General features: G+C 38.3%; 6 protein-coding genes across 21 annotated transcripts in view; 3 read left to right on the top strand and 3 right to left on the bottom strand.

The window, feature by feature from the left end:
- The window catches only part of TMEM108 (transmembrane protein 108), a gene marked incomplete at its 5' end in the record, with an annotated part of 121,596 nt that extends 117,593 nt beyond the window's left edge, over positions 1–4,003 (top strand). Inside the window, 2 exons of the mRNA XM_081345668.1 lie at positions 1,689–1,843; positions 3,848–4,003. Coding sequence (XP_081201794.1) covers positions 1,689–1,843; positions 3,848–3,970 — 278 coding nt within the window. The 3' untranslated portion in view covers positions 3,971–4,003. The remainder of the gene's footprint in view (positions 1–1,688; positions 1,844–3,847) is intronic.
- Positions 4,004–19,626: 15,623 nt separating this feature from the next.
- On the top strand, positions 19,627–25,738 carry BFSP2 (beaded filament structural protein 2; the record flags this gene model as incomplete). Its single annotated transcript, XM_081345667.1, is given in 8 exon segments — positions 19,627–19,656; positions 19,658–19,709; positions 19,712–20,196; positions 21,447–21,529; positions 21,734–21,890; positions 22,856–23,017; positions 24,242–24,373; positions 25,517–25,738. Coding segments are annotated over 8 exon segments (1,323 nt in total).
- A 9,744-nt stretch (positions 25,739–35,482) lies between these two features.
- Positions 35,483–47,467, top strand: CDV3 (CDV3 homolog). 7 transcript variants are annotated; one of them, XR_014028403.1, is made up of 6 exons: positions 35,483–36,050; positions 38,417–38,496; positions 38,983–39,119; positions 39,391–39,544; positions 40,665–40,925; positions 42,291–47,467. XR_014028403.1 is itself a non-coding variant. In XM_081343180.1 (6 exons), the coding sequence occupies exons 1-6, from the start codon at positions 35,823–35,825 to the stop codon at positions 41,093–41,095; spliced, it is 666 nt and encodes a 221-aa protein (XP_081199306.1). In that variant the 5' UTR covers positions 35,486–35,822; the 3' UTR covers positions 41,096–47,467. The 7 variants fall into 7 exon arrangements, 5 of the variants coding, with proteins under 5 accessions (XP_081199305.1, XP_081199306.1, XP_081199307.1 ...); XR_014028404.1 differs by having other exon boundaries at positions 41,079–47,467; XM_081343180.1 differs by having other exon boundaries at positions 35,486–36,050; positions 40,665–40,714; positions 41,079–47,467.
- Positions 47,468–47,696: 229 nt separating this feature from the next.
- Positions 47,697–98,221, bottom strand: TOPBP1 (DNA topoisomerase II binding protein 1). Of its 3 annotated transcripts, XM_081343176.1 has the most exons (29): positions 98,181–98,208; positions 97,882–98,038; positions 96,275–96,362; positions 94,593–94,727; positions 94,010–94,153; positions 93,271–93,452; positions 92,264–92,457; positions 89,543–89,722; positions 85,736–85,905; positions 83,876–84,039; positions 82,941–83,173; positions 82,025–82,320; positions 79,485–79,657; positions 78,775–78,986; positions 77,552–77,850; positions 75,583–75,756; positions 71,977–72,086; positions 70,736–70,859; positions 67,592–67,735; positions 66,975–67,062; positions 65,523–65,715; positions 65,185–65,408; positions 64,302–64,465; positions 60,246–60,360; positions 59,902–60,065; positions 54,051–54,191; positions 52,572–52,661; positions 51,391–51,552; positions 47,697–48,808 (listed from the first exon to the last, which is right to left on the bottom strand). In XM_081343176.1, exons 3-29 carry the CDS (start codon positions 96,353–96,355, stop codon positions 48,665–48,667), a joined length of 4,500 nt encoding a protein of 1,499 aa, XP_081199302.1. In that variant the 5' UTR covers positions 96,356–96,362; positions 97,882–98,038; positions 98,181–98,208; the 3' UTR covers positions 47,697–48,664. The 3 variants fall into 3 exon arrangements, with proteins under 3 accessions (XP_081199302.1, XP_081199304.1, XP_081199303.1); XM_081343178.1 differs by lacking the exon at positions 97,882–98,038 and having other exon boundaries at positions 98,181–98,221; XM_081343177.1 differs by lacking the exon at positions 98,181–98,208 and having other exon boundaries at positions 97,834–98,119.
- A 777-nt stretch (positions 98,222–98,998) lies between these two features.
- On the bottom strand, positions 98,999–120,018 carry LOC308678035 (C-C chemokine receptor type 1-like). 4 transcript variants are annotated; one of them, XM_081344836.1, is made up of 2 exons: positions 119,821–120,018; positions 98,999–101,416 (listed from the first exon to the last, which is right to left on the bottom strand). In XM_081344836.1, exon 2 carries the CDS (start codon positions 101,402–101,404, stop codon positions 100,457–100,459), a length of 948 nt encoding a protein of 315 aa, XP_081200962.1. In that variant the 5' UTR covers positions 101,405–101,416; positions 119,821–120,018; the 3' UTR covers positions 98,999–100,456. The 4 variants fall into 4 exon arrangements, 3 of the variants coding, with proteins under 3 accessions (XP_081200962.1, XP_081200963.1, XP_081200961.1); XM_081344837.1 differs by having other exon boundaries at positions 119,833–120,018; XM_081344835.1 differs by lacking the exon at positions 119,821–120,018 and adding an exon at positions 103,185–103,454.
- A 21,550-nt stretch (positions 120,019–141,568) lies between these two features.
- The window catches only part of LOC308677494 (C-C chemokine receptor type 5-like), an 11,253-nt gene continuing 8,642 nt past the window's right edge, over positions 141,569–144,179 (bottom strand). For all 5 annotated transcript variants that reach the window (XM_081343938.1, XM_081343937.1, XM_081343941.1 and 2 more), the window contains one exon: positions 141,569–143,576. In XM_081343938.1, coding sequence (XP_081200064.1) covers positions 142,489–143,562 — 1,074 coding nt within the window. In that variant the 5' untranslated portion in view covers positions 143,563–143,576 and the 3' untranslated portion in view covers positions 141,569–142,488. The remainder of the gene's footprint in view (positions 143,577–144,179) is intronic.

Genomic DNA, 144,179 nt, shown 5'->3' with positions numbered 1-144,179 from the left:
AGTTGCAGCCACAATGTCATGAAATTTCTGGTGATGGATGTGTCTCTTTTATAGACTTGTTCTTGAACCCCACAGACAGTCTTGAAATAAGTACAGAGAGTCTTCAATGTACAACCTGTTATGTAATGACTTTTAAAATGCTATTTATCACCCATCTTTGAAGTGCCACAATCATTCCCTGATCATAAGATTACCCTTTTGGGAGCTTGGCAGCTGGCTTGCATTTATGAGCAGCAGAAACCAGCAAAAACCAGTCACTGGATATTTTTTGATTCACTTATTCATTTATTTACCATGTGATTTGCTTTATAACAGTGGTGACTCACTTTATTATTTTTATAAATAACTCAAGGTAGCAAACATACTCAATACTCCTTCCTCCTCCTATTTTTCCTACTACAACAACCCTGTCAGATGAGTTAAACTGAGAGAGAATGACTGGCCCAAGTCACCCAGCTGGCTTTCACGCTCAAGGTGGCATTAGAGCTCACAGTTTCCTGGTTTTTAGCTTAGTGCCTTAATCGCTACATCAAACTAGCTCCCAATTTAATAACTCCTAAATTAACTTTTGAATTTTCCTAATAGAATTCTAAAACCTGGCGCAAAGCAAATATACTATCACCACCACCACCACCTTCCTAGGCATTTGTAAAATCAGAATGTCTTTAGTGGGAAAAAGTAAGAGTTGACTTAGTACATACATGTCATAAATGCACACATGAAAGAAATATAACTAAAAAGGCAAGGCTAATTTTACTAATAAGATCTGTAACTTAAGATGTCTATAGGTATAAAAATTTGAGTTAAAATGTAGATACTGAATATTGAACTTACATTGGTTCTGTGTATATACTGCTAAAACACGCCTATTTGTCCATCTGTTTATAGCCTTCAACCAAATAATGCATCAAAGCACTAAAATTTTTGAATCAAGATACCTCAATTCCGCTAATTTAAAGATTGCATGCAAAATCTGAAACCCATTACTCCTGTGTAATTAAAATTTCTAGAATCTTCACACTTGTTATATTTGTAAAGTTGTCACATGACCATGATTTCCAATTACATTTCCCAGAAACCTGTAGGTTGCATGACACAAGGGAATATTGAAGGGTATATCCCTACTTCCTTTCCCACCTCGTTCTGGCTCCTGTGCCCAACTGGCTGGCAATTGGCTGATTTGGAATTGAGGGCAAAATTTGAAATATCTTAACAGCAGTGAGCAGTGAGTGAAAGACAAGGAAATATATTTTCTGGTGAGACTGAACTGGCTATTGGGGAAGGGGGAATAAGCAGCAATCTACCTGGAGGGAGGGGGTCCTTAGAGACATGCTGGGGTGCAGTTTTCCTCATGATTTTCAGCTTCGTAGAGATATAATATAAATGCTATTGTAATATAAATAATTTATTTTATATATTCTCTGTTTATGTAAGGAAATAACTCTGAAAGGATGACTCAATGGGTCATGGATTGTCTAGTTTCGTAATAAAACCATCTCTAAATCAGTTAATATAAGCTAAAATGGAAGCCTCCAAAGGTGATGCATCTCATCATCAAGTTGCTGCAGTATGTTAGAGATGAGGTTGGAAAGAGCCCAGTAATGACAGAGTAGAAGGCTCTAGACGTTTCCTACCAACAATCAGTCCACTTGATTCACAACATAACCCCAACATGTTTGTATTGACAGCTGTGCTATTAACTGTGTGCTGCATGCGACGAAAAAAGAAGACATCAAATCCAGAAAACAACCTGAGTTATTGGAACAATGCAATCACTATGGACTACTTCAACAGGCATGCGGTAGAATTGCCAAGAGAAATACAATCCTTTGAAACATCTGAGGTGAGATTAGAATCCTGTTGGCAAAGCCGTGCTGGGGAGGTTTGGATTAATGTATATCCCACTGTTTTCTTCTTCGTGGTGATGGAAACCAGGAGAAATGTTTATTTTCACAGAGTTCTTTAAAGACAAAAGAATCATCTTAGATCATTATCCCTTGGCTTCCTGAACAATAATTCCTGTTCATATGCTTTCCTCCTCCTCCTCCTCCCCCTAAATTCAATTACTCTTTATCATGAGTAGTTTTTGTTATATAACTCCAAAACCTATCATTTACCAAGTTCCTGCTTTTAAAGTCCCACTCCTTTCTCTTATCCCCACTTGCTTGACTTATCCCTCTTTGCCCACTTGGTTCCTGCACTTAACCTGTTCTTTCTAGTTTCACTTTATTCCTTTTTGATTATAGTTCTTTATTTTCCATCTGCCTTTTGTTCAGCTTCAGTATCTCAGTTCATCATTTGCTCTTTTGGTTCAGTCAGGCTGATCTTATGCTTTTTTTATGCAGTCCATTAATTATTTATTTATTTATTATTTATTTTAATTCCATTTATATCCCGCCCTTCTCCGAAGACTCAGGGCGGCTTACAAGCTTTAGCAGTAGCCTTCATTCTATGTATATGCCTGCTTGTTAGGGCTTTCACACACACACCCCAAGCGGCATTATTACAAAGTCAGCTTAATTGCCCCCAACAATCTGGGTCCTCATTTTACCTACCTCGGAAGGATGGAAGGCTGAGTCAACCTTGAGCCTGGTGGGACGCGAACCTGCACTAATTGCAGGCAGCTGGTGTTACTTAAGGAGGCATTAGCCCACTGCGCCACCAAGGCTCTTTACAGGATCAACTGAGGTTTCCATATGAGTGACACGTATCATTAAGATGTTATGCAGCTCTAGCATTTTTCTTCCATAACACTCAGCAGAGGGAAAGTTAAAAAAGAAAATGGGAAAATGTGGGAGAGATACAAATGGGAGATAAGTGTACTGATGAATGAAACAGGACAGTCACAAATAACAGCCTGATCTGAAAGCACTTCTTATTTCTATATCACAATCTTCTCAACTGAATCTTTCATTTTTCAAATGAGCTTGGTTGTTGGTAAACATTCTGCTGAATATTTTTCCCTTAGTGGCTAGAAAATTCAGGAAGATTCCATGGCATTTTAACAGAGAGCATATCTGGCACTTAGTTTCCATCATGATGGAAATATTATGGAAAAGTTGCATCTTGCAACTTCTATCCTTCCATATCTTTATCAATGGTATAAAGAAACTACATTTTTTCTAAAGACCTGAAAGTGGCAATACTATGCTGTAGTTAGCATTTATGGCATATAAAATGTTGGCTTTTTCCAATGCTAGAAAAGACAAAGAAAAGTTTGTCATAGATTTAAACTACCATGTAGCTATGTTTCCCGAAGACTTCTTTTTTTTAACATTTGCATATAGCTGGATGATCCTGTCTTGTTAGTTTCTGCTAACATGTTAAAATCAAATGTTACTACTATTTTTCAAATACTGGATTTGCTTGCAAAGTTGTGATGTGCAATTTTGGCAAATAATATAGTAAAGGTGAATAAAAGTAAACCTTGCATGAGGTGATTTGTATTTATTTGATCTTCTAGATGGTGGAAAATTAAAAGTCTTAGTTTGTATCTCTAGCTCTAATTGTTTATTTTTTTAAACTGAATCATGAAATTTTAGACACAGCTGACGGAGCATCATTTTACACGTGGAAGACTTCCAAGACTTTCAAAGCAATGGAGCCCTTCAGTTGTGGGTGAATTACGTACATTTACCTTCATCCCAAGCAGCTTGGTTATGAGAAAGTTCTACTTGGAGGGCATTAGTTTAGAATCAGCTAATCTACATACAAACCTTAATTATACAGCACCTTATATAAAACAATCCATTTGCGTGGCAGGAATGAATATAACACATTCCATTTTATGAGAGTTAATATGTGATGAAATATCTTTTTTTCTCCCCCTCCCCTCAATATTTTCTAGGACCATCTTTCTGAGCCCCGTTCTCCAGCCAATGGGGATTACAGGGACACCGGCATGGTTCTTGTGAACCCCTTCTGTCAAGAGACGCTCTTTGTAGGACACGAACAAGTGTCTGAAATATGAACCTTGCTCCAGTTCTTCAAATTTTATCTTTACGATCTTCAAATTATAAATATGAATATATATGTATATTATAAATATAATCTTTGAGTAGCTATGAAATACAAGAAACATTTTCAGTTCCCCTTCTCTTTTTTATAAGTGTGATTAAAAAGTTTACAGACCAAACTTCAGCTTTATAAAATAAAAGCTATTTCTAAACAAACAAACAAAAAACTCTGAATTATTGAGATTGGGGATTTTCCCCACAGTACATTTAAGTTTCTGGATTTAGGCAGGCTATCATTCTGGGCACATCTATGTTTTTTATCTATACTACTCTCTACAAGTGTAGTTATAGTTGAAAATATCTATTTATATTGAATTTGGCTAGCACAGATGAATGGTTTTCAATAAATACGATACAAAAATTCTGAGGTGACAAAAATGCAGAGATAGAATTCACATAATGGTGATGGACTAAATTATGAAGAATTTTTGTTTCAGTGATGAACAAGATTAACAAATATTTAAGACTGTATGTGTGAGTTGGACTTGCACATTACACACTTACAGATATGTGGAACTGAGCCTGAGATATTATGGGTGCATTAGATGCTTTCTACCTGGAGTCTTATTGCTGTTGCCAAGGTTTCTCTGAATATTCAGATGACAGGTAGTCCTTGACTTACAACAGTTCACTTAGTGACCATTCAAAGTTACAATGGCACTAAAAACATGACTTATGACCATTTTTCACACTTACGACCATGGCAGCATTCCCATGGTCACATGATTTCCATTCGGATACTTAACAACTGAGTCACAGTTGCAGTGTCCCGGAAGGGGGGGTCATGTGGTCACCTTTTGCAACCTTCTGACAAGCAAAGTCAATGGGAAATCCAGATTTCACTTAACTGTGTTACTAATTTAATAACTGCAGTGATTCACATAACAAATGTGGCTAGAAAAATCATAAAATGAGGCAAAACTCACTCACTTAGCAACATAAATTTTGGGCTCAGTTGCAGCCATAAGTTGAGGACTACCTATATATACAAAGTAAATTTCAGCATAAGATCAGCTTCTTTCTGCTGTCCAATGTAACTGATAGGAACAAGTAATTTAATAATTGCCTATTCAAGCCTGCTTACTTCAGGAGGGCTTTTCGGTAAAATTCCTGATGTTGCTACAACTCCCAGGACTTGTCACCTTTGGTATTATGATTGGTTGCAAGAGATTTAGACTGGAATTTGATTTTTATCCAAGGACCTAGGTTAGGCAGTTATTGTTTGGTCGTGTTAAAAATATTAACACAATAAGCTATTCCAAGTAAAGAAAAGCTGCTTTTTGCAATTGACCAATGGATATTTTGTCCATATCAATGGTGTTTGGTGCTTCAGATATTTTGGGATTGCACCCAAGGCATCTGTTAAATAATGGGTTCTTTGGTGCAGGAATGAAGACGCGAAGCTGAGTACAGGATAACTCATTGTTTATTTCGTGCTGGAACTGTACTGGGGAAATGTCTGCAACTAGCCACAATATATAGTTTAGCCCCTAGGTGGCAGCCAATAGGTTTGAATCAACCATTGCCGCCTGGAGATAGCCAATTGCAGCACAGGAGACTTAAAGTCTGGGTTGCTGGAGAGCCATTAGCTGCTCCAGCAACCCACGTGGTGTTTCACAAGAGCCCAGTACATAACACCCCTCCCCTCTTAGATCAGACTATGACAGCACCAACTAGTGTCAAGACTCATTATTCAAACACACTAAAGTAAAGTGATAATAATAATAATAATAATAATAATAATAATAATAATAATAATAATAATAATAATAATAATAATAATAATAATAATAATAATAATAAAATGTAGGTTACAATGAGATTAAACAATGTCTCAATGATCAGGCTTCCATTTGCAGTAATAGACAGTTACAACATAGCACTAGTTTCTGTAGTCTAGTGGCAACAGGTTTTACAACAATATATAGCTCTTTATTTTACAACGTAATCCGCAAGTTATGGGGGACTTCCGGGTGACAAGGCTCAGTCGATGGCGGCCGTTTCGGCCGTCAGCCCCGTTGCTTTCTGTTGGGACTGCTAAAACAGTGACAATCAGCTGTTTGGCAGTTCGGAAACCCTCTCCTCGGGAGAAGAGGGGAGGGTGAACGTTCAGGTAGGGGTAGAGCTCCCCTAGACCCCCAGAGTTTAAATTCTGGGGGCTGAAGGGTGAGAGCCCCCCGAAGCCTGAATTTGCTCCGGACTCGGGGACTCCTCTGCTCCAAGGCTTTGGAGCGGAGCAGGACGCTGCAACCATCCCTGCAATCAACAATTAACTTTGGATTAAATGGATGCAGACAGAGCTGTGCAGGAGAATATTGAAACAGCAAGTATTTGAACTTTAACTCTGGTTTACTTTGAAAGAAAAAGTTGCAAGTGGTGTGGAAAGTAAAAGTGCGCAACGGATTAACTGGGTGTTAAGATGGCTTCTAAATCAACCAAACCTTCCGTTCCTAGAAGTGCTAGTGCTTCACCAGTTCATCATTCTTCATTACAGGCTTTGATGCCTCCTGCTGTGGCACCCGCACCCGCATTAGCATTAAAAGATTTACAAGATGCTTTAAAAATACAATCCCAGTAAATAGCTGAACTTATTGAGGAGAAGAATGCTGAAATAAGAGCAGACATTTTAGCTGCATTTCAGGGGCTTGCAGTCTGTATTGAGCGCCTGGATGATCGTGTGGAAGAGGTGAATCAAAATAATTTGAGATTGGATGCTAAAATGTTGGAAGCTGAAAATAAGATGGAAAAGATTGATGATGATGTAGTTATGATACAATATAGAGATTGGAGTTTGCTTTGAGGATTAGAGGATTGAAAGAGGACCCAAAGGAAAATTTGAGAGAGTTATTGGCACAAGCCCTCGAACCGATCTTGGAGCGTCAAGCGGAAGATATTATGGGGGATATAGACAAAATATTTCGTGTTAATTCTTGGATTGCCAGACAAAGAAATTACCTAGAGATGTGGTGGTCTATTTTACAAAGAGATTGATCAGAAATGTGATTATCCAAGCCTTTTATAATAATAGATTTAAAGTGGCTGAGCAAGAAGTTTTACTTCTAAAAGAGATTCCTCCAAGAATTTTAAGGAAAAGAAAAGAATTTGCTTTTTTGGCAGATGAATTAAAGAAACGGCAGCTTCAGTTTAGATGGGAGATACCAGTAGGCTTGGTGGTGAATTATGCTGGCACGAGATATCATCTTAATACAGTTTTGAAGGCACGAGATTTTTATTCTAACATATTGAAGGCAGGTCCTCCGCCATCTCCAGAATTCAAAGGAAGGAAGGAAGAAGGAGAGCATCAGACTCAAGTGGAGAGTAAACAAGGAGATGAAGGAGTTATTTTGCAGATGGTTAAAGAATCTCAGCAAATTGTAGAAGTTGAGCAGCCCTAGATGTTGACAGAAGAGGTTAAAGAACAAAGAATGACACGGGCTGCAATTAGACGAATGAGACAAGAACAAGAACAACAGAAAACTGCAATCATATCTCAAGAATTTACTTATAGTGAAGCTGTGGGAGGAGCAAGACCAAAGAGGCAGGTCCAGGTGGTTCTGCAAGAGGCGCTCCAAAAGCTTCAGGTCGCAAAAGATGGCGACAAAGTTTCTAACCTGGAATGTTAATGGATTAAATTCCCCACACAAGAGAAAGAAAGTTTTTCAGTATTTGAAACAATTTAATAATGATGTTATTTGTTTACAAGAAACGCATATTCGTGCAGTTGATCAAAAATATCTGATAAACTCTAGATTGGGTATACAGTTTAGTGCGTCTGCTCCAGATAAGAAAAATGGAGTACTCATTTACGTGAAGAAGAATTTAACAGCTAATTTAATTGAAACAGATAAACAAGGAAGATATATTATAATTGAACTTTTAATAGAAGGCAAGAAAACACTTTTGGTTGGATTATATGCTCCTAATCAACAGCAAGGAGACTTTTATAAACTTTTACATAGTAAGATAATTCAATGGGATTATAAATCGTGTATTTTGATGGGAGATTGGAATGGAGTCCTGGACACACAGAAAGACAAAAAAGGCCTTTTTAAAAGCATACCAAATCATGCTAGATTGCCTAAATCTTTTTTTGAGATGAAAGATGACTTGGAATTGAGAGATGTTTGGAGAGAAAGGAATTTGGAAGAAAAAGATTTTACCTTTTTTTCTGATAGACATCAATCTTTTTCCAGGATTGACTTTGTATTAACTACTAATGATTTTTTTTCTAGGATCAAGAAGATTAAGATATGTCCAAGAACTCTATCAGATCATAGTCCAGTATGGTTGGAATTGGAAAAAGAGAGTGGAGAGAGGAGATCTTGGAGATTGAATGAAAATCTGTTTAGATATCAAGAAAATGTGGATGAATGTAAAAAACAGATGAAAGAATTATTTAATACAAATATGTATAAGGGCACTTCTATTGAAATGGTTTGGGATGCAAATAAAGCTTATATGAGAGGAGTGTTAATATATTTGAATAATAAATATAGGCGTAAATTGGAATATAAGCGAAAAGAGTTAGAGGAGGAAATTAAGAGGAAAGAGAAGGCTCTAATTTTGAATCCATCTGATAAGAGGATCAAAGAAGCAATTACTTTGTTAAGAGGTCAGTTTAATATGTTGATGGCAGATCAAGTGGCAACCAACCTACGGTATGTTAAACATAATACTTTTTGTAATGCTAATAAGCCGGGTAGGTGGTTAGCTTATTTGTTAAGGAAGAAACAAAGGTCACGTAACATAGATAGAATAGCATATAAGGGAAAAGAGGTGTTTCAGCAAAATCTTATTTAAAAGGCTTTTGTTGAATTCTATTCTAAGTTATATGTTAGGGATAAGATTCAAGGTATAGATATAGATAGATATTTACAAGAAGTGAATATCCCTGTTCTTACACAAGAGCAAAGGGAAGGGATGAATCAACTGATAAATGCTGAAGAAATTATTTTAGCAATTAAACAATTAAAGGTGGGGAAAGCACCAGGAACAGATGGCTTGACTGCCGTTTATTATAAAGATTTACAGTTAGAAATGGTGGAACATTTAAAAGAATTATTTAGAACAATCCAATCCGGAGGAGAAGTACCTCCATCATGCAAAACAGCTTTTATATCGCTGATTCCGAAGGAAGATCAAGATCTTACCCAAACCAAAAATTATAGGCCAATATCGCTCTTAAATACTGATTACAAGATATTTGCAAAAAATTTAGCAAATAGATTAATGAAGGTAATGCAGCAAATGATTCATAGTGACCAAAAAGGATTTATAAGTGGTAGACAAATGAAAAATAATGTGAGACATATTGTAGATTTATTGGAATTTTTGGAAAGAAATAACCAGGTCTCTGCAGCGCTGATTTTTTTGGATGCTGAAAAAGCTTTTGATCAATTGGACTGGCAATTTTTATTTAAGGTACTAGAGAAAATGGAGTTTGGGGATAATTTTTTGCAACCTATTAGGGCAATATATCAGAAGCAAACAGCTCAAATAATAATTAATGGTAGTTGGACAGAAGCATGTAACATTGAAAAGGGGACAAGACAGGGGTGTCCATTGTCACCTTTGTTGTTTGTTTTAACATTGGAAATATTAAGATATGAGACTCAAAATTAAGGGAATTAAAATAAGAGGTCAAGATTATAGACTGAGAGCGTTTGCGGATGACTTGGTTATTACATTAAGTCAACTGACTTATTCAGTTGTAGATTTGATGGAGATAATATTGTTATATGGGAAAGTTTCTGGATTTAAGATAAATGCAAAAAACTAAAATATTGTCTAAAAATATGACTACAGAACAAAAGGTTGTTTTAGAAGAACTAACTGGATTTGAAATAGTTAAAAAGACTAAATATTTGGGGGTATATCTTTCAGCTTCAAATGTGAAATTATATAAAAATAATTATGAAGTGTTATGGTTAAAAATACAAAAAGAGTTAGATAGTTGGAAAAAATTACAATTATCTTTATTGGGAAGAATTTCAGCAGTGAAAATGAATGTTTTGCCAAAGTTTTTATTTTTGTTTCAAATGATACCTATACTTAAAAAGGATTCAAACTTGGAGGAATGGCAGAAAGGTATTAATAAATTTGTTTGGGCAGGGAAAAGACCAAGAGTAAAATTTAAGATAATGTAAGATGCACGTGAAAGAGGTGGTCTTAAAATGCCCAATTTTAAATTATATTATGAGGCTGCTGCTTTATCATCAATTAGTGATTGGTTTAATTTAACACAAGGGAGATTATTGAATATTGAGGGTTGTGATTTGTTATTTGGTTGGCATGCATATTTATTGTATGACAAGAAGTTGGATAATGTTTTTAAGACACATATATTAAGGTATGCTCTGTTGCAAGTTTGGGGAAAAAATATCAATATAAGTTAAATTATAAAATACCAGTTTGGGCAATACCTAAACATGCAATAGAAAATATAAATGTGGGATTTAAACATGATGTGACTACATATAAAGAAATTCTTAGGATGGAAAGGAATGTATGGCAATTGAAGCCATACAATATTTTAAAAGAAGGGAAAATAGTACAAACTTGGTTCCAGTATGGGCAGTTACAAGCTAGATGGAAGGAAGATCAGAAAGTTGGTATTTCGATAACTGATGAAAATTTGGTAAATTAGAGATCAAGGTCAAGCACATATAAGAAGGATATATAATGCATTGATAGAAATAGATTCAGAAACGGAACTTGTTAAAGACTGTATGATAAAATGGGCCTAGAATTTTCAGGAGGTCATAACAATGGATACTTGGGAAAAGATATGGGTTAGAAATGTAAAATTTACACAGGCTCAAAATTTAAGAGAGAATTTTTATAAAATGTTTTATAGATGGCATTTAGATCCTAAAAAATTAGCAAGTATGTATCTGAACTGTCAGCCTAAATGTTGGAGGTGTGGTTGTGATGATGCAACGTATTATCATATATGGTGGACTTGTAAAAAAGTCAAAGCTTTTTGGATTAAAATTTGGTGGAACATGCAGAAGATATTTAAGAAAAAGATAAGGTTTTCTCCACAGTTATTTCTGTTGGGTATTATTACAGATTGTACTGTTATAGATACTAAATTGATGTTGAACTTAATTACGGCAGCCAGACTTTTGGTAGCGCAATATTGGAAGAAGGAGGAACTGCCTACTATAGAAGAGTGGACTTTGAAAGTTTCAAACCTGGCGGAAATGGCAAAGATTTCAGCATATTTGAAAGAACAATCGCAACAGAGATATATTGTGGAATGGAGAAGATGGATCGAGTATATTCAGAATAAATATGGGACTAAAAAGTTTCATTTAGCATATGAATAAGTATTAGTTTTATATGATGTATTATTAGGTATTTATTATTAGTTATTTAGTTATGTTTAAGGGGAGTTAAAGTGTGATAGAATTTAATGTGTTCTTCTTTAGTTAGTTAGCATATTCTAGCTTAAGTTTGTAAAAGTTAATACCCTGTATTCAGCTCTGGGAAGTTGGGGGGAGGGGGAGGGAGGGTAAGTGGGGGGGAGGGGGAGGGAGGGAGTTTATGTTTTTCAAATGTATTCTAAAACTTTTCAATAAAAAAAATCTGCAAGTTATGTGGGAGACTTGTGTGCCCTAGAGGAACGTCTCGGAGTTCCCATCACTTTGTGGTCTATCAGCTTACCCAGTGGGCTGGGTAGACTTGTGTCCCTTTGTGCTCCTGAGTCAAGGGGATTCGATGCACTCTGGCTGGCCTCACCTGGTTGGCCCACCCCAGAGTCAGACTGATCGGCAGAGTAGGCACAGCGGTTGATGAAGTTCGGTTGGCTTGCTCCTTCAGGGGGTCCATATTGCACTCCAGAGCTCCCCAGTTCTCTCTCTGGTTCCACCTCAGTTAAGAAGGAAAAGTCCTGGTAGTTCATGTTAGGGCTGGCTTGGCCGCAAGTTTGAGGACCTTGGGAGGGACTTATGACACAGTCCTCGCTTAGTGGCCATTCTGGAAACCGTTTCCTAAGCTGATCAATGTGTAGTTTGAGAACTCGCCCTCCCTCCACCCCCACTTCATAAGATAGCGGTCCTGATGCCTTGGTGATTTGACCAGGAACCCACAGATTCCCATGACCATAGTTCCTGGCCCAAACCCAATCGCCCATGTGTAGCCCCCTCAGGGGTTTTGGTTGAGAGGCTTCTGCTGCCACTCTGGATGCAACCTGTCCAGTTTAGTAATCACACACCTCCCCCAACATAGTTCTGCAGGACTTTTGCCAGTAGCAGTGCAGGGCGTACAATGCTGGCAGAGTAAAAAATCTGCCAACCTGTGATGCCAGTCACCTGCAACAATGCGCTTGAGTGCTTCCTTTGTTCTCACCATGCGTTCAGCTTAACCATTAGAAGATGGATGAAAAGGCGCAGACGTTGCATGTCTGATGAGATTAGCTCTGAGGAAAGCCTGAAATTCAGCAGCAGTGAATTGGGCCCCATTGTCTGAAACTAAGACATCAGGCAACCCATGTGTGGCAAAGAGTTTTCTCAGCACCTGGATGGTCCTAGCAGTAGTCATGTTAGGAACTGGAATTACTTCCAGCCATTTTGAATGGCTATCCACTACTATCAGGAAGAGCTGCCCCTGAAAAGGCTCAGCGTAGTCTATGTGAACCCTACACCAGAGACTGTGCATTTCCTTCCACCTGTGAACTGGAGCCTGTGGCATTTCAGGCCTAGATTGCTGGCATGTATAACAACTATGGACTTGACCCTCAATGGCCTTATCAAGGCCAGGCCACCAGAGGTAGCTTCTAGCTAAAGCTTTCATTCTGACAATGCCTGGATGGCCTTCATGTAATGATTGTAAAACCCTGCCTCTAAGGGAAGTGGGAATTATGACTCTGTTCCCCCATAATATGCACCCTTTATGTGCAGATAGCTCATGCCTCCTGACAAAATAGCTTTGAAATTCTGAGCCTGGACTTTTTTCCAACCAGCCCATGTATACCCATGACAACACTGTACTAAATACATTATCTGTGGCAGTTTCAGCAGCAATGTCCCCTACATGGAGGGGAAACTCACGTATGTCCTGTATGGACAATATTCTAGCAGCAGGAGCCAGATTGGATCCATTAGTGGCAGTGGTAGTCTGCTGAGGCCATCAGCATGGCCCATTTCCTTGCCCGGTTTGTGAATTAATTTAAAATTGTATGCAGATAGGAAAATAGACCATCTCAACATTCTTGGAGATAGTATGTGGGGAGTTTGTTTGTCCATTGTGAAAAGTCCCAACAGAGGTTTGTGGTCAGTGTAGACCGTGAAATCCCTGCCATATAAATAGTCATGGAATTTTTTTTATTCCAGCAACAATGGCCAGGGCCTCTTTGGCAATCTGAGCATAGTTGTGCTCAGCAGAAGACAATGTCCTTGAGTAAAATGCTATTGGAACATGTTTCCCATTTTTTTCTATGTGACTTAAAACTGCCCCCACCCCATAGGGAGATGCATCACATGCAAGACATACAGGTTTAGACTCTTTGTAGTGATTTACAGTGGACTTTTCTGACAAAAGTGCTTTTAATTCCTGGAACCCTTTTTCATGTACATTAGTCCATTTCCATGGAGCTTTCTTATCCAGCAGCCTGTGGAGGGGCTCTGCTATTGCAGCCTTATGAGGTAGAAATGTATGATAGAAGTTTAGGAGACCCAAGAATGCTTGTAGCTCTCCTTTTGATTTGGGCCTAGGAGCCATTTTAATGACCTTCACTTTAGAATCAGCAGGGTGAATGCTGTTAGCATCAATTCGGAAACCCAGGAATTCTGTTGAAGAAACCCCAATACTACACTTGTTCTTTTTTTATTTGAGGCCTGCTTCACAAAGCCTCTGCAAAACAGCCTTGAGCCTACTGGCCAACACTTCTGGGAATTCCCCTGCAATAAGAACATCATCAAAATAAGGGCAGACACCCTGAATACCCTTGAGTGTGTGCTCCATGATTCCCTGAAAAACACCCGGTGCAACACTGACTCCAAACTGTAAGCATTTAACTTTGAAAGCCCCCCTGTGAATCACGATCATTTGAGCCGCGGCTGTGGCCTCATCAACCAGCAATTGTTGATAGCCCTGTGCTAAATCAAGTTTAGCAAAAATAGTACCCCCTTGCAAGGAGGCTAAAATATGGTTGACTACTGGTTAAATAGTGGGTTCTTTGGTGCAGGAATGAAGATGCGAAGCTGAGTACAGGATAACTCATTGTTTATTTCGTGCTGGAACTGTACTGGGGAAATGTCTGCAACTAGCCACAATATATAGTTTAGCCCCTAGGCGGCAGCCAATAGGTTTGAATCAACCATTGCCGCCTGGAGATAGCCAATTGCAGCACAGGAGACTTAAAAGTCTGGGTTGCTGGAGAGCCATTAGCTGCTCCAGCAACCCACGTGGTGTTTCACAAGAACCCAGTACACAACAGCATCTATCTTTGCATTCTTTTGTCACCATTATTCTACTTTTTTTTCACAAGTCTTTTTTGTTATTTTTCTCAGTTCCTTCTCTTCTATTTGGATGTCTACGTTCTGCCAAGTCCACTATTCAGACTTTTTTATCTTTCTTATCAGCAATTGTTAAATCTAGGGTATTATGTGTCAGGTGCCTGTCTTTGAATTCTAAAGTCCCAGAGCAATTTAGCTCCTTCATTTTCTATGACTTTCTCTATTCAAAGTAACTGGTAGTTCTTGCAGATCTTCCAATGTATTATTGTTGCTGCTTTAATGTTTGTATTCAGTCTGTACAGTCTTCTTGCAGTAACTAACCAGATAATCTACTGTTTCTTCAGCTTCTTTGCAAACGTGGTATTTGCTGTCGTTGTCTTCTCAATTTTGCTTTTGTATGCATTTGTTCTTAAGATATGGTCTTGTGCAGCCAAAATTAGCTCCTCTGCCTGCCAGATCTTTTTATTATTTGTTTTGCCTCATTTTTTTAATGTACTGGCCATTTGGTCTTTCCAGTACTCAGCCTTCCTAGTATATTAGTATCCTCCTTGATGTCCTTAAGATATTCTTCCAGTGCCCTATTTTCTTCTTCAACAGTCTGATGTACTTGCAACATTCCAGGCCCATTTATTTACCTTGGTAAATAGAGTTTGTCAATATTGCTGTGAGGAGAAAGATTCATTGTCATTATTTTTCTGGTCTATCTATCCAGGCTTTTAGTTCTGCTTGAGTCCAGTCCACTCTTCCAGCTGTGTATCTAATGACTGGAATTGCCCAGGGGTTAATTGCCTTGATGGTGTTTCCTTAACTAAGTTTGGACTTTTAAGATCCTCCTCCCTCTCTTGACATATTCACTTCTGGTTTTGTTCTTGACTTCAGTGTGTGTGAGTTTGTCAGCTTGAAGGATGCCCAGATATTTGTAGTGTTCATCTTCATCCAGACTCTTGATGTTGTTTCCATAAGGGATATTAATTCCTTCTGTTTTCACTATTTTTCTCTGTGATAGTAGGGTGGCACATTTGTCTAATCTAAACTCCATTGCAGTATCTTGGTTGTATATATGGACAATGTTGCATAGCAATTGTATTTCCATATAGCTTCAGATCATCCAGATAAAGGAGGTGGGTTAGCCTGGCAAATGTTTTTCATATTTGATAGCCATGGCCTGAATTATTCAGTATTGTTAACAGCAATAAGCAATCACAAACAGTAGTGGTGATAGTGAGTTTCCTTGAAAGATTACTCTCAATATTAACCTCTCCCAATCTGTCACCACTGACCAGCAACCGTGTCTTCTATTGTGCCATTGATCTTTGCACAAAGCTTCTGATGTTTCTACTGACTCCTGTTATTTCTAAGCACTTGCTTCTCCAATCATGTGGCAGGAGTCAAACTCCTTCTTCTAAACAATCCATTTAAATTGGTCTTTCTTCTACTACAATTTTCCAGAATCATCTTGTCAATTAGGAGTCGATCTTTTGTTCCTCTGCTGTTATGGAGGTTTTCTTTCTATTTAGGTAGAAAGTGCTTTTTTTCAACTAGATGCTGTTGGACTGCATAAGCTACCATGTTATTAGTAAGCAGGTAATTGGCCTGTAGTTGCCTGATGCTCCCCCTTTTGCTGGATCTTTCATTATCAAGTAAGTTTTGCCAGATGTTAGCAACTTTTTAATTTCACCTCCTTGCATTATGTTGTTAAACTGCTTAGCAACAAGTGTAGACCAGTCAGATGTTTCAACTAAAAACCATGTAGTTCATTTTCACTTGCTACTGACCAACTCTTGACCTTCCTTGCTCTTTTACCCACCATTTCTGCTGTTATTACAAATTGTTTAATTTCAGCTTCTTTTTTATTTTTATCTACTTCCTTTAGCCAAGCTGCAGTCTTGTTGGACTTCTTTGGGTTGTCCCATAGCTGTGGTCAGAATTGCACTGTTTCTTCTTTGTCAGGTGTTGACTGAGCTATTGTAGTCTCTCCATTGATGGATTGGTAGAAACATTTCTAACTGGATTGAAACTGACGAATCAGTTTATAATTTGCAATTTGAGCCTTGTATCTGCTGATCTTCTTGGGTGTAGCTGTTATTTTCTGCTTTAGCATTTCCAGTGCTTCCTTGTTTTTAGGTGATATTTTTTAATGAAGTATTCTTTAGTATTTTTGTTCTACAGCTTCTTTTCTTTCATCTGTTCTATCTAGCTTGTTTGCATTTGATCCTAGCTTGCTGATTTTATTTTCCAGTCTGATTTTCCATTATTATTATTACACTGATCAATTTCCAGTGACTCTGGAAGGTTCCCAAATAAAAAAGGGGAGAAAAAGAAATAAAATAATAAAAATAGCAAAAAATAAAGAACAAAAACCAGGCAGCATTTCCATTGCAAATAACAGGCAGCATTCCCATTTTTCAGAAGGGGCTGGTTATCCTAGCCCACGGGTCGGCAACCCGTGGCTCCGGAGCCGCATGCTGCTGCTTTCGGCACCCTGCAAACGTGCCGCGGCAGCTTTCTCAAAGAGCGGCGCCGCTGCCCGTTTGCGCGGAGGTACGCGTGCACCTCTCCAAAAGTTTGGGGAGGTGCGCGCGCACCTACAGTCGTTCGGAGAGGTGCACACGCACCTCTTGGAATGGGCAGTGGCGCCGCTTCTTGGGAAAGCTGCCGCGGCCAGTCTACAAAGCTGCCGCTTTTGGCAGCCTGCAAATGTGCCGCGGCAGCTTTCTCAAAGAGCGGCGCCGCTGCCCGTTCGCGCGGAGGTACGCGCGCACCTCTCCAAAGGTTTGGGGAGATGCGCGTGCACCTACGGTCATTCAGAGAGGTGCGCACGTACCTCCGCGCGAACGGGCAGCGGCGCCGCTCTTTGAGAAAGCTGCCGCGGCACGTTTGCAGGCTGCCGAAAGCGGCAGCTTTGCAGACGGGCCATCGCCGTCGCGCAAACGGGAACCGGTTCTATCACACATAAAAAAATGGCAACCGTGCGCGTCCGCGCATGTGCAAGAAAAAAACGTTTTGCACATGCGCAAAACATTTTTTGCGCATGCGTGTGCATGGACGCACGCACGCGGCTCCCACTTTTTTTATGTGTGATGGAACCGGTTACCAGTGGCTCTTTTCCTTTTTCAGGTTGCCGACCCCTGTCCTAGCCAAAAATCTGAGCAAAAAATCAACTCATCAAGGCTCTACAAAACACCAGCACAGTGTGATTACCCAGATTTCAGGATCAGGGGTCATTCCAGAGGTCAGGGCCTGCAACATAGAAGGCATATTTCCAGGATTCCAGCATACATTTTTTTCCATTGAAGGATGCCAAGTAGAATTGAGTTAATTAGGCAAATACTATGCAGAATAGATGGTCTTCTAGTAACAAGACCTTATGCCTTTTGGAGGGCTACAGGTTCTATATCCATCTAAAAGCAATTCATAGTACTCAGTATACATTCATTTATTTATACTGTACATTAATCCAGTGTTTTTCAACCACTGTTCTGCGGCACACTAGTGTGCCGCGAGATGTTGCCTGGTGTGCCGTGGGAAAAATTGAAAAGTAATTATAAAATACTTTCTTTGTGTTTATTTGATTCCTATTCAAGAGAATTACTTTATATATAGTCAATATAGGCACAGAGTTAAATTTTTTAACATTTTCTAATGGTGGAGTGCCTCGTGATTTTTTTCATGAAACAAGTGTGCCTTTGCCCAAAAAAGGTTGAAAAACACTGCATTAATCCACCACCATTTCTGTTTCAAAATTTTTGAGAGCGTGTTGAAATTCTTCTGAATGGTTTTATGCAGTGCTTTTTTTGTAAAAGAAAAAGGTGCCGGAACTCACACATGTCATACAACCCACTTTGCCTACCCTACACGGTTCCATCCAAAAAAGGTGCTGGAACTCCGTTCTGAGCGTTCTATGAGAAAAAAAGCCCTGGTTTTATGACTTTATTAATATGGTTCAGTTAGCGCTGGACAGAGCTATATTCTGCCACGTATTCATTGAATATTATGCTTAGTCCTGGGATAAAATATTTCTATGAAGTGAGCCATCACTAAATTAATATGAAACCAGTATGCATTACAATGGACATTACAATTTCATAACCCTTCTTGATTTCACCTTCTATTATAGGTCTCTCTTTACTTACCTAATCATGGTACAAATGTTCCTTGTGTGTGTGTGTGTTTTTGTGTGTGTGTGTGTGTGTGTGTGTGTGTGTGTGTGTGTGTATAAAATTGAAATGATAATTTCCTTCTTACACTTGCATTTCCAATAAACATTCAAAACATCCTTATGCATCTTTGATAATTTATCTGGTATCAAATACTACCAGTTCATCATTTTATAGAAATTCTCTTTAAGATTATAATTCAATGTAAATTTCAGGCTTTCAGTCTATATATTTTCCCATTGCTCTAACATTTTTTTATAACTGCAATTTCTTGCCCATTGAATGATACAGTATTTGACATGCTCCTTCTCTAGGTCTAATGTAACATTTTACAAACCTTAGCTATAAGATATTCATTATTAGTACACAATATTACTTCAAATTCATTTTTAGCAATTTCAAAACCATAAAATTTTTATCCAAAAGAAACCTTTATTTTCAATTATAGATAGATAAGCCAGTGACATGTAGGACCTTCTAGCTCTTCTTGAATTAAGAGTGGGTTCACCTTGAACAAAGGATATTATTTCGCTATAAATCCACCAGTTAGGGTTCCCCGTCTTTTCCTTCTTTAAAAAAGGCTTTGTGGGGTGACACCCGAAGAGGTATTTTAGAGAAAGACTTTTCCTTGTATTTATTCCAAACTATATAAACGGCATGCCTAACAAAGTGGTTCTTAAAATCCACATTCATTTTAATTTTATCCTTCTGGCAGCCTGTCAGATAACTACTGGGGGAACAGCACAATAACACTGAAAACCTGACTCTAGCAAAATTATTTACACTGGCTGAAATCAAGTGAGCCAAATGTTTAAATGCACAGAGAATTCTTTTTCTCCCCTCCCCATCTACAATGACCCTCTACCACATTGTCTTTGCTGCATGGTGCTCTTGTAGCAGATTTCTCATGAAATAGATTGCTGACTAAGTGAAATGGCCCAAACAATTGTTCTAACAAATATGCCTGAGGTAGGCAGCCCCAAACAATGAGAAATGTCCCAGAAATTTAGGAGAGAGCACTTTGGCAGATTTCTATGAATATGTGCAACATCAGAGGCGCAGGGAAAGGAAAGTGAATCATTTAGTGCAAACCTTCTGAAGTACAGCATGTCCTTACCCAGAAGCAGGGCATCCTTTGCGGAACATGAACCTTCAACTTCTACTGAGGAAAGGTCAGTGCCCATAAGCCATAGGTTTAGTATTAGCAGAGGAGGAAGCCTCTTAAGGCCATCTGCTGCTTACATAGGTATTGTACCTATGGAAAGTGTAAGCAGCCTGGGCACACGCATATCCCGCAGAGCCCTGGGGATAAGCAGTGTCTTCTTACAAGGTCTTCATAGTTCTTGTACAACCATACCACTATCCCAAGGATTGGAAAAAGAACGAAGCCTGTCTTATGAGAATATGAACAGATGCTTGGTGGATTACATTGAAAAGGTGAAGACTTTGGAGCAAGTCAACCAGGAACTTGAAGGACATATCCGTGCTTACCTGAACAAGAAATCTTCCAGTGACAGTAAATGGGGATCTCTGAGGGAGAGCTGGGCAACCATTTACCATCAAGTAAGTATGAAAAATTATGGCAAGAACAAAACAATGAAGTATTTGTTTAACCACAGCCAAATTCACCAAATTCATCTATATTCTGACGAGGCTACTTAAGTGCAAACGTACACTACATTTTCTCCTACCTGATACATTTTAATTTAATTTTCATAAAATAAATTCTATTATTTATACTGTATGTTGCAATACTCAACTTAAATTTGAGCATTGCCATAGGGGATCTATGTTTTTACTCCTTTATTTAGAACATCACCTGACCTCCCCCCCAAATTCTGAGTGGTTCACAAGAAAATATGAAAAAATGAAGTTGTTTCTTGTTTCTCCTGAAGCAGTTATTGAGTAGGATTACAAAATTAAGAGAAATACTGCCAGAACTGTGCAAGTTTATGCACTTTTATAGCCTTTTTACCAGCTTGATTCCATGTGTAATGAAAAAAGTGAGTTTTCATTGTATTCCCATCTTTGTCACATTTTAGAATTACAATTTTGTTTAGGAAATAGAGAGCTTTCTCTGATCTCCAATGAAGAAATCAGTGAAACTTAATATCATCCAAAGCATAAGTGCTCACAGCATAGGGAAGCCTCGTTTTCAAGTGCCCCACAACTGCTTTCAAAACCAATTTCCACCTTTTGGAAACATAAACATACAAGTACAATATGTGAGAGCTATCATGTTATTAGCTATCCATTCATTTACTAATGGTAAACGTGTCTAACAAAGCTAGTAGTGCATGTGAAATAATTACACATTTCAAACGTACATGCAAACATATTTCTGGAGATTAAAAAAAATGGGGGAGGGGTTTGGTTCTGGTAGATAAGATCACAAATATGTTTGTTGTAGAAGTGCCAAACTCCTGTGAGATATGTCAACATCTGAGTTTTTCTTTTCTTTTTACATTTTGGGATCTGCAGTCATCATTTAGGAATTATATATTATAAGAGAAGAATTACATCTCATCAAAAATACAGTGCATGGGAAACATGTTTGCAATATATAGGACATATAAAAGCTATTTTAAATAATTTCAACAGCAATAGTGCCATGCAGCAAATTATTGTTAGTGGTTCACTCTGAAGATTCATCCATTTTTTTCACTCTACGCTGCTGTCAGGAGAACATTAAGTTATATCTATGCAAGCACCGCTTGAGTTAAGATGTTATTCTAGCACTGAGTTCCATCTGTATGCAATTTTGGATACAGACTGTATATTTTGTTTACATTTGACTCTTTGAATTGTTATAGGTAGGGGATGCAGTTCTGGAAAATGCCCGCCTCATGTTACAAACAGAAAGTATTCAAGCATGTGCTGAAGATGTTAAAGACAGGTAACATTAAATTAAAAGTAAAAATAAATATATATTTCAATGTTTAAAAACCAAAGGAATTGTACTTTAAATAACAGCTGAGGAACTGGAATCCGATCCTCCTCCTTAACAGAATGCAACTATGACTTCAATAACTGGTAGTTCTTCATGCCAAAATTCTAAACTTTGTGATATTATTTTGACATAGTCTCATTTATACTGCAGGTATGAAAATGAGCAACCATTTCGAAAGGCAGTGGAAGATGAAATTAACTCTCTGTATAAAGTAATTGATCATGCTAATTTGACTAAAGTAGACCTGGAGAGTCAGATAGAAAACATGAAGAAAGAACTAGCTTTATTGTCAAAGAATCATGAAGAGGTAAATCAATTCTGAGAAACAAAGCATGACATGTATTCTACTTCTATCTAAGCAAAAGATGGAAATCAACTTTAAGTCTGATAAGGATATTTTGATACCAGAATTTTAATACTATCAGTAAGCATTTTATCATTTTGTAATAATATAATAATTTATGGGTTCTCACTTCATTTCTCCACACCGACCTGCAATGATGAAAGTCTATAATATATAGCATTAGTACCAATAGCTGAAAAACACTTTATAATAGACATTACAAAATCTCTACTTTCTTTTGTGTTCATGTCTGAAATTTCTGGGTTCTCCTTAGTAATTGTACTAAGTTCTGTTTTTCCACAGAACATCATGGAAAATAACAATGGCTATTAGCAGTACAGTGTATATTCACTATCAGTCACACAGCTTTCACCATCATGGTTCTAAATATCAGTGGTTATGGAATCCAAAGATTTTGGAGCTCCCAGAGAGATATGGCTATCCCTTATGGGAACTATGGTAGATTAGGTGGGTTTTCAATCTGTACCAGAAGGGCGTTTTTATGTACTTATGAGCATCAAAAATGTAATCATGTACTGGGTTTAAATAAAAACTTTCAAAGCAATGCTAACCATCTGAGTCTATAGCACAGCCCTGTGATGTTTTATTAGACTGACAAAATTTAAATTATTTTGCAAATCATCCATTAATTCTTGAACATTGCTTGTTCTAAGAGAAATATATTCATAGTCACCCTTTAAAGCCACAATCAGATTTTTATGTTCCTATTAAATTCTTACATATTATGAAATACAGGAATAGCTGAGTAATAGCTCTTTCAACACCTACTATGGAGGCAAATGCATTGCATAGTGACAAAGTTGCATCAAATCATAACTGCTCTGGCTTTCATTACAATATGTGCTTCAGTTCATTATTTTATTTATTTAAATTAATTGGTCATCTATTTGTAACAACTTTATTTTCAGGATATCAAAATGCTTTACAAACAGCTTGCTTTATCACCACTGGAAGAATCAGAAGCCCCCATTGGAATTAGCCTGGATGACATTTTGAAGAAAATCCAGATACAATGGGAGAAAAATATTGAAGAAAACCATGCTAAGACTGGTATCTTTCTCCATGCTAAGGTAAGTATGAAACAAGCTAAGATCAGCTGTAAGAATGAACTTCAAATTCCTTTAGGTCAATTAAACATAATTGTTATACAGTATAAGGTTTTTGAATTCTGCAGAATTCTTCAGCAAAATTGTAAATAAAACCAAGAATGCAGCAGGAAATAGTAAAAAAAACACTAGGCCCACAGGGTTTGCATTTGGTTCAAGGCATATGTAGAAGAGATAAAAAGTCATGCAATGCATTTTTAAAAAGTACACGCCTTCAAGCACATGGTTGTAGCTGCCATTTTGACTTTTATAGTAATCCTTATTGTGGATGTCCCTAACTTGGTAGGTAAAGTGGTAGACATTCAAATTATGCTCTTTGGATGCTCTTTGATATTTGCAAATTGCAACTAGGATTATCTTCATCCTCTGCTAGGATGAAGAAATCTAGCAAGCGCTGCTCCTTTATTTATTAAAGTTTAGCTTCAAATTGTCCAATGGGACAAAAATTAGTGTTAAGTAAAAGAATGGAAACTCCCAAAGCAATTGTGAATTGGTTACAAAAACAAAATCAAAAACATTTATCAGGCTAATCTGAAGATCAAGATATGGGAAGCTTTTGAGTTCTTCAGAATTGTTCATCAACAGAATGAATATGTGCTATTACATTCTTTTGATTTCTAGCAACCACATAGTTTTTCTCCACAATGCTTTATCCCTAACCGGTTCTTTCAAGTCTCCCAATGGTGGAGTCAGTGTAACTGAGTCATCCTCTTCATCCCTTATCTTCCCCCTTTTCCAGTATTAGAGCCTTCTCCAGAGAGTTGGATCTTTGCTTGTGTCTAAAGTAGGATAGAAGATGGTGACAAAAAGTTGGGTGCTGTTGAAGCCAAGGAAATTAAGAAATGTATGGCATCTCTATGTTCACTGGGTTGGCTCCTGCCTACAATATCCATAGTTACAATATAACTTTATGGGTCAAATTATCTCACCACTGTCATCGGTTTTAGTGGGATTGAAGTGAGACTAGTTACTAGTATAATCTAGATTTAACCCAGTTGTGTGGGTGCGTCTTATGGTCAGGTGCGTCTTATGGTCCGAAAAATACGGTATAATTATTTATGTTAATAATTTAAAAACTGGATCTAAAACCTCTATAATTTTCCTTCAATTTTTCTCTAATATATTTATGTAGAAGAGACTGGAAAATAAAGCAATGTTTTTTTGTTTATCACTGTTATATCTTTTCAGCAATCCACAGAAACAGTGCCTGCTATACAAACACAAGATGCAGAGTTAGCTGAATCCCTAAGGGCAGAGTTTCATGAAACAGCTTGCAAAATTCAAAGCCTGCAAGTAGAGACTGAATCACTGAAAACACTGGTGAGTAAGGGACCAGGCGTCTCTTTCTGGAAAAAATCACTGACCTGGTTCACATGTTACATTATAAGCAGCCAGTTTAGGAAAAGAATACACAGGTCTTATTAGAGGTCTGGACTGATCTCTTCCAGAGGACTTTTCAAATTAACCGAAAAATGCCCCTTGACTAAATATATAAAAAGATATTTTATGAACAGGATCCCCTCACACCTAGATGACCATTTTATTTTGAATTCTCACATGTTCTTAAAACATCAGATGCCTCCAAAACCTTGGGGCTTCTAGACTAGTGCATTCTTAATAAATAGCTCTAAACAGTTTACTATCAGACAACTTTCCGAGTTTTTACATATCATGAACTGAACCCCACTTTCTGATAAAACAGTAATTATTATTATCATTACTAAATTATCCACTTTTAACTTGAAACAATAACAGTATTTTAGAATGCACTGTGGTAATACAGAGAATACTGATGTCATTCAGGAAAATACAGTACTTTTGACCTTTTGCCAAAATATTGAGAGCATAATATTAGCACTATTTAAATCAGGGGTGTCAAACTCAATTTCATTGAGGGCCGCATCAGCATTGCGGTTGCCCTCAGGGGGCCAGGTGGGTATGGCCAGGGTGGGCGTGGCCTACTGGGTGGGTGTGGCTAGAGTGCATATGGCCTACTGGGTGGGCATGGCCAGCTCTACATCGTTCGCATCAAGGGTGCCTATGGGGGCCTGGGCAGGAGTGGGACAGATCTGAGGGTCTCTGGCAGGAGGGTCTCTGGGCCAGGGCCAAGGCAGTGGGGGTCGTTCCCTCACTGTTTCCAGGATGGCTTCGCGGGCCACATGAAACCACTTCGCGGGCCGAATCCGGCCCCCGGGCCTTGTGTTTGACATGTCTGATTTAAATGCTCTTGATCAGTATTTATTTTGATGGCCAGATAATCTCTTTGACTGGAATTCTTTAGTTAGTGCACAGATACTTTGTAGGAATAATTTATTAGTATTTTTTTCTTCTAGAAATTTGTATGTATCTGAGAGGAGGATTCTATATTTGAAAAACTAATATGTATGGATTTAATTGTATCTCTAAAGACATAAATTCAAGAGATTTAATGTTCAACATTCTATGGTTATTTTTTCTTTACAGAAGAGAGGCTTAGAAAACTCCCTTTATGATGCCAAGCACTGGCATGAAATAGAGCTTCAGAATTTAGGCTCTGTCATTGCCAAACTGGAAGCAGAAGTAAGAGAAATCCAAGGAGAAACTGAGCAGCAGCAAAGAAATCATGAAACTCTATTGTCTATTAAAACACAACTCGAGTCAGACATTGCTGCATATCACTGCCTTCTAGAGAAGGAAAGCAGGTAATTCTTTTTCATGAGTGAATTATTTTGTATGAATGAGAATTGTGTGTTGAATTTACATAGCAGCATCTCTGGGCCCAAGGAAAGGGAAAAATCAGAGTAAGCTGATTCAGAAAGGAAAAAAAAAGCTAGTTGTGGTTTACACTAATACAAAATGGTAAAATTCCTGGTCTGCTAATATGCTCCTTCTACCAGGACCTGTGCTACTGGAGGGATGAGGACAATTCAAAACTACTGTAAGTCATTCCCTCCAGCTGATGGGATCTTAAAAAAACCTCTCCCCCACAGCCACTCTGCATTTTTTGCACTTTATTGAAAAAGGAAAACTGGAGTGTGGCAAGATGCCATATCAAGGGGTCTTGCCATCTTTTGTAATTCATATCCTCGTCAAGATTTTTGAGCTTCCACTGAGATCATTATGTGTAGCTAGTGCCATTTTGCTTCTTTGCTTCAATAATTGGATTTCTGCATAATAAAATCCAAGCAGTTTATTAATAATTAAGAACCTATCCGAAATACTATTTACCAAATAGGAATGCAGTTATTCACACACTTTATTCGTTTATTAGCTTTCTCCAACTTGATGCCTCTCTAAATTGCAAACATTGTCAGTTAATGGTTCAGTTTGTTCAAAGTCAAGCCTACAGTGCAGTAGTACTTTCTTTGATCAGAGCAAAAAAATAGCAGGCAGCTGCCAAACTATCAAACTACAATGCCAATCAATCCTGATTAGTGTTCCTAATAAATTTAGAAAGCACCAGATATATGGTATATATTACTGAACATCTAATTGCGCTTCCCTGGGTAGTAACCATAGTAAGAAAATCTTTCACTCATCTTGGCATTTAAAATTAAAACTAAAATTAGAAAATTATACTTTAATAAATTAGTAGCATGTTGCATTTGCAATCACCTACTCTGTAAATAAAGAGCATCAAGTCCAATTTAGTAACTTTATTTGTATTCTAACATTTATTCAGCCCTTAAAACTATAATAAAAGTATTCTTCATTGTCTCAGATTAGCTGACTATCCTGTTTATGATATAGTTCTTACTAATCATTTACATAAATATAGGGGCATATGGCTTCTAAGGGACCCCTGATTATCTCAGTGGATTTTCAAAATTAGCTTTTATTGAATGATACCTTCTGAGATAGCCACATCTGGTAAATTTCCAACAGTCCTGTGTAAGATCTTGTGAAATTTCTGAGAGAGAAATCTGTCTCATAGTGGAAAATTTATGAGATTTAAGAGAACTCTTAAAGCATCTGCATGTGAGTTTATTGTACATAAATCTTGAATGAGACCATTAAAATCTTACAAGAATAAAAATTGTTTTAATTTTTTTTAAAAAATGGCATCTATGTCATTGAACAATAATGGTACTCCATACCTAAAAAGTTTGCTAACTCTTGATACAAATCCATATATATACAAAATGTATCTGTGTACTGTAATTTTCTTATTTTCTCTTGCTAACATTAATCAATAATTTTGCTTTGTTAATAACTTGTTAACAATTTGTTATCTTTTAGGAAATAATAACATGGCATTTTTGCATTTAACTTTCAGCTGATCTCTTACTCTTCAGAAGACAATTATTACCATTCAAAGGAAAGTATCTTATTCGCAAGTGTTCATGGAAAACATGACAATAAAATTTCTTTGATTTGCTAATTTAAGCAGGCCAACTTGCCTAATTATATAAAATGACTGCTTTGCATAAAAAGTATAATGGAATAAAATATTAGGTTCAAGTACTGCTGTCCAATTTTTTAAAAATACTGAGCAACTAAAATAATTCTACAATTTTATATATGTAACTTGGAAGTTGCATTCCATTGATCATAGTGGGATTTACTTATGTTTTAATTAAAGGAACAATTGAAGAATCAGACTGGCAGAACAGTATAATCTAAATTATATTTTTGTAAAACAAGCTTTGTGCTCTGTGCATGACTAGAAACATTTAAACTAACCTTGTAAGTTTCTTTGGAGTTTGTCTATTTGTTATTGATTGCACTCTTCAAGAATGTGGATATTTTCTAGGCTACCTTTTCTGTTTAGTCTTGAACAATTATCTCAACATAGGCCTAAAGTACTAGCAAGTATTTTAGATTCTCCTTAGCCAAAAAACACAACTATTTTTTAAATTAAAGACTGTTTGAGGGAGCATACTGAATCATACCTCAGTACTGAAAATGGTTTTACCTCTCTACCCACTGCAATTTTCTAATTTAAATTCAGGGCTTTTTTTCCTCATAGAACGCTCAGAACGGAGTTCCGGCACCTTTTGTGGATGGAACCTTGTAGAGTAGGCAAGGCGGGTTGTATGACATGTGTGAGTTCTGGCACCTTTTTCTTTTACAAAAAAGGCACTATTTAAATTTCATACATATATACTATTGTAACTATTGTAACATGGTTCCAGTATATCCTAGAGATTTTCTCCTGTGAAGCAAGTAGTAATTTTGCAGAGGAGTGAGTATTCAGATAGTGCAGAACTACTGTTTATTTCCCCTTTCATGATTCCAATCCAATTCAGTATTCTTCCGTCCACAGAAGCTGTGAAGTTTCAAAAGTAAAGATATGCAAAATGTATTCCCTGAGAAGAATGGTCTGGAGAATTCCTGAATGTTCCATTTAAAGAAAAGTATATTTTGCACAACTCTTTAAAAAATAGATCACTGCGTTAGAAATGTATTTAATCTCAATTCATTTGAACTAAGAAAGAATTCCCTGGAGCAACATTTAAAAAATGTTGGCCAACATCTAGAAAAGAGCATGTGAAATAAGAGTTCTTCCAGGAACCAGGGACTTCAAATCCTAACACAGGGGTGAGTTGGGAGGGATGTAATCATTTCTGATCATGCGTCAATCTGACATACTTTTATCATTCCAAGCAAAGAGATCTGTAATGTTATAAAACTAAATAGGTCCATTTACAGATAGAATTTCATGGTTCAACTCCTTATTTCCCTCGTTTTCCTTTTGTGATTGTGATGGTCAAAAGAATAAACTGGCTTCTATAATGGTAAGTAAATTTTTACAAATACTGTACATTTCATGGTTAGCACCCAAATCTTACTTCAAATACATGCTGTAACTTCAATTCACAATATTACTTTAGGTAATAAAGAAGTTTTTAAATCAACATAACTTGTAAAAGATAAGGAAAAAAACCCTTTTGGAATAATAACACACACAATATTCAAAGTAACTGAAGTTTCATTTAACATAGTATATTTTAATCAATATTTGGAACTAAGCCATGCCTCTACAATTGTGCTGCCACCACATGGTTGTTTGGGGAAATTATAATATGCTATCTTATCTGGGCTAGCCAACTCCTCCTTCTTTATGACATATTTCCTCCTTCTCCTGATCATGTGCCTTACACCCAGGGTTTTTTTGTCATAGAACGCTCAGAACGGAGTTCCGGCACCTTTTTTTGGATGAAACCTTGTAGGATAGGCAAGGTGGGTTGTATGATGTGTGAGTTCTGGCATCTTTTTGTTTTACAAAAAAAGCACTACTTACACCCCCCCCCCCTTTCTGGGATGGACTTCCTCCTTCTCCCTGGGGAATCTCCTCCTCCATAACCGGCAGATACACGTGCTCCTCCATAACCGGCAGACACATGTGCAGACACTGTGAGTCGATACTGTCTTTTGACCTTGGAAATATCGTGTGTTATCATCTAATTCACCTCATCTGCTGTAATCTACTCTGCATGCAAATAAAGGTATTTCTGGATGAGAAAAGATATTTTTATGAGCTCAGCTATCTGGCAAGAGTTGTTATCAATGATAAAAAGGTAAAGGTAAAGGTTCCCCCGCACATGCGTGCTAGTCGTTTCCGACTCTAGGGGCCGGTGCTCATCTCCGTTTCAAAGCCGAAGAGCCAGCGCTTGTCCGAGGACGTCTCCGTGGTCATGTGGCCGGCATGACTAGACGCCAAAGGCGCACGGAACGCCGTTACCTTCCCACCGTAGTGGTCCCTATTTTTCTACTTGCATTTTTACATGCTTTCGAACTGCTAGGTTGGCAGAAGCTGGGACGAGTAACAGGCACTCACTCTGTTACGCGGCACTCGAGATTCGACCCGCCAAACTGCCGACCTTCTGATCGACAAGCTCAGCGTCCTAACCCACTGAGCCACCGCGTCCCTGTTATCAATGATAGAATCCGCCTATACAGACCAGCTCAGGTGTCTTAGCAAAGGGAAAAAATCATTAAACGACAGCTTGATCCAGAATAGTCAAAAGACAGTTTGAACTCCTTGCCTGCCTGCAATAAAAAAGGAGATGATTTATTTCGCGAGTCTCCAGCTGATTCTGCAAGAGACAGAGTCGTGCTTCTAGGATTTGTGTTTCTGTGAACTATTGTCTCTCCCTGGCTTCCTGAGGAGACCAGCCAAAAGACCTGTTAAAATCTTACTGCCTTTTTTTGCCGTTGAATTTCTAGCCAGCGTCTTAAGTAATTTGGAGAGACTTTGAAATGCAAATGAGTTTCTGCTCAGATCTACTTTGAATGTTTACAAATGTTCCTAATTACAAAGAGAGACTGTTTGTTTGTAATCTTCAAGCTTTTGTGAAATCAAATGCAGGATCAAAAATTCCCTGTCTGTCTTCTCCAAAACTGCCTCTCACCCAAATTTGACTGGGAAGATCAGAGATATCCTATGTTGCAAAGCCAATTTGTGTTCAGAGCTGAATTTTACTCAAAGGGAGAGAAAGGTTTGTCAGTTTGCTAAACTCCCTTTGTTTAACAGACCTCTGAGAGCAGCCATAAAAGGGCCATAAAACAATTAATTGCCTTGGTAACCAAGCCCCTGGTTTACTGCTGAGTGAAAGAGGCCCCTACCCTTGGAATGCAAAAAGTAAACAGCAAGCTTGGATTTATGTTAAAGCAGGCAGCGACCTCTGGTGGCCAAACTGAAACATTTATACTGTCTGCAAATTTAAACTGCATGTGAAGCTGTATAGACAGAGAAAGATATTGATTCACACTTATGACAAGCCATGAAAGCATCTTTATATGGAAAAAAAACAAGTAATTTAGCTAACAATCCATAAATATATGTTTTGAATCTCCAGAGGGGAGATTATTCAGCAAGCCTACAGTTAAGTTACCTACAACTGAAGGCCTAAAGCAAAGCAATACTACCCAGTTCTGCTAGCTCTAAACAAAGGAACAAGGAGCAAATTAACCTTTGTTAATGGCACAGTTTACAGCCTATGGTTGACACTCTTAACATGGACAGGCAGTTCCTTAAGAGTTCCAAACCGGATTACAACTTGTGGTCCTAAGAAGAAACAATTTGGCTGACCTTGTGTCCAACTGAAGGCTAGGGGCAATAACAGGCTTGTATTTGCTCATGCAGCACAGCGCACTCGCCAGTGGCTGATCTGCAAATAACAGGCTTGCTTCCAAACAGTGACCTCTAGTGGTCAAAGGGTGAACTTTGTTGAAGTACCCACTTACACAAGGAGCACCCTGGTGCCTGCTCAGCAAATATAAGGCTTGTCCCCAGGCACGTGTAGAGTGGCCCCTAATGGCTAAAGGGTGAACTTCCCTGAAGTCTCTAACCACGCAGAAGGCGTCCCCTAGTGGTCAAAGAGCGAAGTTCACTGAATTAGTTAAAAATACCTAGGAAGTTTTCTGTATCTATCCTAGCCATGGCGGAGTGTCCCATTGATTCAGAAGAGCTGGTTCGATCAGACAACCCTGATTTGTACAAAGATCCTGCTGTAAAACCTAAGCGTAATAAAACCAACCCAGAAACTCAGGGAAAATTAAGAGGCAACTAGAAATGAACTTTCCAGTAATCTGTCAGAACTATGAAACAGAACTGCATATTGCATGTCAGTTTTGCTGAGTCTTAAGGATAATCCTGTTGAATTAAGAGGCTCTATAGGTCGTCTATCTGCAGCATATGAAAGTTACCAGCGGCTGTCTGCAAAATACACAGGTTTTTTGAATGACTCTAATGTAGATGATTCCTCAGCAGAACTAACCATTGATGAACTAAACCAGCAAAGAGATCTCCTAGTGCAAGATGCAAAGAATAAGGCAGAAATCCGTATTGCTGAACTGCAGGAGACCAGATCTCATACATCCACATCAACTAAAGTCACAGTATGTTCTGCTAGATCCTCTCGCTCCAGGGCTTCAACGATACATGACAAGCTAGTAGAGGCCCGTGCGCTCACAGAAGAAAAGAAAGTGCAAGTTTCCTTTGCCAGGAAGGAAGTTGAAATAGAAGCCCAAAGCAAAGCTCACCAAGCAGAGGAGGAAGCCCACCAAGCAAAGATGCAAGCCCAAAGTGAAGCCCGCCAAGCAGAGGTGGAAGCTCAGAACAAAGCCCACCAAGCAGAGTCGGAATACAAAATAAAGATTCTGCGAATGGAAAGGGAGGAGGCAGCTGCCCGAGCAAAGCTGAAGGTCTATGAACAGGCGATGCAGGAAAGCACCAATGTGGATTGTTCCATCCCAATAGAAGTGGAAGATCCGATGGAACGCACCAGTCAATATGTGTTAAAGCATAATGTTTGCAATGATGCAGAGCCATCCTCTGCACTTCCTACGAACAACACTGTCCTGACTTACCACACAGAGACCCCAAAACTGCAACTGTGGTAACTGACTTACCACACAGAGACCCCTACAACCCCTCAACACCACAACACAAGTGCATCAACTGTACTTCCCACAAACATCACAGAGGTCCCAAGCCTGCAAAAACCTGCACCTCCTCAACACTACAACGTAGGTGTGTCAACTGTATTTCCTACGAACAGCACACAGATCCCAAGCCTGCAAAAGCCTGCACCTCTTCAACACCACAACACAGATGCGCCAACACTTCAAACTGCATCACCTCTTGCCAATGACAACATAACCTCCAGCAATGGACAACGGTTGAATCGACAGCCAGCACAAGCCTTAGGGACTACACCACAGCTGAATGCTTTTGCAACATCATTCTATCCTGGTACACCTCCCCCTTATTCACCAGAGAACTTTCACACCCAAGGGGTCCCACGAGTTTCTTTGGCATCAATGAGTGAGGGGTCAGACCGTTCTGACCATGCCAGATACATGATTCGCCGAGAGCTCCTCAACTCTAGCCTCTCAAAGTTTAATGACCGTCCAGAGACCTACAGATCCTGGAAAGCAACCTTCAGAGCTGCTATTGCTGATCTCAACTTCAATGCCAGGGAGGAACTTGATCTATTCATAAAGTGGCTGGGTCCAGAATCTGCAGATCGTGTTCAAGGACTGAGAACAGTACATGTTGACTCCCCAGACGTGTGGGCAAGACTTGAACAAACCTACGGAAGCCCAGAAGCATTAGAGAATGCCTTATTCGAAAGACTACAAAACTTTCTGAAGATAGGCAACAAAGACAATTACAAGCTTCAAAGACTAAGTGATCTCCTCATGGAAATAGAATTGGCAAAAACAGACCCACGTCTAACTGGTCTGAGCTACCTGGATTCCTCCCAAAGTGTCAATCCAGTGGTGTCAAAACTGCCATACAACCTGCAGGATAAATGGACACAGCAAGGCTCAGATTACAAACTATGCCATAATGTTTCCTTTCCCCCATTCTCATATTTTTGCAGGTTCATCAGCAGACACGCCTGGACGAGAAATGACCCCAGCTTCAACTACCCTGACTCCAGTGTGTCTGCCCCATCATCATCATCAAGGTTCATTGGCAGACATGCCTGGACAAGAAATGATCCCAGCTTCAACTACGGTGAACCCAGTGTGCCTGCTTCATCATCATCACCAAGGAATATTAACACAGCAGCTCAACACAGAGACTCAGGTGGAGCTGTGCTTACAAGAAAAATGGATATCTCACCTCCTGTACCATCTCCTCCTCAATGGAGTGATTCAGGTGGTGGGGATGAAGATCCTAATTGTCAGTGTCCTATTCACAAAAAACCTCACCCTCTTAGAAAATGTCGTGAGCTTAGAGCAATGACTGTACAAGAGCGGAAAGAGGTTCTCCAAAAACTTGGAGTATGCTACAGGTGCTGTGTTTCATATAACCATTTTGCTAAAGATTGCAAAGCCTTTGTCAAGTGCACAGAATGTGATAGAGACAAGCACGCTACAGCTATGCATCCTGCTCCACTTCTAGGCAATCCACAGCAACCACCTGCATCCAACCCTGCTTCAAGTTATGGCGGGGAGCAACTAAATCATGCTCCAGTCTCAAATGTCTCATCTTCACCCCAATCCCCAATTTAGAGACCTTCTCCTGCTCAAGGACCAACAAGCTCAAGAATTGAAAGGCACCAAAACTGTCATCAGACCCATCACAGAGCTTGTCCTGCTTTTGCCTCTTGAGGACTGAACTCGTCACCTTCCCTGGTTGGATCCTGACTTCAAGAAGAAAAGTGATTTGAACTTTAAACTGTTTTAGGCCTGTAATGGCAATTCTTATTATTGCAATATGTATGCATATTTATTTCTTATATCTGTCAGGTTTTTATGTCTTATATATCTCAGGTTTATTTCTTATATCTGTCAGGTTTTTAAGACAACAAGCAAATCACAACCATTTATTTGTATTTGCATACCTACCAGTATCAAGTTTATAGTGGTATTATGAAATACCAGACGGGGAGTGTGCTGCCACCACGTGTTTGTTTGGGGAAATTATAATATGCTATCTTATCTGGACTAGCCAACTCCTCCTTCCCTATGACATATTTCCTCCTTCTCCTGATCATGTGCCTTACACCCCTCCCCTTTCTGGGATGGACTTCCTCCTTCTTCTCCCTAGGGACTCTCCTCCTCCATAACCAGCAGATACACGTGCTCCTCCATAACTGGTAGACACACGTACAGACACTGTAAATTGATACTGTCTTTTGACCTTGGAAATATCGTGTTATCATCTAATTCACCTCATCTGCTGTAATCTACTTTGCATGCAAATAAAGGTATTTCTGGATGATAAAAGATATTTTTATGAGCTCAGCTATCTGGCAAGAGTTGTTATCAATGATAGAATCCGCCTATACAGACTAGCTCAGGTATCTTAGCAAAAAGAAAAAAATAATTAAACGACAGCTTGATCCAGAATAACAATGCATCATGGCAGGATTCAGTGTTCTAAGTTTTATTACTGTACATTGTAATAAGACCTTAAAACTGCTAATGATTTGGAGCTAAACCCTTTAAATCCATTTTGCTGGTAATTCTGAAGGGAACTTTCCTGTGGGATACAAAAAGTACGAGAAAAAGCAACTGGAAAGCTTATTCTCTGACTAGAGGCGGCTCCAAACTTAACTCAAGAAGATAATTAAAAGAACACTCTGATGTCATAAACCAGATTTCCGCGTGACCTTTGGCGTCCACGATTCGGAGAAGTCACTGGAATAGTCAAATTGCGCAGACTCCTTTCCCGCCTCATAGCGCATGCCCCTACTAAGCTCCGCCTATTTTACGCGAACGAATCATTTCTCAAAAATTCTACTGCTCCTACGCATGCGCGCCAAATAATTCACCCGCAGGAATTCCTAACGTTCACTGCTGCCGGCACTCACTTTGCTAGACGTACGTCGGTTCCTCCCCGCACCTTTTGATTGGCTCCAAGACTCTTCGTTTCTTTCAGCGGGTTGGTCGGCGGAGGGACAAGTGCATGCGCTCTCCCTCCTTCCCGCTCAGATGCCCAATAAAGTGGCTCTTTGAGTACTACGTTACAAACGCTCTGCTCTTGACGGCACCCCTCCCTCTCTTCTTCCCAGCCTCCTCTTTCGGCTGTGACAAGTGGTGGCCACCAACGTGGAGAGCGGAAGCCGTCCTGCTCCTCTTCGAACGAATTGCGTTGAGGCCGGAGCAGGAGGGAAAACGCGCGTGCGGCGGCAGTTTAAGCTCGGACCTTCTGATTCGTTCGCGGGGACCAGGCGAACGAAAGGAGCACGCGAGGCTGCTGGGTGGCGCCGAGTTCTCGCCGCCCTTTCTCTCCCCCCCCCCCCCGCAACTGTCCTTAGGCAGAGGCGACTGGTCAGTCTGTCAGTCATAACCGGTTTGAACCGGAGTGCGAGGAGCCGCCGTCGCCATGGCTGAAACCGAGGAGAGGAGCTTAGACGACTTTTTCGCGAAGCGAGACAAAAAGAAACGAAAAGAGAAAAGTAGCCGGGGAAGTGCCACTGCCGCGCCTTCCTCGGCTGCCTCCTCCAATGCCACTGCCGCGGGTGTGACTGGGGGAAGCCGGCAAGCGGAAGGCGCCCATGGAGCCGCCTCTAATGCTAACGCGGCCAGCGGCGCTTCTAAGGCAGCAAACAAGGTAAGGAGACCGAGACCGACCAGGGTTCTCCCTGGCTGAGAGTTATGGGCTCGAGTTGGCCAGGAACTAGGGTGGAAGAGGATTGGGGAGGAGGAGGAAACTTTATCCTGACTGCTTCCTGTGGGCGTTGGTAGCTTCCTTTCGGTAGAGGGCGTCTCTACATCCCAGCTAGGCCATCTTGGGTTTCCTCTGGGGCGCGTGGAAGGCAGTTTCTCAGCTTTCTTCGCTCATAGGGCCGAGACCGAGGCTAGCGGCAATGGGAATCCATTTTGTTAGGAAATAGGCTGGTACGCGGGACGGACTTTGGGGGTCAAACAGGAGAATTGCTCAGTTTTGTTTCTCCAGGTTTGTCCCAAATTTCCCACCTGGCACTTAACGACTTCTCCGTTTGAAACCCCATCTTGCTGCTCTGGGCGTGAGAGCACAAGAACGATTTTCTCAGTTGCCGCTTTAAGCAACAGGAGTATCTTGCTGTTGAGGCAGGATAAGGTCTGGGCACTCACTTCAAAATATAAAGTATGAGAATGGTACACGGTTATTACGATTTTATTGCCTCCCTCCAAAAACAGCTACTGAAGAATGTAAACGTATCCACAGTGCATTGGAGCAGACCAAAATTTATCTCGTCTAGCATTCTGTTTGTATGCAACACTAGTTCTCAAGATTAATGGCGCTGTGGACTAAATATACTAATTTTTGTTCACCCCTTCCCCCCCAAGAAATTATGGAGAAAGCAAGGCTTTTGATGACTGCAAGAGGAGGAGACAGTGAAACTGTCCATATAAGAAAAGATGCTAAGTTTCAGAATCCAGTGTAACTGCCTGCCTGTCCCCCTCAAAAACAACAAAAAAAAACCACTTAGAACAAGAGTAGACAATTAAGACACCACAATCCTGGTTAAGTCACTTTGGATAGCAAGAGCAAATTGGGGGTATTGTAGTAGCCATTTGTAATTGTACTTACCTTTTGTACTTTGGTAGTCTGTATTGTCTTTGAAATGGCTGTTGCTGCCAAGGCAGACCTGGCTACTTGGCTTCTCAAATCTGCATTGGTTTCATAGAACTAGACCAGCAACAAGTGACAGCCAAGAGTTAACAAAACATGCTATCTCTTTGATATCAACTATTGGTTAAAAAAACCAAACTGTGGGTATAAGCTATGGACAAACAAACTTGGCAAATCTGCCAGCGAACTCAGCAAATTAACTCATCCAAACTTAGCTGCCACCAGGAAAGATCAGCCTCCTCTACCTCAAAAGATAAATTATGGAGCACCTTCAGGTTTGGCACTGCCAGTTCATTTTGCTGCTATGCTGCTAGTTGCTAAATAACTGGTGTACCATCTATTCCTTTGTATCCCCTTCCCATCTTGAGTGTGCTGGCAAGTTATAAGGAATATTAAAGCGTTCAATAACCAAAAAGCCAAACAATGAAAAGCAAAACAATATATATAAATATAGAGACTGGGAATTTTAACTGTAGAACAGCAAGATTTAGGGTAGCCTGATTCCCTGCTGACGCTTGGAGAGGAAGGGAGCTTAGCAAATAAGTGTACGAATACGGCCTACAGCAGTTAATAATGAAAATCCATTCCATCTTACCATCATAATACATTATTGACCACATGTATATGTCATTTTCATGCAACAAAATAGTTTTTAACTTGCAAATTCTGGTAGTTCTATGTTTTCTCAGATGTATGAGAAAACAGAAATACATTGTTGGCGAAAAATAATGATTTTGCAGTAACTTCAAAGATGGACAGTAACTTGGGACTAAACTAAAATATAGCCAATTCTGTCTCTTCCTTTTCATCCCTCTGTAAGCTTGCTCTAAGATATTGAGGAGTTTTGATTTCACTACTACCTGTTGAATCAAACTCTGAATTAGTCAGATCAAAGCTAACTTCTATAACTCCACAGTGAAAGTGGGGACATAGAGTAAATACCAGAAAACCGATATGTCATGTTTAGAGAGGTTTTACTATCTTGAAAGTATGATTAAATTTTTAATTTTAAAATTTGAATCAGTTAGAACCAGTTTGCATATTAGAATTTTACTGTATTAAACAATACTAAGATTTCTATATAGCATGTATTTTGAAAGAAAAAAATTAACATTTAATTACTATCATGAAAATAATTTAGTTGTGTGTTATGGGATATGTATGGAATGTTGAGTAGTGGAAATGGTCTAGTTATAAAGTAGGCACTGTTTAGCTTCTGATATAACAGAAGCGTTGGGAATATTTAAATCCTAGGAGGATGACTACTATTTTTTTTTCTGTGACAGTCATTCTATAGCTGCCAGTGCTGATTGCCCTTCATTAAGAACTAATAATGAGCCTATGTAATCTTCATCTTGCAGGAAGAGGATGACTGGAAAGAATTTGAGCAGGAAGAAATAATTGACTACAGTGGCCTCAGAGTTCAGTCCATGCAAATTAGGTATTATTGTCTTGAAAGTATATAGGTATATATTGAAAACTATAGTTCTACATGAATGATTCAGTTACTACTTGCAAGTTCTAGGTGAAGAAAAACTTAATCAGGTCTTATCTCTAAGCTTGCCACACAGTGGCTAGTATTGCTTCAAAACATCATCAATGCTTGCTGTTCTTAAATGCTTTAATATTTCTGTGCTTGATGGAGAAATTACTGTTCAATATTTAATCTTAGTTGGCGATTATTAAAAACAAGGTTTTTTCATGCCTAAACATTTTGCATCCTCTTGATTAATTAGGAGCCTATAGATTAGTGACATGATTGTGTTCTAATTGTTGGTATTAGTCTTCATAGCACGAGACTGGAGATGTTCCCTTTTGTTTTAAATAACATACTTTGAGTACTACTGTATGCTCAGTTTCCACATTATAGTATGAATGTTTACATAAGTGATGAAAGCTGTAACAGGTTTTTTTCTTTTTTTGTCAGTGAAAAAGATGAAGAAGAAAGTGAGAAAAAAGAAGAACCAAGGGATAATAGTGATGAACCAGGTGGAAGTTTGGAGAAATCATCTGGTCCTTGGAATAGGTCTGCTCCTACACAAACACCTGTTGCTGAAATTATTGGTGAGCTTTGCTCTATGTTCCTTTTAATTTACCAATGTTTACTGAATCAGCCATTTTGTCTCATTTTTAGCTAAATGAAAATCTGTTGAATAAAAAATAAACATATTTGGAAATATTTCATTTCTAACGCTTAAGTAGTAGATTGTCTGAATAAAGAGGAATCTTTACTTGTATAGCCAAAGTATTGAGTGTAGATTGAATATTAAATTGAAATGTTTCATTTAATGTTTATCTGATTATATCTGATTGGGTTTTTAAAAATTCTTTACAGAAAATCCAGAGCCAGTGCAATCCAGTGGAGTATATAGGCCACCTGGTGCAAGAGAAGGCAGGACACGAAAAGTGCCACAAGGTCCTCCAGAGATCTATAGTGATACACAGTTTCCATCATTGCAGTCCACTGCCAAGCAAGTAGATACTAGAAAGTAAGTATGACGATACAATTCTAGAATATTTCCTTAAAATAATTCTTCTCCCAACCTAGCAATCTCTTCAAAGTTTCATGGTCTAATCTAAAGTTTTGTAATTTTTCCACAGATCATAAACAAGTATACAATGTGATCTGCACTAGAGGAAGCAAGTGTGCTTTAAGCATAACTAGGGAGGATATGGATTTTATTTGCAGAAGCTCAGATTGAATTTTTTAAAAACCAGTTTCTTGATTTATACAGTGCTATTTAGAGAGGTGGGGTGTGAGATTGTTGTATCACTTGATCTGGGCCCATTCCTAACATCAAATTACCTTCTATCGGACTTGGTCCATTGCAGAACTTCAGTATTTTAATTGATACTGAGTAAATAGTTCAATTTTTAATTATAGGTGGTTTATCAATATTCAACTTAAGCAGTAAATTACAGTATATCTGTATTTGTACCATAATGTACACAAAGATGGCATTTTCCAATTTTGTTTCATAATCTGTTACTGCATTTGGGATTATGTGTGTTAAGAATGACTTTTAAGACAGTCCCTACACAATTAATGGATTTTATTTGAATGTCAGTCTTCTTGTAACTGACTTCTTATAAACAAGTATTCCAAGTCCAAGCTTTCATGCGACTTAAGTTCAATTAAAAAAACAAGCATGCAGAAATAGTTATGCATTTAGCTTATGCTTTGGAATAGTTTCTGAATGTTGCATTTAGGACATTACCATATTCATAATTATTGACATGTCATTGCAGTGTTAGTCTACTTGGGATGTTGGGATACATTTTTGTGGCTGCAATCCAGTGAACTGCCTCACTAACGCTATCAAAAGTTTTGAATATATATGCTTGTATAACAATTTATATGCTTGTATAACAGAACCCAGTTTGTCATTTCAAAATCAGTTTATGAAATGGCATTGAGGTTTGTTCAGAGAAATGTCATCAGTGGCATATGCAAGCCCTTAACCATGCCTGCAATAGTTCTTTGGATTATGGTCTCCTTTGTTAGGACCCTAGTCATGGAATTTTGCAAGTAAATTAGTGTCATTGATTAGTATTGCTAAAGGGCAAGTGTGTCTAAGACAGTTACTGATTACATTTATTTTCCCTTAGGGATAAAGAAATGGAGAAGAGCTTTGAAGTAGTAAAACACAAAAATAGAGGTAGGGATGAGGTTTCAAAATCCCAGGCAACTAAACTTCAGCTAGACAACCAATATGCTGTGCTTGGGGATCAGTAAAGCTGCACACATATTACAATTAAGGAATGGTTATTTGATACCCTTCCATTCTTAAGATAACTAAACCACACCAATTATGAACATGCCGTCTTGTTTCTGCTGGATCTTCTACAACAAGTGCAGACTACTTTGACGTAAGTGATTGCTTTTCTGCACTTTGAAAATATACTTAATTTGGTACACCTTCTTTATATTATGAGGGAAATTAATGTAAATTGTTGAACAAGAGTTCCCGGTGTTTTGATTCCTCTGCAGCCAGTGGTTATTTCAAATTTTTTTATGTTCAGATACTGAGCCTTCGTAAAGGTTGACTACCTCAGACTTGCTGCACTCATTGTGGATACCATGTGGATCACAACTTCTGGAAAAGGTTACAACTCTTTGGTGGCCATCTGAAACTCGAAACCAGCTCTACTGGATTCCTCTAAGAAATCCTGCAGAAATCAGCCATCTGAGTTGATAATATAATTTAAGTGACCTTAAACGAGCAGTTTGTTCCTTGCCCCATTTATTATATCCTTTCACACGTAGCCATAATTTACTAGGAACCTCTAATGCACACAATTTTTTTTTAAAAAAAAAATGCAGCATAGTATTTTTTCTTTAGTTATCAGAAAATAAGTACATATCCAGATAAAAAAATTATGGACATTAGTCTGTATATTAACTGGTTTCATTTGTGTAAATTCTTAATTTGAGAAATGGCTCTCCAGGCTTGACAAATTGCAATATAGTAGTTGCATGGAATATGCAACTATATATACTTTACTGGATATCAGAGTAAGATTTTCTTTAGATAAATGGTCAATAAATGTTTGCTCCTATAATATCTGGGACATATTTCTGAGAAGTTGATGCTGAATATTTAGCCTTAGCAATCTGTTAGGAAGTATCAGCTATTGCTCACGCATACCATTATACTTGCAGGATGGAGATACTTATATGTATAGTGAAAAATGTCCATTGTACTTATTTACTGTTTAAGATTTGGATATATTTTGAGAATAAGATGTTGCATTTATGGCATTTTCTTCCTCCTACTGCCCAAAGAGTAATGGCAACTTTAGTTAAAACTCAGTTTCCTGGCCAGCTATGTACTCATTTATTCAGACACATTTTAACAGTATTTGAATACTAATTTATGCTATATTTTGCTGTATAACATTGACTGTGAGTAGAATTCAGACCAGCTCCCAAAGAGGTTCTTGCTCCCTGGGTTACTTTTGTTTTTTTACTTTGTTCTTCCAATCTAAATCTAATATGGCCACTCCTGATATGTCTTTCCAAATGCCTGGCTGTTTTTTGGACTCTCAAGCCAGCATTTAGACAAATTTACTTATGAAGTAGCTATGTACTTTATAAAAAGATGACTTTGCAATTAAGGAGTGTTTAGAATATGAAATCATTGCTTTAAATGAAGAACAGACTGCTTAGAATAATATTTTATTCCTATTAAGAATTGTGAGATATATTCTTCTAAGTAGTTGTGTTTTATACAGATGCAGAACCAGTCCTCTACGTGCTTAGATCACGAAGTAAAACAGCTGACATCGTTGAGTTGCGTATCTTTCCTGAAAGTTGTCTATTTGCCAACAAAGCCTTTGCAGGGTATTAAAGCTGAAGAACTAAGATTATGTGAAATGTACAATTTTAAATTCCAGCTTTGACATTTATTAAAATTGTTACACATGAATCAAGTTTTAATATACTGTATGATAGGGTAGATGAAGCTGTCCTTTGTATTCACTTGAGTTCTTGGGCATAGTTGGTATAGCAAGTTAATATTGTAACATTAATAAATATAGAAATGTTCATGACCTCTGCAGTCTAATGATTATATATACATGTTCTGATGCCGTGCATCACTTCAGTGTGGCAAATACATGATCATGGTGTTGAAACTTAAAGCTGCAGTCTTATGCATGTTACAAGAAAAAAGTTCTGCTGAATTCATTCATAGATATGCATTGAATTGGCTGTTGCAAAGTATTGGTGGCCCGTAAGTAACTTGAAATGTGTGGTCATCATCTACCTCACTGTGTCACTGCTAGCAACACCACTAATATCAAGTGGCAAAAAAATGTAGTTAAAAGGAAACAACATTGCTAAAGTTGACAGCTTTTTGTAGTGAAGCTAAAACTTTTACATCCCCAGATACTTGTTATTAGTGAACATGCTTTCATTGAAATATTACACCATTGAATTAGTCAAATCTTTCAAAAGAAAGTGGAGCTCTAGTAAACAAAGTGCATATTTTGTATTATGAATTGTTCCTTGAGATTCTTAATTTTGGGAGGAGCTCATACACATATGGATGGTTTGACTTTATGCACTCTGAAGTTCTGCATCTTACCTATCCTAACAAATGTCATATATGCTAATATAAACTACTGTTACACAACTGCTTTGTGATCTGTGGGCAAAATAATTATAAAGAAACAAACTGAGGTGATCTGAATGCAAATAAGTATTCTTTTAGTCCAGACATCTAGTTCTGAGCTGATTAAAATAAATGATAGCTTGAAAAAAACAGTCCTAGTTTTTAGCGGTTTGTCTTTGAAGTTCAGAGTATTTAATTCACGGTACTTGTAAAATCATAGTTAGCTTAAAGTTCATTCTGAATTTGTATTTAGGTTCATTGCCTATTCTATGAATACTTCTGGAAGACCATGTAACTTTTTTGCTGCATAAGTGATTGATGCTTTTTAAATGAAAGCAGTGTCCATGTTCCTAGTCAAAAATATCAACTATAATTTAGCAAGCTCTTAACAGTACACTTCAAAAGAATCTTAAGAGGCAGATAGTGTATTTACATGAACAATATTTTGATAATGCACTATAGCACAAAATATAGAATAAAACTTATTTGAGCAGCTTTTTTTTCTGCTCTAACCAGAGCATTTTATATATCTATGTATTTTGTATTGATAAAAACAGTACGTTGGGATTTACTGTTTATTTGGTAAAAGCATTAGGACTTCCCAAGAACATTTTCTGAGGCCTCTACAGATCCTAAAATGTACACTTATAATTCAAGCCATATGCAATGTGGCTTTAATATCAATGCCTACATCCATCTAGTCCAGAGGTGTCAAACTGCTGGCCTATAGGCCGGTTTCATCATACTGAGGCTGCGCCCACCCCATTGCCGACAATGCAAAAAGAGTTATGATACGTTACAACGTCATGTGACAAATTTAACACCCATGATCTAGTTAAACTTGATGGTGTCACGTGACTTTTTTGCCTTTGCAGAGCCAGGGTGGGCGTGGCTTGTGCGTGATGCATCCGGCCCACAGGCTGCCAGTTTGACACCTGTTGATCTAGTGGATACACATAATTGTAGCGTGCCGTTTAGCTGGTGTACCTATTTCTGAACGTTGGCAGTCAAAGTTGAATAGGGATCAAGAGATACAAAGTTCAAGCTACATAGATCCAATCAGCACAACTGTCAAGAACTTGAAGTCTTGGACTGTATAGTCAGTCATATATTTGAATACAAATCCAATGTGTTGACAATGAATAGGGTGTGACCTTAACACTATTTTCAATTGTGGTGAACAATAAAAACTGCATAGAGCATGTCTTCTATATGCTCATTTCAATACTTCATAGAAAACATACTTTATAAAGAGGCCTTAAATTACTCAAAGTGAATATTCATATTTTAACAGCATGGAATGCTGAAGTTACAAAAGCTTGAAGTTTCACACAATCCAATTGTTTTTGGCTAAATTGCCTAAGCCAAATCAACTGTAGAGACAACTGAACTGCCTGCTTTCAAAAGATGTTTTTAGACAAAATAGGGCAATAATTGACCTGCAAAATAAACAGTTTTAAATAGACTTTTCCTATGTCCACTTCTCCAACAGAAATAAATTTATAGTAAATGCTATTTATTTATTTATTTGAGTGTGCTGCTCTTCAGCTGTATTGGAGATTCCAAATAGCTAACAAAATTTTGTTTTAAAAAATGTGAAATAAAATTAGCAAGAAAAGATAATTAACAATGAAGAATGTGATGAAGTGTGCGTACCAACATTCAGGAGCAATGCAGGAAAAAGCCTTTTCTCATGACCGAAGGCTAGCTACACCTGTTTAAAAGTGATGGGGGGGGAGAGTGTCTCCCAATCTTAAACAAATGAGTTTGTAATGAGAACAGCAGAGACTGTTAAGCCATTTGGGACTTCTAAGAATTAATAGCTTTAAATTATGCTTGGAAAGCAATTGGCAACCAGTGCAAATAGTATAAGCACAGTATGAACTTTGCACCTTGCATAATCTGGCAATCTGCCTGCTGGATTTTGCGCTAACTGAAATGTTTGGACACTTCAAGGGTAGCCCAGTGTGTGTTACAATAGTCACAATACGATGTAATCAATGCACGGACAACTTGTAAAAATCTAATCCCGGAAGGAATGCAGGTGTAATAATAAATTTGTGCAAAGATTCCTCAACATCTGCAAATTCAATGGGATTTAGGGATCAAAGCAGCACTTATTAACTACACGTTTTCACTGGGACTGCAGCCTTATAAAAATCGCATATATTTCAATCCCAAAATCCAAGTCCTCTTTTTAACCAACAGTAACATTTAACCATTATCAAACATAGGTAATGTTCAAAGTTACCAGATGCCTGCTTAGAATCGGATGGTGAGTGTAGAACTGAGTAACATCAGCCTAGCAATGACTCCTGACATCAGAATTCTTGAAAACATTCCCCTATCAAATTCATGTAGAATAGGGACACAAAATTGGATTCAAGGCAGTATAATGGGAACACAAATCAGTACTGCCATCTGGACATAATTTGACAAGAAAACTGGAAGCACTGTAAAACAATACCAAACCTCAATCCTCAGGCAATCCACAAGGTTGTTTCATTACCTTATCTTGGTCAAAAGCCCAATTGAAGTGGATTCACAAAATCATCCTAATTTAAATGCCACTGACCTTAACTGCCTTCTCTGGAATAGAGGAATATAGTGAGATAATGATTATTTCTGCTAGCATGGCTTGTCCTGGCCATTTAAAGCAGCCCAGAAAACCTGAAATTGCATAACCAGGTGATAGCAGCTATCATTCTGCACCTCCTGTCCACTTCTTTAAAATCTGCAATCTGAAAGGAACCCAAAATTACATCCCTAGCATCTGCCCCAATTCTACAGTACAAGCTGGGACAGGATTCACCAGTTAAAAAGAACTCTAGTATCATGGTGGACTAGCTGCATAATGTATCAGACAATTTCTGGGTGGAAGCAAAAAGAACTTGATTGCCTGTACTATTACTATTGCAGTTAAGAAATCAGATGGGTTTCATTCTATACAAATATTTTGACCCATTCTAAGAGTTACTTCATATTGCGTTAATTTCATCACTTAATAAACCAAGAGGATCACTTGGCTCCAGGACGGGGATATAAATGTTTAAGTGCAATAAGGTCAACTGCCCAGGGAGTTTTCCCACTCATGTTTAAAAACTATTATATTCTGGGAAATCACTCCAACCATAAATATTCCCAGAAATTAATATTACCATATATTGTTTCATTTCCTCATACAGGTTTAAAGTTCTAGAAAGATTAAAATACTAAATAGTTTCTAACATGCAACGAGGTAGGAATAAAAAGATGGTGAGAAGATTCTGTGGAGCAAAAGATAAGAATCTGCTTTGGAATAATTGCTTGCTTGAAAAAATACAACTCGTGTATAAAAACTGGTCTGCATAAAATGGTAAAATTGTGAATTATACCACTTTAGATACTAGGCATTATGCAGTGCATTTTTAATATTGTCCTAGCTTCCTACAAATAGATAAAGCATAAATGAGACTATTGCAGTGAGCATCTTTGATATTTTGAAAAATGAATAATACATTAAAGATTGAAGACCTATTCAATTTGTAGTGGTATAGGATAGACTGGAACTCTTGTCACATTTATTCTCTTGGATACATAAAATGCCTCTTCTTTTTAGGAACAAAATAAAAAAAGGGTAAAACTTCAGATTATCTGGCCATAAATATGCTGATGTACTTGATTATCAAAGATAAAAAGCTGTTATTAAAATGCAAAAATGAACATTTCTAACATCTGTTCCATCAAAATGGAAATTATAATGGATTTCACTGAAATTACTGATTTTTACAAAAATGCAACTTGTCAAGTGACAAATCCAAGAATATGAAGAAGGTTGAAACCATTGCAAAGGAGGAAGCATTGTCTGTACCAAATACAGCATTGGAAATTAGAGGAAATTTAATTATGTGTTTTCTAAACTGCAAAGACAATACTTCCCTACCTCACAGGGATGTTGTGAGGTTGACTACAGCTTTATAAAATGTTTTTGAGTTTTCCAATGAAGGTGCTATAAAAATACAAGGTGTAACTAAATTTGCTGACATCTGCCACAAAAAGAAAATATTCAACTAGGTTTTATTTACAGTATTTTACTACTACTATGGTAAAGTTCTTTACACATATATTAATGATCATGTAACAATGGACTTTCTAAAAAGGCATGGTTGAGTTTTCAAACTTTATACATCCCTTTTTGGCTCTGTGTGATTAACTGTGCAGATATAATTGTATTAATAAGTTCCTTGAGATTTGCATGGATGAGATGAATTATCATTTTTTGTAATCTCTGAATGAAATAAACTTACATTCACAGTTTGTTGTTCTTTTTGTAGAAATTTTCTGTTACATGCTTTTTCAGGAGAAGTGTTATCTTCATCAGTTATATTGCCTGAGAAAAGGTCCTTGTATCAATTAGCAACTGTTCAATATTAGATCAGATCTGTTTATTTTCTGTAGACACTTAACATCCAGGTACTTTCTTTAAAAAAAAACTAGCAAAATGAGGCTGAGTTTTAGTTTTACGACTAAAGAATATAGTAATCTAATTTCCAAGTCTCCAAATATTGAAAGTATCTTTTCTTCACATTTGCATTTTTGAAATTCTTTTTGAAAAATGAAAACCCAATAGAATTTTGAAAGGAGACAGTGAATGATTTCTTCTTCATTCCTGCAAAGCAGTTGTTACTTGAAATCTTGCTATTCCCACTAAAGCTATTGATATAAGTGAATAGACGGCCAATTTAAATAAATTGCCTCAGATGTGGCTGATACTTGCTACATACAGATTTCTTGATACTGCTATTAAAACATTGATTTAACAAATGAAAGAACTGGGAGAATACTTTAAACATGTCAAAACTAGAGCTTTGTATAAATTACATCCCAGTTAATAAGCAAGTTATTTGGGAACAAATAAAATAAGTCTGAAATTTTAGTTAGGCAATTCTGAATTATTCTTTTTTTAACTTTAAAAATCAGATGACCTTTGGTCTGGAAGGTAATGTTCTATCTTTTTAGAGATGCTTAACTGTTCTGTGCATTGAAAAGAAAATTCTTGAACTGCTAAAGCTAAAGTGCATGTTTTTAGAGGAGAGACGAACAATAAAAGGAAAAACTTCAATGGGGCTATGTCCTTTCTTAATATAAGCTAATATAGCAACTTAGATAAATGTTATATAATATTATATATTACATAATTGTCTTATTGAAACCAATAAGAAGGTACAAATGGAAGCAAAAGGTATGTTAAGTGGCCATATGTGTCCTTTCTCAATAGTTTATGCATTTACTGAATAAAGTACACTTCAAGTACCATTTCCAGTACAATATGAATCTAAATACACATTCCTCCAAGCCTGTAACAAAAGTTGTAGAGGTTTAGTTTTGAAAAAGTTGCAGTTATTATTTGCTTGAAATCCAAGGCACACAAAAATACTACAAAAATTAATATATTTTATCTTGGAAAGGAAAACAAATAGAAATTGAAAATTTTATATTTTCAGATTAGTCGCTTCAGTGAATTCTGGACCTCTTTGCTGTATGCTTTTCTTCGGCAGCTTTACGTTTTTGAGAAAACCCAATTCCAAGTATTTTACTATTCTGAAGATAAGCAGCAGCTTCTGGTAAATAATAGTTTTCCATTGAAGGTGGTGGTTCCTTAAAAAAAAATAGGGACAGCAGTTTTTGAAAGCTGTAAGAATCATACTTTCAGTTTTTTTATCTGACATTTTCTTTTTAGCTACCATATATTTTCTTCCTGCTACCATATATTCTTGGTAAGAAAGACAATGGAGAAACAAGTTATCACTTGAAAGCTTTATATTATACTGCTGTCTGAAAAGTTCGTGTTGAAACCCAACCAAGAGTAATTTGTCATAATCTTTATAACCTGAGAAATAAAGTGAATGTAAGATTTTCTACCGTCTTTTAATTGCACACAAAGCATCCCACTGCCATAGATTGTTGGGAAGAAAATGGATGGGAGTGAGAAGAGAAGAGAGAATTCACAAGTCATCTAGGGAGCATCCAAGGCTGTGGATATTCAATATGGTCTACATGAATTCAGGTAATCATAATACTTCACTGAATATACAGATAAATCCTTAACTTAAGACCCAAAACTGAGGCCAGAATTACAGTTGGAAAGCAATGCAGTTATTAAGCAAGTGATTGTGTGCCTGGACCTATTTTATGAGAATTTTTACTGTAGTCATTTAAATCAGGGCTTTTCAACCAGTGGTACGGGTACCACCTGTGGTACGGGTACCACCTGTGGTACATTGGTATCTGGCAGGTGATACGCAACCATCCTAGAAAAGTAGTGGGGGAGGGGAATGAGCTCAACCGGTGTCAGTATTGCACAAGTCTGAGCGAGAGATGGCTGGAGCTGCAGGGCTGTCAGAACTCAGCAGAAGTGCCAGGATCAGCGCCAGGCTCCAGCTGGAGCTCGGCGCTGATCCTGGTGCTTCTGAGCGCAGATCAGCTGGAATGTTACAGCATCTCCAGGGTCTTGTGATTTACATTCAGATGCTTGGCAACTGATTCATATTTATGATGGCCACAGTGACCCAGGATCACGTGAAGTGGCCAAAACCTGTGGTAAGCACCCAGCAGAGGTGGGGGGGAAATAAAAACCAACCCCCCCTCCCGCTGCCAATCCTCAACAGAAATGCTCACAAAAATGAAAACCTCGGACAGGAGGAAGAGCGCTGCTGGGCCAGCAGGCAGGCATCTCGCTAGGCTGTGGCTTGGGGGGCACTTTTTTCAGTGCCATTGTAACTTCAAACAGTCACTAAGCAAACTGTTGTAAGTCAAGGACTACCTGTACTTCATCACTTTTTTTCCTTTGGTGGGGGGTCATCAAGTTTTTGACACCTTGCTAGGCGACTGGTGGTACTTGGATGTTGCCATATCCTAAAAGTGGTACAATGGGTGAAAAGGTTGAAAAGCCCTGATTTAAATGCATCACATGGTGATTAAAAACAAATCTGGCTGCCCCTACTGCATTGCTTGTCAGAAGCTGACTTGGAAGGTTCCAAATCACAATCGTGTTACTGCAAGGCACTGCAACTCTTATAAATGCAAGGTGGTTGCCAAATGCTGAAATTTTAATCACATAACCACCAGGGTGATTCAATGATCATAATTTTGAGTGAGTCATAAGTCAGTTTGCTGCGGTTGAACCATTGTTAAATGAACAATGAACAAGTAAGTTGAGGATTACCGTATTTTTCGGACCATAAGACGCACCTGACCATAAGACGCACCCAGTTTTTAGAGCAGGAAAAGAAGAAAAAAAATATTCTGAACCAAATAGTACCGGTATACTAGGAAGGAAGGAGGGGAGAGAGAGAGAGAAGGAAGGAGGGAGGAAGGAAGAAAGAGAGATAGAGAGAAAGAAAGAAAGAGAAAGAAAAAAAAAAGAAAGGAGAGAAAGGAAGAAAGAAAGAAGAAAGGGAGGATGGAGGGAGGGAGCAAGGAAGAGAGAGAGAGAGAAAGAAAGAAGGAAGGAAGGAAGGGAGAAGGAAGAAAGAGGGAAGGAAGAGAAGGAAGGAAGAAAGAGAGGAGGGAGGGAGGGAGGGAGGAAGAAAGAGAAAGAAAGAAAGAAAGAAAGAAGAAAGAAAAAAGAAAGAGAAAGAAAGAAAGAAAGAAAGAAAGAAAGAAAGAAAGAAAGAAAGAAAGAAAGAAAGAAAGAAAGAAAGGTAGGTAGGTAGGTACCGGTAGTTTCTTTTCCCTGAATAGGTTTTCTAAGATGCCGAAGCAATTTCAAACAATTAGCAGTATTATCTTGCAAATGGGAAATCACTTCCAATAAACTTCACAGAGAAACCTGCAGGGACAACTCCTCACGGCTTTGCCTATGAGGTTTAGTTTAGCAAAAACTTTCTTTAGCAGCGAGGTAAAAGAAAGAAAATGTGCGCGCACAGGGAGGGGGAGGCAGTCAGAAGGCATGGCAGGCACATCCGCATTTCCTCCCCTTCTGACCAATCACAGGGGCGGGGCGGAGAATTCCATGTCTTCATTCAATCACGTCTCTCCAATGGAGCTGATGGACTGCGTTGACTGAACGGGAGACAAGTGTTTTCACTTACCTTCGGACCATAAGACGCACCTCGTTTTTCCACCCACTTTTGGGAGGGGAAAAGTGCGTCTTATGGTCCGAAAAATACGGTACTTGTATACCTAATAAAATATAGTCTTGATAATTCAAAATTGTACTATGACACTAATATGCAAACCTGTATCAGGTAGTCAGCAATGTATTCTGGCTTCAGGCAATTCACTCCTTGAGCTGCAGCCTCTCTTATATTAATTCTAACATCTTCTGGTTTTAGTTTATTAAGATCAGCAAAAAAATGAGTAACTTCTCTAAAGATAGGTGGATAATATGCAGGGAACACCTGTAGATTCAATCAGGCAGAGATTCTGGAAAATAACTTGTCAGATTTAAGAAAAACATACACAATATTTTGTTGAAATATAATACAATACTAATGTTGGATGATCATTGTCTGCTCATGTGGGTAAGACTTTCATGATATTATTAAAATTAAAATATTAAAATATTATTAAAATTAAAATTAAAATTAAATGAGGCAATATAATATTACTTCTGCATTTTGCAAAAAGATTAAATCATAAGAGTTAATATTTTTTTAAGAAGTAAATGGTGCGCTCTCCCACTTTTTCCCCTGTGTGGATCTGAAACAGTAACAGAGATCTGAATATCTATATACTACTAAAATTTTTAGCATGACCTTAACCAGGCAAGCGCACCAACAATTTTTGAATCAAGGTAATTTGATTCAAATAGGCTAACTTACTGAATGTGTCCAAAATCCAGGACTTCTGATCTGTACTCCCTGGTAGATCAGCTCTGACCTGCATACAATCTCTAGTCCAACCCCAAGCATTCAAACCAACCCATGCCACACACGTGTGTGCCATCCTTGACCAACATAGCACCTCACACAACCCTGCGACTGACCAAGCATTCTTCTTGACTCACACTACCTCCCCACGTCCTACCTGATCTGGTGGTCCACCTGGTGGTGCACCTCCTACCGTGTGCACCCCCATGGCCCCATACACCCTTCTTGACCTACACCTACGAGAACCATCCCTGATTTACACAGCACTTCTTGGGCACTCCCAGGCATCCTTCCCGACCTATGCCACCCAAGCCTCCTCGATCCATACTGCATCTCTGGTGCACACCCATACAACCTTCTCAACCCATACAACACTTCTTGTACATCCCCACACTCCTTTCCTTTTTTACATCTAAAATAATTCATTTATAAAAAAAATTGAGGTTTAACATATAATCTGAAAGCATTGCTTTTTATTAAATAGCAACATTTCCATCACCTATGATTGTCAAATATACTGATACCTAAATAATTAAATGTATACACACCTTTGCACTTCCTGATTCTAGAAGACGCTTGAAGCCTGATTCCTTGGCTGGGTCAACATTCAAAATAACTCTCCAACCACCAAATGCCCCCTTAAAAAGGCAGAAACATTCATTTATATGTTTGAGTGTGCACCAAAATATAATTAACTTTGTCACACTGAATATATTTTATTTTTTACCATTTACATTTCAGGCTCAGATAGACAATGCAAATTAATTCTAAGATTAATTAATCTTAGCAATTTTCAAAGACAAGGCTATTGCTAAGCACATTGATTTGTGCTTTAGATTGTAAGCCGCCCTGAGTCTTCGGAGAAGGGCGGTATATAAATGGGATTTTTTAAAAAAATTAAATCAAGAAAGCAATATAAATTAATATTCTTCCCTGTTCCAATTCAAATTGGCAGATACTCTATCTGACAGCATGAGGTTGGAGTCTCAAAAGGCAAAAAATGCTCTACCTGACTCAGAGAAAAGTGCAGAAAAACTTCAGCAATACCACCATCCACAAATAACAGGTCAAAGCCCTTCTATTACTTTGAACCAAAAAAGAAATAAAAATAATTGGATCTATAGCCCTTCCATGCTTCAGTACATGGTATGAAGTTATCTGAAGATGCACTCAAATTGGTCTCACACAACATAAAAAGTGTCTCTCACCTGAAAATTATGAACTAAATCGTAGCTTGCAAACTCTGGGGTAAGTCCAAAAATGCTTATTAACTCACATCTTCTCTCCTTCACTCTCTGTGTTTCACTGATTATAGTTTTACCAAGGTAACAAAGCTCATAAGAAACCTAGTAACTTAAACCTCATCTGGCAATGAAATGCTAACAAAAGCTCCTGGTTTAGATACTTCAGATTGGTCTGAGGAACAGAGAATATTACACAAAGAAAACTGTACAAACATAATGATAGGAAACCACAGTATTCCAATCAATGTCAAAAATCATGTTTCTTAAATCTCTCATTTGGCCATTTATTTACCTACTGTAAAACAAGATATTTTAAAGTTTTACTATACTTGTGTTTTACACTATAGTGACTGAGGTATCTATCCTTGATGGTCTCTGAGCTTGGTTGCTTTCTTGCAGGTGTTTCATTACCAAACTAGGTAACATCTTTAGTGCTGTTGCTAATTTGGGTAATGAAACATTTTCAAGAAAACAACCAAGCTCAGAGAGCACCAAGGACCCCTCATTTCAACTCTGAGCTACAAATATTCTCTTTTAATGGTACTAGAGTGACTGTATACTATAAATTGTTATTTGGGGTGGAGGTTTGGCCTTTGAGTCAGTGTTAATCCTTGGTGACTATCTGGACTAGTTCCTTCAGTTTTCTTGGTAGCATTTTCATAAATTCATGCAGTATCCATCAATGAAAAAGTATTTTGAGTAAATTAAGTTGGATTAATCTTTGTTAGATGAAATATACTTCTGTCCACAAGATACAACTCATGTTGTTTATTGTGTAAATACCTCAGCAGAGCTGTTTTCCTCTCTCCGTCGTTGTATTGTCTTTCTCCATCTCATTGCTGCAACTGCTAACTTCTTCTGAACTATATTGATTCCAGTCAGTACACTAAGTATAGAGTTGCTTCCCCACTCATAATCTTCCTCCTATAATGATATTTAATTCTGTCAAGTTTAAAGGAAATTTCAAAAAAAATCTTAAGACAAATCATTCTCATGCCAAACTGGGCAGAATAGTAGAAATTTATAAAAACCCTATCTATTAAAAAAATTTCAGCATTCATGAGTTAAACAAATCCAATATGATTTTAGCTTGCTTTCTTTAGCTTCATACTTCAAACAAACTTCAATAAGACTTCAAACAAACTTCAATAAGACTTCAAACTTTCAAGAACAGAATTTCAGAAAGCTATTGTTCAAAAATGAAAATATCTCTACTCAGGAGATATTTACTGGAAAAAATTTCTAGAGCAATTACTTCTAATTCAGATTTATACTTATTGGACCTCTCTTCAGATTACTGGCTTCTCATATTCATAATTTAGGTATAGAAATTTTTATGCAACCACATCCACCTATCATTTCTAACTTTAAACCTCCCACTTGAATTTTGATCTGTTTGTTCAAGACTATTGTATCTAATAAAAATGAAAGTAATACTTTTTAACCTAGTAACTTTCCTTAAATCTAGAGAAAGAAAGTGGAATTACATGTAGGACATTTTTTCAATTGCTTCCCTGCCCCAAAATCACTTGCTGTTCTTATGCAGCCCCTCCAGAATAATACAGGGTGACAGAATGCTGCATATCAGCAAGTGGGATTCTGAACAGGATGCTGGTCAGGGGTTAATGTTACATCCCAGCAGAAGTAAAGGATGTACTTCACAAGACTATTGAGACCTGTACCATTTCAAGGATTAAAAAAGGCCAGAAAAGGACAGGATCAGAATTCACTTGGATAAATGGATATATTGAGACAAATGGGTTTAAAAACAAAACACTAAGGTCTTAGTTGTACTGTAAATTACTGTAAAATACTATGGGTAACCCATTTTTTCTTTTGAATCTCTGTTTGAACTATTGTCCAGTGGTTCAGTTTTAATTATCTCTAGTTTTATTGCTTACATTTTCTGTTTTTATGGAAATATATTATTTGGAAGCAAGGCTTTAAGGATAATAGGCAGGACAGAGAGTATAATATAAAGTTGAGTATTCCTGCTAGTTTAGAATTTATCGTTGTTAAATGGCCAACCATACTGTTACATATCATCAGCCTTTAGATTAGATCACAATGAGCAGTGGAAATCCTAATCCCTTTATAAAGAGATCAGACCCAATATGTCCAATGTTACTCTTTAGTTTAATAAAGATAGCAGCCCAAGGCATTTCAGTCCTTTCAGGAGTTGGTTGATTCTTTACTCTTCTGTTTAAGGGCTGAAATCATGCAAAGTAGAAAGGAGAGTCCCAAAGATGCTTTTTCAAAAGGCAACTGGACTTTGTTTTTCCTTGAAGACATTTTGCTTCTCATCCAAGAAGCTTCTTCAGTTCTGACTGAATGGTAGAGGATGGAAGGATTTATATTCCTTACAGTCATCTGGGTATTAGCACTCCTTTTGAGAGCCTTTGAGGTCACTTGAAGGTTTATCTGTGCTTTCAGGGTCACCTGAAGAGTGCAAATGGGTGTGGAATCTTCTTGGAACTGCTGAATGGGCTGTGTTGTAATCAGGAGATAGGTAATGTTGTATCCCTCCTCCTCTGTTGAGAGAAGGCAGTTCAGTCTTCACGTAGATGGCCTCTTTGACCCCTCTTTCAAACCAGCGGTCTTCTCTATCCAGACTATATTGTGTTTCAACCACCACAAAGGACATAAACACTTTAAACCTGAAAATATTCTAAGACAGAAGTGTTTCTACCCCAAGGATAAAACACCCAGCAATGTGCTGTATGCAGTACAATGGAGTGAGACATGTACATATCTGTACATTGGAGAAACAAAACAACCACTTCACAAATGCACCGCACAACGTAAGACAGACATGTCAAACACAAGGCCCGGGGGCCGGATCCGGCCCGCGAAGTGGTTTCATGTGGCCCCCGAAGCCATCCTAGAAACAGTGAGGGAACAGCCCCCACTGCCTTGGCCCTGGCCCAGAGACCCTCCTTCTGCCAGAGACCCTCAGATCTGTCCCACTCCTGCCCAGGTCCCCATAGGCACCCTTGATGCGAACGATGTAGAGCTGGCCATGCCCACCCTGTAGGCCATACGCACTCTAGCCACGCCCACGCAGTGGGCCACGCCCACCCTGGCCATACCCACCCGGCCCCTTGAGGGCAACCGCAATGCTGATGCGGCCCTCAATGAAATTGAGTTTGACACCCCTGACGTAAGAGAACAAACCCATCAGGACAACATTCAGCTGTCCATTTGCATTTGAAAGACAAAGCTCATTCTTTTGAAGACAGCAAAGTCCACATTCTGGATAGAGAAGACCGCTGGTTTGAAAGAGGGGTCAAAGAGGCCATCTACGTGAAGACTGAACTGCCCTCTCCCCACAGAGGAGGAGGGATACAACATTACCTATCTCCTGATTACAACACAGTCCATTCAGCAGTTCCAAGAAGATTCCACACCCATTTGAGCTATTCAGATGACCCAGAAGGCACTGATAAATCTCCAAGTGACCTCAAAAACTCTCAAAAGGAGTGCTAATACCCAGATGACTGCAAGGAATATAAATCCTTCCAACCTCTACCATTCAGTCAGAACTGAAGAAGCTTCTTGGACGAGAAGCAAAACAACTTCCAAGGAAAAACAAAGTCCAGTTGCCTTTTGATTTAATGATAATTTTATTATATAAAATTCAAAGAAAAATTCAAAAAAGTAATAGAAAACTAGGAGGATGGAGAGGAGAAAAAAATGGTGTAAAGAGGGGAAAGAAAAAAGGCACCAATTTCTGACTCTTTAGCACAGTAGAAGATAACAACATTACGACTGCTACTTTTTACTTTTAAACAACAGTATGTACAAGCTATTTACAATAAACCTATCTAATTAGCAAAGACAAAAACAAAATTTCATTTTTTTTCATTGCAAGCACAAAATCTGGAAGCAATTTCAAAATAAAAACAAGGTTAGATATATTCTCTTCTTTGAAGAAAAGAATCAGTTTGACCATCTCTGCTTCTCTTTGCTGTGGGGAATAATACATACTTCTGTTGACTCATTAATCTTTATTATAATTCATATTAAGGGGATCCTCTATACCACTTCAATTTTTTTTAACCCTAAAGGGAGAAAACGTTTTTTTCTAGTTTGGATATTTTACTAAGTTTAAACAATACAAGTAGTCATCAAGTTGTGAATGTAATGGAGCCTGCACATTCCATTCGTATCTCAAGGATTTGTAGGAGTGAACCTCAGACCTTGAACGCGATTTACTCCCAGCTTTCACCCACACATTAGCTAATTTAATGTGTGGGTGAATGCATGGCTCATTAAGTGAACATGAGGTATCTCAGGGTGGGGAAGGCCATGGGGGGGGGCTAGTGATGGAACAGGCCACCTGCTTCAGACCACCCAAGCTTCCTCCACTGAGATACATCATGTTCCCTCCCCTGGGGTCACCACAATTGCTCCCTCGCCCAATCTTGCCACACTGGGTCACTTACCTTTTAAAGATCTGTCTCCTCTCCAGCCTCTCTCTTTTTCTATTTCCGGCAAGAGCAGAGGGAGACCTCGAAGCCCAGAACAGACCTCTAAAAGCATGCAGCCGCTGCCCACAGCCTCCCTTCTGGGCCTTGGAGGCCTGGAGGAAGACTTTGAAGCCCAGAACAGACCTCCAGAGGCCAGCGGAAGCACCCCCCCAGCTTCCTTTCCGGGCAATGTCTTGAAAAAGGCCTTCGACACCCGGATCAGGCCTCCGGACGCCCAAGGAAGCAGCCTCCCACCTCCTTTCCGAGCAGCAGCAGCCCGGAAAAGGCTTCCAAAGCCCGGATCTGGATTCCAAAGGCCCGAAGAAGCGTCCTCCAGCTTACGTTCTGTTCTCTGTTGCAGAGAAAAGAAGCCTAAACTACCATGAGATCACGCAAGATCAGTAGCGTGAGATCTCAGGCAACTGATCTTGCATGATCTTACGTTACTTTAGGCCTCCATTCTCTGCGAATGCACCAAAGGCTTGGAGCAGCCAAGAAAGCGAAGGATCTTTCAATCTTCGCAAGGTGAGTATCCACAAGTCTAATGCCTAAGGAGACCCAAGGGAGGGAATAGCCAGGGTGAATGTTGCAGTACCACTGTGGTCGTTCGTAAGGGTGAACAACTGCTCTGGTGTGGCAACATTCATAATTTTGGGACATTTTTGTAAACATTATGGGGCACTTATCGCGTAACTTTGAACATTCGCTAAGGAATTTTCATCATAATGAAAATTGGTGTCAGCTTTACATTCCAAAGGTAAAGTTAGGTTATTTGAGCTATCCAATATTAGTAGAGTTGACAAAGTGGGTTGATAATGTTCTTTTTTAAATGTCCTCTGTATAATTATAATCTTTGGACCCTAGGTGATTTATGGTATAAATGATTTCTGTATTTTCAAAGATTTCCTTAATGACAGACTGCAGCACAGAGTTAAACATCTTCATAGCTCCCTCTAGTGGTCAAAAAAGTGTTATTTCTCCCCCCCCCCCCCAATATTTTCTAGCCAGAGTTCACAAAAATCGGAAAATTTCAGCCACCACAATACAAGGCTACAGATTATTTTAAAAGTAGCAAATTAAGACTACAACTTTTATTCTTATATTTTAAAAGAAAAAATGCTCCATGCTTTCTTATTTTAGCTGCCTCCAGGAACCCTCTTCCTCGTTTTTTTAACAATAAAGGAGTCTCAAAGATGGCGTATAGCTTCAAAAAGGAATGATAAACTGTAACTAAAGAGAGGTTCTTTTAGCTAATAGAGATAACAGTCTCATAAATTGATTAAGAAATGAAGGGAACAGCTTACTGTCGGGTTTTGAAAAGTAAATTCCAAAACGGCTGTTTTATCCAACAACGATGTAATTTCAGCACCCCCACCCCCACCTTCAACTCACCAGCTATTTTGAAGCACGGCTTCTAAAACTGCTTGCAGACTGTTACAGTTATTAGAGGACCTTGAGGGATGATTCTGGGACTCTCCCTAATCCAAGAGGGTCAAATAAATAAAAGGAAGCCTGTTCCTTCTGTTGTTAAGTTGGGGGGAAAATGACAGTTCAGAGAGAGGGAATTCTCTGGGTGTGTCAGCTGCTGGCCAAGTCTTCACTGGAAGTCCTCATGGGACAACCATGACCTGGATGACTGAGGATATCCATAGACAAGTAGACAGGAGAAATATTCTTAATTAGGAGATATTAGTTGAAGAATGGCTAAGTAAAGTGCGTCCTAAGGAAAGTAAGGAAAATAACTGAAAGAACATACTGGAAAAAGCCTACTTATCAATGACTTTGAATTCTGTGATTTCCTGCCTTCTTAGACAGTAGGGAGATTGGTTTGTACTGTTGTGTTCAAAAGTCAAACAATTAATATTTTGGTGGGAATATCTATCTATCTATCTGTCTGTCTGTCTGTCTGTCTGTCTGTCTGTCTGTCTGTCTGTCTATCTATCTATCTATCTATCTATCTATCTATCCATCCATCCATCCATCCATCCATCCATCTATCTTATCTATCTATCTACCTACCTACCTACCTATCTATATCGTATACATTGGTCAGATTCAAAGAAATATTTGTTCACCATGAAATGCATGCTGGGACATTATGTTCTAGCGTGTAAATTACATTAAAATGTTAATGAATTTTAAATGTTCTTAATAACGTTGAATACCTTTACAAAGCTGTGTGCTGCTCGGCATGCTTCCAAATAAGAACGATGAAGCACCCATTTTCCTGCTGCCATTGATGCCAAGAATTTTTCATTGCGAAGAGGCTGTCCCACAATTGTATGTGTGCAGCTCGAATCAAAGCATTGCTTCTCCAACACTACTCCCCCTAAGGAATATATTTTTGTACTGTTATTTTAAAATAGAATGCCTTCTGAAGGAAACGCAAATTTAGGAATTTAAGAATTATTTAATTAGTTCAAAAGAAACATGGTTCAATATGTCTCTATGAGGAATGCAGCAAAAGAATCTAGATACAACATTCCAAAAGGTTCTATGAATCACCTACCTAGTTCTTCAATTAGCTGGTAATAATCAATTCGTTCCTGTGGATTAAGAGAAGAGAACTGAAATCTGTGCATTTTTGTTGGTTCTTCATAGTCCCTTTGGTCAATTTCAGTGACCTGAATATGAAATAAAATAAAAATAATTAAAGGATGAATAGGATGCTTTCTCATTAACAATATCCTTCCTACATAAAAAATTCTTGCATATATTTAGCAAGCCATCTAACATAAATTTAGAGTAAATTATCTAACTTAAACCATCATGACTACAGTTCCAGTCATTTAAGGTTATCATATTCCATTTTTCACATATTTCAGTGCTATTACATTGTCATTTATTACTGTAATCACACTGCCACAATTTAGTATTTAATAATAATTGTTATTATTAGCCGTCTTTTGCAATTGACTAATGATGAATTTGTCAATGCCAATGGTGCTCAAGTGATGCCCCAGTTCTTTTGGGATTGCACCCAAGGCACCTATTACTATTGGCACTACCTTTGCTGGCTGCTGCCATAGTCATTCTATTTCTATTTGCAGGTCTCTGTATTTTGTGATTTTCTCCAGTTCTTTCTCTTCTCTTCTGCTGCCTCCAGGTACTGCCAGGCCTACTAGCCAGACTTTTTTTGTTTTTTTTTTAATTGGCAATATGCATTTGTTATTTAGGCTTGGTCTTGCGCAGCCAGAATTAGCTGCTTTGTCTTTTCTTCAACTTTCCTGCTCTTAGCCATTGCTAAGTGTTGTTAATATCTGTTTTCTCTGTTGTTGTTTTTTCTGTATTGGCCATGTAATACTTTGTCTTCTCATGCCTCCATCCTGTTCTTCATTTGGTCTTCCTTGTAGGCCAGTTTGGTCTCTCCAATAGTCAGTAAGCCTTTCTGGTATACTAACTTCAATGCATCTTCTTCACTGTCCTTCAGATATTCTTCCCATCTAATGTACTTGCAACATTCCATGCCTACATATTTTCCTTGATAGGTAGAGTCTGTTAATGATTCAATGTTATTATTTTGGGTCTTCCTAACCAGGGCTGCTGCTGCTGCTGCTGCTGCTGCTGCTGCTGTTGTTGTTGTTGTTGTTGTTGTTATTATTATTATTATTATTATTATTATTATTATTATTATTATTATTATTGTTATTGTTGTTGTTGTTGTTGTATTAAAACACAAGAAGCAGCAACTAAAACCATTCCAAAGAAAAAGAAATGCAAGAAAGCAAAATGGTTGTCTGAGGAAGCTTTGCAAATAGCTGAGGACAGGAGGGAAGCGAAAGGCAAGGGAGAAAAAGAAAGATACATCCAATTGAATGCAGAATTCCAGAGAATAGCTAGAAGAGATAAGAATGCCTTCTTAAATGAACAGTGCAAAGAAATAGAAGAAAACAATAGAATAGGGAGGACCAGAGATCTCTTCAAGAAAATTGGAGAGATGAAGGGAACATTTCATGCAAAAATGGGCATGATAAAAGAACCAAAATGGCAGGGACCTAACAGAGGCAGAAGAGATTAAGGTGGCAAAATTACACAGAAGAACTATACAAGAGTGAGCTTAACATACCTGATAATCACAATGAGGTGGTCACTGACCTCGAGCCAAACATCCTAGAATGTGAAGTGAAATGGGCCTTAGGAAAGCTGAGCAACAACAAAGCTAGTGGAGGTGACAGTATTCCAGCTGAGCTATTCAAAATCTTAAAAGACGATGCAGTAAAAGTGCTACACTCAATTTGCCAGCAAATTTAGAAAACTCAACAGTGGCCACAGGATTGAAAAAGATCAGTTTACATTCCAATTCCAAAGAAAGGCAGTGCCAAAGAATGTTCAAACTATCGCACCATTGCACTCATTTCACATGCTAGTAAAGTTATGCTTAAAATCCTACAAGCTAGACTCCAGCAGTATGTGGATCGAGAACTACCAGAAGTACAGGCAGGATTTCGAAGAGGCAGAGGAACTAGAGATCAAATTGCTAACATACGCTGGATCATGGAGAAAGCTAAGGAGTTCCAGAAAAACATCTACTTCTGCTTCATTGACTATGCTAAAGCATTTGACTGTGTGGATCACAACAAACTGTGGCAAGTTCTTAAAGAGATGGGAGTACCAGACCATCTTATTTGTCTCTCGAGAAACCTATATGCGGGTCAAGAAGCAATAGTGAGAATTGGACACGGAACCACTGATTGGTTCAAAATTGGGAAAGGAGTCTGGCAAGGCTGTATAATGTCACCTTGCCTGTTTAACTTATATGCAGAGCACATCATGAGAAAGGCACGGCTAGATGAATCAAAAATTGGAATTAAGATTGATGGGAGAAATATCAACAACCTAAGATATGCAGATGATACCACTCTAATGGCAGAAAGTGAAGACAAACTAAAGAGCCTCTTGTTGCGAGTGAAGGAGGAGAGTGCAAAATTTGGGTTGAAACTAAACATTAAGAAAACCAAGATCATGGCATCCGGCCCTCTCAATTCCTGGCAAATAGATGGGGAAGAAATGGAGGTAGTGACAGATTTTATTTTCCTGGGCTCCAAGATCACCACAGACGGGGACTGCAGCCAAGAAATTAAAAGATGCTTGCTCCTGGGGAGGAAAACCATGGCAAATCTAGACAGCACACTGAAAAGCAGAGACATCACCCTGCCAACAAAAGTCCGTATAATCAAGGCTATGGTCTTCCCAGTTGCAATGTATGGCTGTGAAAGTTGGACCGTAAGAAAGGCTGAGTGCCAAAGAATTGAGCCTTTGAACTGTGGTGCTGGGGAAGACTCCTGCGAATGCCTTGGACTGCAAGGCAATCAAACCGGTCAGTCCTAGAGGAGATCAACCCTGACCGCTGTTTAGAAGGCCAGATCCTGAAGTTGAAACTCAAATACTTTGGCCACCTAATGAGAAGGAAGGACTCACTGGAGAAGAGCCTAGTGCTGGGAAAGGTTAAGGGCAAGAGAAGAAGGGGATGACAGAGAATGAGGTGGCTGGACGGAGTCACTGAAGCAGAAGGTGTGAGCCTAAATGGACTCCAGAAGATGGTAGAGGACAGGAAGGCCTGGAGGAACATTGTCCATGGGGTCGCGATGGGTTGGACATGACTTCGCAACTAACATTAAAATACAAATACACATTAGATCAAAGAGTTTTATGACTCATAAGCCTTGTAAAATAAAAGTTTACAATCTAATCATTTGTTAGATGTCTAAGTCCTACTAGATTGTTGTTTTTCATACAACAGTTTAGCAGAATTATATTTTGGAAATTATTTATTTGAATTAGTAAAATCTGTGCATACATTTGAAATCAAGATTATGGCCCGTGCCTATGGAGAAGAGGATTTTTCCCCCCTCTAGGTCATTCTAAAGGCATCCACATAGGTATTACATCTCTATATTACTAAAGATGACCAGTTCAATTCCAATTTCTAGTTTCTTCATCAAGAAGAATATAGTCAGAAATAGCCAATTGCAATCAAATATAATATTAGACTTAGCTACTGTGAATATTTATTAGGAATTTTGTTTAACTTAACCTTTGGATTTTGCAGCATTGGCAGGATTTTACTTTCCCCAGGCTTTCAACTAAATTTTAATCAAGGAAAAGGATTTCTGGCAGGGTAAGAAGAGAATTTAAATTAATCAATTTGATTGAAAGTCCTGTTCAACTGTCTTCCAGGTGATTTTCCGTAAAGATTTTAGCAAACTGTATCATTGGTCTACCTGGAGAATGAGAACTAAATTCATAGCCAGTTCAAATTCTGTGAAGCAACATCCATTATTTTTAGTTTACTTCCTGTTTGATTTCAGTATCTTCATTACTCTTTAGCAAGTAGAAGAAATTACAAGATTGAAAGTAACTGCTAGGAAACTACTAAAATGAACATTTTTTTCACAACATCTTAGATGTTATGAATAAGATAATCTTAAATTATAGATAAGAGATGTATATCTATTTAAGATTTAAGATTATCTTATTCACAACATCTAAGATCACGTCAAACTAGAGATACAATTTCTCAATTTATGTGCTACTCTATGTATCCATTTACCATGATAGAACTTACATCTTCTTTTGGCTGGGGAGCGACAGGAGGATTTGCCAATGGAAAAGCAATAGCAGGAGCCAATGGAGTTGGGATCAGATGATCTTCTTTTATTGGCGTTTCTGGATTTCTAATTAGAAGATTTGCAACCTCGACTGAATCAATTTTCGTTGAATCATTAATCCCTTAAATCAGAAAAATATTAGTGCATGATTTTTCATATTTGATGAAATTGAATAGTTTACTGAGTAAAAGCAAGTAAAAATGGACCAGTCAAAAAGGAGCATAAATACTCCTTTCCTATACTCCAAGACAGTTACCTATTTAATTGTAGGTAACTATTTCAACATAAATGGGATTTTCTTCTGAATAAACATGTTTAAGGCTACAACCTAAGCTTTATTTACACATGGAATAACAATATATACAATTTAAATTCAATTACATATAAGATGAACATCAGGTTAATCCAAACTCACACCACAAACACATTTTCTAAATTCTATTTCAGTCTAAATATAAATTTCTCAATCCAAACATTTTGCATGAGAAAAGATGTCAAATTCATCAAGATTATAAACAAATAAAAATAACAAAAATTACCTTCCATGCAGAGGTTAAAAAGAATAAAGCATTTAAAGTGCTCATTTACAGAATAACAAGAAACAATTCAGGCAACCTTCACTATGTGACTCTTTGCTTTTGTACATAAATTTTAGAAGGTCCACAAGGAGTCAAGCATGAAATGACAGTAATATACCTAATTCAGTCCAGATATCTTCCATGTCAAGAATAGAAAATGACAGCTAAAATGTGCAAAAGTTTTAACTACAGATTCTCATGTGATAATGAAATTGAAACTCAAATGCTGAAAGCCTATTCTGCCATTTATGCTGCAACTCACCCATTTCAACAATTTCTGTATCACTCAAAGACTTTCTAAGTGAAAGTTCTCCTGGGGTCACTGCAGTAGTTTGAATTTGTTCTGAATACTGTGAAGGACTGTTAGGCCATTGCAAGTTGCTGGCAAGCCGTGCTCTCTCCTCTCGTGCCGTAGGGTCATCCCAAATTATCTGCTCATTCTGGGATGGCTCCGTATTGACATCAGTTGCTCCGTGACGTGACTGCCTGAGACATGAGAATATGCAGCGTTAGGAAAAAATGAGGACATAACTTAAGCTGTTCTGAGCAGTTTTCCTAAGATTACAGCCCTGAAATCTTAACATTCTGGCTAGTAGCTACCTTAAAGCTTCCAAGATTCTACTGCGGCCATTACGAACAGAACGGGATCCATCTGGAGTTGTTGGAGAATTCTCAAAACCATTCCTAGATAAGACGTTCCTTTGTCCTTGCAACTTTGTTAATGATGTGGCAGTCATGATTTCTTGGAGTTGCTTCTGAAAGTTTTCCCTCATTTCCAATGTCTGTGTTAAAACTTACATACAAAAAAAGAATAAGGAAACTATTACAATCAAAATTACACCTGTGGCATGCATGCATAAATAAAACAATAATAGCAAGGTTTGAAGGGATCTTGGAAGTCATCTATCCAACCCCCTCCTCAGGCAGGAAACCCTATACCATTTAAGACAAATGGCTGTCTAGTCTCTTCTTAAAAATTTCCAGTGTGGGAGCATTCACAACTTCTGAAGGCAGGTTGTTCCACTCATTAATTGTTCTAAATGTCAGGAAATTTCTCCTTAGTTCTAGGTTGCTTCTCTCCTTGACTAGTTTCCATCCATTGCTTCTTGTCCTGCTTTCAGGTGCTTTGGAGAATAGCTTGACTCCCTCTTCTTTGTGGCAGCCCCTGAGATATTGGAACACTGCTATCATGTCACCCCTCACCCTTCTCTTCATTAAACTACACATACCCAATTCCAGCAACCGTTCTTTATATGTTTTAGCCTCCAGTCCCCTAATCATCTTTGTTGCTCTTCTCTGTACTCTTTCTAAAGTCTCAACATCTTTTTTACATCGTGGTGACCAAAACTGGATGCAGTATTCCAAGTGTGACCTTACCAAGATATTGTAAAGTGGTATTAACATTTCACATGATCTTGATTCTATCCCTGTTAATGCAGCCTAACACCGTGTTGGCTTTTATGGCTGCTGCGGAAGGCTGCTGGCTCATATTTAAGTGATTGTCCATTAGGACTCTGAGATCCTTCTCACAGTTACTATTGAGCAAGGTACCATCTATACTATACCTGTGCATTTGGTTTTTCTTGTCTAAATGTAGAACCTTACATTTTTCACCACTGAATTTCATTTTGTTAGATAGTGCCAAATGTTCAAGATCCTTCTGTATCTTAAGCCTATCTACTGGAGCATTGATTATTCCTGCCAGCTTGGTGTCATCTGTAAATCTGATGAGTTCCCCATCTATCTCCTCATCCAAATCATTGATGAAGATGTTGGAGAGCGCTGGGCCCAGAAAAGAGCCCTGGGCACCCCACTACTCACTCTCCTCCATATAGATGCAGTTCCATTGAGGACCACACACACACACAGAGTATGGCTGGTCAGCCAGCTACAAAACTATAGTAGGTTGTGGTCTACTTTATCATATAATAAAAGCTATAACAGACCCCTTTTTATGTCACACTTTTCCCATTCCACATTCTAATTTTTTAAAAAACTCAATGAAAAATTCTAAAATACCTAGTGATGGGGGACAAATACATAAAAAGTTACCTCCTTTTGGTTCATGCTCCTTTTGTCCAACCTCATTTATCTGATCAACAATAACGTTTTTTGTATCATTATCATCCAGTGAATTATTCTGAAATAATTGAATAACAAAACAAATTAGTGTAAAAAAAAGTACATAGAAAAAGGCATGCGTAAAACCTCAAATAAAACACAATATAGGCATCACAAATATTGAAATAGATTTTTTATATAGAACTATAGCAAAGTGAGTGTGTCTATGTGTGTGTACACATAACGTCTAACTTAAAAACAGATCTGTTTATAGACTAGTAATATATGTTTACCTGCTCCAGGATTTAGAAACATTTTATTTGCTCAACCCTAGTTAGGATGATAGACTTGAACCAAAAATGTTCTATATGCCAAGCATTGCTGGACTGAAGTATAAAATTTTAAACTATATAAAAATTAAGATTAATTTTTAATAATCATATTCTGATTACTTCTGTTATATTATAGCAAGCAATTGTTCTTAAAGTTTAATATGGTTTTATTTTAGAACATGAGTGAAAACAAATCAGAAAACCATTATTGTTATTTATACATACAGATTAATATTATTAAACTGAATGGAAGAATAGATTGAACAAAAAACATACTTTGTTGCCTTTCCCGTCTTTTCCAGCAGCGTCAATCCTTTGTGAGAACCTGTCATCTTCCACACCACTAATATTCAAACTCATTTTAGGATTATACGTATGAGGATAAAGAGATTCAGCTAGTCGTTTGTATTCTTGTGCACTCTGGGAAGAAAGTAAAGGTCAGTTAAAAAGAGATTAATGTCACCATTAATTTTCGAAAAATAAATGCATAAATGAATGTTAATAATTGTTTTCTTCTTTCCTGCCTAACAGATAATAAACAAAAGATTACTTTGTTTCCCAATGGAAAGCTCCAGTAAAGATGAATTACTTAGCGACCTAGATAATCACTAATCAAAGCTCATTTCATCAGATGCATGAGATTAGAAAAAGTAAGAGGCAGCCCAAAAATGATGAAATGCAAGAAGAAACAATTTACTTCAGTTCTGATCTCATCTTTCCGATCTCATCTTTTGGAGAAAGGAAAGGAAGCAAAAGTAAAACAATATTAAGACCTTAATTGTGCGACATCACCATCTCCATTATACTACTGCTACTGTTGCTGCCGCTGCTACTGAAAGAAGGAACACAGAATTCCTTCATTTAAGTACAGAAGACAAACTGTTTCCAATGCAGGTAATTTAAGTCACTATTCTGCAATTCCCAATCCAACTGAAACTTTTTTTTTTACTTCTGTCACATTTAATGTCTCAGGTTAATCAGTGGCTTCTCACAATTCCCACCACTATGAACCATGCTTCTTTACCTTTTCTGAAAATCACAGCTATCATATTGTAAGATGTCTAGAATAAAAGTAAAACAAGTAACAAAAATACTTCGAATAGGGATGGGCAAATTATGGCCTTTACTTTAAAAGGGACATAAAAATAAGCAGACATATAAAGAAGTTGTACTGTATGGCTCTTTAAAACAAAGAACAGCGAAAAAGAGATTTTTTTTTCCCCTTTGGAAGTGACAACGTGTGGCTTCTGGCCTAATTTTATCTGTGCAAATTATACCCTTCCCTAGCAGTCCACTGATTAGAGAAGCAGAGGAAGGAAAAAAAAAGACGTGTTTGTGAATTAGAATGAGATCTTAGATAATTTTTGCTTCACTTGCTTCTCTATTAGTAAAGATTCCACTAGACTACAGTCCTTGAGATATTTCTGCAATAATTTATTTTTAAAATATTAATTTAAACAAGTGTGTACTACCCTTCAAAACCAAGTTTTTGTACTGTATAACACTCAAAGACAAAACACCCTTTGATTCAGAAACTTCATTTCTCACTTAACAGCATCTATTCTTATCTTTTTAGAACAGTGCTTCATTAGATATTGCTAATCAGTGCTTCATTAGGAGAACAGCAACAAAGCAAAGGTTGTGCTGCAAAGTGTTTATCTGGAAATCCCCAAACACCATAACATTTACTATAAATAGCAATTGTACTGAATAATAGAAAAATCTACAGAATTTAGGAGTTATTCTGACAATCGTTGGTTATCAGATGATGGAGCACAAAAGTAAAAGGACTCTGTGAAAGTTTATATCTTTTTCCTTAAGGAAGTAAGAAAAAGTTACAGAAAATTAAAGAATATCACATAAATCTTAACTTTCCACATATACATAACTTTTTATACACAATGGGGCTAAAAATATATTCTGCAAGAAGAGAATACAGAGAAACTATTCAGAGGACCTTTTTCTCCTGAACCAAATTATTAAAATATCGTATTTTTATATTCACGGTCTACAACTGCAATGTAGCATATATAAAACATATGCCTAGTTCAGAAATACATGCAAATTACACGCAGAATGTCAGCTATCTTATTTTATATTAAAAGTGTTTTTTAAGACTTCTCTGATCTGGCAGAACTTTGCGGATGAAAGTTTATCCAAAACCACCCCTTTCCTGCTTGCAGTCTTTCCTCTGAACCTCAAATGGATACTCTGCAAATCTTCTATAGTAGCAGGAGAAGGAGGCAAATAATAAACTAAGATAAAACCATATCTCTTATCTCTATCCTTTCTGCTAATAAAAACCCAGTTTAACTGAAGAAAATTTCATCAACTTGTTCTTAAGAAACCTTCATAGGTTCCTACCTGCCTGGACAATTTCTTTTTAGGGAAGTGATGGAAAAAATGGTTGCACTGCAATTCCAGAGGGTCTTTCTTCAGGGCTGGTCCCAATTGGTGTTAACAGTGAGCAAGAGATCCAGTCCACATCCACTTCTTTGTGGTATGCTAGGGGCTTGGTTCTCTCTCATCTCCTTTTTAACATCAATCTGAAACCACTGAATGGGTTCATCCAATATCATGGGATGAGGTATCATTAATATGCTAATTTAAGTCAACTTTACATCTCCATCTATGGTGACCCAAGTGATGCCGCAGCTTCTCTTTTGCAGTGCTCAGAGGCTATGGGCGTCTGTATAACTGTGGATTCAAAAGATCTGGGGATCTGGGAGTTTATCATCTTTAGTTCTGGATGGGGTTGCACTGGGGGGGTTCTCTTAACACCTGCTCAAAGAGCAGTTGGCATTTGTGGCTAGGAGAGTCTTTGCACAACTTCATATTCTGTCCCAGTTGAGCCCATTCCTGCATTGTGAGGCCCTGCATACAGTCACCCATGCCCTGTTCATCTCTCAGTTGGATTATTGCAACATGCTCTACATGGGGCTACCCTTGAAGAGTATTCAGAAGTTATAACTGCTACAGAATGCATTGGCACGGAAGTCCCAGAGGCCCCACACCTTGCTATTATGTGACCTGCACTAGTTGCCAATTTGCTTCCAGGTCCAATTCAAGGTGTTGGCCATTACTTTTAAAGCCCTTTTTGGTATGGGTTCAGGTATCTGAAGAGCTGTCTCATCCAATGGGATTAGCCATCCCACTCATGCCAATGGAAGAGGCCAACTGCAGATCTTGTCTGCCAAAGAATTTCAGAGTATAGAAGAGCCTCTGAAAGATCCTCATGCTGCCCATCCTCTTGGTTTAATCTTTAATTTTAACTGCTTTGTATTACTTTTTTATTATATTTAGGCTGCCCAGAGTTGCTGTATCAATGAGATGGACAGCATACAATTTAATAGTTAATAATAAGTAAACAAAGTAAACATTTTTTTCACTTTTAGCATCAGAAAGAAAGGCTATCCCTACCTCCAAGAGCCAATGCTCTGAAACAATGTATATGCCTCTTTCTTTAGCAGATTTGTATTCCCGGCTGTTATCATTCTGCCTTCCTTGGTAGATGAAATGTGTTACAGTTTCATCAAAACACCACCTAGAATAAATGCATAGAATGAATATTTGTTAAATAATTGCTAATTCAGAAGGAGAGAATTAATTTGCACATAGCAGGATTCACCTAGATAGTGAATATTTCTGTTATAATAAATCTGGCCATTACCTGTTTACATCTATTGAAACTTTTTAAATAATATTCTGATATATATTCTAATGCATATGGAAATAAAAATCCATACAGTCCTTAACAATTCAAATTGTTATTTCCTGCCCTGCATGTTTAAGCAGAGTGGATATTCTCCAAGTCGCATATATTTAATATTGTTAGGACAAAAGAAGCATACATTTTCTGTATGAGAGGCAGAGAGTTCTGAAAGCCCATAAGACCTGGCTCTTATCCCAATGTGGTATGGTTTGCTATTTTTATCGTTACTTTAGTCTGGGCTGCCAGACTTCTATTGTTTGTGTATTTTGTAAGCCAACTAGAATCTACATGAGAGGACAATTACAATAAATTTAAATAAATTCTAGATATTTTTTTAGGGCCACTGTTCAAGGAGGATCTAATGTAGAATTGAATGTAATTCCATAATATGAAAAAATGTCAGTATTGTATTAGTATATTAATGTATATTCAGCATTATAAAATATTATATAATTCCAATATTTTCATGTTTAATTCTCTGCACCATCATTAAAGATTATGTAAAATGAATTACAATATTATATAGTCCGTTTGAACTTCGAGTTATTAAAATTTAAATCTACAGTCATTCTAACAATGACTATATTGCTATTTATTTAGCTTACAGCTGAATATAGCAGTGTTCCAATATCTCAGGGGCTGCCACAAAGAAGAGAGAGTCAAGCTATTCTCCAAAGCGCCTGAAGGCAGGACAAGAAGTGACAGATGGAAACTAACAAAGAGGGAAGCAACCTAGAACTAAGGAGAAACTTCCTGACAGTTATAACAATTCACCAGTGGAACAACCTGCCTCCAGAAGCTGTGAATGCTCCAACACTGGATGTTTTTAAAGAGAGACTAGACAGCCATATGTCTGAAATGGTATAGAGTTTTCTGCCTGAGCAGGGGGTTGGACTAGATGACCTCCAAGGTACCTTTCAACTATATTGTTGTTTTTGTTGTTATATACCTATAATCAGCTCCAAGAGATGCAGCAATAGCATTCAATTCACTCTGCTTTTTACTTAGCTTCTTACTCACACAGATGACAACATTCACTAAAGGTTTTGATTCTTCTTCCTGTTCAAGTTAGGAAAAATATTTGAACATTTGAGTTTTCAACATTTCCAAGTTTCCAGCATTCAATTGTTTATACAACTCTATATTTTAAAAAGTTAATATTTAAAGGAAGGAGGATTCATTTAATTATTTCTTCCAATAAAATAGCTTCGTTGTGCTAAGTAAAAAAAAAGGTATCTCCAAACAAAAATGTCATTGCTAGTTATTACAACACCTTCCTCAGATGAACTGTATGGCTTCACTAGAGGAAGAATAACATTCAAGTCTTGTGTCAGTGGTATCACTTATTCTATCACTTACTCTAAATTCTTCTTTTAGATGAAAGAGGAAACCCCTCTTGAGGAAGGCTGCTCTTAAGAAGGCTAGCAGTGAAATGAACCGGAACATCAGAACAGAGAGGTCTCATTCCTAAATTACTAATCAAAATGTAAAATTATATACTATCTGGTTCACATATACTTTTTTTTTCAAAATGTCCAGACTCAAGAGCATCCTCCACTAATTTTCAGAATTCCTAACAAGAACTGCCTTGTTTTTCATAACTAAGCTAATTTCAATACTGCAGGTATAAGTAAGGCTAAAAAAACACCCTTAGTTTTATTTTTAAACGTCCTTACAAAGTGATATTACACCATCAGATCTTTGAAGCACATAATGCTTGCCCACTCAGTTCATATTATAATGTAATAAAATTTATTTTTATTTATTTTATTTTAATTCCATTTATATCCCTGTTTTTTAAAAATCTGCCCTACATGACTCAAGGATTGTAATGATCCAAAGGTGTGAAAATTTGCACTTCTCCAATACACTTTCAGAAATATGGCAAAAATGTGGAATTATGAAAGCTGAAACTCAAGCAGGCCAGCACAAAGGTAAGAAAGCCTTCATAACAATAATTATATTTTTCTTCTCCCAGTTCATATATGCTTACTTCTGAGATTTCCAGTGAAGATATGGCAAACTGAAAATAGTTCTGCAAAAGCAGAGCTGATAACCACAGCAAAAACTAAGGAACCGGTGAATAGAATCGTCTCCAAATAATAAAAGGATGGGAGATCACGCATATGTGCTCCAGTTGCTCCTCGCAAGACTACAGAATAATAATTTTCCATGATTTCTGAATACTGGAATCAGCCATTTTGCTCATACCTGTGGCAGAGCCTTTTAAAGGACACTAAGTTCACAAATCTCATTTTCTAATTCTCTTCAAAAATTACCTATTAGCTATTCTAAACCTATATGAGCCATTCTAGATAAACCAGACAGGATAGACAACTAGATCAGCTATTTTATAGTAAAGCTGCATTAACAGACTTGTAGGTCTGAAAGTACAAAATTTCCCACTGTCATTTTTAACTGTTTGACACCCCCCCTTACTGTGGGTCCTTCCTAAACGGCTGACCGTTGAGCCATTGGGGATCCTCCTCTTGTCTGATTGTGTCCCAGGAAGTACCCCTTTCCCATATTCCCCAAGGTCACTCCCATATTCCAAATTTAAATTAGACACAGAACAAAACAAAAATTGATTACAAGCTTAGAACTTACTGGCTACCAACCTTTTCTATACCCCGCACTCCTAGAACGCATCTGATATACTCTCACCCCCCTTACAAAAGTTCGAAATAACAGCAACAAATTATGCATATATACACTATAATTTTGAAAAACCAAGTTTTTGCACCCCCTGGAATATCATCTCACACCCCCAGTTGGGAATCCCTGACTTAAAGGGTTTGAAACAAAAAGCAAAATAAGATTTTGATCTAAGAAAGTTATAAATGGATTAAGGAAGACCCTTACTATAAAATTTTGGAACTAATTATAAAAAAAACCTGAGAGGAAACAATTGCTTTTGATTATACTGGCAATTTCAAGTCATAACAAAAGATGTGATGATTTAGAAATTAGGCACTAGATGTTAAGCAGAAAAAAATATGAAATCTGATGTCAATTAACACTAGGATTTTACAGAACGATATTGAAAATTATGAAATTCAAATTATTAAAAAAAACTTTGAAGAATGAAGCCAAAAATTAATAACTACAATAGTAACACTATCAATAACTATGTCTACTTCTATGAGTATATATGTAAAAGAATGAGATAACGAAGGAAAGACATATGTGGAACAATATCTGATAAGATAAAATATGGGATGCAGAACTAAAGATGACAGGACAAGAGAATGATTTTAAATTAATTGCTTTACTGGATATACAAAAGGAAGAGTCTAAAGTTTTAAAAAATTAAAATACAAATAATAGGAACCACAAATGAGAAACCAAGAGAATGACTTGGAAAAAATTCTTATTAAATTTACAAGAGGCTTGTTAAAGACTAGAAGATATCTGTGTGATGGGATAAAGAACTGAAGAGAAATCAAATCTTATAACAATATTTGACTGAATTAAAGATTAAAACTGCTAGAAGTATTGTAAAAATAGGGGTTGTAAACTTAGTTAAAATAAGATATTTGTTGCAATTTTCCAGTAATCCTTTGCTGATCTGGGGATTCAAAGGCTAATATCTTATGGATTTGTTTATGTATAAGGGATGATATCCCCTTCATGGATTACTGCCTTGTCGTGGCGAAGGGGCTTGCGTAATTCAATGAAGCTATGAGCTATGCCGTGCAGGGCCACCCAAGACGGACAAAAGTGCGTATAGTCAAGGCTATGGTCTTCCCAGTTGCAATGTATGGCAGTGAAAGCTGGACCATAAGAAAGGCTGAGCGCCAAAGAATTGAGGCCTTTGAACTATGGTGCTGGAGAAGACTCCTGCGAGTCCCTTGGACTGCAAGGCGATCAAACTGGTCAGTCCTAGAGGAGATCAACCCTGACTGCTCTTTAGAAGGCCAGATCCTGAAGCTAAAACTCAAATACTTTGGCCACCTAACGAGAAGGAAGGACTCACTGGAGAAGAGCCTAATGCTGGGAAAGGTTGAGGGCAAGAGAAGAAGGGGACGACAGAGAATGAGGTGGCTGGATGGAGTCACTGAAGCAGTAGGCGTGAGCTTAAATGGACTCCAGAAGATGGTAGAGGACAAGAAGGCCTGGAGGAAAGTTGTCCATAGGGTCGCGATGGGTCGGACACGACTTCGCAACTAACAACAACAACAACAACAAGGGATGATATATGAGATGAAGATATATTTATGTAACCTTATAGGGTTTGAAGAGTAATAATTTGCTTTTCTATTTGTTTTAATGAAGGTCTGAATCACTTCTTTATATATTTCTTTTTTTATTCTAGCCTATTTTTTATTCTTTCTTTCCATTCTCTTTCTCTAAGTTTAGTTATTAGTATTAAATAGTGTAATGAAAATTCTTAATAAAAATTATATATAATTATAATATATAAATAAATATATTATATGAATATATATGAATAAATATATGAATGCCACTTCAGGAGATAACAATTTGCCAAGAAGCAATGAAGTTCCACTAACTGATTCCATACCTATATAATGAAACTAAATGCTAAGCTCACCCTTTGCCAACATGGAGCTTTTAGCTGCGGACTGGCAGTGAGAGCAACAGTTTGACGTGTGCTGTTGGCCAAAGCTAGTTTTAAGTTCCTGCCAATGACTTCTGAAAGAGGAGTACTTAGATTTGTGTTTCCCTCGTTAGGACCACCTGGAGTTTCCAAAGCTGCCAAAGCATCCTAATGGATAGGAATAATAATAAAAAAGCATTAATGATTGTATTCTCAAAATGTTTTTCATAAACTAATCTAATAAATAAAAGTTTTATTCTTCTAATTATGTAAAATATACAATCAAGTCACATCACAGAAGCTTTTATAAGATTTAACAAAGGTTAGTTTTTATTCAGACCAAAATAAAATCTGTTAGTTTTATTGGCACCAAACTAAGCTACCTACAAGAATAAGGAAAGCCATCATTCAATTTAGAACAAGAGCTCCTATTAAGTTATAAGCCCTCAAGGATAATGAGAAATTACATAATTGCTACAAAATAAACAAATATTATCAAATTATTCTAATTTCCTACATATAAATTGTGACGAAATGTACTCAACTACAGTAGAGAGCTATTGGTTGTCCTCAAATTATGACAATAGAGCCCAAAATTTCTGTTGCTAAGCAAGACAATTGTTAAGTGAGTTTCACCACATTTTACAATCTTTCTTGCTACAGTTGTTAAGTGGATCATTGCAGTTGTTAAGTTAGTAACACAGTTAAGTTAATCTGGCTTCCCCATTGACTTTGCTTATCAGAGGGTCACAAAAGGTGATCATATAACTCCGGGACACTGCAACCTTCATAAATACATGCCAGTTGCCAAGCGTCCAGTTTGATTATGTGACCATGGAGGTAGTGCAACTGTTGTTAAGTGTGAAAAGTGATCATAAACCACTTTTTTCAGTGCCATTATAACTCTGAACAGTCACTAAATGAATGCTGTAAATTAAGAACATGGCATGAAGAAGCCACAGCTGCTTAAAAGCTCAACATGGCTGTTTCAAGACATTTCTGACCTGTTGATACTAGAGAAATGATGGAACCTATGGTAGGGTTTATGTAAAATTCTGCATATCATTCTGGTGATGATTTATAATATTGAATGTATAATTAAAATGTGTTTTGAGGCAATAGTTGGACATTTTTATAAAATAAACTGATAAAAAACCTACGATCATTATTTTTGCAACAAGTACAAATATATTGAATTAAAGATAAGATTTTGTCAGAATAGATTCAATTAAAATGCATTCTTAATTCGATTAAGAAATCTAATGATTTCAAATAGGAATTGCAAAATAATTGAAATGTTTCACTATAGCACTTCAAAGCCAGTGAGGTCCAGAGCATTTACCAACTTCCCAGGTATAAACAAATTAGTTGACTGGAGGTTAGAGAAGATTGGGATTCATCACATCATTTACTATATACTCATTTCTGGAAGCAAGGAATTAGGTATATGAAACAAGGGAGCACAAATTTTGGATCAATCCCATTTTGAGCTTTTCTAACATAAAAGGAAAGCACAGAAGTTGAAGTACAAATGAAACAAACTTTCTTGCCAGAGGGAAGAGAAAAGCAGATCAGTTATGCAGCCCTTCCAGTATGCTGAATTGAAGAATATATTCTAATTCTGTTCCTAACCAACCAACAAACACACACTTTAGAACATATTAATTTTCCTCTATAGAGGACAACTTTTATCAACTCTTATGTACAACATGATCACATCAATGTCACGTTATAATACAAACCTGAAAAATAAAATACCCATATTATAAAATATTCACTCAAGTAAAATAAATAACTACAGATATAAAAAGTAACTTAATATTAAAACTAAGCATTTGCTTTGAAATTAAAAGCAAAATTAGAAGTAACAAATTCATACTTATTGATAGTTACATTATAACAGCCATAGTTAACTCTTTTCTCAAACATTTACCACATGAACAAGATTTTTCAAAGTATTTACCTTGACATCAAAAGAAGGTTTAAAAAGTTTGTCTTTCGATAAAAATTTAGATGGTGTGTCCAGATGCAGAGATGGTTCCTTCTGTACTACTTTGCTTCCAATTGGAGGGCTAGGATTTTTACCAATATGTTGTGAAATAACACTTTGGAAAGCTTTACTTTGGAAACGATTCACATCCAGAGGTGTCACTGTTGTTATCTTTCCAGTTTCAATAACACTACTTGGATGATCAGGTGTATTTGAAGATGCAGTACTTGTCTCCATTTCTTCTGTAGAATTTGTAAGGTTCTTTTGTTTATCTTAAAAAAATTTAAAGCATAATTTAAAAATATTTTAGTATGTATTTCACATTTCATTACAATAAATAATAAGAGAAAAATATTGTCTTCTATGCTACAATTTGCAGTGATCCCTAATAAAAATTACCTTGGTCGTTCTTTATTATGTTCAGTAAATATAACAAAATAAATGATAAGAGTTGTAAGTTCGCCCTTTCAATTTTAAAAGTGAATACTATGTTCCCAGAGTGCTAAAAAGACATATTCTTTAGCTAATAAATTTTCATAACATGCTAATATACCAACATATTGTTTCATTGTTGTAGCAAATATTATACAATCTATTTAATTATAAACAGAAAATTCAACTGGGTCAGGCAAGTCAAGTATGAAATCACTGCTTCATGCCAGGTAACCACCTTTAAATGTTTGCATGATTATGTTTAACTCCTGTTCCACCTTTGAGCAAACTAATCAAGACATCCTGTTGTAAAAAGCATTGGATTAAAGGGCCAAATGTCATTCAACTGCAACGCTTACTGAATGACTTTGAGCATTTAGGAAGAATGTGACAGATTTAAACTGGTATATCACTGTATTTATTTCATGAGTGAGGAAAAAACACTGGTGAAAATTGTACAGAGTAGCACCAGGGAGATGTCTCATACATGTTTATTGTGTGGATCCAAAACATACAACTGATACTTCTATCAAAAAGGAAAGAATGGCCAACTGCATTTTTTCAAGACTCTTCCAATTATTAATAGCATCCTGACCTACTGCAATATCAGTGCAATCTACCAATCAAAAATATTTACATGTTATTTTTCTTTAAAATGTAATGCTTATGGATGGGGTGACTGAGGGAATATATGAATGCTTCTATTGTTTACACAGATGTGCACTACTCAGCACACACACAGATGCAGCTCCATTCCAACTAACCTTTGTTGCCTATATTCTCAATCAGGAATTTGCTTTCAGCAGCTTTTTCCCCCATCCTAGCAGACTCCAACAGCCAAGCCATAGTAATGGCAGGAAGATTCCACTTCTTTGCTGCTTCATATTTAGAACCATCTGGCTCTTTTAGCACCAGATGAGTGCTGACAAGCATTCCTTTCTTTGGGTTGGCTCTTCTCACAAAGAATTCCTGAACTCTAAAAAGAAATTTTAAAATGCTTTTTTCCGTAAGTATCAATATTATTCTTAAAAACTAGCAAAGAATGTTTTATCTTGTCAAAAAAGACCTTAACTAATTTTTTCAAAAATAAATACAAGATCATGAACAATCTTTTTTTTAAAGTGGCTTCTATTTAATAACAAGAAAATCCTTCCTTTGTTTTTGCTTTTAAATCTGCCAGATAAGAATAATGATTTAACATGATATGTTACTTCCAGAACAGAAACATGGTCTTCAGCTGGTTTGATAGACTACAAGGCCCTTCACTATGAGAAAGTTGGCCTAGTACAATAAAACCTCCATACTAAAAACTAAAACATATTTGAAAACCAAGGGATTCTAAGACATTTTCAATACAGAACAATCTTTTTAATGTATTACTAGCCTTTTTGAAAAAGCATATACATTTTCATTTTCTTTTTCTTTTAATATGATAGAGGTACCAGAACATTTTAAAAAGTAACGGTATACAGACCTTGCCCCAAGCTGACTTGCCAAATATATTAAAAATTCTCTCTCTGCTCCACTAAACTGACTGAAAGACAACACACAATCTTGTAATGGTGTGGCTCCTTCCTTTATTGGCACCGGGATGAAAAGTGGACTTGATTGAGGATCTATCAGGGTCTGTTGTTCTATACACATCACCTTAGATAATGACACAAGGCATTAAACAAGTTAGAAAAACTTTCAACTATAGTAATACAAGAGTCTGACACAATAAAGGATCAAGTGGCATACAAATGGCACACAACAATGCTTTCTTAAACTGTTATTTTTAAATACAAATGATATTGCAAATATTTTATGAATTAAATTTAAAGGTAAAGGTTACCCCGCACATGCGTGCTAGTCGTTTCCAACTCTAGGGGCCGGTGCTCATCTCCGTTTCAAAGCCGAATAGCCAGCGTTTGTCCGAGGACATCTCCATAGTCATGTCCTTCCGAGGTAGGTAAAATGAGGACCCAGATTGTTGGGGGCAATAAGCTGACTTTGTAATAATGCCGCTTGGGGTGTGTGTGAAAGCCCTAATAAGCAGGCATATACATAGAATGAAGGCTACTGCTAAGCTTGTAAGCCGCCCTGAGTCTTCGGAGAAGGGCAGGATATAAATGGAAATAAAAAATAAATAAATAAATGTGGCCGGCATGACTAGACGCCAAAGGTGCACAGAACGCTGTTACCTTCCTACCGTAGTGGTCCCTATTTTTCTACTTGCATTTTTACGTGCTTTCGAACTGCTAGTTTGGCAGAAGCTGGGACGAGTAACAGGCGCTCACTCTGTTACGCAGCACTCGGGATTCGACCCGCCAAACTGCCGACCTTCTGATCGACAAGCTCAGCATCCTAACCCATTGAGCCACCGCGTCCCTTTTTGAATTAAAGTTAGCATTATATTAAATTTTGTCTTCAAATCAGCGCTGATTCCTGGTAACTCTCTAAACAAGTCCCTGCAGTTCTCTTGGCAACATTTGCAAAAGTAAATTGCCATTGCTTGCTTCCAGGGCTAAGAGAGAATGACTGCCCAAAGTTACCAAGAGGAAGTAGAATTTAGTGTCCTGGTTTCTACCCTGTACCTCCTAACTACTACATCAAAGTGGCTCTCTAAAGTTAATTTTAGTTCTAACGACTGACACAAACTGAGGCATTAGAAATGATAAAATTGTTGTAGCTATTTTATTCAAATACCCAGTGATTTATTAACAGTGTTCTATTGGTGTTTGGGGCTTAATGGGTGAATATTTTTTATTTATTTATTTTATTTATTTATTTTATTTGTTTGTTTTTATATACCGCCCTTCTCCCGAGGGACTCGGGGCGGTGTACAGAGCAAGGTAAGTATACAGTTAAACAGTGGTAAAAAACAAATGAAACCCCAAGAGCTATTAGGCCAGGCCGGACTGCTGGAACAGGTAGGTTTTTAAGTCGCGCCGAAAGGTGCGAAAGTCGGGGGCCATCCGGATTTCAGTAGGCAAGCAGTTCCAGAGGGTTGGCGCACCCACTGAGAATGCTCTCCCCCTGGGGGCCACCAGCCGGCATTCTCTGACCGGTGGCACCCTGAGGAGGCCTTCTCTGTGGGAGCGCACAGGACGGAGGGGTGTTGACGCTGGCAGTAGGTGCTCCCGTAGGTAATCCGGACCCATGCCATGTAGGGCTTTGTATGTCATCACTAGCACCTTGAATTTCACTCGGAAGGCAACTGGAAGCCAGTGCAGCTCACGGAGGAGAGGTGTGATATGGGAGTATCGGGAAGCCCCCAAAAGTGTTCGTGCAGCTGCACTCTGCACCAGCTGAAGCTTCCGAGTGGCTCTCAAGGGCAGCCCCATGTAGAGAGCGTTGCAGTAGTCAAGGCGAGAGGTCACAAGTGCATGGGTGACTGTACGTAAGGCATCCAGGTCCAGATAGGGTCGTAGTTGGCGCACCAGTCGAACCCGAGTGAAGGCCCCCCTAGTCACAGCTCCTATGTGATCTTCCAAGGATAGCTGTGAATCTAGGAGGACACCCAGGTTGCGGGCCCTATCAACAGGGGGTAGTAACTCACCCCCAATGTTAAGGGATGGAATGCTCTGAGTATCCTGGCATGCTGGTATGTACAGCCATTCAGTCTTGTCCGGGTTGAGCAGTTTGGAGTCGAGATGAAAAGCTGGGTGTCATCAGCATACTGATGGTACCCTACTCCAAAACCACGAATGATCTCACCTAGCGGTTTCATGTAGATGTTGAACAGGAGAGGCGAGAGGACCGACCCCTGAGGAACTCCACAAACGAGAGGCCTCGGAGTCGACCTCTGTCCCCCTGTCAACACCGACTGCGAGCTATAGAAACTCAATGATTAAAGTAGAAAGAATAAAACCAGACCATAATTGGAGACAAATCCTAATTTAGCCTATATATAATTTGGAGGTATGTTATTCTTCAAAAGTAATTTTAAAATATCAACAATACTTCCATTGCCTATTGTTTTGCTATTTGCTTAACATACGTTGGAAACATTATTTTTCAACTTATTCTTACCAGCCAAGTGTTTGTAACCACATCTCCCACAAATGATGTGACCTTGTTTCCCAGAAGAGGAACCACAGCATAATCAGCAATTCCTTTATTTTCCTGGAGCAGAACCTTCCCAGCATTCTCTTCAATCAGAGCTCTTATGGAAGATTCATCTTCTTTGCCAAAACCAAGAATGAGAAACTTCCTTCCACTAAATAAGGCTCCTTCAACAACTGAAGAAGACTCTGCCAAGGAACTAACAGTGACCTCTTTTCCATCTTGAAATACAGTGTGATCAATATTGTGGTCATCAAAATGAGCTAGAAGATAAATAAAATGTTAATTTTTTTTTAGTAAATTAGTGAAGTATTCTGGAAGAATTTATGGCACATTTTGTATATGGATAGATGGTTAAACAATCATCTATGTAAGAAATCTGTTACCTCTGGGAATTGACAAATCAGTTGGTTTGAATACATCATTTAATTTTTAGAAATGTAGCTCTGTAATAGGAGATGGGAATGGAAGAAACAAAATCTAGGAGGTAGTAAGGAAAAAGTTCCATGTAAGAAAAAACTAACAACATGGTCCAAGAAGCAAGATGATAGACGATAATTACACAAAAAAGATGGCAGGCTGTAAATTAAATCCTTGAAGAGCAGTAGGTATGGTTATCAAAATACCAAAGGAAAAATAAGAAATAGAAAACATTTAAGGACAATTAGGGCAGTTGTACATAGACTATGAGCTACTAATAGAAAAAGAACAAGTGTAAGTATAGCACTCATGCATATGTACCTAAGAAGAAATCAAAGAGATCAGATGATGGTGGAGTATATTTGATGGTTAATGGACATAAAAAAGATTATCTATTTATTCTGTCTGTCTGCATGCCTGCTTCACTGTCCATCTCCCTGCTTTTCATGGACTAGTACCTTACCTACTTTGGAATCATGAGTAACATACTGAGATAGCAAATCTTCATCGGTATCTGCAGCTGCCACAGTATTCACATGTTCTTTCTTCAACATGTTATTTTTTGGGGAGATGAAAGGTGGTTCAGAAGATGGAGTATTCACTTGTTGATAACTTGCAGGGGCATATTGCTCTTCAGGTATTAAATAACCTTTTCTAAAGCATTCCAACAGCCATTGTACTGTCACAGCATGTGGCCTGTTATTGAAAAAATTATGAATTATACCATGTAGAAAACCAAAGCAAAGTTTCTAAACATCGTAAGAACACACAACACAAAGTTGGGTCTAAACATTTTTTTTGGCATTAACTATGTGCATTTAAGGCAGTAATTTTCACAGGGAAAATATTGGCATCACAACATTATAATCATAATCTATATTTCTGTACTTAAAGTTTATACAGAAATTAGATGCTCACAGCTCTGGAGATCACAGTTGTGGAGAATCAATCCTTTAATTCTTTTAATTCTTACAAATCATTTTTCTACATATTTTTAAATAAAGTTGAACAAATGTTTGATTCAGAGCTCTGACAGCAATTTGATCAAATCTCAAAATTGATTTTTCACATTGTATTGGGAAAATGAATTAATTACCTCTGAAACAATTCACCATTTTTCTCAAATGAAATTCACTTTTTGAATTCAACTGAATCAATTTGGCAGTATAATTCAAATATACTGAATTGCTTTAAAGACACAAACTGACGATTCAAATATTCCACAATCCACATAGCCTTGGTTTTAAATATTTCATTGCAGAATGTTTTTTTAAAAATTAATAAATATCCTCACTACTTTTGAGAAAATGATAAAAATATTTACCAATATTTTAATTTTAAAAAATGCCAGTAAAATGTAAAACTACTCATCAAAAATAAAAAATAAAAAATAAATACCTCCGTTCTGTCTTCTTCAAAAATTGTTTTAATTCATCATCACAATCCCCCACAATGACATGTGTCACATCTTCATTTAGTTGATTAAAACGAACAGCACCACCAGAGTTAATCAGCTTTTTCATTTTATCTAATTTTCTGGCACTAAAGCCACAAAGATAAATCTAAAAGAAAAGCAGAAAAATATTTGAACTAAAATAGGAACACTAAGACAGATTAGATACTCCATATTCAATAGAGAAGAGTAACTCAGGGATGAACTATGGAGTCCTTGGTTGTTTGCTTGCAAAGGTCACACCATGGCTATCAGACAAGACATAATTTACACAATAGCCAGAGAATTACTAGAGGACAAAGAAACTTTCATCCCAGTAAACACAATCCATTACAAAAACTGGACATCCCCTCAAAAGTCCAGGAACACTATAAATCAAGAAAGGTCAAATCAAGTTGTGGATGAAATTAGTGCAGACATGTCAAACACAAGGCCCGGGGGCCAGATCCGGCCCGTGAAGTGGTTTCATGCGGCCCGCGAAGCCATCCTGGAAACAGTGAGGGAACGGCCCCCACTGCCTTGGCCCTAGCCCAGAGACCCTCCTCCTGCCAGAGACCCTCAGATCTGTCCCACTCCTGCCCAGGCCCCCATAGGCACCCTTGATGCGAACGATTTAGAGCTGGCCATGCCCACCCAGTAGGCCATACACACTTTAGCCACGCCCACCCAGGCCACACCCACCCAGCCCCCTGAGGGCAACCGCAATACTGATGCGGCCCTCAGTGAAATTGAGTTTGACACCCCTGAATTAGTGGATTCATCCTCCAGAGCTTCTCTGGACACCCAAAAATAGAAGCCTGACATATCTCTTTGTCTAACTCAGGGGTGTCAAACTCAATTTCTTAAAACCCAAGAACAAAAAAAAAATAGGAGTCATGTATAACATAGAATATAAGGACTGTAATAGCCATTAAGTAGAACAGGCATAAGACTAGCAGAGTGCATCCATGAACACCAACTAGCAGTACGAAGACACAAGGAAAAACTCATTAATTACCTGTAATCAAGATTTGAACAATACCCTAATCCAGAAACTAGCAGGAAAACCATACCCCCATCAACACTAGCAGGGTAAGCTGTTACACATAATCACCATGTATGATTTAGATGGACATATAAATTAATAAATTAATCTAATAAACGAACAGGGAGCAAACCTCACGTCTGCAAACAAACAACCAAACTCAGAGAGCACTAACTCCACATCCTTTCAGTTACAGCATCATTCAAATTTTATCTATAGCATTTTGGTATTGTTCATAGTATAGTGTTTTTTCTTTCATTCAATCATATCTGTTTTTCGAAAGTGATTTGTCATTGTCTCCTTCCTATGACTGGCTCAAGGTAATCCGGGGGAGAATATAACTTACAGTTTCCCAATTTCTAACCTGATTCTATAAATACTATACTACACTGGCTGTCATAACTCATTACTATTTACTAAATATTATTCTGGTACTAGCACAACACAGTATTCAGCATTTCTGCAGTATGTTCCTACTATTGATCCTTTTTAGTTTGCTATATTATCAATGTGGCATTACATTAAAATATGTTATTTAACTGCATTTAATTCATTCCATGGAAAAAGTAAATAATTTAACAGTTTGTAATTAATGGCTTTTGCCTTCTCTTTTTCAGTCAGAGGTGCAATAATAATGGACAACTGCTTTTAACCCCTTATTCAGAGGTGAAACATCAGATTCTCTTTAGTAACATTCATGAAAAATATAATTCCACAAATTCTAAAGATCTATAGAATTATCTGGGTAATTTAACAATTGAACATGCACTATTAAACATACTCGGCATCCATCCAGTAAATCCTCACGTGCTTGCAAAGAACTAATATTCAAGTTGTTCAGATCATCAGGTGGAGGATCCAGTCTGCTGTTCAAAACAGAACTACATGATCTCTCATTAATGTCATTTAGGTTGATATTTGAAATATGACTAACATCCGAAAGTGTTCGACCTTTAAATAAAATTTAGATGAAGAAGTTATTTATGAATGATTATGGAAAATTGCATCAATATATCAACTACAACTTACTTTCTCATTTCATAGATCAAGCAAGAGTAAAAATCATACTGGACATTAGTTAAACTTTCATTTTCTATTAATTTCTTCCTTCTGTTATGCTAAGTACAACATAGTTTACTATCAATGCATGCAAAGAATGCTTGGTATTTTCTAATGCTTACATTATTCAGGACACATTATTTCAGGTTATGAACATTATTTTTAGGAAATACTCAAAAAAGGAAATAGCAAGACACTGAAAGAGGAAAAATTATGGATTTACTTTATTCAACTTCGCTTATATTAAACCTATTTTTATTTAATTCCTTAACAACAATCCTTAATAGTTTGCCTGAGAAAGAAACTGACCCAAAGGCATCTTGTAGTTTCCATGGCGTCCCCAGGTTTAATCCAACAACTCTTATATTACATTAGCCCTCATGAAGAGATAGAATGTCATGCATAGAATTTCACTGTAATGATATCATATATTGTCATAAACATATTTTGTAAGACATGCTTTTCATAGTTCTACAAGTAATTTCCTTCACTGAAAAGATATTAGCCATTTAACTTATCTTCAATAAAAACTTTTCGCATTGGTTTTGATAGAATTGTGGCCATAGTAGTGATACTGTTTTATATATTGATGTAAATAGCTTGTAACTCTGAAAATGTTAGCTGAATTTCAATTTGCAGCAACGCAACCAATGTAATCGCCCAGTCACAAAGGTGAGATGGATATACAAATTTGATAAATAAAAAGTAAATAAAATAAAAATAAAATCAAAGAAAAAAAGATACTGATAAATGTAGTTCAATCATAGCTACAGAGTCAAGTAACTCATCTTGCTATTTACTAGAGTTCTTCAAATCTTTTGAAAGATACACTTTGCAATTTGTAGGAGCATGTCTAAAACGGAATTGGACAACTTGCTGCAACCAACTCACAACCAAATTGACATGGTCAACTCAGCACGGTCAATTCGCCATGGCCAACTCATCACAGCCAACTGGCCGCGGGACAATTCACCATGACCAACTCACTACAGGATAAACTCGCTGCAGGACAATTCAACTATTCAATTTAATCATTTAAAATAATTTAAAAAATATTTTAATTTTTGTCATTCACATTATGCTTTGTCCCTTCTTTGGCATCCTTTCTTTAATGATTCTATTCCACTGTTTCTTTGATATTAGTGTAATTCTTGTCCCATGGCGAGTTGGCCATATTGAGTTGTTCCATGGTGAGTGGCTGTGGCAAATTGGCCGCAGCAAGTTGGCTGCGGGCAATTTGGCTACTGCAAGTTGTTGTAGACTCTGTCTAAAACACCTCTTTTCAAATCAATAAAACAATTTTATCTCTTTGGGGGCTCATATGGGTGCAAAAAGATGTTGCTTTATTGATTTGAAGAGGTTTTCAAATGCATTTCCACATGATGCACCTCTTTCTTAAAGATCATGCACAGCCTTATTTATTTGTTTGCTGCCCATATCACTTAGAGGTAACTTTAGTGGCTTATAATCAATAAAAGCAACTATATGAAACATTAAAAGAATAAACAGAAACAATAAATTAACTTAAAATTAATAAAGATGGGAAGGGAGCAAGATGCACATCAGGAGGTGGAGTCTTATTTTAGTCCATTAACCATATCCAGAATGATATACCCCCATTGTGACCTCAGGTCCATTGGCAGACTTAGGTCTTCGGATCCTTTTAAAAGGCCAGGAGTGCAGATCTCAAATTGGCACAATGATCCAAGGGTAGAAGTCATGGCACAAAAGGTTCTTCTAGACCCTGCCAGTCGAATTCCTTGACCAACAGGGTCCACAGATTGTTCCTTCTGCTGGCATGAGTAGGGCAACCCAATCCCATTAGCGTGAGATTGTTCCTCAGGTAAGTGGACCCAAGTCAGAAAGCGCTTTAAAAGTAAGAACCAACTCCTTGGATTGAATCCGGAAGCAAACTGGCAACCAGTGCAGTTTGTGCAACAGCAGTACAACATGGCCCACCCTAGGGGCTTCAAGAACTGTCCATGCAGCCGCACTCTATGCCAGCTGTAGATTCCAAATACTTTTCAAGGATAACCCCATGTAGAGCAAGCTTCAACAGTCCAAGTATAAGATAAATGGGGCCTCAGTAACTGAGTATAGGAACTCCCAAACCAGGAAAGAACACAACTGGCTCACAACACAAAGTTGTGCAAAGGCTCTTCTAGCCATGACTGCCATCTGCTCTTTGAACAGGAAAATCCCCAAGTTGTGGATCAGGTCTGCCTAGGGCAGACAACCCCATCCAGAACTAAAGATGTTAAAGTCCAGAATCCTAAAACACCACGCATCCAAAGCTATTCGGTCTTACCATGATTCAGCTTATTATATGAATTATTATATGCTGATGTCGGTATATAATTATTTTTTTACATTTATTTTTATAGCAAAACTATCATACGTTATGCTTTTTGTAAATACTCAACACTCATCAAGGAGGACTGAACATGCTCAGTAGCCATAGAAAGTTGCAGTTTGGGAGATGAAAAGTGGACAGAATATTTTGATAAGGGAGTGGCTAAAAGGATGAGTTGAGGTACAATACAGGTAGTTAACTTATGACCACAATTAGGACCACAATTTCTGTTGTTAAGTAAGGCAGTTTTTAAGTGAGGCCAATTTTATGACACTGTCTACCATGGTTGTTAAGTGGATCACTTGCAGTTGTTAATAACACAGTTAAGCAAATTTGGCTTTGCTGTTAACTTTGCTTCTCAGAAAGGTGATCACATGATCCCATGACACTGCAACTGTCACAAATTATCTTCGGGAGTACCTGCTGCCAGCATCAACCTCCCATCGTCCTGTGCGCTCCCACAGGGAGGGCCTCCTCAGGGTGCCGCCGGTCAGGGAGTGCCGGCTGGCAGCCCCCAAGGGGAGGGCATTCTCAGTGGGCACACCTGCCCTTTGGAATCAGCTGCCTGTGGAACTCTGGATGGCCCCCGACCTTTGCTCGTTTCGCCGGGACCTAAAAACCTGGCTATTCGAGCTTGCCGGCCTGGACTGAGGATTTGGGTTTTTAGTTTTAATTTTAATTTTCGGGGCTATTTAATTTAATTCTATTTTAACTTTGTATATTGTATTGTTTTAATTGCCCTGTAAACCGCCCTGAGTCCTTCGGGAAATGGGCGGTATATAAATCCAAATAATAAATAATAAATAAATACATGCCAAACGCCTGAAATTTGATCACATGACTGTGGGATTTCTGCAATGGTTGCAAACCAGTGAGTACTGGTTGCAAATCACTTTTTTCAGTGTCATTGTAACTTTGAATGGTTGCTAAATCAATGGTTATATGTCAAAGGTTTCTTGTACTTGGTTAGAAGATTCATTTCTTCTACTTAAAAAATGTAACAAAAATAATCTGAACATAGCATCCCAAAGTAAACAGCCATAATATAATCCAGACCTTCCAAATATTTATGGGCTAGTATTTTCCTAAAAACAAATAAATGCTGGAATCTTAAGTCAGTTAACAATTATACAATCTAAATCATATAGGAAATCTGTCCCTTTATGTATTACTTACTGTCTGTCTGGTTAGCTTGACTTGTAGGAGTTGAAGTACTTGGTGCATTATCTTGCTTTGTGCTAGGAACTATCAAATACATTGATTCATCCTGGCAAAATCCCTTTTCAATGCTGTCAAAAAACCACTGCATGGATATACAATGAACATTCCACCTTTTTGCACATTCATATTTCTGGCCTTTCCCAAGAAGAGACAAAATAATAACAAATAATACATGTTACATTTCTTCTGAAGCATGTAAACTGCATGAGCATATGAAATATACGGAGCAAGCTTTTTAAAGATTTTATAGACATTTTCTTAAATAAATATGCCAAATCTCTTTGTCCCAATTGGTTCTTTGTTCTGTAACTATCTACAGTACAACACTGTGGCAGGCAGTTTGGAATAAAGAAAGACTCCTTACTCTAAAACTACCAACTGTACTTATTAGATAACATCCTAGAGATCCTATTCTATTTATATTTAAAAATCAACTTAAGAGACTGTGCCCACAAACTTATTTTTTGGACTACAATGAAATATAAAGTGCTTACATTTTCCTTTTATAAATGATTCCTTGGCCATATATTGGCATTGGAACAATATAGCTGTGTCTGAGCCTTTTTGCACATGCAATTAAATATAATTAGATCATCACAATGGCAATATATTACTAACAAAAATAGGCTTTATACTGCAACATCATTGGCTGGATAATGCTATGTATTGCTAGTACAGAATGCCTCTCTACTACGCCCTACCTGCTCATTAATAAAATATCATGAAGTAAAAACCAACGAGTTTCAGCATTATTTTCTGTTTGGTTTTACATTTTATCCACTCAAAACACAAAAATTGAAACATGTCCATGAAATCACCTTGCAATGAATTTGATTCAAATAGAAAAAAATAGGATTGGATCCACAAATTACTCCCACTGATAGGAAAATCACCTGTGTGAATTTGCTCTCTGAACACTCCCAGCAACATAAAGGGGAACCTTATATTTATAAATCTTGCTCCATTCCTTCCCCTCCTTAAGGAAAGTTTCCAACCATTCAAAATAGATTTTTAGGTTGCAGATGAAAAGACTCCTTTCATTTGCCAAAAGTGAGGTCTGTGCAAGGTCACAGTTTTGATTTTTTTTTTAGGTTCCAGTGTTAATTTTCAGATCAATGTAATTTGCTAAATAAATGTGAAAATGCAGGCACCATAGTCTATCATTTCAATTTAGCAGGCTGCTGTTCAAAATTGCCATTGTTTTTATACAGAATACCTGAACTATAAAAAAAACTCTGGAGAAAAAAATGTCAATAGCTACTTTTTTCAGTAGCCTAATGTGCAGCTTTATCTCAAGAGGACAAACTTATCTTATTCATCCAAACTAAGTTAACTACAATGTATTCATCCTTTAAAGTTTTCTTTTAAAGAAGATTCAGAAATTTAAGCCCATATGGAAAATAATCACGCTATTCTGGAGAGTTGTAATCAGATATACTGGTCACTGATGTGTTTTCAGGTTTGATTTAAAATGCTGGCATCATCTTTTAAATTCTGAGCACTTTTAGCTTGAGTTACCCAAAATATCTTTTCCATGTTAATACTTCCAAGCCTTCTTTACAAGTAATCAAATATTTATTAGTCAGTGACCAGCCTTCCTTATGTCCTATCTATAATACAAGTAGGCATGCATAAAGAATAGGGACTTTGTTAGATATAGTCTGTCATTCCTACACAGGGAATGTGCCACATCCCTTCATTACAGCTTTCAAGCAGTTTATAAAAATTTACCCCTTTATGTTGGTCTATAATTGTATTTAGCATTCTACCTGACTGTTCCATGTATGGAGCCTTCTGGTTAAGTATCTTATCATTGCTTTTATTATAGTTTTTAACCTTGCGTTTATGTAATATGCTTCCAAATTCTGTTGCATGATTTGGAGGAATTTAATAGAATATATGAACTATATTTTAAAATGAATCTAATTATGTTATAGACTTCTTCTATTTTCCTGAATATCAAAATCCCTTTAATAAATGCCAGGGAAAGTGGGCAGAAAGTCACATGAAATTCAGAAATGCAACCTTAACATAAAGACGGTATTTAAAAGGTAAAGGTTCCCCCGCACATGCGTGCTAGTCGTTTCCAACTCTAGAGGCCGGTGCTCATCTCAGTTTCAAAGCCGAAGAGCCAGCGCTTGTCCGAGGACGTCTCCGTGGTCATGTGGCTGGCATGACTAGACGCCAAAGGCGCACGGAACGCTGTTACCTTCCCACCGTAGTGGTCCCTATTTTTCTACTTGCATTTTTACGTGCTTTCGAACTGCTAGGTTGGCAGAAACTGGGACGAGTAACAGGCGCTCACTCTGTTACGCAGCACTCGGGATTCGACCCGCCAAATTGCCAACCATTTGATCGACAAGCTCGGCATCCTAACCCACTGAGCCACTGCGTCCCAAAGACGGTATCTGAAGAACTCTAAATAAAGTTTAAGACATTTTTACTTTCATTGCCATAAAAAAACTGTCCATTGTCAGTTGAAGTAGTACACAAAAATATCACTAACACAATTTGTTTGCAGCAAGTCCAGTAGAAAGTAATATGATACATTCTACGTTCAAAATTTAAGCTCAGTACAAAGTGAAATCTGAATCTCAGCCTGCAAATATTTACAAATACAAACCTCCTCTTGAACTCAACCTAACCAGAAATATATGTCAAAGATTTCTTGTTTACCTTTTGGTTCTTGAACAATAAGATGTGTACATTCATTCATCTTCAGTTGCCCTGTATATTGACCACCATTCTCAGTGGTGAGACGTTGGACTTCTTGTCTATCCATACTGCTTAAACCAGTTACGCAGATTGTACAACCAAGAAATGGAGGACACAGGAAGTCTCCCATATTTATATCTGTGTATCTAATGATCCTGTTGAAAACAAGAATAATTATGTCTCTTAATCTTTCTTTGGAAAAATCAGTGATGAATGCAGATTTATTTGAGTACGGACAATGATGTTAATGCATCTATTTTAGGTGTGCTACTCTGATTTTAACTAATAAGGCTTTTTGGAACCAGAGTCCAAAAATTACGTAAGACCAGAACTTAACTTAATTTATATGTACATAAATTAAATTGACAGCCAGTTTGGTGCAGTGGTTAAGGCATCAAATTACAAAATGGAAGACTCTGAATTTAGTCCTGCCTTAGGCATAAAAATACCTTAGTGATTTTAGGCCAGTATTTTCTCTCATTCCTAGGAAGAAGGCATGAACAAACCATTTCCAAAAGTGATGCCAAGAAAATTGCAGGAACTTAACTACTAGAAACTGGCTGCACAAAGCTGTCTCAAGGGGACAGAGAGAAAAAAACCCTACATTATAGTTAGTAAGATTATTCCATACATTTATAAGCGCCCCTCCTTCCCATTAAAAATAAGAATTTGTTGGGAACTTTTGGAGTGACACTGGAGCTTGCACTCAAGCATATGTTTGGTCTGACTTAAGACCTGATTATTCTAATTATTCTAGTAAGAGTTCTGTTTAAGTAACTGAAAAGAATGCAGATCTGGTTGTATAAATTTAGATGTTAAGGGCATCATTCTTACATTTTTATATTTTCCCCATCAACAGGGTTTTGTTCTTTGTAAAATTTCTCATTAAAGCATGCTTCTTTTGTAACAAGAATATTAATTCTTTATCAAAAGATATTGCAGGTCAGAATTGTTCACAATTATCTTACCTGCACTGTGATTCATTCCACAATGTTTTTATCCAAGTGGGGAGCAAAATGGGTTTTTTAAGATTAGCAGCAACTAAATATTTCTTGCTTCCAACTTCCCCAGCTATAAGATGAGTTACTAATACATTAAGATCTCTGTATACACGGCCACCCATCAACTGTACATTTTCATGGACTTCCTCCTATGGGAAAAAAGAACACTAGTAGATAAAAGTACAAGTCAAATATTATCTTCAATATAAGCAATGCCACATTTCAATAATTTTCATAGAAGTGTAACTAAACCAACAAGGAGTGTTCTATTGCTGATTTATACTGATAAATTTGAGAAGATTCAGGAGAAAAGTTATAAACTTCGGAAGATTATATAAATAGTAAAAGAACTTATTGAGAATAAGTAACTTGGGACTGAGAAGAAAAAAAAATCTTCAAATATTTGAAATGTCACTTAAAAAGGACCTTGCTCTATTGCCAAAGCAAGGATAAATGCTATTAACCAATCATGTTATACCTTAAATATATTAAGGCAATTTATTTCTAAAGCAACTTATGTGTAAAAGTAGGATTGAAGAATTTTTGAAGTTATTGGTTGAAGGTGTTTTAGGTAAAATAATAAAGAAATCTGATCCCTTTTATTTTGAATTTTATGTTTCTGTACCTGGCTAGAAGTAGACATAACTTTATAAACATTGAGAAGATAAACCTCATCTCTGAATCTGAATTCTATGTAATATTTTACCCTTGTTTCCTTTGGAAGACTTGTACAAGATATTGTTACATCAGCCATTGTCATATTAAATACTGGATGATCAGCCTTTGGCACACATCGTTGATTCTGCATACAGTAGATAACCACCTGTGGCCCCACAATCCTACAACCAAGCTGAAAAAGTTAAAGCAAGAAAATTAATAGAGTTCTTTTTTCACAAAGCAATTTCCTAGCCACTTAATATGTACTATTATCTGAAACAATATCCATGCAAGTAGCTTGGCAATTTTTCAAAAGATCAATAAATTCAAATAGTCAGTTTTTTCTAACTAAATACACATTCTTCAAGAAGTATGGTAGAAAGAAAAATTGGCACTAAAATTTTAACCCATCATAATTTATTGGTTATTTGTTCAATAGCCAAATACAGAAATGGAATGCAACAAAATTCAGTACCCTGTAATTTATCTGATTATGTGTCATCAAATCAATTTTGTCTCCCGGTGATGACAGAGTATTTATATCTCTACTGATTTTCCACTTTTTATATAATTTTCAAAGGTACACTTTACCAAGATATGACAAAAAATAACAATATAAATAAAATGCAAACCTTTTGAAGATGATTAAAAACAATCCCACTAAACTGATCACATATATAAAGGGATTTGTCATGCTCTTGTATTCTAAGTGCAGCTTCCTTATCAAGAATCTGAAGACATTCTTCTGACTGAAATTCTTTGATGGACTGCAAAATACACAAGCAGCAAATAACTCAATGCAAAAAGCATCCTCTTTACTTCCAAGCAATTTTCTCAAAATCACTGCTATCCAATTTCTAGCAGATCATGAGCCAAATTGGATTTGTGCACCATGGTAAACATGAACAAGGCCAGTTTTCACTTTCTTTATTTCTATCAAGCCTTTATTATATTTACAAATGACTCAAGGCTACAAACATATCTAGCAGATCTTCTTGCACCTCTTTTCCCCAAAACAACCCTGTGAGGTGAGTTGGGCTGAGAACAAGTGAATGGCCCAAGGTTATCCAGCTGGCTTTCATGGGCAAGGCGGGACTTGAACTCCTAGTCTCTTGCTTTCTAGCCTGATGTCTTAAACACTACATCAAACTAGACCAGGGGTAGGCAACCTCGGCTCTTTTATGACTCATGGACTTCAACTCCCAGAATTCCTGAGCCAGCATAGCTGGCTCAGGAATTCTGGGAGTTGAAGTCCATGGGTCATAAAAGAGATGAGGTTGCCTACCCCTGAACTACTAGACTAACCAAGCTTTAATGTTATTACTGTACAAAATGTTTTTTATTGAGGGAAGTAGAAAATTCCCCCAAAATAGTTTTTCAGTAGGAAACCTGTCACTGAGATATTTTTCCTATAATAATCAAAAATGCTGCAGGCATTTGCAGGAAGTTGAAACTGATATTTCTCAGGCTTTCTCAATAAAGTTGTATTTTAGTTCTTGCTGTGAACATTGACCATATTCATAATTATCTGATATCAAGTTACTGTCCTATGGTTTGTTTTTATAAAGAAAAAGAATTATACATCTTTATATGAAGCTTTTCTTTCATTAACATTGCCTGTGTAGAGCAAGATTTCACTACATCCAAAACTTCCAGAACACTCAGGCATATAACTATATTTAACAAATTATATTTAAAACTAAAGATGCTTAAAGGTAAAAGGTAAAGGTTCCCCCGCACATGTGTGCTAGTCATTTCCAACTCCGTTTCAAAGCCGAAGAGCCAGCGCTTGTCCGAGGACATCTCCATCTTCATGTGGCCGGCATGACTAGACGCCAAAGGCGCACAGAACGCTGTTACCTTCCCACTGTAGTGGTCCCCATTTTTCTACTTGCATTTTTACGTGCTTTTGAACTGCTAGGTTGGCAGAAGTAACAGGCGCTCACTTTGCTATGCGGCACTCGGGATTCGACCCGCCAAACTGCCAATCTTCTGATCGACAAGCCCAGCGTCCTAACCCACTGAGCCACTGCGTCCCTTACTTTATACCTATTCATGCAAAATTGCTGTTTAATATTTCAATACACAAATCTCATTTGATTCAATTCACTTGCACTTAGGATAGACCCACTGAAATCAATGGGACAGTTAGTCATAACAATAGATACCAAAATTCTTCCTGTCTAGTTATTATGAAGAAAAAGAGCACTAAGAAATTCCTGCTATAAAAACATATATTTAATGACTATAACTAGTCATTTAATGACTATAACTAACTTTCCAGATAGTTTAAAAACACATTAAATAAGCATACCTCAAGGGCTTGAAGAAAAAATTCTGAGCTTTCTGCAGTTTTTATAAACTTCACAAAATATGGCTCCTTGCTACCTTTCATTATTTAACTAATAAAGAAAAAAGAAAGAAGTCATTAGGTTTTTTAAAAATAAATAAATAAAAAGCAGACCAATGGAACAATCATCTTTAAAGAACTATATCCAAGGAACATTTTAGGTGGTTTGACTGTCAATATTTTTATGAATCAAATAATGGTCAATTGTTGAACTATATTAAAAAACACCTTTCATTTGTTAAAATGCAGGTAATTCTCAACTTCATTTAGTGACTGTTTGAGGTTACAGCGGCATTGAAAAAAGTGACTTATGACCATTTTTCACACTTATGAATGTTGCAGCACACACATGGTCAAAATTCAGATGTTTAGCAATTGACTCATATTTATGATGATTGCAGTGTCCTGGGTGGTCACTTTTTAAGGCCTTCTAATAAGCAAAGTCAATGGGGAGGCCAGATTCACTTAACCATCATGTTACTAACTTAACTATAGATTCACTTAACAATTGTGGCAAGAAAGGTCGTAAAGTGAAGCAAAATTCACTTAACTATTGTCTCATTTAGCAACAAAAATTTGGGGCTCAATTATAGTCCTACGTCAAGGACTACTTGTACAGACAAAAATCACAAATCTGATCAGCGATGACTGATCCTATCCTCTAAAAACATTTCGACTGACATTAACTACCTGTAAAATAATTATTACTTGGGCAACTTTGGAATAATTTCTCGAACAAACCTACAGAGTTGCTGCTGCAAGAGAAAATACAAGAGAGCACTATATATGGGACCTTAATTTTCTCTATTAAGGGTGGATAGAAATCTAATAAAGAAGAAAATAAATGATTATTTTTCTAGTTTTTGTATTGTATTCCTTTTTTTTCCTTTATAAAGCAGCTGATTGTAGCATCCTTTTTTATATGGGTAGGTGTTTAATGCTCCCCAAGTATAAAATCATTCAGAGTACAGAAGGAAATAGGAAATCAGGTGTGTGTGTGTGTGTGTGTGTGTGTGTGTGTTTGCAAATCATTGTAATCTAGCTCAAGGGTTCCCAAAGTTTCCCATACTCACTGTTATCAATCCTTTTCCCTCCCCAGCTAAATAATGGAAATAAACAAATAAATCTGCTGGGACTAGCATATGATTTTGACATATGGCTATTCATGCAGGAGTAATCATTTTTAAAAACTTGCTCTGAGTTTTGTGTGGCTCACACAGGACCTTTTCTGCTGTTTATCATGCAAAATATTGGAAAGAGAGATGATATAATAATGCAGCAGCATGGTTTTAGATTTATATTTTACAACTGCTGTAGGTGTGAAACCATCTCAGAAATGGAAAAAGTCTCAGGGAGATGAATGAGATTAGACAGGCAAGAGGGATCCTCCCTCTCACTCTTCGGAAGTCCTACAACTCGTTTTTTTCTTTCTTTCTGTGCCATCCCTGCCCTAATTTGGGGCCTTCCAGATGTGTGGACCTATCTATACACACACATCCCATCATTCCCAGTTAGCAGGTCACCTGCTGAAAGTTTATGAAGGTGACGGTGGGAGATATAGTTCCACACACTTGAGAGGCTCCGGATCAAATAAAGTCGCTTCAAACGCTTTAGTATCCGAGATAGATCGCGACTTGACTTATCACAGAAACACCTATCCCTAGTCTCAGACGTGGACGATCCTGCATTCTCCCGCCCGTAACCTGAGAAACCGCAGTAGGAACCGTTCTAAGAAAAGGGGGAGACAGAGAAAAACAGGGAATTTAGGGGAGAGAGGAAGGCAGAAGCGGTGTGAGGCAAAAAAAAAAATCTTACCTCTTCCCCCCCTCCCCCTCCCGCTCCCCTCCTCCTCCGGCCTTCAGTCAGCTACCTTCCTCGTAGTCTTGCCAAGAACTCCAATCTTCTGAAAGCTGGCGGGAAAAGACCAGGATGCCAAACTACGCATGCGCCAAATGCTACTAAACCTCTCGCCATTCTTGATTACGCATCGTCACGTGACTATAGGAATTAAGCCGAGCTGTCCTTAAAGGCGCCGCAGAAACGGCTGGAGAAGGGCTGTAAAAAAAAAAAAGCTTCCGGGAGTTTGTGGCTCCTTTAAGCGTTAAGAGGCGGGATTTATTTTATGCAATTTAAGCAAGACTTCCGGTGAGTTTTTGTTTTGAGTTTGTTTTGAGGAAGTATTTGTTAAAGGGCAGCATGCAGTGTGCAAGAAAGCAATCATACCCGCAGCTAAGGAAACAGTATTTTCCCATCGTATTCGGGGGATATAAGAGCTGCTGAATTAACTGCAAAAACAAATACTAGAGGGCGTATTCAGATTTTGAATGATTCGGTGCAATGTGCATCGGTTGGAATTGGCATAGACTAAAGAACACGGTGGCTCAGTGGGTTAGGACGCTGAGCTTGTCGATCAGAAGGTCGGCAGTTTGGCGGGTTGAATGAGTGAGCGCCTGTTACTCGTCCCAGCTTCTGCCAACCTAGCAGTTTGAAAGCATGTAAAAATGCAAGTAGAAAAATAGGGACCACTACCGTGGGAAGGTAACAGTGTTCCGTGTGCATGCGTGTATACACACACACACACACACAGAGAGATTCCTATTATTCACTTCCTTTTCATCAAAATGGATGCCCACTCAACATGTTTTAAGTTTAAAAGTTGCATTGTGTCAGGAGATGGCTATTACACAAGGAAACTTCATTGGGTGAGTTTTGATCCCTGAGCTGAGACTGTTCCAAAAATGCTTGTCTGAAGTAATGAAAACCTTGGTAGAATAATGATTTAATCGACTCAATGGATGGTCATCCAGTGCTGTGACTGAAAGCTTTAAAATAGTTGGGAAAACCATTCTTCCAATTAGAATACCCTCTGGCTTATAGGGATACTATTCTGAAGTTGGACTGCTTTCTCCATTGGATGGGAAACTAATTATTGGCAATGAATGTTATATCATCTTATAAAGGAATAAACTTCCCCAATATCTCACGAATTGTACAAAATCAAAACATTAATTTTTCAAGAATCCAGAATATACATATAATATTTGCTGTAATTTTTGCACCAATATCAACAGTTTTTCACCAAACTACATTAAAATAATATTTTAAAAACTTTTCTTCCTAGTGAAGAAGAAAAAATAGTTACAGGAGGAATTTCACACGTTGATGGAATATAACAACCTTGAAGGACCTTTCCCCTTATAGTGAATACTTTAGCTTTCCCAACATTTTCATCATGCTACATAACCTTTGCTGACATTCAAATTCATAGCTTAGTAAATTTCTTAAAAACAAACTTGGACTGTGTCCATCTTTTTAGAGCAATACAGGAAACCTGCAATATCAGAATAGTGTATAAATACAGCATTCATAATGCAATCTATTTCTTGATTATACAGAAGTAAAACCTAGGTTCAGAGGGAACTTACATATTCTACACATTCTTATCCGAAGACAGTTTACAGAAGAAAATTACTTGTCATCTGCCTTAAGGACAAGACTATGTTTGCTTAAACAAGAACTTCTGTACATTCCTCTTTAAGACAGTCACCGGGGGATACTGTAGTTACGCTAACAGGATTATGGCTACTTTGATCAGTGTCTGTCCTAAAGACAAGGATACATTTGTTTCACAATTATTTTATTACATTTCCTCTTTACCAACTCTACCAAAAATATTAATAAAACTACAGCCTCAGTATATTTAGAAAACATAAAAGTACTTATTTTTTCAAAAAGTGAATTGAAACTCTTTGAAGTTAAAATTATCAAATATGTCCACCTATAAAAGATATTTTAAATGTATCTCAGATGTGATGTGGTATATATAACATGCTTTGCTTAAGCAAAGAATTCTTTTCACTGTATACAGAGTACTCAAGTAAATCTATAATATTTCAATTAGAACTGCATTTCAAATTCATGTACTATGTAATTCGTAAACTAACATCACCAAAACACGCTTCATTCAGTTTAAATCTGGTCTTCTAACACCAAAGTAGCTTTGTTAAAAGTGACTTGATCCGTAAAACTAAATCATATTTTTCTCTACACATGTACTCTGTAAGATTGCTTAAACGCCTTCATTTCTGATAGAATGTCAGTATATGAAACTGTTCTGTCCAGAGAATCATCACACATATATGAATTTCATGGATGGAAAAAGCTGACAACGTATTTTTTAAACTTCTTACTAGCAAAAGCATAAATCAAAGGATTAATACAGCAATGAGCTACGGCAACTGTTTCAGTCAGTTGCAACGCTGCATTCATTCTCTTTAAATTGTCACAGCTGTCAGCAAAAAGTGAAGTATGAAATAACTGAAGTAGAAAAAAAATGTTGTTCGGGGCCCAGAAGAGGAAGTAAGTAACCCCGATGATAAAAATAAGCCAGGCTGTTTTGTTCTTCTTCACATTCCTGGATTTCAACAGGGTATTTAAGATGTGTATATAGCAGAAAGTCACAATCATCATTGGAAAAATCAGACCTATAAAGAACATTTTCAGTATAAAAAATTTGTTCCATGCAAAATTATTTTCATTATAAGTGCAAGATTTCTTATAGTTTTCCACCTGTAATCTGAAAAAAACTAATCCTGGTGAAGAAAGTAAAACTGCCAGGCCCCATGTGTGAATGCTTGTAATGATACCATAGCGTATGGCCCGGGATTTTAACGCAGATGCTGAATAAATGATATCTAAATATCGATCGATGGTCAAGAGGACAGTGAAAAAACTTCCACTGTAGAAGCGTAAAAAAAAGATCCCAGCATAAATTTTGCATATTGTGTCCCCAAATATCCAGTCGTGTACTGAGTAATAAATCCGAAAAGGAAGTGAAAAAATGAAAAGCAGATCAGAGATGGCTAAATTTAACAGATATATATCAGTCATGCCCTTAATTTTCTTATATTTGATGAGGACCAGTACAACCAGCACATTGCCCACAAGGCCAAAGATGAATACCAAAGAATAAAATGTTGGCAGGACATTGGAAACAAACATTTGCAAACCCGCAGAGTGACATGGTGTTACTGCACCATCATAGTCAAATTCAGTGATGGGAAATGCTTCATCAGTTACTCCATTCATTGGCATACTACTTGTTCCCTGTAAATGAAAAAAAATGTTATATACATGTTAAAAAGAACAAAATGTTGATCATTGTCACAAGCAAATGACAATAAGGATACAGTGATTTCTATTTACAAGAAAACAGATTGAACCAACCTAGGAAAAAACAATCAAGAAATACAAAGTAGTTTTTAGTGTTCAACTGCATAACTGTTAAGGTACCATGTAACTGACTTACTGAAGATCTGTTACAGCTACTATTAGACTAAACTATTAAACCAAAAGAATGCTGTATTTGTGGAGAAAAATTAAAACTATTTCTACTAATTTATCTGTAATAGATTTTGAGCTCATATAAAAGTTTTCAAGTAACAAATATGTCCCAGTGAATTTAGTCTTCCAAAACCTTGGATCATCTAGAATTGTGATCACAACCAAAAGTCATAGTAGACCTTACTGAATACCATTTAGTCAATACGATGCTCAGATTTTGTTGCATTCAGATTTGGATGTTTGGAAGAGGGCCAATTTTGGACCTTTAAAACACTTTCTACCATTTAAAACTAAAACATCAGGCAAATGAGGATCCAAGCGTAGATTTATTTTCCCATAGCTACAAGACAATACAATTTTAGAGGAAATGTTAAGACATTCTGGTTTGTTTGAACAATTGTGTTCTGAATTTCTAATTATTTTTTCATTGCCTTTATTATGAAGTGAAATCACACAGAAATCACATACCAGAGCTTTGCTTCCTGTAATACAGTACAGTGTTCATTCTCCATGATTCATGAGTGATTCATGAACATCTACACTTCTCCCAAATCAAAAATGCTGAGATCAAGAAGTGAAAACCAGTTTGTATTGTCCCAAGGTTCTCAATTCCATTCTTTTTACTTTGAATTTAAAAACTAAAGAGTGGTAGAAATAAAGGGTCATTGTAATAAATGCAAAATCCATGTTTGAGAAGTAAGTTGATAGAGCTAAGAAAAATATTCCAAAGTTGCAAGCAAGTTTTTGAGTTTTCAAAATTGTTCTTTAGGAGTAGAAATTACAAATCATTGATGATTTGCAAACTTCATAATAAAACATCTCTATATTTTTAACTTAATTTCTTGCCCTATCTTTTGCCACCCGTATGTTAACCATTGTTGGGCAGCTATATACTGTATACCATATGATAGAAGTAAAGGAAAGGTCTTCAAAAATTTAATATTGAAAGAGAAATTTAAAATTGAATTTGCTGCAGTGGAAATTTACTGAGTGGAGAAGCAACTATAATAAATGGGAATCAGGAAAGGATAATATAAAGGGAGGAAGTAAGATAAACACGTAGGCAAAAATTAGCTGGGTCTTAAGAGTGGGAAAAGGAAGAAGACAAATTATAAAAATCAGCTGTAAAAGGAAATGGCTAGGCAGGAAAGCCATACTGAATTGAAAACAGGAAAACAAGCTGAATAAGATAAGAGGAAAGGCATACTGAATTGAAAAACAGATAAGAACCTATTGTTCTAAAAGGGGGGCATAAATATCCACAGAGCTCAAAATAACTATTTAAATGTCTATTTTTTCTTATTATTGTATATGTGAATATGATTTAATATGTTAGCAGGAAATGTGTAAGAAGTGGACGGAAGGAGTGTAACCTCATAGTACCTCAGCCAATGGGGAAAGAGGAGGGATGTGGCGGCCGGAACAAGGCTGTATAAAGAAGGGAATATTTTGGGTTGGAACTTGGGAGAGAACCAAGCTTTGATAGCTTCTCTCCCCGCTTATTGCAATAAATGAAACAAAAGGCCTTCACCATTTCTTGGCTGGTTATTGGTCAGGCGAGCTTGCCTCTGGTCATGAAGGAAAGTGGCCAGGAGCACATAACAGCCTTGGGGGCTTCTCCGGGATTTTCATCCTGTTGTGTAGCCGGTTCTTTGTAGGCACTGAGTGATATGGAAGGTTCAAACAGAAATAGGCTTTATTGAAGGTCAAACATAACAGAAGCAACAAGGGAGCTGCTGCGCAGCTATTTATATGGTTGGCTGATAGGCGGCGACCAATAGGTTTGAAGCAGAGGTTTCCCGCCCAAAGACCTACTTAGCCGGCTAGAGACAATCAGTCTGGGCCAGCTAGCAACTGTTACAAGCATACACGTGAACTAGCACTTAGCAATTGAATTCAAGCAATTAGCAAGCAGTGTAACATCAGCAAACACTTACACATATACAAAAAGCCAATACATTACATCCCTTCCCCCTGGATGGAACACACATTCATTTGGTTACAAAATCTTGAAGATATTTGGGGGGGTCTTTGGGCTTGTTCAGAGCGTCGAGGGGTTGCCGGAATCTCCTGGTCTACCAGTTCATGTGCTGTGCTAGGTAGACCCAGGCTCTGTGGTTCGGTGCAGTCAAAACAACTCGAGTCCCTTTGGCTGGCCTGTCCCGGTTGGCTCAGCCCAAAGTCTAACAGTACTGCTAAATTGGCATGGCTGCTGCTGGGTGTCGGGTGTGTCGGGCCCGGCACGCCCGACATTCAGAGAGGCCGCGGAGCGACCCACCGGCCCCCGAGACCAGCCGCCGGCGCCCGCAGTCTCCCGAGGAGCCGGGGAAGTGCGCAGCTGCCGTGACAGCTCAGCCGCCTGCCCGACGCCTGGGGAGGCCACGGAACAACCTACCGGGCCCCGGGAACAGCCGCCGGCGCCCGCGTCTCCCTGATGAGCCGGAGAAGAGCACAGCCGACGAGACGGCTCAGCGACCACCCATCCATCAGCTGGAGAGGCCGCAGAGTGTCCCGCCGGCCCTCGGAAGCAGCCGATGGCACCTACATCTCCCCGACGAGCCGGGGAGGAGTGCGGCCGCCGAGTCGGCTCAGCGGCCACCCGCCCGGCACCTGGAGAGGCCACAGGGCGTCTTACCGGGCCCCGGGAACAGCCGCCGGCGCCCGCATCCCACCAACAAGCCGGGGAAGAGCGCGCCCGCTGACGCGGCCCAGCAGCCTCCGGGGCCGTCCGGAAGGCCGGGGAGCAGCCGTACGGTGGCGCAGCCGGCAGTTGCCCAGCGCCCGAGCAGCAGACCGAGGACGGGCGCCAGGGTGGACCAGGAGGCGGCAGGGCCTACCAGTGGAACGGGGAGGGGCTCAGGACTCGCACTGGCACTGCATTCCCCTGGGAACCCGCTCCCCCAGACGACACGTTCCAACGCTCTGCCGGCTTCCTTGCCTGCCAGGGGACTGCGTGACAGGCACCAGCGGCGGATGGTCCGAGCCGCGCAACTCACGGCGGCCTGGGGACCTGAGGGGGGAGGTGAGGTTGTGTGGAGCTCTGGGGAAAAGGAGGGCGGTTTGGGCTGGGGGGTGGCTTACCGGCTGCAATGGTGGTGGGACGGGGACAGGGAGAATACGTACCTGGGGGCGGGTACCAAAGGGCGGGAGCCAAGGGGGGCGGTAGTTAAGTAGGGTGAGGGCGTGGTTAGGCAATTAAGGGTGTGGTGGTGGGTGTCGGCTTTGCCGGCTATTAAGCAGCGTTGATTGTGCTGTGGAATCAACGCTGACTTCGTGTGTCTTCGAGCGACTGTTTATGAAGGTAATAAACGTGGCTCAGGAGAACCAGCTCTCGTTCCAGACTCATTCTTTCTGGTGATTTGTCGGACGGGGCTGAAAGGGTGACTGCCTGGCCCCTGCAGTCCAGGTGGGGGAAGGCGCTTTTACAGCCCCGTCCCTGTTCTCTTTCACGGAAAATGTCTCAGAGCATCCAAACTGCTCTGCTGAAGTGTGAGGTTATAGACTCCAGGTCTACTCCCCTTGGATGTCCTGAGACAACGACTGCTCTGTTAGTCACCGGCGCAACTGATCTACATGTCGGCGAATGACTCACCCATCTTCCAGGACCACCTCATAGGAGAGTGGTCCTGACACTTTAACAACTTCTGGTGCCACCCACAACTGCCCTTCCCCATAGTTCCAAGTCCAAACCCGGTCCCCCACCTGTAAATGCCTAGGTGCCTTCGGGCATACCGTGTTGGAGGCCACTTTATCAGGGTGCAGTCTGTCCAATTTTGTTAGTCTCTTGCCCCAACGCAGATCTCCGGGGCTCTTGCCTGTAGCTGTACAAGGCGTTGTATGCTGGCATAACAAGAAGTCTACCAGCCTGTGGTGCCATTCCCCTGTAGTTTAAGGGACTCTTTGGTTGTGCAAACCATCCGTTCTGCTTGCCCATTTGACAGTGGGTGAAAAAGAGCTGATGTGGCGTGCCTAAAGTGATTGGCCCTGAGGAAGGCCTGGAATTCTGATTCGGTGAACTGGGCTCCTTCGTCGGAGACTAAGACATCTGGAAGCCCATGCATTGGAAACAGTGACAGCAACACCTGGATGGTCCTTGCAGTAGTCATATTGGGAATTGGAACCACCTCCAACCATTTAGAGTGGCTATTGACCACTATTAAAAATAACTGTCCCTGAAAGGGCCCGGCAAAATCTACATGTGTGTTTCCTCCCATTGGTGGACAGGGCCCTGCGGCATCTCTGGTCTGGACTGTTGACACATGTAACACCTGTGTACTTGGGCCTTGATAGCTTTATGTAACCCTGGCCACCAGAGGTAGCTCCTTGCCAGTGCCTTCATCCAGACGATGCCGGGATGGCCTTTGTGCAGAGACTGGAGAACCCTGGGCCTGAGTGAACTGGAGACTATGACCCTGCTACCCCAAAGGATGCACCCCTTGTGAGCCGAAAGTTCATTTTTCTGACTGAAAAAACTCTGGAACTCGGGGCCCCTGCTATTTTCCAGCCATCCTGTGTGAATCCAAGCCAACACGCAACTTAGGATTTTGTCGGCTGCCGTTTCGCAGCGACATCTCCCGCATGTAGGGGAAACTCTGGCAAGTCTTGAATTGCTAAAATGTGTGCAGCTGGAGCTGGATTGGGCTCCACATGCGGCAAGGGCAATCTACTAAGGCCGTTTCCGTGGCCCATTTCTTTGCCAGGTTTGTGAACCAGCCTGTAGTCATAGGCTGAAAGGAAGATAGACCACCTCAACATTCGTGGTGACAGAATTTGAGGTGTCTGCTTGTCCGTTGTGAACAAGCCTAGCAAGGGCTTGTGGTCAGTAAAGACTGTGAGCTGCCACCCATATAAATAGTCGTGGAACTTCTTAACCCCAGCCACAATGGCCAAGGCCTCTTTGTCAATTTGTGCGTAATTGCACTCAGCTGAGGACAAGGTCCTCGAGTAATAGGCGATGGGTGACTGTCTCCCATCTGCCGACAAGTGACTCAGCACAGCTCCAACCCCATATGGGGATGCATCACACGTGATGCAAACTGGCAGCTTTTCATTAAAGTGCGTGAACACCGAGTTTGAGGAAAACAACAACGCCTTGACTGCCTGAAAACTCCTTTCGTGGAGCTTGGTCCACTGCCATGGGGAATTTTTGTCTAAGAGCCAGTGTAGTGGCTCTGCCACTGCGGCCTTGCTGGGGAGGAATGAATGATAAAAATTCAGGAGGCCCAATAAGGCTTGAAGCTCTCCCTTGGACCTAGGGCTTAGTGCCAGCTGAATTGCTTTCAGCTTTGACTCTGCAAGATGGATGCCCTCGGCATCAATTCAAAAACCAAGGAATTCTGTGAACGGAACCCTAATCTTACATTTGTCTCTCCTTAATCTAAGTCCTGCAGCACGGAACTGCTGAAGGATGGCTCTAAGCTGCTCAGCCAGAACTTCTGTGGACTCCCCGGTGATGAGCACATCATCAAAGTAGGGGCAGACCCCCGGAATGCCCTTGACCATGCGCGCCATGATCCCCTGAAAAATCCCTGGGACTACACTTACTCTGAACTGAAGGCGCTTTACCTTGAAGGCCCCGTTGTGCATAACAATCGTTTGGGTGGCTGCCGTGGCCTCATCCACCAGCAGCTGTTTGTAGCGGCCTCTTTGCAATGACATCAGAATATGGCTGATGACTGGGACGGGGTATGCATGCTGCTGTAGTGCCCGGTTAATGGTACACTTGTAGTTAGCACATATTCGTACTTCTCCATTGGCCTTGAGTGGCGTTACAATGGGGGGGTCTCCCACTCTCCTCTGTCTACGGGCTGCAAAACCCCCTCACTAACAAGCTTATCCAGCTCTGCATCAATTTTATGTTTTAATGCAAATGGCATACAGCGGGGCTTGACCCAAATTGGCGCGACCTGGGGATTAAGTTTAAAAGCTATCGGAGGGCCCTTGTACTCTCCCAAACTTGGGCCAAAAACATCTGCGAATTCCTTGCAGACAAAAGACAAATCTGTTGTTTGAGTCTGGTGATTACCTGTGACCTGGATGCCCAATGCATCAAACCAATTGAGCCCTATGGGGCTTGTACGTTGGCCATCTACCACAATAACATCTAGCAGGCCTGAAAACCCCTTGAACTTCACCGCAAGTGTGGCCTCGCCCTTGACCGCCACTCTGGAATTCTGGAAGTCAGTAAGTAGGATATTAGATGATTGTAGCTTGACCCATCTGTTACTACTACTGCAAATGTGCCAAAAAGTTCCAATGGAAATGATGGACACAGCGGAGCCTGTGTCCAGTTCCATTTTACATGGAACTCCTTGAAGTTCGATCTGCCGTTGCAACTTCTGTTTAAGAGGTCGGTGGGCACCAGTGCGAAAATGCTCCGGCAGCTGGAGTAGAACCCTACACGGTGTTGCCTCAGGGCCCCGGTACCTCTCCTGAAAGTCTCGTTCAGCTGGCAGTCCCTCTGGCGACCTTGACAGACAGTGGCAATGTGGCCTGGTTTTCCACACACCCAGCACGTGCTGTCCTGAAACGGAAATCCATGCAGAGATGGCGGCGTCCACAGCCAAACACCTCAGGAACAGAACTGCCTTGTCAGCCAGCCTCGTTCCTCTTTTGTGATGCCACTGAATCTTGTCGACTTCATGATCAGAGTCAGTGTCTTCCACTTGTTCAGCATCCTCATGGTGGACAGTTTCTGTAGATGGCATGCTTTTGGAGGGCCGCAATGCCTTCACGGCCCCTCCAGCAGCTTCGTCTGCCATAACTTCCTTTAAGGCCTCTTGAAGTAAGAGAGTCTCCTTCGCAAAAAGTTTTTGTTGGAGCTCCCTGTTCCTGAGTCCACAGACTAAGCGGTCTGTTAGTTGCTCCTCTAGGTTGGAGAAATTGCAGGGTCGCAAAGCTTGACAAAGTGCTGCGATGAATTCTGTTGCCGACTCGTCAGGTTGTTGTTCGCGTTGTTTGAAGGTGTGCTTCCATGCTATCACTAATAGCTTAGGCTCAAAATAGTCACACAGTTTCTTCTGGAGGTCAGCATATGGTTTCTAGAAGTGCTGGGGAGACCAAGTTCTCAGTGATATCGAAGGTGGCTGGGCTGCTCACACAGAGGAGGGTCGCACCCTTCAGCCCATCTTCGCTGACTTGATTTGCACGCAGGTAGTTCTCCACACGGGAAATGTAGGACAACCATCTCTCTGGGTCTGTCACATCGAATTCTTTGAGCTTTCCAACCTTCGCCATGGTGAGAAGTCTTCGTGTCCCGTGTCTCGCGTTGCCTTGTGCTGCTGGCTTCTGCGTAGGCCCTGGGATTGATTCTCTGGGCGGGGTGGTCTCCAGCGTGGCTTGCTAGGCAGACCAAGGGGGGGGAACGCTGTTCCCTACTAGGCTCTGTGCTGGTTTCACCCCCTAGTGACTTCAGGCTCTTACGATGAAGCAGCACATCCCACCTTTGTCGCCAGTGTTGTGTAGCCAGTTCTTTGCAGGCATTGAATGAGATGGAAGGTTCAAACAGCAATAGGCTTTATTGAAGGTCAAACATAACAGAAGCAACAAGGGAGCTGCTGCACAGCTATTTATATGGTTGGCCAATAGGCGGCAACCAATAGGTTTGAAGCAGAGGTTTCCTGCCCAAAGACCTACTTAGCTGGCTGAAGACAATCAGTCTGGGCCAGCTAGCCACGGTTACAAGCATACATGTGAACTAGCACTTAGCAATTGAATTCAAGCAGTTAGCAAGCAGTGCAACATAAGCAAACACACATATAGAAAAAGCCAATACATTACATCCATTCCATCTTTGGCAGTCGGGGATATTCGAAAGGGGAGTGCGAACCTGGGTAAGTTTTTCCCAGCCCTAAAGGTCAGATTGCCCCTGTTCAAACAAAGAAGAATCGGAAATCCCGAGACAAAAAGCCAGGACCTAGTGAAAACCAAAGGGAAAGTTGGCCGACTCAAGGAAGGGCTTCAACTCACCCTGACAGGTAAGATACCAGTGGGGTATCCATGGGAATAAGAGTTTGAAGAGGAGAGATGCCTCCCTGGCCAGTGTGCCAGCCAATAAGGAAAAAAGAGGAAAGGTATTTACATTTTGGAATGAAATAATGTTGAAGTATTTGTGTGTGTGTGTGTGTGTGTGTGTGTGTGTGTAATTTTTTTTGGATTGCTAACAAAGAATTAAAGGGAATCCCATGTTTGGGGCCTAGCAAGGTATTCTAAATACTTAACAAACACTTAACACACATGTGTGTGTATGTATGTATGTGTGTGTGTGTGTGTGTGTGTGTGTGTGTGTGTGTGTGTGTATATATATGTGTGTATATATATGTGTGTATATATACGTGTGTGTATATATATGTGTGTTTTCTGTATACCTCAGAAAACAGAAAACACACACACACACACACACACACACACACACACATATAATTCAAATTGCTAATAAAGAATTTAGGGAGGCTGATATGGCCATTTCGAACTTCTTATGTTCTCATCAGTCAGTCATACCCTTTATCTGAGATTCGAACCTGGGCTGATTATATATTAGGCAGTTGTTTTAACTCCTGAGCCACAGGTTCTTTCTCTCTTTATTAGCTAGGAAGCAAGGGAGATATATGTGTTAAGTATTGTCAAGTCTTTTTGAATGCACCTTGCTACCTTGAATGCACCTTCGAATCTCAGATAAAGGGTATGACTGACTGATGAGAATATAAGAAGTTCGAAATGGCCATATCAGCCTCCCTAAATTCTTTATTAGCAATTTGAATAATTTACACAAATAATGAGCTGTCATAAGTTGTGACTATATCCTGTGGATAGCCTTGGGTTAGGCCAAAACAGGAAAGAAAGATTTAATTAGCAAGGTGCATTCAAAAAGACTTGACAATACTTAACACACACACACACACACACACACACTCACACACACACACACAAACACACATGATTTTCCAATATTACACTATATAACTTTGAAAAGCAACGTGGTGTCTGGGTTACAATAGTTCCATTTCATACAGGTACATGTTATTACAAATCTCCAATTTATTGTAGCCAATATTTCCTCTCTTTTTTCCTTTAATACATATTGCCTCTTATCTAAATTAACATTTCTTATTTTATGTATCAATTATTTAATGGTTTCCTTGCATTTGTCAATACTTTCATATATTTTATTTATTTTAACATTTCATCTTTAAAAAACATCAATCACCGTATAAATTTTCCCAGCTTTAATCTGCATTAATATTAAAGTTAAACATTTAAAGTTTCTCATTTTCATATTTCTAGGTGGCCCCACTTACCTTTCACAATTCTGTCCAATTCCTAATAATGTAAATACACATCCTATCTATCTCATTTCCATTTCAACAGGTTAATAATACAATATAATATTCTTGTTTTCATTATAATTTCCACATACTGTAAATTCAATAACCAAAATTACTCCCCTTTCAACATTTAACACATCTTTTCTCTTCTCCTTTATGTCTGCTCTCTTGTGCTTAGACTTATAATTTTATTTTTATCACTACATCCAAATATATTAGTTACATTATATCACTCCTAACATCAATACATCTTAATCAATTTTATTTAAACAGTTCAATATTTCAATTTAACTGTTGATATTTGCACAGCTGTTTTTTAATTAGCCAATATTTTTATCTGCACATCAAAACAATCTCTCATAATCCAAGTACAATCCTGTCTATTTAGATATTTTCCATATCAGGCCTCTTAAAATATGTCCATTCTTCTTCATTCTGGCTTTTTTCCTTTGCCATATCATCTTCCGTTTCTTTGCTTCAGTGTCATCAAAGAGTTCTTGTGTTGTAGTATCATATTGAAGTGACCCTCCAATCTCTATTTTTGAAGGGTTGAGGGGTCTGATAAAGATACCAAATCTTCTCATTATTTTCTCCTCTTGGTATAATTGTCCTGGACTATCTTTTTTTTCCTTCCATCTGTTTCTCATTTTCATCATCATATTCCTTCTGCTTTATGTAACCTTTTGTCAGGTTTTTCTCCAAATTTTCTCTTGTCTGTGCTTCTTGAGCAGTTAAATCTTCTATGAGAGTATTTGATTGTTCAATTTCTTCTGTTATGTTCTGTCCCAATAAATTGTTAGTTATAGTCACAATTTGTGTTTGCTTATACAAGACGCTTTCTATTTTTTTTCTAAAAACTCTTATTTCATCACCAGCTGTGGAAAGGAACTGATAAGTTTGGCAGGTTATTTTCATCATAGCATAAATTTGTTTTTGTATTTGTATTTTGTATGGTGGACTCTCACATCTGGTGTTCAAGGTTAGTCTTAATCTTGTTTTCTAAAGTCTCTCTCTCTCTCTCTCTCTCTCTCTCTCTCTCTCTCTCTCTCTCTCTCTCTCTCTCTCTCTCTCTCTTTTTAAAGAGTGTCAGCTTACAATTTCAGATTTAGCCACAGGGTGTCCCCCAAGTACTTGGAAAACTCTTTTCTTTTAGGGAAACTACCTGTTAATCTCTTTTCAATTGCTTCTTCTGTTTTAGAAGAACAGAGCTGAATTTTCAAATAAGGATAGAAGTAAGGAATAAATAGTCAAAAGCTTTTAGTCCACAAGTTTCTTTTAAAGGAATAACGTTGTAGTTGAGGTCCAATTTTCAACGTTTCTTTTTAAATCACCCCTGGAGGTTCAATCGCCGCTGATTCTGAAGGGAGGGTTGAAATCCCCCCTCCCTCTCCGCAAGGGGGAAGGTACTTAGCAGCTTATTTAGGTGATAAAAGAAGTTGATCTTACCCGGTCTTTTCCATGCTGCTTTAATGTTACCTGGTAGTAAGTGTGGCTTCAGCTGTCTGCAGCCTAGTGACCGGCCATATTGCTATGGCTGGTCTTTCGTCTGCTGGTTCGAAGGGAATGCAGGCATTAACAGGAGAGTTACGGCTCCCCTGCATTTCTGCAAAAGCCCCTTCTTGCTGGTCACCCCTCCAGGGCGACTCTTTGTCCCTTTTAGGACCCCCCAGCGATGCGAAACTGAATGTGGAGGACGAGAGCCATCCTCCAAGCGTCCATAACGGCAGTGTTGGCAAACCAGAAGCCAATGTTGAAGTATTTTAAGTCAATGCTTTAAGCAATGCATTTGAACAGAGGAAGGATGATACATTACATTTCCCCAATGCCTGGAGAACAAGCTACAAGTTGCCCCAAAAGAGTAAAAGTGGAAATTTAAAGGGACACAAACCTCCAAAGGTCTGGAAATGATGTTTAAGGGTCTCTGTGTTTCTGTGTTTGTGTTGACTCATTTCTAAAGACCTGGGGGAGGTGGGGAGAGACCCTCTAACAGTAATATACAAAACAACAAGGCCTTATTCCAAAAGGAAATTTGGGAAATGGAGCTCATTGGCTTGTGAAAAAGCTCCTTGAAAAAAATGATTGTTTTGCCTGGGGTGAAATATTTTTTTAAAAATTGTGTCTGGTGTAAGTGCAAGAAAGGGTGAAGAAGGCTAGTTTCTTAGTAATTAGAAGGACAATAAAAGTGTTAAAAAGAATAAGCAGATGGAGGAGAGGGGAATAGAGAGAAAGTAAGGAGCTGTGTGAAGTTTTATGCCTGGTCAGGATGAAAGGTGAGAACTCTGATCTGCTATTTTGTGAGAGAGAGTTAAGTAGAAAGCTATAGTTTGAAAGGTGACAAGAGAGGGGAAAACCCATTTCCAAGGGGGGAAAAATTGTCCCCCCTAACAGCTTTTGAAATCAGGCAATTTAGGAAATAATTACCCAAACTAATAGAAGATCCTATTGAAATAGGAAAACAGGGTAGAAATGTTTTTGGGACCAATGGAATATTCATGGGGAGAAATGCAACCCATTTTTAAGATGTTTACACCAGAGGAGAATGGAATGATTAGGTGAGCAGCTAGGGAACAATGTAAGAAAAAGATTTACAGAAGAATGAACAGGCTGAGATCCCTGTTACAGATCCAAAGTGGGATGGCAGCAGTGCAGAGAGGAATGCTATGGCTGACCATAGGGAATAAAAAGTATTTAAATATGCAGTGCCTCAGAGTCTTAACATTCAGAAGGCTCTGTGATTAGAACAATGAAAAGAGGAAGCATGACTGAATGGCTACAGAAATTAAAAAGCCAATTTCAAAAGTATGGATATTTGGATCCTGGTAATCTAGGACATCAAATGTTTTTGAAATATCAATTTGTAGGGAAGGCGTGGGAAGATATTAGGGTAAAAATGCAGAAATTGGTTTATTTTTGTTCAGCCCTAGGAGGGAGGCTTTGGCAAGCTATTTCTGTAAGTGTCATGGCAATTTTCCTTCTGTTTAATGCTTTGAGGACTATTCTCTGAACGCAAAGGTTTTGTATAAATTTTTACTCTGTCTGGTTTGGTGAGTGGGAGAAGGGGGAGACAATCTTGTCTTCTTAACTATCCTGTTGTTCTTTGATGTGCTGCCACAAGAGTGATTCGAATATTATCTGCCTGAGACTAAAGTCATTCCAGAAATGTTGGCCCAATACTGATCAGTGACCCTATGTGCTTTACCTTTTAAAATCCTGAATGTGTTATTTGCAATAAGTGTATTGAGTTATATTTTTTGTAACATGGTGTCTAATCAGGGTGAAAGAGGGAGGAGAAAGAAAAATGTGACAATTTTTGATAAGAGCTTCCATGGACAAGTATAGTCTATCTGACACAAGACAAATGTTTTTTTTCCTCCTCCACTTTTAAGCTGTGGAAGCAAATACATTCTTATGTAGCTTCCCAGTTTTGTAAGATCTTATTTTGGGAATTATCAAGAAATGGGAAAGCAACTTTTTGGCAGAAGAAAGGATTGAGGGTGTTTATCAAATAAAGCCCAATTGGTAGAAAAGGAGGTAAAATATCTAGAATATATTATAGTTGAAGGGAAAAGGAAAATAGAGAGTAAAAAGGATTGAAGCTATAGTAGATTTATAATTACCAATCAATAAAATGGCATTAAGGGAATTTTGTGGTTATCACAAGATATTGCAAGAATGGTGATCCAAAAACTATATGAGGGGAGTCATTCCAGAATTAAAGCATAGGTAGAAATGTATTTGAAATTCTATGCTACCCTTGGAATTTATGGAACAGCCCAAAGGGCCACAGAGGGATGTTTGATATGTAAAAGGGCTAATAAAGGGTTAAGGCTCAAAAAGGAGGGAGACCATTAGCTATATGTAGAACAAGTACTGGGGTCTCTGTCTTCTCTTTGACATGAAGGCTTTCTAGTCCATAAGATCCAGCAGGGACAGTGGGTGCTGATTCGTAAATGGAAGGAGGAACTTCTGCAACCAAAGAAGGGAAGTTCTTTATATTGAATCTGCTCTCCGGAGGCTTAGAAGGGTTGGATTCACTACACATGAGCGAAAGTGGTGACTGGACCTGAAAGAGGTTACATCAGACATGTCAAACACAAGGCCCGGGGGCCAGATCCGGCCCGTGAAGTGGTTTCATGTGGCCCGCGAAGCCATCCTGGAAACAGTGAGGGAATGGCCCCCACTGCCTTGGCCCTGGCCCAGAGACCCTCCTTTTGCCAGAGACCCTCAGATCTGTCCCACTCCTGCCCAGGCCCCCATAGGCACCCTTGATGCCAACTATGTAGAGCTGGCCACGCCCACCCAGCAGGTCATAAGCACTCTAGCCAAGCCCACCCAGTAGGCCACGCCCACCCTGGCCATACCCACCTGGCCCCCTGAGGGCAACCACAATGCTGATGCGGCCCTCAATGAAATTGAGTTTGACACCCCTGGGTTAGATGGTCATTCCAGGACAAGGATTGAAAGCCATATTTAAAAGGACTTGAATGGGTGGTGGACCAGAACCCCTACCTATTTTGAATATCTCTATTAGAATTTCAGGTGACCCCAGATGAAGAACAAAGATGTTGGTGGTGACTCATGAGAGATGTAAAAGTGGTTTGTTACAAATAAAACCAGTAACTGAGACAGAAGTCACACATTTGAAACTGAAAAATATAGAATTATAAATTGTATGAACTAGGTGGTAAATGTGTATTTTTTGTTATTGTAAGTGTGATTGCTGTTGCTGTTATTGCTGTTGTGATTGTGGATCAATTTGTGGGTGTGAAATACCGTGTAATAATCATGAGAGGATGAATTCTAATTCTAATATTACTGAAGACAACACACCAGAGCAGCCTGGGAAATAAAGGTAAAAATTTGTTTGTGGGGTTTAAAGGTAGATGACAATCATGAAGCAGTAATGGATATTGCAAAAGGAATCAGGAAAGTAGCTAAAGCTCCTGAACAAAAGTATGAAAATATGTGGAGTGATTGAGGTTGGTTAACTAATTGGTTTCCCAACACTGAATGGTTAAGACAAATGTTTCTTGGTTATAGGACTTATGTGTTGTGCATGTCTGTAATGTATTCCTTTATGTGCATCTACTTTTGCCAAAGCTGTAGGAAAAGCTTTAGGAAAGCCTTAGGAAGAGAAGAAATTATACAGCTAATGGTTATAAGATTTTCTAAGCATGATAATGAAGACCTTTCAGAGTAATAAAAATTAAAAGAGGGGATTTGATAGAAGTGAAGGAAAGGTCTTCAAAAATTTAATATTGAAAGAAAAAATTAAAATTGAATTTGCTGCAGTGGAAATTTACTGAGTGGAGAAGCAACTATAATAGATGGGAATGAGGAAAGGATAACATAAAGGGAGGAAGTAAGATAAACACGTAGGAAAAATTAGCTGAGTCTTAGGAAGAAGACAAACTATAAAAATCAGCTGTAAGAGGAAATGGCTAGCCAGGAAAGGCACACTGAATTGAAAACAGGAAATAACCTATTGTTGTAAAAGGGGGACATGAGCCAGCAGTGTACTGCAGCTGCCCAAAAAGCCAACACAGTGCTAGGCTGCATGAACAAAGGGATAGAATCAAGATCACGTGAAGTATTAATACCATTTTACAATGCCTTAGTAAGACCACACCTGGAATACTGCATCCAGTTTTGGTCACCACAATGTAAAAAAGATGTTGAGACTCTGGAAAGAGTACAGAGAAGAGCAACAAAGATTATTAGGGGGCTGGAGGCTAAAACATATAAGGAACGGCTGATGGAATTGGGTATGTCTAGTTTAATGAAGAGAAGGATGAGAGGGGACATGATAGCAGTGTTCCAATATCTCGGACTGCCACAAAGAAGAGGGAGTCAAGCTATTCTCCAAAGCACCCGAAGGCAAGACAAGAAGCAATGGATGGAAACTAATCAAGGAGAGAAACAACCTAGAACAATTAACCAAAGGAACAACCTGTCTCCAGAAGCTGTGAATGCTCCAACGCTGGAAGTTTTTAAGAAGAGACTGGACAGCCATTTGTCTGAAATGGTACAGGGTTTCCTGCCTGAGCAAGGGGTTGGACTAGATGACCTCCAAGGTCCCTTCCAACTTTATTATTATGATGATTATAAATATCCACAGAGCTCAAAATAACTATTTAAATGTCTACTTTTTCTTATTATTATTGTATATGTGAATATGATTTAATATGTTAGCAGGAAATGTGTAAGAAACAGATGGAAAGAGTGTAACCTCATAGTACATCAGCCAATGGGGAAAGAGGAGGGATGTGGCGGTCGGGATAGGGCTGTATAAAGAAGGAAATATTTTGGGTTGGAACTTGGGAGAGAATCAAGTTTTGATAGCTGATCTCCCTGCTTATTGCAATAAACGAAACAAAAGGCCTTCACTGTGTCTTGGCTGGTTATTGGTCAGGCGAGCTTGCCTCTGGTCATGAAGGAAAGTGGCCAGGAGCACATAACACCATATAATATAGATTCTGCATTTTTTCATCATAGAATAAAATAGTTACCCTTATTTCTTATAATCACCTGAAGTAGTCTATGGAGAGACACATGTTATATAAATAATGTCAGAAAGAATAATCATAATTATGTATTCTCATACACATATTTATCTTCAATGTTATTCACCTAACAACAGTATGAGAACTTTTTCAATGGGATCTTTTACTACTCTTAGATCTGTGAGAAGAGCAAATCCGCTTGGCAGGAATTAATTGAAGAAAATAGTCTCAAAGTCTTGTATTTGTTTCCTCTCTGAGAAATGAAACAGAACAACATCAACTGAAGGGGAGGACAGAGCTTAAAAAAGAAGCATGGGAACTGAAGACATTAACAAAAATCGTCATATTAATAGTACAACTGTACTGAAGAAAAGCAGATAGGGGGGAAAAACTGAAAATTCTCCACCAAGATGGGCTAATGCCTCCTTAAGTAACACCAGCTGCCTGCAATTAGTGCAGGTTCGAGTCCCACCAGGCTCAAGGTTGACTCAGCCTTCCATCCTTCTGAGGTAGGTAAAATGAGGACCCAGATTGTTGGGGGCAATAAGCTGACTTTGTAATAATGCCGCTTGGGGGTGTGTGTGAAAGCCCTAATAAGCAGGCATATACATAGAATGAAGGCTATTGCTAAGCACATTGGTTTGTGCTTAAAATTGTAAGCCGCTCTGAGTCTTCGGAGAAGGATGGGATTTTAAAAAAAAAAATTGAATGTAACTGTAGAAACTTTTTGTGAAGAGTCCCAGATTTTACAGTTACTGAATATGCAGAAAAGTATTTTGCAACTTTACCCTACCAGCAGAATTGTAGTTCCTACATACAGTTCTGTGAAGAAATACTAGTTCTGTGAAGTTCCTAAGTGACTCATTTCTGTAATCAAATCAAAAACTGAACAAGCGGGAATAGGAGCACTGCAAAATGTGACTCATGACTGAGTTATTGAAAAGGGGAAGTGAAGAAAAGGAAGTGTCTCCCCTCCCCTCCCCCCTCTTCATTATCCCTTTGCCATTGTTTCAGCAGTGACAACTATTCTAGATCTCTCAGAATCATGGGACTCTTGGAAATAAGAACCAATGCCAGGTGGCATTGTTAGGAATAAGAGTGTAAGATCCCTCAAAAGCAATGCCCCAGGAGCAATAAGTAAGGCAATCAGTTAGAGGACTTGAAAGACATTAGTACTGTTACCTGAGAGTAGCAATTTAAGTAAATAATTCCTACTGCCAAGAATAATTTGCTAAAAGAGGAATAGAAGAAGGAGATGAATGTCTGTATAGAGTCAACAACAAAAAAAACACACATGACTGTTAATTTGAGTATCATCACTGCATGAGTATTATCTCACCTAATGGCAATTTTCTTTAATTTCCTCTTCTGTGACTGATGTTGAAACAATGCAACATTATATTGGGAAAAATGTACTAAGCCTAAAAAAACCCCATTCTTCGGTATTATTCATTTCTTACATAGAAACTGTATTGAATTCACTGTAGGCAATGTGTAATTAACATGTATTCACCCTTCTACCCTAAATACATATACAGATCTAGAGGTTTTACATTATTACAAACAAATCTTTATTCATAAAAATAAATATTTGTTCTTCTAAGATTTTGGGAAGGTAGAATGACTGCTAACATGTATCTAAAATAAAGAAATCAATAAATCAGATTTCTCTTTTAATTGTTATGTTAGAAAACATAGTGGAGATCTACTGAGGGCACATAATAATTTTATTACATAAAAACTTCTGAAAAATAATCACAATGGCCAGCAGATATCTTTTTTTTAATTCCTTCCTAGATTGTTGCTGTTTTTTAAAATTAATATTCCCCCTTTAGCATTACCTTTCAGAATTATCCTCTTTGGGACATTTTGTATTGCAAAACTGAACACATTTAATCATACTTCTTTTCTATATTTCTGTAGCATAAAAACTTTCCTCCTAATGGAAAACAAATAAATAAGGATAGTCTTTTGATCATGGATACTGGATGTTTCATAACAATTAAAAATACTTGTTCACGTTAATAAGGTGATAAATGTATTTCCCTGTCCCCTACACCTTTCTGGAAAGAGAATAAAAAATTTAAAATATTCAAACAGAGGGCAAATGGCGTATATTTAAATTTCACATTTCCAATTGTTTTTAATAAACAATATAAACTCCAATATAAATTGGAAATATTTGATAGTTCATTAAACTTTGATATTGAAACATGATATGCAATAATTACATTTTTTGTGTTAATATGTAACATTACAGGATTAGAAGTCAATGCAATATTTGTACTTGAAAATTTTGCCTTACATCCACAGAAAACATTCCTAATTTAAATTGACTCACCACTTCACAAACCTGAAAGTGTCATCGTTTTTCCAGACTGTAAAATTTAAATAATGTACTTAAGCAAAAGCAATCTTTTTTTTTTTGAAGAATTGTTCAAATTCTGAAAAACTTAGTCAACAAATTTTCTCACTTTTAAAAAAAGTCCAAAACCACTTTTCTTCTTTTAAAAATAATCCTTTGGCATTTTCCTTAAAGTTCTTGATTAAAGCCAGTGACTTTATTATATAAAGACAGTGCAAATTGTCAAAACATTTTCAAGTCAGTATTTTATCTTTCACTACACATTTGACTGGTCAGTATGTATAACACATGATAATTTTCAGGCAGTAAATAAGTTGGGAAAGTTTCAGTTCTGTGGATTAGTGATAGTGATATCATTTAAGAGTCATTATTAAATTGCAATAATTAACTTGCTCTTATATAACATATAGAGCTGGATAGATCCTCAGCAACTTTGAAAATTGGGTCAGTGTACTGCAGCTCAGATAAAGCAAGACACACGGCATATGAAAGAGAAACTTTGATCGTATGAGTCATATCTTGGCTAGCATGCTAACTATATGCCTTTGACAAGATACCCTATCAATGCCACATCAATGTACCAATATAATAGAAAAGAAGAATTAAAATGAATTGAAATGCTCCAAATTAAATCACACCAACATGGTTCAAAGGCCTCTGATACCATCAGATGACTGGTAAATATTATGGTACTGTTTTCTGACAATAATAAGTGAGGTGGCTTCATAAGATATGGAAAAAAATTGTACTAAAATTGGTATAGTATAGTTATTTTTTGGAATAATTATAATAAACATGGATTTCCAGCCATTTTTATTTCTTGGACAAGAATTATTATTACAATTATTACATCCTTTTATTCAGACAATCACTAATGGGATTACATTTCATTTTGTTCTTTAATATTAAATAACATTTAACTGGAATGTTTAATTGTACAGATTTATGAAATTTGTCAAAACACAGGTTCCCAGTTACTTTCCAGGTGCAATTCAGTGTGGTTACTATCATTTTTAAAGCTGTACATGACATGAGGCTAGGTTCTTTGCCATACCATCTCTCCCTCAAGGTATCTGCCTTTCCTTCTAGGTTACATAACGTGGGTGTGTTCCAGTTCCCCACCCTTAAATTTGCACCTGATAATACTAAAAGGCATATATTTCCGGTGGCTACCCCAAAACTTTGGAATGGTGTCCCATCTGAGATCTAAGGGACCCTACACTTTTAGCCTTCTGGAGAGTTAGAAGACCTTCCTTTCCTCTTAAGCATCGGGCTAGGATTGGTTGAGTTGGGAAGCCATTGATCTGACACCTGGGTAATTAGATTTTTAGTTATTTTTTAAGATTGTTTTGAACTATCTAGTATCAGTATATGAAATAGACAGTCATAGAAGTTCTGTAAATAAATAAATACATCAAATGGCAAAAGAACATAATAAATATTATAGATATATAAGAAATTGGAATAAATTTAATATTTTGTAAATTAACAATAAGGTATCTATATATTTAAGGGACGCGGTGGCTCAGTGGGTTAGGACACTGAGCTTGTCGATCAGAAGGTCAGCAGTTTGGTGGGTCGAATCCCGAGTGCCGCGTAACAGAGTGAGCGCCTGTTACTCGTCCCAGCTTCTGCCAACCTAGCAGTTCGAAAGCACGTAAAAATGCAAGTAGAAAAATAGGGACCACTACGGTGGGAAGGTAACAGCGTTCCGTGCACCTTTTGCATCTAGTCATACCGGCCACATGACCACGGAGATGTCTTTGGCTTTGGCTTTGGCTTTGAAATGGAGATGAGCACCGGCCCCTAGAGTCAGAAACGACTAGCACACATGTGCGGGGGAACCTTTACCTTTACCTTATCTATATATTCAGATTCACCTTAATCTATGAAATATATAGTATAATTATTCCTTGAAAAAATATCTTATTTAAAAGATATAAATATGTAACTCTTTATAGCTGAGGTAAAGAAAATACCAAGTGTAGAAGAAAACACTCAACAATTTATGGAGAAAAACAAACGTAATATGGCTTCAACATTTACATATTTTTTCATGTTTGATATCATCTTTCCCAGATAAACCAAACAGGATGCATAACTAGATGAACTAATTCTATTTTACAGTAAGGCTACATTATCAAATCTTGTTGTCTGAAAGTACAAACGTCCTGTCACTACTTTTAACCATATGAAAATTAGGAAAGTTCTCCCTCATTTATTTTCACTAATCATTAAACCACTGACAGCTCTTGCCTCTCTTGTTTGATTATCTTTTTACCATGGAGAACTGCTTCAACCAACTAAGGCATCTGTTGAGGAAATAACGTTTAACCCTGTATGTAGTGTATGCAGGTTTTGCATACACGTGAGGGTCAGTGAATTAAGGAGGTGGGGAGCTGGACAGCTCCGAGCAGGAACAGCGTTCGGCGGGAAGCCAGAACAAGGGGACAGCGTTCAGCGGGAGAGCAGGATTTAAAGGGATTGGCTGACCAGCCAGCAGGACGCTTGGATTCAACCCATTGGCCAGGCAGTTACCTGACCAGGTATAAGTGAGGGCTCAAATCCTTTGTTCCCAGTTCGGCCATGTTCCTCAATAAAACAACTTAGCTCCTGAACCTGTGTCGCCTCTGATTCTGGAACCAACACAACACTGTAAATGCTACATGTTCTTACATACAATGCTGCTAGGGTGTTGTATTAATCCTGTAATGCTGAATACACTAACACAGTTCTTAATTCCTAAACTAGATATAAAATGGAGCAGCTGAATGTATACTGGTCCAGCACAGGGGCTGATGTCTAGGGAATTGTAAGTTAAGAGGAGGCATAGCCCCCTAATTTTTCATGTTGTAAAGAAGATGGCAAAAAATTGGATTTTTAGACTTACAATATTCTGTTAATGTAAACTTACAATAAAATAGTTTTTATTGGTTATGGTTATGTTTCCTGTCTAGTCTCCCTAAGAAGACTGACAAAAGTAGTTGCTCCATCCCACACCCACTTTTCTTACTATTTTCAGACGGCTGGCAAGAGAACTGGAGCACAGTTCTAAACACCATTTCTCCTCTTTCATCCATATCCTTTGTAAGATCCCCTGATATGTCAGCTAGGATTTTTTTAAAAAAAATTTTTTACATGAGTAGTGGTCTACTATTCTTCCTGAAAATAGATATTCCCATCTCAAACAAAAAAGCAAAAGCAAACCTTGACTAGTCACTAGGACAGATAACTGTATGTGTTGAAACAAAAGGCTGGGAGACACACAGTTGCTATTAGAAGCAAGCTTTTTCCCTACCAGGTCTTCAGTACCATGGATTAGTTCTGGCAATCAGTGATTTAGTAGGAAGAGATTCTCTTTCACCTTCCCCTGAATTTTCTTCTCATCTCATGTTTAGGTTGGAAATAGAAGTGGTACAAAGTAAAGTATAACTCTTCAGCTGCCATTTCTCTCATCCCATAGGAGCTAAAAAGTTGCTTCTTCCTCTACTTCTCTTGCCATCTACTGAGCTGGCTAGCTTGGGGAGCTGCTGCCAAGTCTGGCCCAGGGGAAACAGAAGCTGAGAAACATGAATGTTTAATACAAGGAAACAGCTGAGTTTGAAATGTCTGGGCTTTTCCACTGGGGAAATAGTGTTTAATGACTGTAGAGGAGATAGCCAACAAGAACTAAGGAGAATCCAACTAATGATGACGGAGAATCCATCATCACTAGCACCAAAGTAGAAGTGTTGTGGATTGTGTGGCAAGACAAGAAACACTGCTTTAAAATGGAGACAGCTCACTTTGAAGGTAAGCTGCCTTTGCAACATGCTAGGGCTGAGACCAAGGCAATCATTCCTTAAATACTCATTTTATTATTTAGTAACAAATCCTAAAAATGTTAAAATAGAAAAAAGTGTAAGAAGAGTCATGAAACAAGGAAAATATTAATCAAACGTAAGTTTTTAAAATTACCAAGAGAAAAAAAAAGCATAATACAGGTAGTCCTCAACTTATAACAGTTCATTTAGTGACTGTTCAAAGTTACAAGAGCACTGAAAAAAGTCTCTTATGACCATATTCAGATTTATGACTATTGCAGCATCTCGATGGGCATATTATTTACATTTGGGTGCTTGACAACTGACTCACATTTATGACAGTTACAATGTCCCAGACTCATGTGATCCCCTTTTGCAACCTTCTGACAAGCAAAGTCAACACGGAAACCAGATTCACATAACCACTATTAATGTTATTAATTTAACCTCTGCAGTGATTCACTTAACAAATGTGGTGAGAAAAGTCATAAAATGGGGCAAAACTCACTTAACAAATTTTGGGCTCAATTGTGGTCATACATTGAGGGCTACCTGTACAGTAATCAATACACACACACATCAAACTAAATTTTGATGTACGGAATCATATTTCCAGTTTTTCTATTCCACTGACATTCCTGTTCTAAGGCTGAGAGTGCACACATTGCTTCAATACAACCTTTAACATCTTGTGTACAGGTTTAGGAACCTTTTCACTCTCTCTTACTTTTTTCCAGCAATCCAAGCCCTACGAGCAAGAAAAATAGAACCTTGTAGAGCAGGGGTGCCAAACCCGCAATGTCACATGACGTGTCGTGATGTATGTGACTTTTTTTTCCATTGCCAGCAATTGGGTGGGCATAGTTTCGGCATGACACATCTGGCCCGCCGGCTGGCAATTTGACACCCCTGTTGTAAGTAGATTCAATTTCTAAAGAGTAACCTAGTTTTACAAATTTCATGAAGAAATTGCTCAATAATGGCCACCAGAGGCTGCTCACCTTCTTCAACTTTACAGGGAAGATTTAGTATTTCAAGCCTCTTCCTGAATAAATAATCCTGGATTTGAGTGCATTTTTCTATCTTTGCTTGAATTCTATTTTGTGGTATTCAAACATTAGTTTCCTTTGGACGTTTTTCTATGGTATCCATTGTTTAATCAAATGTGTCAACTCCGGTAGCAATTTGGCAAGTTATTTGACAAATATCGCAACATTTCATAGTCTGCAAATATGAGGCATTTATTACAAGAAATGAGGAAATGAGCTGTGTTACAGCAGCATGAGATCCCCATGTTGTTAATTATGGATAATGATAACCAAGCACGTAAACATGGTTCTATTACAGTGTCATACACAGACTCAAGTTTTAAGTATTACACAAATATATTTTTCACATAATTTTCAAAACAATATTTTTCTAAGATTGTGGGGAGATAAAATGCCTGCTGATATGCACATCAGACACAAAACTGATAATATTGTGGACCCTCATTGAGTAGGTTTCTCTTTTAATCGTTATTTTACTAGAAACCACAAAGAAAAACAGTTTGTGAGCAGTAGTTCTATCATATTTTATTCAAACTACTGAAAAACTACACCCTGTATTCAGCCAAATGTATGTGATTCCAAAAAGTATATCAGGATGAGCTACTCTTTTTAGATAATAATAATAATAATAATAATAATAATAATAATAATAATAATAATAATAATAATAATAATAATAATAATAATAATAATAATGATGATGATGATGATGATGATGATGATGATGATGATGATGATGATGATGATGGAAGGGACCTTGGAGGTCATCTAGTCTTAGCTTTTCAGAGGTTTTACCAGTGTACAAGGAGCAAAATGAAAAGGCCAGCATATACCACAATTCAATATGTGGCTAAAGGAATGGTGTAAAGGGGAAGGCTTTGGATATATCAGTCACAATGTCAGTAGCTGATCCAATGATAAAATGTTCAGAAGAGATGGTTTGCATCCATCAAAGAAAGGGACTTAGTTACTCGGCTATAAATTCACAGATTTTCTGGAGGAATAGTTAAACTAAACAGCGGGGACAGTGAGTTCATTGATACAGAACATCCCTGTCCCTGGCAATCTAAAAACTATAAGGCTATCAGTGCACATAACATAGATGTGTGTGTGGACAAGATTTTGCTGTCAAGCAAAATCAAGCTTTTAATAGCGAGTGCCACACAAAGTGCACTAACCAAATAGGTGGTAAGACAATAGGGGAACTCAGGCACCACACAGGTTATGTAGAAAGCAAACACAGGGTCAGTCATAAAGGACTCAAAAGTCTATACACCAATGCACAGAGTTTGAACAGGAAACAGGGTGAACTAGAAATTCAGGTTAATGAGGGCAGATATGATATTGTCACGATTACGGAAACATGATGGGATGAAACCCACAAATGGAACACACAGCTAGAGGGATCTAAATTATTTAAAAGAAACAGAATAAAAGAGGAGGTGGAATTGCTCTCTATATAAGAAATAACTACATCTCTACAGAAATAGAGCACAACAATGATGAAAACTGTAAACTTGAATGCATTTGGGTCAATATAAAAGGTGTACTATGGCATACTATAGGCCATACTATAGGCCACCCAAATAAACAGAGGAAATAGATGAACTTTTTGCTAGTCAGCTAACTAAGGTATGTAGGAAGCACATCACAATAGTAATGGGGGGCTTTAACAACCCTGACATCAACTAGGAGATAAACTCTGCACCAAGTGGAAGATCAAACAGATTCCTGACAAACCTAGCAGACAACTTTGTCTCCCAAAAAGTAGAGAACGGAACTAGGGGATTAGCCATTTTGAATCTAATTTTCACTAACAGAGATAAAATGATAGAAGGTGTTAAAGCCACAGGAAACTTGGGAGGTAGTGATCATGCAATATTGGAATTCAACATTATGGAAGCACAAGCAAAATGGAACTGGACTCGGGGTCAGCCGTCTCCATTATCTCCAGTGAAACGTTTAAGGCGGTTTGCAGACGGAGCGGCCGGTGGGTTCCATTGAGGTCATCCAGACTGACCCTCACTGATTTTCAGAATGCATCAATAAACGTCCGGGGGGGAGCTTCGGTGGAGGTGCAGTACAAGGGTTTCCAGGGGTTTTTGGATGTATTGGTGGTAGAAGGACAGCGCACCAGCCTCATAGGGCTGGGCTGGTTCCAGGCACTGGGCATCCGGATCGTCGGGATTCATCAGACTCAGGGCTGCCGCACATTAGAAACAGTTTGCAAGGAGTTTTCAGACGTTTTCGATGGGAAGTTGGGAAGGTACACGGGTAAGCTAGATCTGCAGGTACAACCCATTCACATTAAAGCCCGACGAGTTCCGTTCATGCTTAAGCACAAAATAGAACGGGAGCTTGACAAGCTGGTAGACCAGGGGGTATTAACACCGGTCGAGGGAGCCAAGTGGGAGACTCCCATTGTCACGCCGCTTAAGGCAAATGGGGAGGTGAGGATATGAGCGGACTACAAGGGGACCATCAATAAAGCGTTAAGCACCCACTCATACCCGGTACCCGCAGTCAGCAGCGTCCTCGCCTCCCTGCAAGGTGGGTCCATATTCGCGAAATTGGATCTGGCTCAAGCTTATCAACAGCTACCGGTCGACCCGGAGACCGCAGAAGCACAGACCATAGTCACCCACAAGGGGGCGTTCCAGGTAGACCGGCTGCAATTTGGCGTTAGTGTAGCTCCTGGGATTTTCCAGGAGGTCATGGAACAAACCCTTAAAGGTATACCAGGGGTTTGCCCATATTTTGATGACGTCCTCATCACAGGGGATTCTGAGGACATCCTGGCAGAACGGCTGCAGGCTGTCCTAGGCAGGTTTAGGGCTGTTGGTTTAAAACTGAAAAGGGACAAATGCAGAATTGGGGTGACTGAAACTGAATTCCTGGGATTCAGGATTGATGCTCAGGGTATTCACCCAGCAGCATCCAAGGTAAGGGCTATTAAGGAAGCCCCAATACCCAAAAATAAGGTAGAATTGCAGGCTTTCCTGGGCCTGCTCAATTTCTATCACACCTTGCCATATAAGGCTACAATTGCAGAGCCCCTACATAGCCTATTGGATAAACAGACAGCATGGAGCTGGTCTACGGTTCATACAGCCGCATTCAAAGCCCTGAAAGATCTGTTGGCAGGCAATGCTACAGTCACACATTTTGTGGAGACTAAGCCTGTCTGCATTGCGTGCGATGCATCCCCCTATGGGGTAGGGGCTGTGCTTAGTCACCTGGAGAAGGATGGAACACAGGCCCCCATCGCATATTACTCCAGGACCCTGTCAGCAGCTGAAAGAAACTACGCACAAATAGATAAGGAGGCCCTGGCAGGGGTCGCTGGAGTTAAGAAGTTCCACAACTATCTTTATGGAAGGAACTTCACCATTTTCACAGACCACAAGCCATTGCTAGGTCTGTTCACAACTGACAAACAAACACCACAGATTCTGTCACCCAGAATGCTGCATTGGTCCATCTTCCTGTCGGCATATTCATGTAAATTAGTCCATAAGCCCGGCAAGGAGATGGGGCATGCTGACGGCCTCAGCAGACTGCGATTGAAAAACACAGAACCGGACCCAGCACCTGCAGCTCAAATATTGGCCATTCAGGATCTGCCAGAATGTCCCCTCAATGCCAAGGATGTCGCTGCAGAAACACCAAAAGACAAGGTACTGAGCCAGGTACAATCATGGGTGAGTATGGGGTGGCAGGACAAATCACCGGGCCAGGAGTTCTCAGCATATTTCTCCAGGAGACACGAATTGTCTACCCATAAGGGCTACCTTTTGTGGGGAGACCGGGTCATCAAACCCCAAGTGCTAAGGGAGAGAGTCCTGTATTCTTTACACGAGGGCCACCCAGGGGTGGTAAGGATGAAGGCCCTGGCAAGAAGCTATCTCTGGTGGCCAGGCCTAGATAAAGAGATAGAAGTGCTAGTGGCAGGGTGCTACACTTGCCAGAGGTCACGACCTCAGCTACCCCACGCCCCAGTCAACAAATGGGAGGACACACACACACCATGGTCCAGAGTTCATATTGACTATGCTGGACCCTTCCAGGACCATCCGTTCCTAGTGGTGGTGGACAGTCACTCGAAGTGGCTAGAGGTGGTACCAGTGGGGAACATGACCACAGCAGGGACAATCCAAGTGCTCAGGGGACTTTTTGCAACCCATGGACTCCCTGATGTGGTAGTATCTGATAATGGGACACAATTTACTTCATCGGATTTCCAGGTGTTCCTGAGGACTTTGGGAATTAGGCACGCCACCTCTGCTCCTTTTCATCCGACCAGTAATGGGTTGGCAGAACGTTTCATGCACACCACAAAGGACGCCTTCAAGTGCATTATCCAAGGGGACTGGAAGCAACGGCTGGCCACGTTCCTGTTCCATCAACACTCCACACCTTGCACTGCAACAGGCAAGAGCCCAGCTGAACTCCGATGGGGTAGGCATCTCATAACCACTCTAGACAGACTGCACCCAGATAGAGTGGCAGCAGACCCCGGAACCCCAAGCATCAACAAAGCCTTCAACCTGGGAGATGCCATATGGGCAAGGAACTACGGCACAGGTCACCCATGGGTACCAGGGGAGGTAATGGACAGAACTGGGCCCCTCTCTTACAATGTGAGGGTGGAGGGGGGACTCCAGTGGAGAAGGCATCAGGACAAGTTGAGATCCAGGGCGCTGGAAAGAATTCTGGGTGACAACCAGGAAAAGGGGGGTGAAGGATGAGAGCCACAACAAAACACCAGGAAGGACAACAGGGGGTCACCAGGTCAAGCCTGGCTTAGGCAGGGACGAGACAATGGGATCAGGGTAACAGCTGGTCCAAATACATTAAGAACACCGCAACACAACCAACCCTGCAATGACAGACCCACAGACTCCAGACCCACAGACTCCCCTGGGACTAGGTCAACAGCACCCACACAGACTACCCAACAGAAAACAACGGGCAACAATAAAATGGACTCGAGCCCCAGCACCCCAACAGAAGAGGTGAACCTGAGGAGATCCAACAGGACCCACAAGGCCCCAGCCTACCTCGCAGACTACGTGCGGCCTTGAGGGGAAGCTGGGGACGGAAACAATAAAACATAAATAAATGTATATAGTACCGGGGGGGATGAACAAAAGAAAAGTAGCTTCCTCAGTATGGGGGAAGGCGTGTAGTGTATGCAGCTTCTAGCATACACGAACTGTCAGCACAGCAGGAGGCGCGGAGCTGGACAGCTCCAGGCTATAACCACATTTGGTGGGAAAGCCTGGTTCAAACAGGTTTGACAGCTCCGGGCTATAGCCAGACCTGGCGGGAAGCCAGGGTTTAAAATGATTGGCTACCTGCACTGGCGGGAAGCCCAGGTTTGAATCCATTGGATGGCATTCACCTGGGCAGGTATAAGAGCAAGCCAGTCAAATCCCTTTCCCTAGCGAAGCCTGACAACGAAATAAAGGTTGCTACACACCGAGCTGGCTGTCTTCTCTTATTTACGATGACCCCACGATTTAACAATTTTATTGGAAAACTTTGAAACTGGATTTGAATTTTTGCAGTTGGCACTGGTTTGGTGTGCTGTTTCATTACACATTGTTCAATTTTAGTATATAAAAGCACATTTGGAGCTGCAATAATGCCTCATTAAAACTGCCGAATTAAAAAAAATGTTCAATAGGATGTGGTTTTTTTCTTTACCAACTGATAAGAAATTAAGATATCAAATTAGCATCTATATTGTGGGTAGGGGCAGTGATGGGATTCAAATATGTGAACAACCGGTTCTCTGTGTGGATGCCATTTCTGGAAGTCCATTCTGGGCCTGGGCAACAAAAAAGTAGCTACCAGTTCTGCCGAAGTGGTGCGATGTGGCTGAATTCCACCACTGGGTAGGGGAGGTTAATTGAAATAACTTGGGTCTTAGAAAATATATTTAAAAATCATAGCAGTTGTTGTAAAATAATGTTTTAACCAGGGCTTTTTTTGGTCATAGAACGCCCAGAACGGAGTTCCAGCATGTTTTTGAATGGAACCTTGTAGGGTAGGCAAGGCTGGTTGTATGACGTGTGTGAGTTCCGGCACCTTTTTGTTTGTTTGTTTGTTTGTTTACAAAAAAAGCACTGGTTTTAACTATTCCATGCAGGCAAAAAACAAAAACAAAAACCCAAAATAGCTGAACTAAGAATGAGAAAGGAGGAACAACATAGCAATAGCACTTAGAATTATATACTGCTTCATGGTGCTTTACAACCCTCTCTAAGCCGTTTACAGGATCAATGTATTAACCCCAACAATCTGGGTCCTCATTTTTACTGCCCTCAGAAGGATGGAAGGCTGAGTCAACCTTGAGCCCAGTGAGAGTCAAATGAGCAGTGAGTTAGCTTGCAGTACTGCATTCCAACCACTGTGTCACCACAACATAGTGACAATGCTTGCTAGAATCAAGCCATGTTCAGTTTCTAATGCTTTTAAATGTATCTACCACTGCAGCTGATGGAGCAGTGGTGCTATTACAGTAGTCATAATAAAATGGGTCAAAAAGCCTTTAAGAATTATTGGTAAGAAAGGATATTTTCAAAAAGTGTTGTGGGTGCATTTTGTTTACGTAACGTAACATAATAATTCAATTTGCAAACAAAGTTATATGGGGTTGAATAAAAAGTAATGCCTCTACATCCATAAATTTAGTTTAAAATACAGATAGTCCTCATTTAATGACCAGTTGTTTCAATAGCGCTGAAAGGGAATTACTGCCAGTCCCTATAGTTGCTCTGCCACTGTGTCCCCCTGGTCATATGATTTTAATATGGTTGGTGCAGTTTGTGTATGCTTGTCTAAATAGAGTTCTTACACAACTTCTCCAGTGGGAGGTTGGATTATTACTTTGGTAATGGAGCACTTGATTGGTGTGGGTGATTTTTTTTGGTACATTTGTGTTTCTACTTTGCCATCATAGTCTCTGCTGATCAGGATATCCAGGAAAAGTAGTAGATTGTTGTTTTCTTCTTCCCTAGTGAATTGAATTCCTTTGAGTCCTAAAAGTGGTGATCCCATATCTTTGATTTGTTGATAAGTTTGTCAAACTGAATGTATGCAGTTAGGCAGAGGTTAAAATCCTGGGTGTTTTGTGTATTGGTTAAGGGTGTGCTGTAGAGTAATGTTATCATAGATTCTTTGGCTAATTCCAGGTCTATGCCCATGACATCAAATGAGACCATGATTTCATCCTCATGTATTGCCATGTCTTTTATTCTTTGAAAGCACTGTAATGGGGAGTTGAAGTGTTTGATTCTCTTTATGAGGTGCCTAAACTTTGTTGTTAATTTCTTAGTGATGTTGAAGGAGAGGTCCCTGATAATAATACAATTGGACAGAAAGATATGTCAGGCTTATATATTTGGGGGCATCCATAGAAGAGTCAGAAGATAGGTCCGTTGTTTCTCATCCACCACTGTTTCTCTTTGTTTATTTCGCCTTTCTTGGTGAGTTCTTTTAATTCTGTTGTGTAGTTTCTGTATTGGGTTGGTGTTCCTGAGATGTAAGTTTCTTTGTCTTCTAATAATTCTCTCACTTCTTGTATATATTATAATCCATTCATAATAACTGTGTATAGCCTTTGTCTGTAAGTAGCCCCATGGAAATAATATTAAGAGGCTGGATGAAAACAATCACTACAAATGCCTAACGCTGACAACTTCAAGCACAATGAAATCAAGAAAAAAGTTAGCAATGAATACATCAAGAAAGCCATGAAGACCTTAAAATCCAAACTCAGTGGAGGAAATATCATCAAGACAATAGCACCTGAGCAATTCAAGTCATTAGATACATCACTGGGATAGTGGACTGGACTCAAGCAGAACTAAAGGCCCTGGCTAGGAAGACCAGAAAAATAATGACAATAAATCATGCCGTTCATCCACACAGTAACATTGACAGACTCTAGATACCAAGGAAAATGGGTGGGCATGGAATGTTGCAGGTCCATCAGGTGGTTGAAGAAGAAAAAAAGGGCATTGAAAGAATATCTGAAGAAGATGCACTGAAATTAGTATACCAGGATGACTTACTGACTATTGGAGAGACCAAACTGGCCTACAAGAAAGATCAAATGAAGAAGAGAAAGGAGCCATGGGAAGAAAAAGCATTATATGACCAGTACATTAAAAAAAATTGCAAGAAAAGCAGATAATAACAAGACCTGGCAATGGCTAAGAGCAGGAAAATGAAGAAAGAGACAGAGGGGTTAATTCTGACTGCATAAGACCAAGCTTTAAAACAAATGCATACAAAGTCAGAATTGAGAAAACAGCAACAGATAGCAAATAACATTTCTGCAAAGAAGCTGTGGAAACAATAGACCACCTGGTTTAACTACTGCAAGAAAATCATCCAGACTGACTACAAGCAATGGCATGACAAAGTAGCAACAATGCTGCATTGGAAGATCTGCAAGAAATATCATCTGCCTGTAACCAAGAATTGGTGGGATGATAAAGTAGAGAAAGACATAGAAAATGAAGAATCTAAATTGCTCTGGGGCAGACAGGCATCTGTCACATAACACCTCAGACATAACAATTGCTGATAAAAAAGAACAAAAAAAAGACAAAAGAAGTCTGGCTAGTGGCCATGGCAATACCTGGAGACAGCAGAAAAAAAGAGAAAAGAACTGGAGAAAATAACAAAATACAAAGACCTGCAAACAGAAATAGAATGACTGTGGCAAAAGCAAGCAAAGATAATACCAATAATAATAGGTGCCTTGGATGCAATCCCAAAATAACTGGAGCACCACTTGAACACCATCAGTATTGACAAATTCACCATCAGTCAATTGCAAAAGGCAGCTTTACTTGGACCAGCTTATATCCTGTAATGCTATCCCCAATTTCGAGCACCCAGCATCATTTTTATAAGTGGACATAGTGCTATCACAAGTGAAAAACCTAATAAACAAAATACCCTGAAATTTTGAAAAACCTTGTGGGAAAGCAAGAAGAAGCACAATAGGAATGCAAAGTGGATCAAGCAGGTAAAAGATGGAAGATGTTCACATAACAGCAAAAATGCTACAAAAACAAGCAAAGAAGATAAAGAACTGGAGTGTCCCTGGTTTAGATGAGCTGCATGGATTCTGGTTGAAATCACTAGCAAGCTTGCATGCAAGATTAGCAAATCAAATGAGTTCTGGAAACACCAAAAAGTGAAAATTGGTTGACAACTGGAAGAACTTTTTTGAGTCAGAAAAATGCAGAAAAGGGAAATAAACTAGAAAATTACAGGCCAATAACTTCCCTGCCAACAACGTACAAATTACTTACAGGCATTATTGCAAACCAAATTTATGGATATCTGGAAAACAAGGATCTGCTGCCTGTAGTACAGAAAGTGTACTACAAAAATTCAAGAGCTACCAAAGACTAACTGATTATTGGCAAACTGGTTTTGAAGAATTCAAAGAAAAGACAAACAAATGTGTTCATGGCCTGGATTGATTATAAGAAAGCATTTGATTGTGTTCCATACAGCTGGATTGAGAAATTCTTAGACATTTTTGGAATTAGTAGCAACATCCAGAAATTCCTGAAGATTTCCATGAAGCTATGGCAAACTGAGTTGATGGCCTATGGAGAAGAACTTGGTGAAGTTGAACTCAAATAAGGAAGCTTCCAAGACAACTCATTGTCACCTCTGTTATTTGTATTTTTTAAATAATATTTTATTAGTTTTCTAATTTTACAATTAAATATTTAAAAAGCAACATAGTGACTGGCTAATCAATAATTCAATAACATACATAAATCTTTAGCACAAATCTCAAGTTACAACATCAGGTATTTCCTCTCTTTTTCCCTTAGTATGTACTATCTCATATTGGACTAATATAGCTCTTATTGTTATCAACTAAGTAAAACCATCTTTGTTACATTTATCAATAATTTTTAGCTTATACATTTATTTATTTATTTTTATTTATTTTATACATACATATCTTAATTGTGTTTGCATTTAATCCTTATACACAATCAATGTCCTGTTATTGCTTTTTTCCCAGGCTTTAATTTCCCCTCAATATTTAACTTAACATTTGGTATATTATAATTTCCAAGCTTTAGATGACCAGAGTTTCCCTTATCTCAACTTCTATATTTTTCCCTTTTTATAACAAAATCTAATATTCTAAATACACATATCTATTTGCATATAATCTTATTCTATTTTCTAAGTTATCTATTTTCCACCATATTAAACCAAAAGTCTATTAATCTTATTACACTCTTAACTATTCAATTATAATGTTACTTTATTTTCTAAAAATTATCTATTTTTCCACCATATTCAACCCTCTAATCAGTAGTATGAAATCCCCTCTAATAAATCAAAACCTTAGTTTCTTGCAGCCTTACTCTGGCTTTTTTCCTTTGCCAACTAACCTTCCATATTAATACTTTTGAATCCTCAAACAGTTTTCTCTCTCTTATTATATGTATTATTTGAAATAATAAAGACAATTTAATTACAGTTTTTTGGAAGAACTAGCCCATTTGTATTCATTTAATCGCCTCCCTATTACTCCAATTTCCCACAATTGTCCTGATAAGTTTATCTTCCATTCAATCTGTTCTTCTTCCTTTTCCTCAAATTTCTTCTGATTTATGTAAAAAGTCTTTTCCATTTTCAATGTTTTTCTAATTTTCCCATTGGCTGGATCTGTTGGTCAGTTAGGTACTCTGTCTTAGTATTTAGTTGTTCCACTTCTCCTGATACTTTCTGCATTGTTAGTTCTTTGGCTGTAGTTAAGATCTGAGTTTGTATATCTAAGCTGGCATCTTGTTCCTTTATGTTGTCTCTTATTTGTTACATGCTGAAAGAATGATTTCATGTATTGATTTCAACATAAAAAGGATTCTTTCCTATTCTTCATCCATATTCTCTTGATAATGTATTAAGTTGAACATTTTAAAATCAAACATTAAAAATAGTTTTTTTGTTTTTTATAGCTAGATATGGGACATTTATTTCATGTGTTGTAGGTAATATTTATAGTGGAAATTGTTTGCCAATAAGAATTTATAGTCCAAAGTATTCCATCATCCTATGTAATAACAGATACTTCTCATGTAAAGAAATAGGAAAACAATTTCCCACATATAACTCTGAAAATCAGTAAAGGTTTATCTTAATAGTTCAAACAGGCCAGATATGCTGCCCTGCAGTTCCTTCTTTACAGCTGAGTTTTTCATAGGAGGTATCTGTCAAGGTCAACAGAGTTTTTTTCAAGCCAAGTCTCTTTTAATCAATAACAAGTTGTAATACCATGCTTCACCACAAGATATCACTTTTTAAGTCTTGAGTTTTTATAATAGTTTTTCAAGGTTTATTTCTTTTCTTTTTAGATAAAAAACATCTCCAGTAAGAATGGGAAAACTTTTTAGCCCCAAATTTCAAAAGTATATGCATCCAATCAGATTAAAATTGTTCTTATAATTGCTCTATTTCCCCTAGGTAGTCAGTCACCGCTGTTCTTAGAGGATGGGGTAGAAATTCCCTTCCCTCTTTCCTCACAGGGGAAAAAAATACTTTGGGCAGCTTTTGCATGAAAGATATTTAAAGTCTTAAAGAGAAGATCAGATCTCACCCAGTTTCATCCACATTGCTTTAAAGGTGCTTGGTAGCAATTTTGACTAGCTGTCAGCAGCTTAATGACGAGCCATATTGCTATGGCTGGTCTTTCCCCCGCCAGTTTGGAGAGCTGCCTGGATCAAGTGGAAGGGCTGCCGCCCTCCTGCCATCAAGCTCTTCGCCCCTACAGGGCGACTTTCAACCCTTTCCAGGGTCCACCAGCAGGATGAAATCAGATGCAGATGACGGAGCTTGCCTTCATGCATCTGCAGATGCTGCGATGGCTAGCCAGAAGTATTATTTGTATTTTTGATGACTCCACTAACAAGCATTTTTTTTTATTTAAAAAGTTTTACAATACATTTTGACTTTAATCCCCCCCTCCCCCACCCCCACCCAACCCTCCCTATCCCTTCCCCCCATTCCCTCCTCCCCCCCCCCCGACTTCCCAGAGCTAAATACAGGGTATAAAATCAAAAAACAAACATAAGCACCCCTATGTTATCAGCAATAAACTATTAATTCTATCTCCCTCTAGCTCATGTAAAATGAATACAAACAATATTAATATTACAAATAAAGTAAAAAAGAAAAAGAGAAAAACAGAAAAAGAGCTTTACTCAGAATAGATTTTCTTAATCCCAGTCCTTATTCATATTAATTTCAAAAAAAAAGAAAGAAAAAAAAACTTTCACCTACTATTTACATTCTCCAACCTTTCTCTAATTTCTAAACAAATTCTCAGTTACGCGCCAAAAGCGCCTATCTATTAACCTTAATAATCTCCAACCAAACTAAACCATAATCAAAAATAATTCTTGCATGTATCATGCCAAATGTCTCGCAGTTCCAAGTCATCCTTGAGTTCAAATAAAAAGAGTAAAAAAAAGGTTTAAGCAGTCTGTAAGACAACTTGTTGTTAATTAGGAGCTTGCATACCCATTCTTAGTTCAACACATACTTTTAGTCCATAACCCTAATATACTTTTCTAACAAGCAAATAACATCCATCTTAAATTGTGTTAAATATTTAAAAAAAACTTTCTTTCTCCTCTATGATAAATTTAATCCATTAACATTCTAATTTAAAAATTTAATCAGCAATCTTAACGCCCCAAAGCTTTTGGAGCACGTCTGTCATGACCCCCAAAAGTTCTTTGGACTGCGCCCCTCCCACGGCTTCACTGTAAGTACACTTTGGAGATTCCATAACTATCTGCTGGTCTTGCTCTTGCTCTCGTCTCGCTCTTCTTAGGGCGGCACGCATCATCCTCTGGCCTCCTGCAACATCCGATGAAACTGTATCTTGATCCCCTCCAACACCATTGTCCTCTATCTGTCTGTCTGCAACATCTTGAAGCTTTCCCTCGCCGTATCCCTTTACAGCTTCCAAAAATGATAGGGGGGTTGCTTTTAACACATTGCTATAAAAATCACGTGCCTGGGCCACAGTAACCAGTAACCAGTCCAACTGGAATCTCCCATCTAAACTTAATATCACATTTCTTAAGTTCCTGTACTAGAAATGCAAAATCTTTCCTTCTCCTTAAAATCTTCGGAGGAATCTCTTTTAAAACCAAGACTTCTTGCTCAGCCACTACCAAAATACTAAAAATTAGGTAGAAATTAGGTAGAAATCAATAACAGGACATGGACTGTCTATGAAGACCTATTAAGATATGTATATGCTAAAATGTACTGATAAATGTAATAATGAAGTTTTTATTGATACAATTGTTTGATATAATCAGAAATGTACTAATTTAAATATGACATAGTAAATGTTAAGGGGAAAAGAGAAGAAATATTTGAAGTTGTTATTGAAGTTTTGATAACCCAGTCACCATGTTGTTGTTGTTTTTTAATACTTAAATATAAAACTGGAAAACCAATAAAATATTTTTTTAAAAAAAGAACAAGCCTCCCATAAAAGCAAAAATTCAACATGTCAGTAGCAACAGTCGCTTATGCAATGGGAAAGATGAAACCTTGGATCACCTTATCAGTGGTTGCAGCAAAATTTTGCAGACTATCTACAATGTCATGATCAAGTTGCCAAAATCATACATTGGAAGTTTTGCCAGAAGTTTAGATTCGAAAGCAGTAAAAATTACTGGGAACACCAAGTTGACAAAGTTCTTGAAAATGAACAGGTCAAGATCCTGTGAGACTTTTGGATCCAGACAGACATCTGGCACACAACATGCCTGACATTGCTATTGTGGAAAAGAAAAAAGTCTGGTTCATTGATACTGCAATACCAGCTGATGGGTGAATTGAAAAGAAACAGCTAATAAAAATAATGAAATTCTGATTTGCAAATTGAAGTTGAGGGATTTTGGAGGAAGAAATCAATAGTTGTACCAATAGTAATAGAAACCCTTGGAGCAATACCCAAAGGGCTGCCTAGATTCATGGAAATTTTGAACTTATTAGACCTGAATATTCTGACCTTGCAAAAAACTACACTACTCAGAACAGGAGGAGGAGGAGGAGGAGGAGGAGGAGGAGGAGGAGGAGGAGGAGGAGAAAGTGGTCACCCTGCAGCTTCGAAGAACTCTGGAGAATATAAATTATTTGAACAACTTCTAATCTGATTTCAGAATTGGGTTATAGTCCAGAACTGCCTTGAGTATGCTTACAATACTATCAACCCTGCAAGGTAGTCCAGATTAAGAAATCCATGCCATAGGGTATGAAGTATAGATTACTTCCATGATGGTGCACTTCAGGCAATGTTTTGTGTTAACAGAGCAGGTAAAAGTCTATTCAAATGCTGACCAGACTGGATATATAAGTTATATAGGATAGATGATTTTTAATAACCACAACCAAAAAAAATCACATAGATCCAACAAAAGCACTTCCAAGAATGCGGTTGACTGCCAAACATGGAGCCACCTTAATATAATCAGGACAGGCCATGCTAGAACTAAGACAAAGCTCTTTAAGTGTGGCTGGCTAAGAGCCTGCAATGCAACTAAGGAGCACCCGAACAAACTATAATATATATAGTTCAAGAATGTCCGCTCAGGAAATTCCTAGGCACTTGGGACGATAATGTGGAAAATCTGAATGTGCTTTCTCCTTTCTATATTTATTTTTATGTGAATTAGGGAGGGGCTTGTCTGAGACATTTTCTCAAGTTCCTTTCTTGGTCGAGGGTGCTCTTCAACTGTTGTCTTGATAGTGGTTCTTCCTCTTGTCCTTCAAGACCATTCTCTCTGTTTACTACAGATACCCTATGGCAGGAACAGAATAGTATGCCCGTTCTTGCTCTTCTTGACTTCTCAGCAACTTTTGAGACCATCAGTTATAATATCCTTCTCAATTGGCTTCAGGAGTTGGGAGTTGGAGGCACATTGTTACATTGCTTCTTCCTCCAGGACTTTTTTTAGTATTGATTGGGGGCAGATATCCAGCCCAAAGACTTGGGGTTTCAGGACTGAAGGGGACCCTCCCCACTTTTATTTAACATCTACTGAAGGTCATGTGCCAGTATGGGGTGAGGTATCATCACTATGATGATGATACTCTGCTTTGTATCTCTGGTCCTGGCCTATGAAGGGATGCAATGGAATTTCTGTCTCATTGTCTGGAAATTGTAGCGATCTGGGTAGGGAAGCCAGTCCCCACTCACGTGTTAGTCACCTTCCAAATGGATTATTGCTTTATATTGTGCTGCCTGTGAAGAGCACCCAAAAGCTGTAGCTGGTGCAGAATGCAATGGCACAAGCAGTTATGAATGTTCCTTGGAATGCATGTCGTATCACTGCTCCACAAGCTGCATTGGTTGCTTCTATGCTTCTGGGGGCAATTCAAGTTATATCTGAAACCCTTCATGGCATAGGGCCAGATTATTTGCAAAACTGCTTCTCCCTCATTGTTTTTACCAGTCCTATTGGATTCAGGAGCCATATTGTAGGTCTCTTTGATCAAGGACTTGAGGAGCGGGTCTTTTCAATTGCTGCCTCTGCCATACAGTACAGAATATTGTACCAGTCAAAATTAGATTGGCTCCAACCCTGCTGTTTTTTTCAGGAGGCTTCAAAATATGGTTATGTTCCCAAGCATAGAATTTGAAATGTTAGCAGAACCTGTGATGTGAGAATTCACCCTTATGACTGTCAGAAGAATAAATTGGAGTTCCAGCTTGAGGTGGGATTCCACAAGAACAAATGAAAATGAAATCCAGCAGCTGTAGGTAAAGGAGATTTATTTATTTCCAAATCAAAGAGGTTTCCCTGTGGCAGTAGCTACGGAGAAAATGAGGTACAAAAGTGCTGTTTTATAGGGGAGTTTGTCATTGGTGTGGGTCTTGAGGGATGTGTATGTGTGTATGTGCTGGTTCTAGGGTGACACTTGAGGGATCTTGGTGTGTTGACCCCTGGCCAAGGGGGTGATTAAATCAAGTGATGTGGATTGAGTCTCATCATTTGAACTACAAGTGTTACAATTATATTTACAGTGTGTTAAGTTATTTTTTATGTTTACTGTGTGTTTAAAGAATTTCAAAGTAATTTTGTTGGAACCTGGGTTAGTTAACATATGATTTCCTATACAATATTTCTAACAGTTATATAAATGTATAAATTCTTCTCACATGACTGATTGCAGGAAAAATTAAAAAAATGAAATTGTTGGCTGTCAATACTAATTTAACTGCAAATTGGGTTACATGTTTATATCTATTTAGTTTAAGGATCGAGCCAAAGTCTAGGTACTGTAAGGAAGAACAATTATCCACATTTTCCATTTGGTATTTTTTTGTACATTTTATTTCTTTCTAAGCTGAAAAGATCCAAATGTTGCTATTTTTCTTCACTGATTGTGCTTTTTTGCAGCTGTGAAATATACCTTTTGTATGTTGGATGTGTCTCTGACCAGAATTGTACATAGTATTACAAATGTGAGTCTATTATTGATGTATCTCGGGCCAAAGATAATTCCAGAAATAATTGTTAGATAAATGATAGTGGAAGCCATTCTTAAAAGATCAAGTATTTAATTCACACACTACAATCTGCATTTTGACTGAAACCTTATAAGTATTTTGCAGAACCCTAATTCCACTTAGAGTCTTCCCTGGCTCCTTGAAATAGTCTTATAAAGTTGCATTGTTTTTCCCATTGGATGGGGAAACTCTTTTATGTCATGTTACAGTGGAATGAGCTACCCCACTATCCCATTTATTGTCCATGAACCTATGAAATAAAAAACTTCAAGAACCCAGAATTTGAGCAAGCAATATTTAATGATTTAAAATCAACACAAAATCACCTTGTATAATTGAATTTCTAACTTGTAGTTCTTTCTCCCCCAGAAAAGTATGGATAGAATTGCAGCCCCGATAAACTTAGAGAAGAGAAAGTTCTTGCTTTTACAAGGAACTAAGCATATTAAATGTCACTGAACTAATCTATATAGTCATTCATATTGTGTTAGAATTAGTAAACTTATGTCCTGCTGCAAAATATGCTTGAAAGTTAACTCAAATGCAATCAACTACTATATGCTTTACCCAAGAAAGGCTCTTTTCCCTTATTGCAAAATGCCTTATTATATTTTTAATTATTCCACTGAAATTATATGAACATTGATATATGGCATGGTTTGTGAATTGACGTAGCAAGACAAATCTTTATCCATGCTTTTCATCATGCCCTATATTGACTCTTTCAGAAGGGTTTCTTAAATCCAATACAGGTAGTCCCTGACTTACAACAGTTCATTGAGTGACCATTCAAAGTTACAATGGTAGTGAAAAAAGTGACCTATGACTTTTTCACACTTATGACCATTGTAGCCTCCCCACGGTCACATGAACAAAATTCAGATGCTTGGCAACTGACACATATTTTTGACAGTTGCAGTGTCCTGGGGTCATCCCCTTTTGCAAACAAAATCAATGAGGAAGCCAGATTCACTTAACAACATGTGTTACTAACTTAACAACTGCAGTGATTTAGTTAACTGTGGCAAGGAAGGTTGTTGAATGACGCAAAACTCAACAAATGTCTCACTCAGCAATAGAAATTTTAGGCTTAATTCTGGTCCTAAGTTGAGGACTACCTGTAAAAATTATTCGTAAAAAATTATTATTTGTAAAAATACACGAATAAAAATCACTCCAGTTTTTTCCTAAAGAAAATGCTTTACAGGACTGCTGATATGTCTTGCTCTCCAGTAGAATGAGAGTATGTGGAACTGGCCCGTTCCAGAGGTTCTCGATAGAGAAAGACACAGTATTTTGAGAGATGGTGACCACCATGTTTTCGGAAAAAGGTAATAGTGTATTTTCTAAATTTCTCACCAGCAAAAGCATAGATCACAGGATTGATACAGCAATGAGCTATTGCAAGTGTTTCGGTCACTTGAATTGCTATACCAATACTACTTAACGAGGTGCAGTTATCAAGGGATAAAGCAGTTTGGAACAACTGGATCAGAAGAACAATATTGTATGGGGCCCAGAAAAGGAAGTAAACAATCATTATGATAAAAATAAGTCTGACTGCTTTGTTCTTCTTCTCATTTCTGCATCTCAGCAAAGTGTTTATGATGCATGCATAGCAGAAAGTCATAACAATCATTGGAAAAATCAAGCCTAAGAAGTTCAGTTCTAGTGTAAAGAACTTATTCCATCCAGAGTGAGTTTCAGGAGGAAAATGAAAAGAGCATTTTATCGTTTCATTTTCTGTTTGTATCTCATGAAAGACTATTCCTGGTGAACAGGCTAGAATTGCCAGGCCCCAGGTGATAATGCTTGTGATGATGCCATAGAATACTGTTCTGGCTTTTAATGCAAACACTGCATAGACTATTGCTAAATACCGATCAATAGTCAAGAGGATTATGAAAAAGCTTCCACTGTAGAAACTTAAAAAATAGATTCCAGAAATAATTTTGCACATTGCATCTCCAAATACCCACTCATCTACCACATAATGAATCCGAAGTGGGATTGAGAAAATGAAAAGCAAATCAGAGATGGCTAAATTTAATAGGTATATATCAGTCATACTCTTGAATTTCTTATATTTGATTAGAATTAGTACAACTAGCATGTTACCCAAAAGACCAAAGATGAATACCAAAGAATAAAGAGTTGGCAGGACACTGGAACCAAACTTTTCAGCAGCCTTTGCTTGGCATGGTGTTACCATACCACTATAATCGTATTCAGTGGTGGTCATTACTTCATTTGTTTCATTTATTAGATTATCCATCTTGTTCCCTGTTACTGAAAAACACAAAGTTGTTTACTATTAAAAGTAGACAATACAAAGCTTTTAAAATTTTTGGAAACATATAATAATAATGCTATATTGATTTCCATATATAAGAAAACACACTGAATTTTCACTAGAGAAAGATAAGAAAGATAAGCATCTACATAAATGCTACCATATTTGGGATGAAAAATTGACTCACTGAAGATTTGCATCTTCTAGAACCTGACTAACCCACTGTACCAATTGAAAACAGCTGTATTTTTTGGAGATACAACAAAATAACGAAAACTCTGTAAATGCTAATTGATCTGTAATATGTTTTACACTAAAGTAAATACATTAAATGGCAAGTACATCCATATGAAGTTCACTTTCCAAAATCTTGGATCCCAAGAATTGAATTCATTTAACAAGAAGTCAAATCAGATTTCACTGGATATTAATCACTGATTTTCATATTTTTACATTAAATTTACATAAAATATCTGAAAAGAGTCCATTTCAATTTATTAAACCCTTCTACTATTAAAAGAGTAGCTCATATAGCCTTATGGTATAGGGCACAGGTCTGCAACCCGTGGCTCCGGAGCCGCATGCGGCTCTTTCAGCTG

This window comes from Vipera berus (genome assembly GCF_964194415.1).
Source record: "Vipera berus genome assembly, chromosome: Z".
Classification (NCBI taxonomy): domain Eukaryota; kingdom Metazoa; phylum Chordata; class Lepidosauria; order Squamata; family Viperidae; genus Vipera; species Vipera berus.
The sequence above is the reverse complement of the archived record's forward strand: the minus strand, read 5'-3'. Positions and strand labels throughout refer to the sequence as shown.

Excerpts from the sequence above, each read along its gene's own strand:
- TOPBP1 (XM_081343178.1), bottom strand. The coding sequence starts at position 96,355 with ATGAAAGGTAGCAAGGAGCCATATTTTGTGAAGTTTATAAAAACTGCA. Across the intron at positions 89,723-92,263 it reads TATTGTTCAAGAACCAAAAG|GCCAGAAATATGAATGTGCA; the intron begins GTAAACAAGAAA and ends TTCTTGGGAAAG. Across the intron at positions 65,716-66,974 it reads GGAGCATGAACCAAAAGGAG|TTTTAACACAGACATTGGAA; the intron begins GTAACTTTTTAT and ends TTTGTATGTAAG.
- CDV3 (XM_081343179.1), top strand. The coding sequence starts at position 35,823 with ATGGCTGAAACCGAGGAGAGGAGCTTAGACGACTTTTTCGCGAAGCGA. Across the intron at positions 39,120-39,390 it reads ACCTGTTGCTGAAATTATTG|AAAATCCAGAGCCAGTGCAA; the intron begins GTGAGCTTTGCT and ends AATTCTTTACAG. Across the intron at positions 39,545-40,664 it reads AAGCAAGTAGATACTAGAAA|GGATAAAGAAATGGAGAAGA; the intron begins GTAAGTATGACG and ends ATTTTCCCTTAG.